The sequence below is a fragment of the Bufo gargarizans genome, chromosome 3 (genome assembly GCF_014858855.1).
Source record: "Bufo gargarizans isolate SCDJY-AF-19 chromosome 3, ASM1485885v1, whole genome shotgun sequence".
In the NCBI taxonomy this organism is placed as follows: domain Eukaryota; kingdom Metazoa; phylum Chordata; class Amphibia; order Anura; family Bufonidae; genus Bufo; species Bufo gargarizans.
The window spans coordinates 321,976,290-322,092,083 of NC_058082.1; the positions used below are offsets into that span (position 1 = coordinate 321,976,290).

At 43.8% G+C, this 115,794-nt stretch overlaps 1 protein-coding gene across 1 annotated transcript; it reads right to left on the reverse strand.

Annotated features, from left to right (window-relative positions):
• Nucleotides 1–15,122: 15,122 nt before the first annotated feature.
• Nucleotides 15,123–78,902, reverse strand: GNL2 (G protein nucleolar 2). The gene is made up of 16 exons (XM_044287101.1): nt 78,742–78,902; nt 74,087–74,171; nt 70,647–70,741; nt 70,137–70,276; nt 65,203–65,387; nt 61,746–61,812; nt 56,577–56,735; nt 54,646–54,759; nt 52,692–52,820; nt 48,203–48,307; nt 46,867–47,025; nt 42,471–42,578; nt 41,808–42,250; nt 18,791–18,879; nt 16,205–16,299; nt 15,123–15,309 (listed from the first exon to the last, which is right to left on the reverse strand). The coding sequence occupies exons 1-16, from the start codon at nt 78,803–78,805 to the stop codon at nt 15,157–15,159; spliced, it is 2,190 nt and encodes a 729-aa protein (XP_044143036.1). The 5' UTR covers nt 78,806–78,902; the 3' UTR covers nt 15,123–15,156.
• Nucleotides 78,903–115,794: the final 36,892 nt, after the last annotated feature.

Genomic DNA, 115,794 nt, shown 5'->3' on the forward strand with positions numbered 1-115,794 from the left:
AGAATGCATAGTAAATCAGCGCTAGAGGGGTTAAAATAAATAAATAATTTAACTCACCTTAGTCCACTTGATCGCGAAGCCCGGCATCTCCTTGTGTCTCCTCTGCGCTGAGCAGCTTAACAGGACCTGGGGTGAGCTGCTCCATTAAATACAGGTTAAGGACCTTCGATGACGTCACTCCGGTCATCACATGGTACGTCACATGATCTTTTACCATGGTGATTCACCATGGTAAAAGACCATGTGATGACCGGAGTGACGTCATCGAAGGTCCTTAACCGATATTTAATGGAGCAGCTCACCCCAGGTCCTGTTCATCAGCAGAGGAGACACAAGGAGATGCCGGGCTTCGCGATCAAGTAGACTAAGGTGAGTTAAAAAATTTTTTATTTTTTTTTAACCCCTCTAGCGCTGGTTTACTATGCATTCTGTATTCAGAATGCTATTATTTTCCCTTATAACCATGTTATAAGGGAAAATAATAATGATTGGGTCTCCATCCCTATTGTCTCCTAGCAACCGTGCGTGCAAATCGCACGGCATCCGTACTTGCCTGCGGATGCCATACGATTTTCACACACCCCATTCATTTCTATGGGGCCTGCGTCACGTCGAAATCGGACAATATAGAGCATGCTGCGATTTCAACTGAACGCACAAGTGATGCGTTAAAAGCAACACTCATGTGCACAGCCCCATAGAAATGAATGGGTCAGGATTTAGTGCGGGTGCCATACGTTCGCCGCACGGAAAACTCGCCCGTGTGAAAGGTCCTAAGGGTTCCCTTTATTTTTTTGAGCAGTGTATATACACATATCTACATACTGGAAAAAAATAACACACCAAGCTAGACATGTTCGATTGCTCAAAACTTAACATGCAGTTATGTCTCAGTAAGGTAAATAATACTAGGTGTTCTGATTAGATGCTGGGTCTTACCACAAGTGGGTATAAAAGCACTTCTGCTGGCCGCTGCACTATAAAAAGGCTTGCAGGTGCTACTTTTGGATAGTGTACCTATTGAGAGATTTTTGACTGCTTAACATGCAATAACGACGCACTCAAAGGCATTTTGCCTGTTGACAGACTTTAAGAGGGAGGTGATACAGACTGGAACCATATTGTATCCAATGATGAATCCAGATCCTGATGATGGTCAGATTGGAGTATGAAGGCCTTGTTGTGTTTTAATCCTGCCTTTGCTGTGGAGTACACATTGCCCTAATTCGTGGCGTGATGGTCAGCAACATGTGCAGGACATCCTGCGGCCACATGTGCTGTCTTTCATGACAAGGCTTCCACCTGGCATTTTTCAGCAGGATAATGCTCTACCACATGCAGCAAGGGTTTTCCCAGGAATGTCTCCACTAGATTGCAACACTTCCTTGGCCTGCCCAGTCACCAGATTTATGGCCAATTAAGCATTTATGGGAACAGCTAGGACACCAGCTTCCTCAACCTACAGGCCCAGCTGCAACATCTGTGGCCAAAATGTGCAGAGGATATCATACGGAACCTGTATGCCTCCATGTCTAACCATATCTCATCTTATATCCAGGTTAGAGGTGACCCAACAGAGTACTAAAGCCTGCTTTCAATTGTACAGTTTCCCCCAATAAACGTTTTATTCATTTCCATCAAATTACATAACCATCTTTCAATAGTTATTCTGCAATGTAGACAGTGTATGCACTGATTAAGCCCACATACAGAGGTCCCTCAAGAGACATTGGCCTCAGGATACAATACTTTCACCTTACAATGGTCTGTTAAGGGCCATCATAAGTTGAAACTAAACTAAACATATAATGGCTCAGACTCAGATCTAATCAACATGGACATTTTTCTAGTATAACACCTGTGTGGGAGTGTAGCTTTTCTAAAGTGCCATATACATGTCATATGCTGCCCTGTCTACGTCAGGATGAGCTGCTCCTTTGAACTTCAGGTGAGGGCGGCTCCATTTTATTGTTCTGGTACATGGAAACCTGTTCCCGTACTAATCATAGAACATGATTTACAGCTTTCATCATCTATTCCAGGCTGTTATATGTAAGGACATCCTTTACTCATCTTAGTTATCTGATAAATTTTTCTTAAAATCCTTATTTTCTCCCATCATGGGGTGATATTTTGGGGCTTTGAACCCAATTACCAGTTTTCCATAGCGTTATGGACTCCCGTTACAATGGTCCTCCCTCAACCAACTAAAGGGACCAGTGTAAAAGTAAAGTAAAATAGTAAAGAATACATAATAGCAATTATGGCGTTACTAAGCCATTATGGTGTACTGATCAAACAAGATGGTGTCCATCAGACACACATTTCAGCATGCAAGCCTTCAAAACATGCTGAAACCCATCAGGGTGTACACCATCTTGTTTGATCCCTCCGCTACAATGGTTACTATGCCAATATTGCTACTGTGGATCTCTGCTACCTTCCATGCTTCTCTTTATTATATGTAGGGTTAATCATTGCATGCACAGTTTATATTGCAGATGTACTGAAGCAGCGATATGTAGTATACATAAAGTATATGTTCACTGTATTCAGGTGATCTTTGGATGTCGTCCACTTGTGTTGGAGAACTAATTTCTACTTCCACTGCCATGCATTTTTTGGATAACGTAATTGAATGTACAGTGGATACAAAAAGTCTACACACCCCTGTTAAAATGTCAGGTTTCTGTGATGTAAAAAAAAAAATGAGACAAAGATAAATCATTTCAGAATTTTTTCCACCTTTAATGTGACCTATAAACTGTACACTCAATTGAAAAACAAACTGAAATCTTTTAGGTAGAGTGAATAAAAAAAAAATATATACAAATAAAATATGGTTGCATAAGTGTGCACACCCTTAAACTAATACTTTGTTGAAGAACCTTTTGATTTTATTACAGCACTCAGTCTTTTTGGGTAGGAGTCTATCAGCATGGCACATTTTGACTTGGCAAGATTTGCCCACTCTCCTTTGCAAAAACACTCCAAATCTGTCAGATTGCGAGGGCATCTCCTGTGCACAGCCCTCTTCAGATCACCCCACAGATTTTCAATCAGATTCAGGTCTGGGCTCTGGCTGGGCCATTCCAAAACTTTAATCTTCTTCTGGTGAAGCCATTCCTTTGTTGATTTGGATGTATGCTTTGGGTCATTGTCATGCTGAAAGATGAAGTTCCTCTTCATGTTCAGCTTTCTAGCAGAAGCCTGAAGGTTTTGTGCCAATATTGACTGGTATTTGGAACTGTTCATAATTCCCTCTAGCTTAACTAAGGCCCCAGTTCCATCTGAAGAAAAACAGCCCCAAAGCAAGATGCCACCACCACCATGCTTCACTGTGGGTATGGTGTTCTTTTGGTGATGTGCAGTGTTGTTTTTGCGCCAAACTTATCTTTTGGAATTATGGCCAAAAAGTTCAACCTTGGTTTCATCAGACCATAAGACCGTTTCCCACATGCTTCTGGGAGACTTCAGATGTGTTTTTGCAAAATGCAGCCTGGCTTGGATGTTTTTCTTCATAAGAAAAGGCTTTTGTCTTGCCACTCTACCCCATAGCCCAGACCTATGAAGAATACAAGAGATTGTTGTCACATGTACCACACAACCAGTACTTGCCAGATATTCCTGCAGCTCCTTTAATGTTGCTGTAGGCCTCTTGGTAGCTTCCCAAGCCAGTTTTCTTCGCGTCTTTTCATCAATTTTTGAGGGACATCCAGTTCTTGGTAATGTCACGTTTGTGCCATATTTTCTCCACTTGATGATCAGAGGCACTTTAAATGATGGCAGGTGTATGCTGACTTCTATTTAACATGATTTTGAACGTGATTGCTTAATTCTGAACACAGCTACATCCCCAGATATTAGAGGGTGTGCATACTTATGCAACCACATTATTTTAGTTGTATGTCATCAAGTGCTCTGTGTTTTTGTAAACTTCTATGGTGCTATATTATACTTATGTATCCTTAAATTTCATACAGAAGTTTTTCTGTCTGATTCTATATGAATTAGATTTGCTCCATGGGACACTACTTTGGTGCTCCACTCCTAGCACAGGATTGAGAAAGCCCTGAAATAATGCACAATACGAAGCCAAAGTGGCTCTGCATATAACCTCCTGTACATGACTCTGTAGTCAGCGTGACCTATGTCTATAATAAAACTTTTAGCTAACAATCTAACCCAAGTCAGGGTTAATTTCAGATCTGTTTTTTGTGCATTGTATGAATATACCGTATATGCCGGCGTATAAGACGACCCCCAACTTTTCCATTTAAAATATAGGGTTTGGGCTATACTCGCCGTATAAGACTACCCCTCTTCCAACGCACACTAAATAAAAATTTTAAAACACCCGATTTGATTTCAATATGGTAATTTTAATTGAAATGCCCAGCCCTCCCTGTCTCAAAAACGATCTTCTCCAGTCTAGGGAATTGACCATGGCAGCCAGGGCTTCAGTAGCATCCTGGCTGCCATGGTAACCGATCAGAGCCCAGCAATTACACTGGGTTAAATGAGTTACCCAGAATCTCATTGTTGTAATGAAAAACATACTGTACTTTTGTTAACCCCACCTGTGGTTTACCGTATTTATTGCAAAAAACGATTTTATAGATATGCAAATTTCCAGTACCTTTGTGCCCAAGGGGCGTTCCCTCCGCCGTTTTGTGCCCAGCCGTGCCCCGAATCCTGGATCCCAGCACTGCCACTCTCTTAATTTATTCACTGCACTTAGCTTTTTTTATCTTCTAAAGCCGCTGGTAATCTAGCGCATGCGCAGTTAGTTGGCGCTGTCTCCTCTATTCCCTCCGACCTCACAGCAAGAATGAGCGAGTGCTCCAACTAACTGCGCATGCGCGAGATTACGAGCAGCTTCAGAAGAGAAAAAAAACGGAAGTGCAGTGAATAAATTAAGAGAGGTGCGGCGCTGGGATCCAGTATTCGGGGCGCGGCTGGGCACAAAACGGCAACAGCCCCTTGGGCACAAAGGTACCGTTACTGGTAATTTGTAAATCTATAAAATCGTTTTTTTTTGTTGCAATAAATAAACAAACCACAGGCCGCTCCTCCGCCCCTCTCTCATCATTGGTGGCAGCGGGCAGCACAGGGGGGAGGGAGGGACTGCTTCCTTCTCCCCTGTGCTGCCTAATACCCGGCGTATAAGACGACCCCCGACTTTAGAAAATTATTTCTGGTGTTAGAAAGTCGTCTTATAAGCTGCAAAATTCGGTAATCTAAATAAAATTTTATATATATATCTATCTACACACATACATATACACACACACACACACATACACAGTACAGACCAAAAGTTTGGACACACCTTCTCATTCAAAGAGTTTTCTTTATTTTCATGACTATGACAATTGTAGATTCACACTGAAGGCATCAAAACTATGAATTAACACATGTGGAATTATATACATAACAAAAAAGTGTGAAACAACAGAAAATATGTCATATTCTAGGTTCTTCAAAGTAGCCACCTTTTGCTTTGATTACTGCTTTGCACACTCTTGGCATTCTCTTGATGAGCTTCAAGAGGTAGTCACCTGAAATGGTCTTCCAACAGTCTTGAATGAGTTCCGAGAGATGCTTAGCACTTGCTGGCCCTTTTGCCTTCACTCTGCGGTCCAGCTCACCCCAAACCATCTTGATTGGGTACAGGTCCGCTCAGGGCCGGCCTTTGGGGTGTGCGGGCTGTGCGGCCACACAGGGCGCCATAGCAACAGGGGCGCCGGGCGGCCGACACAGCCCGCAAAACTCTAAGTGAAGTCAGTCTACTTCATGTGCCCCAACTAAAATGCGCCCCCCCCCCCCCCCAAGTGAGCCGCCGCCGCCGCCGGGCACAGGGAGATGAGCGCTTCCATTGCGCTCATCTCCTTAGTAATCTGCCTGTGCCAGCGGCGGTGCAGGGAAGGGAGAGGCGTGTCCCTTCCCCTTGCTCTGATAGGCTGCAGACACTAGGCCGGCAGCCTATCAGAGGCCGGCACAGGCGGCGCGATGACATCATCGCGCCGCCTCAGCCATACAGCGTGGGACACAGGCCAGAAGAGGCCTGCATCGCATCGCTGAAATGGAGGTAAGTATAAGTGTTATTTTTATTTTTTACAATAGTGATACGGGGGGACGACTTACTTAATAATGGCACATGATGGGGGGGACTTACTTAATAATGGCACATGATGGGGGGGAACTTACTTAACCACTTCAGCCCCGCTAGCTGAAACCCCCTTCATGACCAGAGCACTTTTTACACTTCGGCACTACACTCCTTTCACCGTTTATCGCTCGGTCATGCAACTTACCACCCAAATGAATTTTACCTCCTTTTCTTCTCACTAATAGAGCTTTCATTTGGTGGTATTTCATTGCTGCTGACATTTTTTGTTATTAATCAAAATGTAACGATTTTTTTGCAAAAAAATGACATTTTTCACTTTCAGCTGTAAAGTTTTGCAAAAAAAACGACATCCATATATAAATTTTTTGCCAAATTTATTGTTCTACATGTCTTTGATAAAAAAAAATGTTTGGGCAAAAAAAAAAAAAAGGGTTTGGGTAAAAGTTATAGCGTTTACACACTATGGTACAAAAATGTGAATTTCCGCTTTTTGAAACAGCTCTGATTTTCTGAGCACCTGTCATGATTCCTGAGGTTCTACAAAGCCCAAACAGTAGAAAAACCCCACAAATGACCCCATTTCGGAAAGTAGACACCCTAAGGTATTCGCTGATGGGCATAGTGAGTTCATAGAACTTTTTATTTTTTGTCACAAGTTAGCGGAAAATGATGATGATTTTTTTTTTTTCTTACAAAGTCTCATATTCCACTAACTTGCGACAAAAAATAAAAAATTCTAGGAACTCACCATGCCCCTCACAGAATACCTTGGGGTCTTCTTTCCAAAATGGGGTCACTTGTGGGGTAGTTATACTGCCCTGGCAATTTAGGGGCCCAAATGTGTGAGAAGAACTTTGCAATCAAAATGTGTAAAAAATGACCGGTGAAATCCGAAAGGTGCACTTTGGAATATGTGCCCCTTTGCCCACCTTGGCAGCAAAAAAGTGTCACACATCTGGTATCGCCGTACTCAGGAGAAGTTGGGGAATGTGTTTTGGGGTGTCATTTTACATATACCCATGCTGGGTGAGAGAAATATCTTGGCAAAAGACAACTTTTCCCAATTTTTTATACAAAGTTGGCATTTGACCAAGATATTTTTCTCACCCAGCATGGGTATATGTAAAATGACACCCCAAAACACATTCCCCAACTTCTCCTGAGTACGGCGATAACAGATGTGTGACACTTTTTTGCAGCCTAGATGCGCAAAGGTGCCCAAATTCCTTTTAGGAGGGCATTTTTAGACATTTGGATCCCAGACTTCTTCTCACGCTTTAGGGCCCCTAAAAAGCCAGGGCAGTATAAATACCCCACATGTGACCCCACTTTGGAAAGAAGACACCCCAAGGTATCCAATGAGGGGCCTGGCAAGTTCATAGAATTATTATTTTTTTGCATAAGTTAGCGGAAATTGATTTTTTTTTGTTTTTTCTCACAAAGTCTCACTTTCTGCTAACTTAGGACAAAAATTTAAATCTTTCATGGACTCAATATGCCCCTCAGCGAATACCTTGGGGTGTCTTCTTTCCAAAATGGGGTCAGTTGTGGGGTGTTTTTACTGCCCTGGAATTTGAGGGTCTCCGCAATCATTACATGTATGGCCAGCATTAGGAGTTTCTGCTATTCTCCTTATATTGAGCATACAGGTAATAAGATTTTTTTTTTTCCGTTCAGCCTCTGGGCTGAAAGAAAAAAAATGAACGGCACAGATTTCTTCATTCGCATCGATCAATGTGGATGAAAAAATCTCTGCCCAAAAAAAAAAAAAATGGAGGGGAAAGGCGTCTGCCAGGACATCCATACCCACTTAGCTCGTATGCCCTGGCAAACCAGATTTCTCCATTCACATCAATCGATGTGGATGAATAAATCATTGCCGGGATTTTTTTTATTTTTATATATATATACAAAGTGTTTGCCAAAGCATAGGAACGCCGCCTCCTCCTCAGCTCGTATGCCTCGGCAAACGTATCTGTTACTGCAGAGGAGAAAATCTCGTCTTGCAGCGCCACATACACCGACTTGCGTGTAATCTGACAGCAGCGCAATGCTTCTGTCAGAATGCACATCAGTGCTGCAGCTAATCGATCGGTTGGTCCACCTGGAAGGTAAAAAAATAAAAAAAAATAAAAAAACAGGCCGCAACGCAATAATTTTATTAACTTTGCAACAGAACATATGAACTTTAACTTTTTTAACTGAATATTAACCTTTTTGCTTACTGGTGTTTTTTTTTTTTTTTTTTTTTTACCTTTATAGAACAAACCTCTCCTTCCCCATGGGTCAATGTGCAAAGCGCAAATCGCCCAAAGATGTGGCGAAGTGCGTTATGCACTTTGTCCCATGTGAAAGGAGACGTTTGCAGCAGCAGCAGTGAGTGAATGGGCCCTAATAGCCCTGTGTGCCTGTCCTGTGAGATGCAATCCCTATGCTAAGTGTACCTGTGTGTGGTACTTCCGGAAACACTCTCCAAAGCATAGGGCAGGGTGGTCAGGACAGTCAGGACAGAAATAGCAGGTGTCACGCCTTATTCCACTCCTGCTACAGACACGACATCTTTTTCGGGGTGACGGTTGGGTTGAGGTACCAGGAACGACATTGGGGAAATGTCGCTCGTGTAGACGGCTAACTACACTGGTGGATGGGGCCACGGAACCTCCTGGGTACAGGAGGTTCTCGATGATCTCTTCCTGAAATTTGAGGAAGGATCCAGTTCTCCCAGCCTTACTGTAGAGAACAAAACTATTGTACAGAGCCAATTGAATTAAATATACAGACACCTTCTTATACCAGCGTCTGGTTCTGCGGGAAACTAAATACGGAGACAACATCTGGTCATTGAAGTCCACCCCTCCCATGTGAAGATTATAGTCGTGGACTGAGAGGGGCTTTTCAATGACACGGGTTGCTCGCTCAATTTGTATTGTCGTGTCTGCATGAATGGAGGAGAGCATGTAAACGTCACGCTTGTCTCTCCATTTCACCGCGAGCAGTTCTTCGTTACACAGTGCGGCCCTCTGCCCCCTTGCAAGACGGGTGGTAACGAGCCGTTGTGGGAAGCCCGCACGACTAGTTCGCGCGGTACCACAGGCGCCAATCCGTTCTAGAAACAAATGCCTAAAGAGGGCCACACTTGTGTAAAAATTGTCCACATAAAGATGGTACCCCTTGCCGAATAAGGGTGACACCAAGTCCCAGACTGTCTTCCCACTGCTCCCCAGGTAGTCAGGGCAACCGACCAGCTCCAGGGTCTGATCTTTTCCCTCATAGATCCGAAATTTGTGGGTATAGCCTGTGGCCCTTTCACAGAGCTTATACAATTTGACCCCATACCGGGCGCGCTTGCTTGGGATGTATTGTTTGAAGCCAAGGCGCCCGGTAAAATGTATCAGGGACTCGTCTACGCAGATGTTTTGCTCTGGGGTATACAAATCTGCAAATTTCTGGTTGAAATGGTCTATGAGGGGCCGAATTTTGTGGAGCCGGTCAAAAGCAGGGTGGCCTCTGGGACGGGAGGCGGTGTTGTCACTAAAGTGCAGGAAACGCAGGATGGCCTCAAAACGTGCCCTGGACATAGCAGCAGAGAACATGGGCATGTGATGAATCGGGTTCGTGGACCAATTTTTTTTGTCAGGCCCATGTTGAGGAGGAGGCCCAGAAAAGTTTTAATTTCGGAAACTTGGACTGGTTTCCACCGGAAAGGCTGGGCATAAAAGCTTTTCCGGGTTAGCGGTGATAAATTGTGTGGCATACCTGTTTGTTTCGGCCACAACTATGTCTAAGAGCTCCGCAGTCAAGAACAGCTCAAAAAATCCCAGGGCCGAACCGATCTGAGCTGTCTCAACCCGAACTCCAGACTGGGCAGTGAAAGGGAAAACTACAGGTGCGGCTGAAGTTGGGGACTGCCAATCAGGGTTTGCCAGCACCTCTGGGATTCTAGGGGCTCTACGGGCACGTCTTTGCGGTGGCTGCGACGGGGTCACTACTGCACGTGCCACCGTACCAGCTTCAACTGCCCTTCTGGTGCTCGCTACTTCACCAGGTTGTACGGCAGTGCTGGTACTAGGTCCAGGGAGGGCTGGGCTGCTGGTGTATGCCTCACCACGTAATCCGACAGCACCAGCCCCACTCTGCTGCTCTTGAAGCGGATCCTGCGCAACCTGTGGTCTAGCGACACGGGGCCAGGTACGCCTGGTGGTATTAGGGACCTCAGCCTCCTCGTCCGAACTTTGGGTCAGAGAGCCACTGCTTTCTACAGGTTCGTATTCTGACCCGCTGGATTCATCAGATGAGGGTTCCCACTCCTCATCCGACTGGGTCAGAAGCCTGTAGGCCTCTTCAGAAGAATACCCCGTTTGACATTTTGGGCAACTAAATTTAGGGGTATTCCCTGAGACTACCCAAGAAAAAAAAAGCAAGCCCGTCTTACAAAGGGGAGGCTAGCGAAGTACCGGAGGCCGCTGCGGTTGATAAAAAATATCAAAACTGATTTTTTTATCGCCGCAGTGCGTGTAAAGTGATTGTGCAGTGATCCAAAAAAAATTTTTTTTTTGTCACTGCGGTGGGGCGGGCGTGGGCGAACGCACGTGTGGGCGACCGATCAGGCCTGATCGGGCAAACACTGCGTTTTGGGTGGAGGGCGAACTAAAGTTACACTAATACTATTATAGATCTGACTGTGATCAGTTTTGATCACTTCCAGATACTATAAAAGTACAAATGCTGATTAGCGATACGCTAATCAGCGAATAACGGACTGCGGTGCGGTGGGCTGGGCGCTAACTGATCGCTAACTACCTAACCAAGGGGCCTAAACTATACCTAAAACCTAACGGTCAATACCAGTGAAAAAAAAAGTGACAGTTTACACTGATCACTTTTTTCCTTTCACTAGTGATTGACAGGGGCGATCAAAGGGTTAATTAGGGTTCAGGGGGGTGATCTGGGGCTAGTATGTGTAGTGTTGGTGTACTCAGGCTACTTTCACACTAGCGTTCGGGTTTCCGCTCGTGAGCTCCGTTTGAAGGGGCTCACGAGCGGACCCGAACGCAGCCGTCCAGCCCTGATGCAGTCTGAATGGAGGCGGATCCGCTCAGACTGCATCAGTCTGGCGGCGTTCAGCCTCCGCTCCGCTCGCCTCCGCACGGACAGGCGGACAGCTGAACGCTGCTTGCAGCGTTCGGGTGTCCGCCTGGCCGTGCGGATCCGTCCAGACTTTCAATGTAAGTCAATGGGGACGGATCCGTTTGAAGATGCCACAATGTGGCTCAATCTTCAAGCGGATCCGTCCCCCATTGACTTTACATTGAAAGTCTGGACGGATCCGTACTAGGCTATTTTCACACTTAGCTGTTCTATGCTAAAAATAATGCAGACGGATCCGTTCTGAACGGAGCCTCCGTCTGCATTATTATGAGCGGATCCGTTCAGAACGGATCCGCCCGAACGCTAGTGTGAAAGTAGCCTCACAGTGTAGCCTGCTCCTCTGCTGGATCCAACCGACGAAAAGAACCAGCAGAGGAGCAGGCAGCCATATATCAGATCATATTTACTAATATGATCTGATATATGGCCTCTGATTGTTTTTTTTAAAAATCGCCAGCCTGCCAGCCGCGATCATTGGCTGGCAGGCTGGTGACCCGACCCCCCTCTACGAAATGCCGGCGTGAACTGCGCATGCGCGGCCGCATATTCGCGTCATCTCGCGAGATGACGCGTATATGCGTGACTGTGCGCAGTGCTGCCGCCTCCGGACCGCACATCTGCGTTAGGCGGTCCGGAGGCGGTTAATAATGGCACATGATGGGGGGGGGAACTTGGTTAATAATGGCACATGATGGGGGGGGAACTTACTTAATAATGGCACATGATGGGGGGGGGGGGGGACGACTTAATAATGGCACATGATGGGGGGGGGGGGGACTTACTTAATAATGGCACATGATGGGGGGGAACTTACTTAATAATGGCACATGATGGGGGGGAACTTACTTAATAATGGCACATGATGGGGGGGAACTTACTTAATAATGGCACATGATGGGGGGGACTTAAGACGGGGACTTAAGACTGGCACATGATGGGGGGGGCTTAATACGGGCACGTAATGGGGGGGGGCTTATTACTGGCACGTAATGGGGGGCTTATTACTGGCACGTAATGGGGGGCTTATTACTGGCACGTAATGGGGGGCTTATTACGGGCACATTATTGGTGGGCACTATAGGGGCATCTACTGAGGCAACACAAAGAAGGGGTGTTTTATATGGGGGGGCTCTGTACAGTAGCATTTTATACTGGGACACATTATGGTGGGTACTATGGGGAAGGGGGAAGAGGAATACTATGGAGTCATCTACAGGGGCACTAAGAAGGGGTAATTTATACTTGCAAATTATGGGGGACACTGAGGGCATCTACTGGGGCATTTTATACTGGTGCATTATGGGGGGCACTAGGAGGAAGGGGGAGAGGAGCACTATGGGGGCATTTACTGGGGGCACTATATAGGGGTATTTTATACTGGCACATTATGGGGGACATGAGCTCAACTGGGGGCATAAGGGGGTATTTTTTGCATTGTCACATTATAAGGAGAATTATTTCTACTGGGGGGGCATAATGGTGGGCTTTATTACCCCCCATGGTATGACCCCCTAGTAGCAGCACCGACCTCTCCCTGCTCTGCTATCCCTCTGCCCCTTCTCCAAATCCTTATTATGAAATCTTTCTCATTAGGATAAAGCACAACATCAGCTTCGCCGAGCCCCCCAGCCAAAGTGTGGAAGTGGCGTCCGAGATCCCCAAGGGCCAAGTAACTAGGTTTTCATGTGAAATATGTTTATGTTATACACATAACATACTGTGCCCCACAATATACAGTATACCTCTACACTGTGCCACACAGTTTACCTCTACACTGTGCCACACAGTTTACCTCTACACTGTGGGTGTGACCACTGAAAGGGCGTGGTTACTGAGGGGCGTGGTCACGATGGGGCGCTGTAAAGCTTTCTCGCACAGGTTGCCTAAGGGCCTAAGGCCCGGGTCCGCTGACTGTGGAGGCCAGGTCATCTGGCACAGCACCCCATCACTCTCCTTCATTGTCAAATAGCCCTTACACAGCCTGGAGGTGTGTTTGGGGTCATTGTCCTGTTGAAAAATAAATGATGGTCCAACTAAACGCAAACCGGATGGAATAGCATGCCGCTGCAAGATGCTGTGGTAGCCATGCTGGTTCAGTATGCCTTCAATTTTGAATAAATCCCCAACAGTGTCACCAGCAAAGCACCCCTACATCATCACACCTCCTCCTCCATGCTTCACGGTGGGAACCAGGCATGTAGAGTCCATCCGTTCACCTTTTCTGCGTCGCACAAAGAGAAGGTGGTTGGAACCAAAGATCTCAAATTTGGACTCATCAGACCAAAGCACAGATTTCCACTGGTCTAATGTCCATTACTTGTGTTCTTTAGCCCAAACAAGTCTCTTCTGCTTGTTGCCTGTCCTTAGCAGTGGTTTCCTAGCAGATATTCTACCATGAAGGCCTGATTCACACAGTCTCCTCTTAACAGTTGTTCTAGAGATGTGTCTGCTGCTAGAACTCTGTGTGGCATTGACCTGGTCTCTAATCTGAGCTGCTGTTAACCTGCGATTTCTGAGGCTGGTGACTCGGATGAACTTATCCTCCGCAGCAGAGGTGACTCTTGGTCTTCCTTTCCTGGGGCGGTCTGCATGTGAGCCAGTTTCTTTGTAGCGCTTGATGGTTTTTGTGACTTGCACTTGGGGACACTTTTAAAGTTTTCCCAATTTTTCGGACTGACCTTAATTTCTTAAAGTAATGATGGCCACTCGTTTTTCTTTACTTAGCTGCTTTTTTTTTTGCCATAATACAAATTCTAACAGTCTATTCAGTAGGACTATTAGCTGTGTATCCACCTGACTTCTCCACAACGCAACTGATGGTCCCAACCCCATTTATAAGGCAAAAAATGCCACTTATTAAACCTGACAGGGCACACCTGTGAAGTGAAAACCATTTCAGGTGACTACCTCTTGAAGCTCATCAAGAGAATGCCAAGAGTGTGCAAAGCAGTAATCAAAGCAAAAGGTGGCTACTTTGAAGAACCTAGAATATGACATATTTTCAGTCAGTTGTTTCACACTTTTTTGTTATGTATATAATTCCACATGTGTTAATTCATAGTTTTGATGCCTTCAGTGTGAATCTACAATTTTCATAGTCATAAAAATAAAGAAAACTCTTTGAATGAGAAGGTGTGTCCAAACTTTTTGTCTGTACTGTACATAGAGATATATATATATATATCTGGCTGAGCATGCATGTGGTCTGAATAGGGAGAGAACAATCATATGGGGCATGTTGAAATTCAAAAGGTCTCGCTCTTCTTTCTCCCAACATCCGTTGTAGGGGAGGAGTTGAGAAACCTGCACACATTACATAGATGGTGGGTTTGGCTGACATGTTTCGTGTATGGCCACCTTCAGAATACTAATTAGATGACCGCTTTCACAGCTAGATGTACAAGTTATGCAGAGACCTGACTGGTACAAAAAATGTGGCAATATTATGCCCAGGGAGGAGGTGAATACAGCACTCCTTGGGCAAACTGTCTTCTGCCAGCATCACACGCTGTGCTATGACCCGACGTCGCACAGAGTAAGTGCACACTATGACCTGACCGCACAGCATGTGGGGCAGTCAGAAGTTATCTAGAGAGTGGGGAGTGCAGGAAGAGGCACAGGACCTGCGAATGGCGGTGCCTTCAAGAGCGGGAGAGGTATGTTCATTTATTTTATGTCTCACCTGGGTTCTGATGAGCAATGGGGGTCTGACCTGAGGTCTGATGATGTACAAAATGTGCCAATATTATGCACTAATATCTATTTATAGAATTCTACCCCCTTTACACAATTTAAACTGAAAAACCAGAGGAAAAAAATAAAAAAATCTATATCCACAAGCTGGAAAAAAGTCAGACTTTTAATGACAATAATAATCAAGGTTTCTGTTTTGATTGTTTTTGTCTGACATTTCTGTTTTGAGGGGGGTTCACTTTCTTTTTGTTGCGGTTCTTGTTTTTCACATTGTGAGTTTCGTAGTACCGCACACCCACTTTCTTTGAATGCTGCTGCCTCTCGATTCTTCTTCTCTGCAAAGTAAAATATTTAAGGATCAGAACACAGACATAATAAAAAAAAAATAAAAAAAAAAATGTATAAAGTGTTGGTCCACTATTGGTATTATTTTGTGCAAAACTTTTTTTTTTTGCTAAAAATAAGCAAAAGTGGGGCCGTGATTGTGACAGTATAGCTTAATATACTGATTAACGTGAAGTTATCACATTCTAGGATGCCCTTGAAAACTCATGGGTAAGAAATGTAATCCGTGTACCTGACATAATTTCCACCTGTGTCTCCTGGCCATTCAGGTTTTTTTCTGATCTGGCTCCCGCCCCCCATTCATATTGGTGCTTTATTTCCTTATAGACTGGTCTTCATGTTCGCTCTGACACAGTCCAGTTATCTAGGATAGTGTCGGAGTGGATTAGCTGACTGATCTCAAGTTCATTCTCTAGCCATTTGGTCCATCAATCTCCTGGTATGAAGTCTTCACACTTACAGGTCTCACACGATACATTAGACCTCGCAAGATCACAATCAGCCAGGCTGCTGTGACACAGTCCAAGATGACTGGACATAATGAGAGTCAACATAGAAGACTCCACCTCTCCAAACTGTTGGCAAATGACAGCCCATTAGCACATGGGTCACCATTATGGAAGTGGGACATATTTGAGAACTAGGGTTAGGATTAGAATGGGATGCTCAGGGGTCCAGTAGGAATTATGCCAGGTATGCAGATCACATTTCCTAAACTTGTGTATAAACACCTGAAACTTTTTGCTACAGTTTTCTAAACTGCTCTACCCTCTACTTGCCTTTTCTAAGCGCAGCCTAAATGTATGTGCATCTGTAGCATATGAGGCTGAGAAAGTAAAATAGGTCTCAGTTCCAAACAAATAAGAGTAATGAGAAATAACATACTTCTTTAGATGTTAGCTTCTTCTGAGGCTTTTGATTCTCATCATCATCATCATCATCGTCAAGACGCTTTCTTTTCTTTAATGGTTTAGTCCTCACTGAAAAGAATTACAAGTTGCTTTACTGGGATGTCAACATTTCTCCTGCATGTATGTAGGACGTTCAGTTACAGCGCTCAGAATCCTCTGTTGTCATGATGAATAAATAACTGGGCTCTACCAGTTGAGTGCGTGTCCATATACACTTTGAAACTGCCCAATCAGTACGGACCGTATCAGACTGTATGGACATACCTCATCAACACTGGGTAAGGGAGCATCCAGCTGTCAGCGTTCATAAATTTCTAGGAATGCATGTATTACTAACACAGTCCTCTAAAGATAGAGATCTTGAACATACAAACATGTGAACGTTAAAAAGCAGAGTCCTTTAGATGAATAGTACAATCTTAATCATGTAAACCTTTGAAACAAAGATAAATTACCATATTTCCTATTCCATAAGATGCACTCCCCTCCCCCAAAAGTGGTAGGAAAAAAAAAACAAAAAAAAAAACAAAAAAAAAAAAAACAAACAGAAGTGAGTCTTAGGCCTCTTTCACATTTGCGTTGTCTGGATCCGGCGTGTACTCCACTTGCCGGAATTACACACCGGAACCCGGAAAAACGCAAGTGTACTGAAAGCATTTGAAGACGGATCAGTCTTCAAAATGCTTTCAGTGTTACTATGGCACCCAGGACGCTATTAAAGTCCTGGTTGCCATAGTAGGAGCGGGGAGCGGTATACTTACCATCCGTGCGGCTCCCGGGGCGCTCCAGAGTGACGTCAGAGCGCCCCAGGCACATGGATGACGTGCCATGCAATCACGTCATCCATGCGCGTGGGGCGCCCTGACGTCACTCTGGAGCGCCCCGGGAGCCGCACGGATGGTAAGTATACTGCTCTCCCGCTCCCCGCTACACTTTTCCATGGCTGCCAGGACTTTAGCGTCCCGGCAGCCATGGTAACCACTCTAAAAAAGCTAAACGTCAGATACGGCAATGCGCCGAAACGACGTTTAGCTTAAGGCCGGATCCGGATCAATGCCTTTCAATGGGCATTCATTCCGGATCCGGCCTTGCGGCAAGTCTTCAGGATTTTTGGCTGGAGCAAAAAGCGCAGCGTGCTGCGGTATTTTCTCCGGCCAAAAAACGTTCCGTTCAGGATGCATCAGGATGTCTTCAGTTCCGGAACGGATTTCACTCCATTCAGAATGCATTAGGATAATCCTGATCAGGATTCTTCCGGCATAGAGCCCCGACGACTGAACTCTATGCCGTAAGACAATAACGCAGGTGTGAAAGAGCCCTTAAAAAGCGAATATTAGTGTGCGCTTCCATTGTGGAAGAGCTCACTAGTACACAGTAGGACCAGGGAGAGGTGAATACAGCACTCCTTAGGCTGACTGCACCATTTTCCCGACATCACACAGCGTAAGCATGCACTATGACCCAACGTTCTGTGACGTCAAGTCACAGCACAGTGTGTCACGCCGGCATAAGTCAACTAGAGAGTGGCGAGTGCAGGAAGAGGCACAGGATCTGTGAGTGGCAGTGCCTTCCAGAGCAAGAGAGGCAAGGTCATTTATTTATTGTGTCTCTTATCTGGGGGTCTGATCTGAAGTCTGATGAGCAATGGGGGTCTGATCTAAGGTCTGATGAAGATTGGGGGTTTTATATGGGGTTCTGATGAAAGATCTATTTCTTCCTATTTTCCTCCTCTAAAACCTAGGTGCATCTTATGGTGCAGGAAATATGGTACTTCATTGATCAGAGCTGCTTATCAGCCATAAAGGGAGAAATACTGAATAGATAGATCGCGTTAAAGCAGTTTCATTTGGAGCTCATACAAGTTGCGGCTGTCAGTGGAATTTCTATTAAAAATGAAAAGACAAATCACACTTTGCCTATATAACTGAATGCATGGTTTACCATTAAAACACACCATTCCAAAATATGAAATTACACACTCGAGGGATGTCTCGAATCAAGGTTCGAGACATTTCAGTCATGAAAAAGATTCAAGAATCAACATCATGCCTAAAGCTGGGGCTAAAGGGGCAATGTCCAACACAAGGATTCTTCCAGCAACAGCTAGCAATATCTGCGTCTTGCAACATCCCCTTAGGTTCTGCATTAAACATAACAGTGTCTTAGTTTAGCCCGGAGTGCTCCTTTAAGAGCAGAGTATATGTACAACGATGTGCAGAAAATCAAAGCATCACAGCCTTTGCCAACCCTCATTCTTTTTTCATGCTTGGTTTGATAAATGAAGAGAAAGCAGACTTTTGATACGTTTCCGTGAGTTACCTAGTATATTTAATTGTCCCTAAATGATATACCTGGTAATAAAGCACAACAGGGGAGGCCAGGAGGATGAATGGCATGTCGTAATTGCAAGGTAAAAATAGTGCAGAAAATAATTAACCTCGGGCAGTCAAGCATTGAGGGTGCGTAATTAATGAGAATAAATGGACAGGGATGAGAGTGATAAACGTGGATGATGACTGGAGGTTACATGTCGAGATGGCAATAGGGATTACTTTATTACCTTCACTGGGCTGCTCCTCTGCATCCTCCTCGGCTTCTTTTTGTGGCTTTGGTTTTGCAAACATGTGGTCATTTAGTTCTTTAGGAATTCTACAAAGCAAAATTAAAATATGTTTTTAATAACGTCGCTTTTTGGATGGTTTAATCAAATTAAATAAATCTATATTAGCGCCATCACATATTCCAAAGATGGTGCAACAAGGATCATCACTAACAACCCCATTATAAAAGCACACAATTACAATATTGCTGGTACAACAAACAGCGCATTGTTTTACTATTTAACTTTTAAATGGTTAAAGGGAACCGGTCAGGAACCAGGGCAGCATGAAATCCTGACAGGCTTACTGGTTACAAACAAGTATGTTTAACCCCTTCCAGACACGGTCAAATTTAGCAAATCTGACGTGTCACTTTAAGTGATAGTTTGGAATGCTTTTACTTTTTCAACCAATTCTGAGAATGTTTTTGCGTGATACATCATACTCCATGTTAGTGGCAAATTTGAGTCAATAAGAGCTCCTTCCATCTGTAAACCCTTTATATGCGGCAGTCAGCATTGACCGCAACATCTAAGGGGTTAAGCAGTCAGCATCCGATTTCACTGTCAGCGGATAAAGCAGGGGCCTGGCTTCAGCTTGCTGGTTGAGCCAATGCAGCAATGTGCCCTCTCAATAAGTGCGCTATACATGTATGGCACTTGTCTGGAACTGACTTCCATGCTGCTCCATACATCTACATTTCTGAAGGGGTTAAAAGCATAGTCTAAAGGGGTTGCCCCATGACCACTTATTCCCTATCCACAGAATTGGGGATAAGCGTCTGATGAGCAGGACTCCCCTAGTTTGAAAGGAGCAGTAGACACCATTCAACTCTATGGACTGCCAGAGTTAGCAAAGCACTTGGACTGGGCAATCCCTGGCAGTCCCATAGAGGACTCCAACTGATTAGACATTTATCCCGCTCCCAGAGACAGCCACCTCAGATGCCATTGTCACAACTGACCACGGCAACTGAGGGTTTAAATGTCTGCAATTGTTATTGCCAATTGCAGAAATTAACTCTATGTGTCTGCTGTTTGAAACATCAGAAACTTGGAGGCTATGGTGCCCACTCCGCTCGCAAACAGGTGCCATTTTTGAACCCCAGAATTCAGCTGTACATGTATGCTGGCGGTCTTAAAGGAATTAAAGAAGTTCTGGCGATTATATGACACTTAAAAAGAATTTCACCAGAGGACAGGGCTGGCAGACAGATGCGAGCGCTGCCTGGCCCTGTCAATCAGGACTTGGAGGGAGGCGACAAAGGTGGGAGAACGGAGCCTCTAGGAGCAGGAACGACCCTGTTCCTAGAGGCTAATTAGCATATTATAAAAGTTAGATTTCTGGCATAACGTGGGCATAGATAAAAGTAGGAATAGGATAGTTAGGTTTTGCTGACATTAGCACATCGCTAATGTCAGCTAGCGTAATAGGGTAAAATCTGGTGACAGAAACCCTTTAAAGGGTTTACCCAGGCTCACCCACTGAAAAGCAGTTTCTAGCTGCCACTTGCACCGGAAACAAATTAGTGGACGGACAGAAAGCAGAAGGCTCTCCACTCTGTAGTGGCCATGTTGGCATACTGCAGCTTAGCTCCTATTTCCAAGATAGTTTTTACTGCTCTTAAAGATCATGAAACAAGAACCTCTTTCATCTTAGGCAATTTTGATACAGGAGGACCAACATCTCATGTAAGATGTAAGGCTAGATTTCCCACCAAATTGTTATAAGGACTAAAAATCTGATTGATTTATGGAAACCTCCAGAAAAAAAGTCAACAAAAAAGAAGGTTGTGCCTACATGAAACCTCAAGAACCTTCCATATCTAGTACTTTATCTTTCACCCATCACCAAGGAAAAACTAGTGGGGCACTCATTGCAGATAAAGGTCTACAGAATCTTGTGGGATGTCCGTCATTTGCTTCACTGCACAAGCACATACCAGTAGGACAAGTTCACACTACAGTTAGTTGTTCAGTTATTTCCATCAGTTATTGTCAGCCAAAACCAGGTGCGAGTCAAAAACACAGAACAGGTGCAGATCTTTCCATTACACCTGATCTCTGAGTAGGCTTCACTACTGGTTTTGGCTGACAATAACTAATGGAAATAACTGACCAAATAACTGAAGTGTGAACTTGGAGCAGGTGAACAATAGATTACAAAACCTACTTAAGAGGTCATGCTGTTCTGGAAATCTGTACATAGTGTTCTTTCACAGTTCCTGCAGGACACCAATGAAGTCTCCCACCACAACAGATTTAAAAATGTCAAACATTTCCGAAGATGTGCTTTTATGTTTTTATTAATGGTTACACATATGTGTATGAACATCGTGATGTGGTGTAATTTCCATTTCAATCTAATATATAATAACTCATGGCATGTGTTAAGAACAGGACAATGTACAAATGTTCAGAACCCATAAGTGTTCAAGTATGCAGTCCAAGTATATGCAAATTAAAAACTAATCACATGCAGAGATCCAAGCACAAGATACAAATGAATACAGTGCCAAACCTAAAATGCCATCTAGAAGAAAACAACCTGAACGTGATACCAGTAGTTTACTTTAGACGATCCACATGCACGCAGAGAGAAGCAGGCCCAAATAGGTCCGATGATATGACAAATAGCGTATAAACGTGAAGTCCACGTAGTCCACGTAATATAAGAATGCAAAGGTGATAAAATGGTTGGTTATCATGCCGCTTAACTGCTTTGTAATAATGACAAAAAATAAAAATCTAATTATTGTACTTGCTGTATACTCCTTTTCTCTTTGGAATCAATGTAAAGGGCACAGCATGGCAGGCATAGGCCTTGCACAAGGAAGAGGTCACTAGGTTAAAACAATTGTTGGCTCTGCCCAGCAGGCCATACTGTTTCCACAAACAGTATGCTAATCAGTTGTATCCAAACCACTAGCAAAAGACAGGTACAACCAGAATAAGGCTACTTTCACACCAGTGCACAGACATCCTGCTGCCCGATCTGGCAGAAAATGCCAGGAATCGGCAGTATGCAGTGGTTTGTGTATGGCCAATTCTCAGCATTTTTGCCATAATGCGGCCGGATCTCCACCGGACCCCAATATAGTTAATGGGGCCAGCGGGAATACTGGCTGCATCCGGCAGTACCATCATGCCAGAATTACACAGCACCATGAGAGGTCCTAAAGAAGTCCTAGAGGGTGGGAACAAGTCTAAAAGAAAGATGCTGCCATGTAAAGCACCCGACTCACCACAGCTTGCAGAACCACACCAAGCTGGCATCAGAGGATGCCATGGAATATATTTGGTAGAACCTGGAGAAGGTATACACAGAGGTTCTCGTCGCAGCTTGGCAGACCTACCCCTCGACAAGTAGGATGCCTGTATTGTAGACCTAATCCAGTATGGACCGATCACCTTGGAAAATTGAGGATCCTTCCGCAGACCCTTAGGATAACAATGAATCAGACTGCCTCACCAACTCAGAGGCAAGGTAGAAACGCAACTGCCCTGACAGAATCAAGACCCTATGGGTAAGATTAGAAAGGACAAAGGAGGAAAGACAATGGGGGAGATTTATTAAAACTGGTGTAAGGGAAAAGTGGCTTAGTTGCCCATAGCAATCAGATGCCACCTTTTATTTTCAGATGATCTTTAGGAGAAAAAAATAAATAAAAAAATCTGATTGGCTGCCATTGGCAACTAAGCCCAGTTTCATTTACACAAATGTTGATAAATCTCCCTCAACTTTATTCAGATGAAAGTCAGAGGCCACCTCTTCAGCGGGAAGGAGGGAACCAGAAGCAGAACTACCGTACCTTGTCCAGAATCAGTGAGGGGGATTTGCATGGCAAAAAAAACTTTGGACTGGAAGGCTAGTGGGCATTGGCACAAGATGGATAGAGCGGTGATTTGTCTTTTAGAGAGGCAAGGCTAAATACTTTCTCCAAACAGGATTCTGGGGCTGGAGCAGACAAAGGGATGAAAACTGTGTTGGTTATAAAAGCAGAAAAATTCTAAGTGTGATAATAGATCCTAGTGGATTAAGGCTTCTGTGCCTTTCACATAGTCTGGATGACACACTTAAAGTTCACAGGATATCAGGACAGTGGGAAAGGAGGTCAGACCCGAGAGGAAGGTGCAACAGCATGTCTGCCACAGACTAAAGAGAATAGAGTAGCAAGCCAGAAGAAAGAGGATGGAATGGCAAGCAAGGTCAGTCGGGAGCCACCGGGATGGCAGGAATACTTGCGTTTTAAAATTTTTGAGGGTCCACGGCAGGAGAGGAAGAAGAGGGTCGAGATCCAAAGGGAGAACTCCCAGGGACGAAGCAAAAGGCATCTACTGTGAGGGCCAGGGTATCTAGAGCCTTTGCATTGTAAGCAAAAACCTTGTGGATCAGTCATAATGTGAAAAGATCCACATATGTGGTGCCCCAACACTGATACAGTGAGAGGAAGACCACTGGAAGGAGTGACCACCCCACCAGCTGGTGACTGGGAAAATCCTCTGCCCAGTGATCCACTACAGAAATGTGGGCCACTGAAAGGGCAGGGACATTCCCTTCCACCCAAAATTGGATCCTGGATATCTGCTAGCCTACAGCATGGCTTCAGGTTCTGCACTGGTGAGTGTCCAACTCGCCATGAAAACAGCAGTATGGGACATAGCACTATTGCAGTCTATGGTAGAAGTAATCGACTGATCATATGTTCAACATATAAAAGTATCCAGCAAGGTGAATATTGTGGATATTGTAACATTTAAAAAAACCTCCAAACAAAATAAAAATGCTAAAAAAAAAATATTAGTGAAAACTACAGTTCACCCCTCAAATTTTTATTTTCAATATTTTTTTTTTTTTTTTTTAACAAAACCACACTATGAACATTGTAAACCAGCCGGCTATATTTGATTTTATTTATATACACTTAAGGAGAAAATTATTAGCCCCCCTATGAGGAATTCATTGTTTTAAATGCATTTTTCAAGTGCTATTAAATAGTGCGAAGAACCTATAATACAGCTTTTTCAAACATTACAGTTTTACAGATATGTTGAATGATTACATCAGGTCTGTGAAACCTGTCCAATTATGAAGCAACACTGATTGTGAATTAATTTCTCCTGCTGTTGTAGACAACAGGTAGAAATAATAGGAAATTATCAAGACAACCCCCATGAAGGAGTGGTTCTGGAGGTGGTGACTACAGACCATTTCTCTGATCTCTTTTTGGCTGTTTTGGTCACTTTTTAATTTTGTCATTGTTTTACCCCTAGAGGTAGCATGAGGCGGTGTCTACAACTCTCAGAAGTTGCTCAGGTAGTGCAGCTCATCCAGGATGGCAACATCAATGTGAGCTGTAGCAAGAAGGCCGTGTGTCAGCACAGTGTCCAGAGCATGGAGCAGATACCAGGAGACAGGCCAGTACACCAGGAGACGTCGAGGGAGTCAAAGGACGACAACAACCCAGCAGCAGGACCGCTACCTCCTCCTTTGCACAAGGAGAAACAGGAGGAGAAGTGCCAGACCCCTGCAAAATGACCTCCAGCAGGCCACTAATATCGATGCTCAAACTGTCAGAAACAGACTCCATATGGGTGGTATGAGGGCCCGACATCCATATTACAGCTCAACACTGTGCAGGGCGATTGACATTTGCCAGAGAACACCAAGATTGGCAGATTCAACATTGGCACCCTGTTCTCTTCACGGGTGAGAGCAGGTTCGCGCTGAGCATATGTGACAGACGTGACAGTCTGGACACGCTATGGAAAACGTTCTGCTGCCTGCAATATTCTCCAGCATGACCGATTTGGCAATAGGTCAGTAATGGTGTGGGGAGGCACTTCTTTGGAGGGCCGCACAGCCCTCCATGCACTAGCCAGAGGTACCCTGCCATTCGGTACCGGGATGAGACCCATTGTGAGACCATATGCAGGTGCAGTCGGCCCTGGGTTCCTTCTGATGCATGACAATGCTAGCCCTCATGTGAAAAAAATGTGTCTACAGTTCCTGCATAATGAAGGCATTGATTCTATGGACTGGCCTGCCCATTGCCCAGACCTGAATCCAATCGAGCACATCTGGGACATCATGTCTCATTCCAACACCCAAGACTGTCAAGGAGTTGACTGATTCTTTACTCTAGGTCCGGGAGGAGATTCCTCAGGAGAACAGCTTATCAGGAGCATACCCAGGCGTGGTAGGAAGGTCATACAGGCATGTGGAGGCCACACACACTACTGAGCCTCATTTCCTTACCTTGAGGCATTTCCACTGAAGTTGGATCAGCCAGAAATTTGATTTTCCACTTTGAGTTTGAGTATCATTCCAAATCCAGACCTCCATGGAGTATCAATTTTGATTTACATTGATCCATTTTATGTTTTATTGTTCTCAACGCATTCCGCTACGTAATGAATAAGGATTTGCAACTTGAATATTTTATTTATTGAGATCTAGGATGTGGTATGTATGTGTTCCCTGTATTTATTTTTTTGGAGCAGTATAGTTGGAGCAAAGCTGATTGTCTCCTGATAAGGTTACCAGGAGACAGATAAAAATCGCTCTGCCAGGAGCTTAGGAAACTTTGAGGTCAAACCAGAAGCTTCCCTACAGTCATCTTTCAAAAGATGACAGCAGGCACTTACGATCTGTGTTTTACAAGTTCACGGCTACTCTTATAAGCCCTGAACCTGTTCTACTTTATCCTGGTAGCATAACTGTATAGAACAGCTTCAGGGCTGCAGCACATGCCCTAGCGCTGTTCTATAGGAGGAACGAGGTGGCAGGGTGCTGGAGCTAAAGCAAGAATCCATGCGAGGTGGCCAGGGATGTGAGCCAAGATGATACAAAGAGAGGTGGTTGGGAGTGAATGCACCGGCCTTCTATGTGCGCCCGCTTATACTAATCCTAGCCTGGATTTTACCTTCTTAGTGCACAAGCCCAGCCACCGCAATGCATTCAGTGGTGGCAGTAACACAGATGAGCATGGTCTAAAAGGAGGCATTAGGAGAGAAAATAGGAGAAATAAAGAAAATACATTAGAAATACAAATACGATTATACACAAGATAAGTATTACTGTAGTTGTGTCTCATCTGACCAAAGGACATGCTTCCAATATGCATAATCTTTCTCCAGGTTCCCCTTAGCGTACTTCAGTCTGGCTTAAAGGCGTCTTTCCGCAGAAGTGGAGATTTTCTTGTTCTGCAACCTCACAATCATTCCTGTGCAGGGCTCTAGTGATTTTACTTTTTTGGACAATTTCCGACTTGGCTAAGTCATTGAACAGTGTCTTGGCAGTTCTTCTGGTGTCTTCAGACACATCTCTCACTAGTTTTCTTTCCAGGGCCTTTGAAATCTTGCGCTCCCTACATCTGCCAGGCTTGTTCTGCATTGCTTGATAATACTTCTCATTCCAAACACTGCGGTTATAACTTTGTATATCCTTCGCCTGCTTTATAAGCATCAATGATTCTTTTTCTCAAGTCTAAACGGATTTCTTTTGCCATGATGCTTTCTCAAGTGACACCTTGAACACTGAATACTGTATGTAAATTGGCACATAACCCAACTCAGCTATGACTTAATGAGCTTTCATCATTACAAATATCATGCCATGGCTCAATAAAAAAGGCAGTTCTTAACCCCTTCAGTAAGGAGCCACTTTTTGCCTTAAAGGTTTTTTTTTTCCACTTCAGCAAATAGCATTTATTATGTAGAGAAAAGTTAATACAGGCCACTTACTAATGTATGGTTATTATCCATATTACTTCCGTTGCTGGCTGGATTCATTTTTCCATCACATTATACACTGCTCATTTCCATCAGTGGTTGGTGCATGCACACTATAAAAAAAAAAAAGCACCAGCCTATGTACACTCCCACAGTCCCAGTCATCAGAGGCTGTCATTTTTTCCTATAGTGTGCAAGCATGGCCACCACTGTTGGATTGCAGGGTGGTCGTAACCATAGAAATGAGCAGTGTAAATTGTGACGGAAAAATGAATCCAGTCAGCAAAGGAAGCAATATGAATAACAATACATTAGTAAGTGCCTTGTATCAACTTACTCTACATGATAAATGCCACTTACTGAAGCGAGACAACTCCTTTAACACCTTAGCAAAGAACACCGTGCATGTACGGCGGGGAAAACTGTGCCAGAACGCATTCCGCCGTACATGCATGGCATTCATTTAAATGCTCCATGGCCGTGATTGCGCGCCTGAAGCGCAACTTACACCACTGTGTCGGGGAGTGATCAACTTGCCCTTGACGGCCAGGGACCAATCAGCTGTGGTCCTGGCCGCAGATCACTGCCAGACATCTTTTCCTACCTACAATCGATCGCATGCGTATGCCCGCACACATCTCCTCCTCTTCTGGCATTCGGCTCTCACTGAAATGAGAGGATCGGAGATGAGAAATAGCTTTCTGTACATAACTCATTGTGATTGGTCCACAGTCAGGAACGGACCAATCACAAGGAGTTATGTACAGAACGCTCCGTTCCTGACTGTGGACCAATCACAAGGAGTTATGTACAGAACGCTATCTCTCAGCTTCGATCCTCTCATTTCAGTAAGAGAAGTGATCGGAGCCAGAGCCAGTGAAGCAGACCTCTGAAAAAACAAAAACAAAAAAAACACACACACTCCAAAAGTGCCCCTCATTTGTCCCCTGTACCTGTCACTGTGTGCTGTCTGCCAATAGTGACAGTACATCAACACGCACAATTACACTTTAAAGGGAACCTGTCACTGGGATTTTGTGTATAGAGCTGAGGACATGGGTTGCTAGATGGCCGCTAGCACATCCGCAATACCCAGTCCCCATAGCTCTGTGTGCTTTTATTTTGTAAGAAAACCGATTTGATACATATGCAAATTAACCTGAGATGAGTCCTGTATGTGAGATGAGTCAGGGACAGGACTCATCTCAGGTTAATTTGCATATGTATAAAACCGGTTTTCTTACACAATAAAAGCACACAGAGCTATGGGGACTGGGTATTGTGGATGTGCTAGCGACCATCTAGCAACCCATGTCCTCAGCTCTATACACAAAATCTCGGTGACAGGTTCCCTTTAATAAACACCCCAGTCCCCGTCAGCCATACTGTCAGTAACCTGTTTTTGGCAATTCATTAGGGTTAGTTAGGGAGTTATCAGGGTTAGAGCTCTAGTTTTAGGGCAAGTTAGACTAATGTTTATTGTATAAAAAAATATTGGGGACGTCAGTACTCGTCTCAGATTATAAATATATATATATTTTTTTTCTGAATAATAATTTTTAAAACAATTAAGTGCTCCAAAAGCAGTGGAGCTTTAAGTCACTGGTGACAGAAATTTGTCACTGCTGGCGAATTCAGTGACAAGGACTGGTCACAGATAGAAGTTCGGAGCAATGGGGGTGGTTTGAAACAGACTATTTATAAATCGGAGACGAGTACCGATATAGATATATATATATATATATATATATATATATATATATTACATTTTACAAAAAGTCTTAACGGGTGTACAGCGCCATACGAGTCTGACTTTGACAGTTCATAAGGAGAATCTTTTCTTATGTATAGCTCTCTCACAGACGCAGTAGAGTTAGCAGCGCATCAGCTTCTACAAATGACCCCAGCTGGACTTCTGCTACTAACTTTGTCCCTCAGGTGCCAGACTTTATGGCCACTACGGGCATTTATGTTCACTGAAGCTTATTTTTTCCACTTTTTTTTTGATGAATTGATAGACATGATGGGGGAGCAAACTAATCGTTATGCCAAATCAATTTTTAGCCGCCCAACCCAACTCATACTATGCAAGACCCCTTCAGTGGACTCCCACGACCTCTTTGGAAATGAAAAAATGTTGGGGTCTAATACTTAATATGGGGATAATTAAAAAACCATCACTACGGTCATATTGAAGTAATGACCCTTTACATCACACGCCAATATACCGCACCATTATGTCCAGGACCAGATTCGAAAGTCTCCTGAAATTTCTACATTATAACAAAAATGCAGATTGTCCACCCCCTAATGATCCTGGATACGATAGTTTATACAAAATTCGGCCCATTATAGGATTTTTATAATTAGCAAGTTTGCCCAGGTCTACACCCCCACGTCCCTAGAAAAGGATCGCAATATTATAATCAAACCATCTGATAAAGGGGGCAATCTTGTCATCCTAGACTGTGATGCCTATGTCCGTATGTGCCTGGATCTCCTGAAGGATAAGGATGGATACAGGATCCTACCTACTAATCCGACCCAGCCTTTCTTGCTTGACTTAAAACAGATACTGGTTGATGGTCTCCAAGACAAAGTTATCAGTACCTCAGAATTTGAGTTCCTACTACCAACAAAACCCACTACAGCCACCTTCTACGGGCTTCCCAAGATCCACAAGGGGACCACTCCCCTAAAGGGTCGCCCGATCGTGTCAGGAATAAACTCCCTGACTCAGAACTGTGGAGTTTATCTGGACCAGGTGTTGGGGGAGTTCGTTGTGTCCCTCCCGGCATATACGAGGGACACAATGGACTTCCTCAATAAGATTGATGCCCTAAACCTTGATCCAGACTGCATTCTGGGAAGCATAGACGTAGAGTCGCTATATAGCTCGATCCCCCACCAACATGGTCTCCTAGCCATAGGATATTTTCTCCGCACAAGAGGGATACAATATAACACACACAATGAGTTTATACTAAAGCTGTTGGAATTTACTCTGACGCATAACTACTTTCTGTACAACTCAAGATTCTACCACCAGCTCAGGGGGACGGCGATGGGCAGTCCTTGTGCCCCAACCTACGCGAACCTCTTCCTTGGCTGGTGGGAGGATACACATGTATTTCCGGATGTCGCTGTTTGGTGGTCCAGCAACATACAGTTCTGGACCCGCTTTATTGACGACATATTTATTGTGTGGAAGGGTGGGCCAATAGATTTTAAAAGATTTATAGTGGATCTGAACAAAAACGAAATAGGCCTTCGCTTCACCTCTGAATATGACTCATCCATTATTACATTCTTGGATGTTAAAGTTAGCAAAGTGGGGGATAGATTATCAACCAATATATATAGAAAAACCACAGCGACCAACTCCCTATTACACTGGAGTAGCTATCATCCAAACCCCCTGAAACGAGGGATCCCTAGAGGACAATACCTTAGGGTAAGAAGAAACTGTTCAAATGATGAGGCGTTCTACAATGAGGCAAGAGCCTTACAATCTAGATTTAAAGATAGAGGGTACCCTCAAAAAGTACTGAGAGACGCATTTCGACATGCGGCTACCAAAGACCGAAGTGATTTACTAGTCCCCAAAGTGAAAACAACTGACTCACAACCGTTAAGGATCATATCCAACTATGATGTAGCAAACGATGATGTAAAACAAATTCTCAGAAAATATTGGCCGATCCTTAGAATGGATCCTGATCTTGTGGAGATAACCACTGAACATCCCGCTGTCTCATATAGACGAGGCAGAAGTTTGAGAGACCGCCTGGTTACCAGTCACTTTGTACCTCCTACTAAAACTGGTACCTGGCTGGACAGAAAACAAATGCGGGAATTGTAAAGCCTGTGAGTTTCTATCCACGGCGAAAACAATCACCTGCTCAACGACAGGTCGTCTATTTCAAATTCAGGACTTTATTAATTGTAGATCAAAAGGTGTGGTCTATATATGTCAGTGTTCCTGCCCCATGGACTACGTGGGCAAGACAATCAGGGAACTGAGAAAAAGGATCCTGGAACACGTCAACGACATTAAAAATAATGAGGCGACACCGGTCGCCACCCATGTAAACACCATACATGGGGGCGACTTGAGGTCTCTACATTTTTCGGTACTTGAGGTGATCCCTCCACCCCCACGTGGGGGCGACTGGGACAGAATGATCCTGCAAAAGGAGAGTCAATGGATCCACAGGCTCTGTTCCCAGTCCCCACGTGGCCTCAATGAAAGGCTGACCTTTTCGTGCTTCCTTTGACCCTCAGTTTCTTGGTGCGTCAATAATGTATTGACAGGGGGTGTTTGGATGTATATACCCCCAGTAAAATGTCCATCTGAACCTTAGTTACTGTCCGTTCCGCGTATTCCTGGGAAATCCCTTTCTGTGTTTTTCCTCCCCCCCCCCCCTTTTTCCCTTCCGCTTTTTTCCTCTCCCCCCCCCCCTCCCCTCCTTCCTGCTTTTTCCTCTATGTGTGTGTTTATATATCCCCTATAGCTATATAGGCTCTAGTGATTAGATGGTCCCTTAAACTGGACCAGGTGCGCAAAGCGCCGAAATATGATTATTAAAAACACATGAATGACAATGGATTCATTGTGTACTCTATTTCCCCTGATGCACCTTTACGGGGAAAAAAAATAATATTTATAATGACATTATCTCACACATTAGTGCTAGTCCTAACCCCACCGTATAGTCCCTCTGAAAAGACCGATGACCATAACCAATATATACCAAGTCACTGTACATATGACATAGAGGGCAGTAGGTGTCCTTAGATAATTATGCATATAGATATAAATAATAATAAACTGAGATCCATTCCATCTGTAATGTGAGGGCCGCTGCATCACTAATAAACCGACTCTGGTATATCAAACATCAATATTATTGGTGCGCCAATAATGTCATATATAGTTCCCCTCACCATTATATATCTGAAGTGGGATAATGTGCACGATGCGGTTCAATTACCGGATGCACCGTGCGCTCCACAGGCAACAACAGTGACAAGCATCCGGAAATGGTCATACGAATGGGCGGAAGTGCGCGTGCGTTCCACTGTGGAACGCACGCCCAGACTCGGCACTCCACCCATAATACGCTGGATATCGGAGGCTGCGGTGGCGGGGTGCGTTCCACAGTGGAACGCACGCTCACACCACATGCCTGCAGCTTAGCTACACCTGTGGCCAATACATCTGAATAATCTAGAGGGCTATAAAGTGGGTAGTGATAGTCAGACAATGACTCTGGACCGCCATAGGGAGTGCAAGGGAGGACTGGACCATAGGACAACTTAAATGTGAGTAACTCCATAAGACTGCTATAAATCGGCTCAAGATATATGAATACATCTTCTCTCATTACTTAATGTCTTGAATGCCCAGGCTCCATTCATCCACCCGATATATCTGTGGGGCCAGACTTACGTGATCTAGGACCTTTTCAAGGTAGCATCATTTATTTTGGTGGTGGTTTCCTTGATTGACTGGAGACACAATAAGTATGTTTATGTATATACTCCTCTTTTTTTCAGCCATATATCTATATCACATAGGGACGCTCGTCCTATAACATGACGACCTGTGCCCTGTTGGCAAACTAATACAAGGAGTGATATCAAAACTCTTAGACAGAGTGAGTTACCAATTAACACTATGTGACTAACATGGTGGTGGGCACACATTTATCAGGCGATGATTTAGTGCTTATGACGACCTGTAAACGGGACAGATATGGCATCAAACTCTGCAAACTATGTGAAAGCCAAAGTGGCTATACACATACATTTACAGTTTGAGGGAAAAGATTCAAAATTTGAACCCCCAGAGTGCCCCCCACTCCTTGCAATAGCAGGAAAAATAGTATAGGACTTGATTCACCCCCTGCTAGGTCAAGGGTACAACTTGTACCTTGACAACTTCTACACAAGTCTCCCACTACTGAAATGCCAGTTTTCCAGAGACACTGTTGCATGTGGAACTATCAGATGAAACCAAAAACATCTGCCTAAAATTTTTTATAGACTAAAGAATAAAAGTGAGGGAAAGCAGGGCAGTTTGCAGTGATAACATGATGCTTGTTAAGTACAAAGACAAGCGTGACGTCTTTGTACTCACTACCATACATGCTGACAGATCAACCCCTGTTCCAGTTCGTGGATCCACAGAATCAGTCCCCAAACCTGTGTGCATCCAGGACTATAATAAGTTTATGGGAAGGGTGGATCTGTCAGACCAGGTACTGCAACCATACACTGCCCTCCGCAAAACTCAGGCATGGTATAAAAAATTGGCATTGCACCTGACGCAAATTGCCCTCTATAATGCTTTTGTAATATACAGAAGCGCAGGAAACAGAGGAAAATTCCTGCACTTTCAAGAAAAAGTAATAAAGACGTTTTTATTTGGGGAACAGGAAGGGGAAGGGAGCAGGGCCACAGAAAGTGAGAGCAGAATAATACGAGGACAGCATTTCCCCGGGGTAGTCCCCCCCACAGAGACACGGAGAAGGCCACAAAAAAAAGGTGTCGGGTATGCTCCAGAAATGGAATCAGGAAAAGACACAATTCATCATTGTGAGACGAGCCCCTCAAAGCCGGGTCTTGGCATAAAAGACTGTTTTAGAATCTACCACACCTCTGTTGACTTTTAACGAAACCCCCTTTGATCATTTTATAAAACACCCCCTTGAAACTGTATGCTGGTAAAAATTCTAATTTCCCTTTTCTCCACATTTTAATTGGCATTCTAAAAAAACCTAATAACTCATTACACCCCTAGATGAATACCTTGACGGGTGTTTTATAAAAGGGGACTAGAACTTTGTATGTTCTGGTAGCTCAGTGCCTCTGCAATGTGATGACATATTATACAACATATTTCTTTAAAATAATTTGAGACCCTGGTTTCTTTTAGTTGCTATATTTGGCGACTATGTCCTACCATATAAAAACACTTTACAGTGTGCCCATACAGCAGTTTACGGCCACATATGAAGTGTTGCCATATTCAGGAGAGAATGGGTAACAAATTGTGGGTGTAATTTACTCTGTTACCGCATGTGAAAATAAATAATGTGGCCCTAAAGAGGTTGTTGTTGGGTCAAAGTGCTCGCTACATGCCTTGAAAAATTCCTTGGGGGGGGTGTAGTTTCCAAAATGGGGTCACTTCTTGGAGTTTTCCACTGTAGGGGTACCTCGGGGTTTCTTCAAATGTGACATGGCACCTGAAAATTATTCCAGCGAAATCTGCCCTCCAAAAGCCATTAAGCGTTCCTTGCCTTTTGAACCCTGCAGTGTGCCCATACAGCAGTTTACGGCCACATATAGGGTGTTTCTGTAAACTACAGAATTAGGGCAATAAATGTTGAGTTTGGTTTGGCTGTTAACCCTTGCTTTGTTACTAAAAAAAAAAAAAAAACTGACAAGACTAAAATGGAAAATCTGCCAAAAAAAGTGAAATTCTGAAATTTCATCTCCATTTTTCATTAATTCTTGTGGAACACCTAAAAGGGTTAACAACGTTTGTAAAATCAGTTTGGGTCATTTTTGGGTGCTTTCTATTATGTAAGCCTCACAAAGTGACTTCCTTTTAGCATCCGTATTGCATAATTTTTTTGTGTGTGGATCCATTGTAACAATGCCTATCCTGGTCTGCAAAATGGTCAAGGAAAAGGACATGCTACATTTTTTTTTTTGCGGGGGCTACAGAATGGACATGGTGTGCTGTCCGCATTTTTTGCAGACCCATTGAAATTAATGGGTCCTTATCCAATCCAAGCACGGACGCGGAAAAAACTAAATACGTTCATGTGAAAGTAGCCTAAAAGGTGAGTTTTATTAGTATTTTGGGGTACACCATCTTCAATCGGTCAATATCTTGCTGTCAGTGTTATCCAATACATTACAGAACTGTAAGGGTTACAGAGCATCATAAATAGTGTCGAGTGACTTGTGTTCGCCAACTAAGGTTCGGGTTATCGAAGAATCCAGTTATGGATACTGCTACCACGGACCACAACGGAATTCGGAATCTATAATGGGATTCGCTAATAACCCGAACCTTGGACGCCGAACTTAAAAACACAAGTTCGCTCAACACTACTCATAAAATCAATATAATGCTATGCGACCCCGGCAGTGCGGAAAGTTCAGGACGGGAGAGCTCTGTGTTGCGAGTCTGGAGCATGACACTCACTCGTGTGAAACCAGCATTATAGAACAGGTTCTTACGGACGTGACTATACCCAATATGTCTATTTTTACATAATAAAGCATATTTGAAAGCCATATTTTTCATTTTTCTTCCGATCGTCTTGTCTAGGGGCTCATTTTTTGCGGGAAGAGTAAACTATTTTTATGGGTACTATTTTTGGGTAAATTATTTTTTGATCGTTTAATAGTACACTTTTTTGGTACCAATTTATTTTATTTGTATTTTTTTTACGGCATTCACCTAAGGGCATAGATAATATAAAATTTTTAGAGCAGGTCTTTATAGACGCGGGCGATAGCCAATGTCTATTTTTGTGTCGCTATTTTCAGAAAGCCATATTTTTTTATATTTTTCGGACATCTTATGTAGGGGTTCGTTTTTTGCTGTATGAGGTGATGGTTTGATTGGTACCATTTTGGGATACTTTTTGATCGTTTGGTATAACACTTTTTGTGAGACAAGGTGATCAAAAAATGGCTGTTTGGGCAGTTTTTTTATATCTTTTTTACAGCATGCGGGTGGATCATGTAATATTTTTATAGAGCCTGTCATTATGGACATGGCAATACCCAATTATTATTTTTTAACCTAACTTATTTATTTTTATTATGAAAAACTTTTTTTGTCCCACTGTGAGAGTTTAACTTTTGGGGGACTGACCCCCTCTGCAATGCATTAGAATACATTGTATTCAGCCTAGGGGCTGAATCTCAAAAGCTCCCGTAGGAGGCAAGCCTCGATGCCTGTGTTGGGCATCGGGCTGCTGTTCCACCCACTGAGTCCCCGTCACCGCAGCACAGGGACCCGATGGGGTTTGGGGCTGTGCCTGTACTCTCCACAAACCCTATGTATGCCGCAATCAACATTTACCCTGGCATACAAGGTGTTAAAATGCCAACATCGGTGGATTCACAGATTCCTGCGTATACAGCAGGGGTTCGGCTGTCAATACTACAAAGACCCAGAGAAGGGCAACTAAGGTAATAACTGAAATGGGGGACTACAGTACCCAGAAAGATGATCAAAATTAGGGTTATTCACTTTAGAAAAAAAGACGACTGAGGGGAGATCTAATTAATATGTATAAATATATCAGGGGTCAGTACAGAGATCTATCCCATCATCTATTCATTCCCAGGACGGTGACTGTGACGAGGGGACATCCTCTGCGTCTGGAGGAAAGAAGGTTTATACACAAACATAGAAGAGGATTCTTTACGGTAAGAGCAGTGAGACTATGGAACTCTCTGCCTGAGGAGGTGGTGATGGTGAGTACAATAAAGGAATTCAAGAGGGGCCTGGATGTATTTCTGGAGCTTAATAATATTACAGGCTATAGCTACTAGAGCGGCGGCGTTGATCCAGGGAGCTATTCTGATTGCCTGATTGGAGTCGGAAAGGAATTTTTCTCCATTAAAGTGAGGAAAAATTGATCTCTACCTCACAGGGTTTTTTGCCTTCCTCTGGATCAACTTGCAGGATAAGGGTACTTTCACACTAGCGGCAGGACGGATCCGGCATTGACTATAACGGGGACGGGGGCGGAGCTCTGGAGCAGCACAGCAGTGCGCAGCGAGAGGCCGCCAGACATGCAGTACTTTTAGTCCAGCGGTCTCTCACCGTGCACTGCCGTGCTGCGCCGGAGCACCGCCCCCGTCCCTATTATAGTCAATGGGAACGGAGCGGCGGCACGGCGAAATAGCGGCAGGACGGATCCGACAGGGTGAACAGCCTGTCGGATCCGTCCTGCTGCTAGCGTGAAAGTATCCCAACAGGCCGAACTGGATGGACAGAGGTCTTTTTTCAGCCTTCTAAACTATGTATGTTACCCCTACTGCTGAGCGAATGGGTGCATGTACAGCACTGGGATTTAAGTCACGTCCATATACAGCGCTCGTATCCTACAGGTTAAGGGGGCTAATATTGACCTACGTGAATTTAGTTTCTTTTAAAATATCTCTGTTATAGTACGCAAATAAAAAGGATTCATGTTTTCTAAAAAAACTAGTATACCTAGAAATGCTATGTTGAAAAATCCTTGCTCTGTTATAATATATACTCCTTGGTATACAATCTTTATGCTGTTTTTGTTTCCAAACCAGTTTAAAAATAAGGTATGCCAGTCAAACAATGAAAATATCAGCAAAGTAGATCTTACCTACTATTGTAAAATAGCTTTTTCTGTCCCATTCAGGACAGATCATGTTTTTGTACAAAAGAATGGCAACAAGGTGAAACTAGATAGCATCCTGTTTTAAAAAGGTGCCTATTTTCTGACCTTGGAGAAAAAAATTATATTATATTATAATATATATATATATATATATATATATACACACACACACACATACACATATATACATAAACACACACATACACATAGTATGAGCAGAGTTTATAGTAAATTAAATTAGGAAATATATGTAGCCAATGGCTTCATATACACTGCCTGTCCAAAAAATAAAGGTCACACACTAATATTTTGTTGGACTGCCTTTAGCTTTGATTACGGCATGCACTCGCTGTGGCATTGTTTCGATAAGCTTCTGCAATGTCACAAGATTTATTTCCATCCAGTGTTGCATTCGTTTTTCACCAAGATCTTGCATTGATGATGGTAGAGTCTGACCGCTGCGCAAAGCCTTCTCCAGCACATCCCAAAGATTCTCAATGGGGTTAAGGTCTGGACTCTGTGGTGGCCAGTCCATGTGTGAAAATGATGTCTCATGCTCCCTGAACCACTCTTTCACAATTTGAGGCTGATGAATCCTGGCATCGTCATCTTGGAAAATGCCCGTGCCATCAGGGAAGAAAAAATGGATGGAATAACCTGGTCATTCAGTATGTTCAGGTAGTCAGCTGACCTCATTCTTGGAGCATATACTGTTGCTGAATCTAGACCTGACCAACTGCAGCAACCCCAGATCATAGCACTGCCCCCACAGGCTTGTACAGTAGGCACTAGGCATGATGGGTGCATCACTTCATCTGCCGCTCTTCTTACCCTGATGTGCCCATCACTCGAACAGGGTAAATCTGGACTCATCAGACCACATGACCTTCTTCCATTGCTCCAGAGTCCAATCTTTATGCTCCCTAGCAAATTGAAGCCTTTTTTTCTGGTTTGTCTCCCTGATTAGTGGTTTTCTTACGGCTACACAGCTGTTCAGTCCCAATCCCTTGAGTTCCTTCGCATTGTGCGTGTGGAAATGCCCTTACTTTCACTATTAAACATAGCCCTGAGTTCCACTGTTTTTCTTCGATTTGATTTCAAACGTTTAATCGATCACCAATCACGATCATTCAGGATTTCTTTCCCCCCCCCCGACACATTTCTTCCTCGGATATGATGGGTCCCCACTATCCTTCCAGTTTTTAGTAATGCGTTGGACAGTTCTTAACCCAATTTTAGTAGTTTCTGCAATCTCCTTAGATGTTTTCTCTGCTTGATGCTTGCCAATGATTTGACCCTTCTCAAACAGACTAACATCTTTTCCACAACCACGAGACGTGTCTTTCACATGGTTGTTTAAGAAATGAGAGGCAACTCATTGCACCAGTTGGGGTTAAATAACGTGTTGCCAGCTGAAAGATAATTGCCCATGCAGTAATCCAATAGGAGGCTCATAACTATTTGCTAAGTTAAATCCAGGTGGCGACTTTTTCTTTGGACAGGCAGTGTATTTCCCAATTCGATTTAAATTGAGCAATTGAGACTGCTGAAGAGAACCTGAGCTTTCATCGCCGAGAGAAAGAAATGGTAAAATGACAATTCCCAACGCTTAACTTTTATGTTCAGAACATCCTTTCTCAGTTTATGTCAGCGTTAATGTCTTAATTACACTTTTCCCTGAAAGCAATCACAAATATGTACCATCGCTCCAAGGTTTCATTAGCCTTATTTATTTTAGACCTGGCCTCAACCGAAGAAGTTTTGTCAAATCATTAGAATTAATAAACAGCCTCTAAATCACTCAGTAATCAGCCTCAGAATCTCAGTACATTGCCTAACCAAGCCAACATGTGTAGATCCTGGCGCTCGCTCTGCCCTGGAGAGCACTGAAGATCTGGGAAGGGCGACATGTTCTTTTCACCCAAAAACTATTGTGAAACATCCTAAAGACTTCTTTGGCAGCCAACATCAGTTTGGGTGTGAAAAGGTGGACAAAGTGCTATTTGCAAACTTGCCAACAAGTCCAGAAGCAAGTCAAAATGTTATGTCTGTCAGGATGTGGAAGGGATTGTAAGGTTTACACTAGTTACCTGGCATTCTACCCAACTCAGAAAATATACAGAGAAGTATACTGGATCAGATTTACCAAGACTTGCATTGCAGGACCCACCCACATTATAGAAAAGTGCTATAAAATCTTAATTCTCGTGCAAATTATTTGCAATAAGTGGATGTGATAAAACAGCAGAATGGGTTGTTTGTAGGTTTAAAGGGGGTTTCTGACACATTATAACTGATGACCTGGTCATCAGTATCTGATCAGTGAGGGTCAGATCCCCACCAATCAGCTGTTTGAGAAGGCCACGGCGCTCTCAGTAGACCAGCTTTTCCTAGACCAGTCATGACCCGTTCATCAGACATGTCCTAGGCACATCTCAGCCCCATTTAGGTGAATGGGGTTGAGCGCAATACCAAACACAGCCACTATACAATGTGCTGCTCTGTACTTGGTAAGCACGAAGAAGGCCGCATCGCTCACAAACAGCTGACCAGAGGGGGTCCTGAGTGTTGGACCCCCACCGATCAGATACTGATTACCTATATAGAGGAGTTCAGTTTTCAGCTGTAAATTTGAGTGCATGTCCATCTGGCATAAAGCCAAAATGGAGACGTGCAGATTTGCTGCTGCAGAATGACAAGGGCAAGATAATAATCTGTATACTTATCTTCTGAATCTTCTCCCTTCTCCTGTGGTGAAGCATGAGTGGTTCCCCACCCGCCTCTGGATCCTCGCCTCCAGAGAGGACATGGACACATGGGAACCCTGCAGCACAGGAGGACCAAGCAAGCAATGTCACAGGAGGGGAAAAGAGATCTGGACGGGGAGTATTCTGCTCACTACTACTTTTTTATTTATTTGATTGTCCTACAGATCCACCAAAATCTTTTGTATTGTAGATTTTCCCCAGTGAAGTAAGTAAAATCCATGCCAATCCACATATTAAATTGGCATGTGGCAGGTATAAATATCTATACTGCAGTTTAATTTCCACTTGGAAAGGTTTTTTAGCATGTGGATGAGATTTGCTGTAATCTCGGCTCCTTTGCTGGTACTGTAATCTGCTGCAGGTTTCTAACCCGCAAGTCTAGAGAGAAAATCCACAGCAATCCTGTCACAAGTGAACAAGCCCTAAGGCTATCTGCACATGGGTATGGGCTATCCTGCAGAAATTCTGCACAAATTGCTGTGCAGATTTCTGTACCTTTCCAAACCAAATGTGTACCAACACCCACTTGTTACTTGTGGTTTTTGGTGCGGATTTGTTGCGGTTGATCTCACCCTCGCATTGAAATGGGTGAAATCCACACAAATGAACCGCAGAAAGAATTGACATGCCGCAAAAGAAAAAAAGGCAAAGTGTACAAGAGATTTGTCTAGTCTCATACACTTCGCTGGTACTGTACTACGCTGTGGTTTCGCACAAGAATCCGCCACTTGTGCAGACAGCCACCTACTGTGCATTTTAAACCTCCAAATCAATGTATTTTTATTAATTTCTTTTTATTCTAGAATTATTCTTGGTGGCTTTGTTCAAAAGTTTGGAGTTATTGTAGTACTTCTATCTGAAGTAAGTTACAATCTCAAAGAGGGACAATATATGCCGACAAGTATCGCAGCAATTTTTTTCATACTAGCTACGCCTCTAACTCCGCCCAAAGTATAATTACTGACTCCATCAGAACTGCAGCAGCTGGGGATCGGTTAGGCGAGTATAAGCTCCTTTATTTTTTGCAGCATGTGGAGCCCCTGGGACAATTTCTTTTCTTGCACTTCAATATCCATTATAGATATTTTAAAGGTCCAAATTGCACCAAATAATGAAGTTATGGCCTAATATACAGGTAGAAACCATGCAGATAGTTTGTAAGGAGCAATTTAGTAAATATATTCATGGACATTTATGCATTAATTCCCCAGGTTAAAAAGAGGGACATTTAAGGATCAAAGAGGGACATGGGTCCAAAAGAGGGACACTTGGGAGGCATGGTACTACTAGTTTAATATAAAATATAGAGCAACCTTGAATAAAGCCCTAAGCACCCAACCTTACTGTGTGCCAAGCTCCAGTCTGACAGAGCTCCTACGGGTCTGGATTCACATATGGTGCTTCTAGAGGAGAATGTCCCCTAGACAGAATGCAGTTTTACACGGCACTATATTTTTCATCATGGATTTACACAATTTATGAAATAAGAATCCTTTGTGATCTATCACCAGTATAAGCTTATAACAAGCTGTGGCCAGCATATTACAGATTTATCATATTGCCTTGTTCACAAGCTCTTAGGATCTATCTTCCCCATTTCTTTATTCACCCTTGCAGAACCTTTTATCAATACCAGTGGAGCATTTGCTGAGCTTTTCACTTTCACTAGCTCTGCTTAGTGGTCCTCCATGTAACCGCAAGCTACTTTAGGCTAGGCCAAGTTCTCACTTCAGTTTTTTGACCACTTAGTGCCAGCCAAAACCAGGTAAAAAACACAGAAGAGGTGCAAATCTTTCCATTACACCTGATCTCTGAGTAGGTATCACTACTGGTTTTAGCTCATAATAACTGATGGGAATAACTGACTGAATAACTGAAGTGTGAACCTGGCCTTGGTACCACCTAACGTAAGTGAAAGGACAGCAAGAATGTAAATGTTGAAGCATGGCGCCAACACTGGACTTTAAAGCAGGAGACCTACAGTTGCCTATGATGGGAATCATCAAATTGAATGACAACAAGCATAAGGGAAATATTTCATGCAAAAAGAGCGCTTTACAATACCTTAAGGCAGAGAATCGTTTGGCTTTTGCTTTATCCAGAAACTTCTTGCACTTTGCTATTCTATCGTCCAAATCTTGCAGCAACACCTTTGAACTATGCTTTGCAGCGCTGTTCGGATCGGCATTTGAGCAAGCATCAGTTTCGGCATCAGAAATGTGGGCACTTGGATGTTCATCTTTTTCTGACAAAACGTCTCCTTCCTGCGAATCCAGTTCTGAAATGTCTGACATCCCATCGATCTCTATAGGCACCAAGTCTTCCTGTGAAAATTCTGGAGCGATGTTAATCTTTCGAAAGTTTTGGCGAACATTTGACAAAATTTCTCTTATCTCCTCCTTTTCCAAAATTGCAGCTTCCTGAGTGTCTGTGATTGCATTTTCATCGTCAAGTTCTTCCTCATTCGCACTGGTTCCAGCAGCCGTTGCTAATGATGTTTGCTGAGGCTAGTAGGAAAATGACCAAAATGCACTTATGAACTTACAGAATCTTACATATATAAATTTGCCAACAAATGCTACTGATTTAGAGAGGACACCAGCTGTAGCTGGGTGTGTATACTGGCAGCAGGGACAGCAGTCATTAGAAAGAAGAAAGCTGTAAATGTCATAGCAAACGACAGGGAAACAAAATGTTAAAGGAAGGAAAATAAAAAATAAAAAGTACCTCTGGAGGTGGCACTGCATTTGGTGGTTTTACAAAGAAAGGAATCCTCCCTCGCTGCCAATCATTTAGTACCATCTTTGAAACAGTCTGGCGATCAGGCTCTCCACCCTTCCATGGCAAGAAAAAGAAGTTATCATCAAAAGTGTTGAAGTAAACTTTCAATTTACCAAAAAAAATTATATATTATAATAAATAAAAATATATATATAAAATTATTTTTTTCATAAATAGTAACCCAAATGCAAAACATCCATTTGCAATAATTTCATTTATTTTCATTCAAGTTCTATCCTGCAATGTTACATGCATGCTGAATTTCCTGTGACAGACTCCCTTTAAAGAGGTTTTCCAGGCTCCTGATATTGATGACCTATCCTCACGTTCAGGTCATTAATATCTGATTAGAGAAGGCCCGTCATCTGCTTTCCTCTGCAGTACTGTAAATGGAGCAGGAAGAACAGCTCTGTTCAAAGTGTAACGGCTCGGCTCCCACTGAAGTGAATGGCCACTACACATTGAATGGAGCTGTGCTCCCTGTTCCATTCACAGTGCTAGCTCCATCCGCAGAGGCTGCAGGGAACAGCTGATCGGTGAGGGTACTCTCATCAATTGCATATTAATTACTAAGGCCTCATGCACACGACCGGTCAGTTTTTTGCTGTCCGCAAAAAACAGAAGCCGCCTGTGTGCCTTCTGCACTTTGTGGAATGGAACGGGCGGCCCATTGTAGAAATGACTATTCTTGTCCGCAAAACAGACAAGAATAGGACATGCTACATTTTTTTTGCGGAGGTACAGAACGGAGAAACATGGAGTGCTGTCCGCATCTTTTGCGGCCCCATTGAAGTGAATGGGTCCGCATCAGAGCCGCAAAAACTGCGGCTCTGATGCGGACCAGAACTACGGTTGTGTGCATGTAGCCTTATCCTGAGGATATGTCATCAAATATCAGGAGCCTATAAAAACTCTTTAATACCAGGAAATGCATGAAATATTATAGATATTGGTTATTAACCACAGACAGCAGTGTCAGCTATTAGAATCCTATTAACAAAGGGATGTCAGGGGGTTGGTTAGGAAAGATTAGTAGGCCATCCTGCTTTCCCCATGATCTGTTCTTCCTCGGGTAGTGGTCTCATCCTAGGCCTGTGAGATCACTTCTAGGGCAAGCAAATAGACTTTGGATGTTTCATCTGAAGTCGATTCGCATAAAACTTTGTTGTTAGAATACTGTACAGTATTAGAATGTCTTGGCTCCGATGAGCCAAAAGTTATTACTTTGCGAAGTCTCGTGAGACTTCGGGTAATAACTTCAGAAATTAATTTCTACTGGTAAAAAGCTTTTCCCGAACTCCGGTTTGGTTCCAAGTGGTACAATATTGTAACAAAGTTTTATGCAAATCGACTTCTGATGTTTCCTCCGAAGTCGATTCACTCATCCCTAATGACTTCTATCGGTGACGTGGCCTTTGTGCAGCTCAGTCCCTTTCAAGTGAATGGGACAGCATAGCAATTCTAAGCACAGCCGCTATACAACGTACATAGTTGTGCTTGGCATCGTAGGAAGAACCCTTCAAACAGCTGTTGAGGGCATAAAGATTGAAGTTCCAGAAAACTGCCCCCACGGCCTCTTTCACACGTGCGATGTGCGAAGCAATTTTTCATGCATCATTATTGCATTCAGCGGGGGTGGGGGGGAAACAAAAAAACCAAAAATCACTGCATGTTCTATATTCCTGCGTTTTTTCACGCAGCTCTGGTTCTATAAAAATGAATGGGGCTTCAGTGAAAAACAGATGCAATGAGTTTTTCACTGACAGTTGCTAGGAGATGTAAATTGTTATTCTTCAGGTTTTTTTCAATGAAAAACTGCACATAATCGCAGACAAAACTGATTAAACTTGCGTGCAAATCCATCCTTTTTTTTTCCTGAACAGACCCTGAGAGAATCCATAATGCGCGTGTGAAAGAGGCTTTAAAGGGGTTGTCTCTCACTTCAGCAAGTGGCATTTATGTAGAGAAAGTTAATACAAGGCACTTCCTACTATATTGTTATTATCCATTTTGCTTCCTTGGCTGGCTAGATTCATTTTCCCATCGCATTTTACACTGGTCGTTTCCATGGTTACGACCGCCCTGCAATCCATCAGCAGTGGCCGTGCTTGCACACTAAAGAAAAGAGTGCCGGCCTCTCAGGTGGTCAGGAACATGGGAGCATGGATGTGCCAGTGAGAGACAACCCATTTAAGATTTTTTTTTTTTTATTGTAATTCTTAGTGTCCAAATAGGGTTCTCTTATTTATTTGAAATTGGCAAAGACGTTTGTTTTATAGGTCTTAACTGGAGTAAAACAAAAAACCTAATGTTTATTTTATTCAAGGAATAATACTTTCACCCAAATATAAATCTTCTAATACTCTTGAGCACAGCAATGCCAAAAAGAGGCCCATTGTGTAATGTACAATGTCGCTACAGTGCAGAGAACAAAGATAACACTTCAGTTTTACAGTATTTTACATATGCCCTTTAGGTTCCGCCGTTTGGCTGATAATCACCCAGGTAGACAAATGTTGGTGGATGCCAAGAGGTACTATGGGGGCACATGTTAACAGTGAACCGCCTATTATCAGTGATCTGTGGACTCGGAATGTCCCCTCTGCACAGGTTATGTCATATCATTAATGACCGCGTTGGTGTTCACACTTGCCCAAATGCAGAAGCCAGTTGTAATCGCATCACTAACTGGAGGTTTGCAGCATATTAAAGGACAGTTTCCTGTCATAGTACAGTATGTGAGCTGGAATAGTGCGACACAGAGTGTACATTAAAAGGGTTTCTCCGGCAAGGATCCAAAATGACCGCCAGCCACCTGTACTAGAAAGTGAGTAGGACTTGCTTCCTCCACTTTGAGAGCTGCTTGAGTGGATGAGAGGGCCAGATCACACTCTGCTCCAGCACTTACCTTACTACATAAGACCTCATGCACGCGACCATATGCATTTTGCAGTCCGCAGAAAACGGATCCGCAAAAAAAACGGATGACGTCACTGTGCATTCCGCATTTTGCAGAACGGAACAGCTGGCCCCTTATAGAACAGTACTATCCTTGTCCGTAATGCGGACAATAATAAGACGTTCTATTTTTTTGCGGAACGGAAATAAGGACATACAGAAACGGAATGCACACAGAGTAACTTCCGTTTTTTAGTTTTTTTTTGCGGACCCACTGAAATGAATGGCTCTGTATATGGTCCTCAATAAAAATAAAGGAACGGACATGGAAAGAATATGCGCACGTGTGCATGAGGCCTAAATGGTGAGTTTTCCTGTCAGGCTGCTCAGCCATGATGGCATATCATAGACAGGATCGCATCATTATCCTCTAGCGTAGAGAGGTTGCTGACGGCTATTTTAAAACATTACCAGAGAACCCCTTTAACATGCTTCTGGCAAATGGACTGTGCCATTCCACCCTTACTTTGCAGGGCATTGACGGGGAGAGGTTCATACTATGATTGCACAATTCAAACCATAATAAATGGAGCCTTATGTAGAAATTAATTATGCTCTTCCCTTTTCTTCTCATGGACATTTCTTGCGTAATTTGAAGACTCTTAATTGGGGCTTTAAAAGATCTGTTTTATTTTTGAGTCAAGGAAACAGGCCACCAGTTCTTAATTTTCAACTATTATTTCATGTTGACCATTTACATCAGTATAATACAGTCGTCATTAGCTTTTAGTAAAATGTCATTCCTAAATAATTACAGATTTTATTTTTCAATTAAATCTTTATTGGAAGAAGTTAACATATTAAAAAGATACAAACCAAGAGAATTACCATCAGATAAGCATCTCCTAAGGCCACTTTCAGACGAGCGAGTGTCACTCTGGACTCGCAGCGCAGCACCCGTACTGAACTCCCAGCACTGCCAGGGTCACATGGCATCATAAATCAATATAATGCTGACAATGTTATCCAATACATTCCAGAACTGTAAGTGTTAAATAGAGTCATAAATCAATACAATGCTATGCAACCCCGGCAGTGCTGGAAGTTCAGGACGCGTGCAGAGCATGACATTCGCTCGTCTGAAAGCGCCCTTAGGGAAGGGGGCAAGAAGGGCAAAAAGTAAAGTCAACAGAAAGGCCTCACGAGTTCTGTGTGCCTTCCACAAAAGATAGAACATGTCCTATTCTTGAAGTCAATAGATCCGCAAAATGCCTATAGTGGTGTGCACAAGGCATATACGGTAATGTATAAAGTAAGGTTCTGCAGTATGCAAGCAATCATACAAATAGGATGGCTTTTTGGAGTAATACATGTATAAAGTCAAACTAAATAATTAAGAAAATCCAATTCTAATGAAAACAATGAATATGGCATGCTCACTGACCTTTAACAGCTTTCCGCTTTTAAACGCAAGCTGCTCCAAGAAATCCTCAGCATTTTCCCAGGAATCTATCTTATAGGTCTTGCTGACGTACTCCGGTTTCGCCCTCTCAAGGACAGCAGCAATGTGATCTTCAGGGCTTTTAATCTTTTCAACTTGTACCTAACAATGTCCAGTGAAGAAAAGAGAAATGGTCAATTTCCATTTGAGGGGGCTGGCAAAATCGCAGAGGTCTGCTGTTAGGGGAAACATACCACAATTTGGAATTATACTAGACATAGATCACACTTCCATCGCATTTCAATTCTCTCTACCGGCATCCTCAGGGGGATCAGGCAGGTCACCTGCCCGACCCCCTGAGGATGCCGGATGGCTGGCGAAACATGTCGGGAGGAAGAGAATGTGTTTGTGTTTTTTTAGAGCAGCAGTCGACCCAGCCTTGTCCTATTCATAATAGACAGAGACTTGAAATGCGATGGAAGTGTGATCTATGTTGATGTACAAGAAGCTGGCCACTTTGTTGCTCCACTACCAATGTTACTGGCGAGGCACAACAGTAACAGATTTATATAGATACAATAAGAGGCTCACATTGTATGTTATAGTTTAAAGGAATATATAAATAAAAAGTTACGTCTTAATCATTCAGCAAGTGTATTTCGAGGTCTGGTAGTCAGGTGACTAAGTGGTATAAATTAACTAATATGGTAAACGTCACGCACTTGCTGAGAGGTCTCTTCATTTTTTGGCAATTTCTTGCTCCTATGCTCCCCCTTGCCCGGCAGGTAAAACAGCCTAGGTCAGCGCTAAAGACCGCCCATTCGTGCCGGTGAGAAGCCCAGTGCGTCACCAGTGGTAAAGAAAAAGACTTTGCAATGCAGGGCAAGGGGCGGGGGGCATAGGAGCAAGAAATGCTCAGGTGCTCCACTGATGCAGGCTAAATGTGTGATGGGGAGCTTATGTCCGGGTTCAGCTCTGAAACCCCTTTAAGACGCACAATGGTCAGATCACATCACCAAACATCCAGGTTTCCAGTTAGTGTCTAGGCATTAGTGCGTTACGCAACCTTTCATCAGATGATTGCCCCAGAAATCCTCATGTATACCTCCAACAGAAGGCTCAAGCACAGTAAACACTGAGCCGAAGGGAAGGCTGGAAATGGTCAGCCTGGGTACAAAGGAGTTTTTACGAGAGAAGACCCACTGCCAGTAGCTATGCCAGCATACGTGAGCCAATGTTCTCATTTCCAAGCCTATATAACAGGTCCGCAGTTCCTTTTCCATGTCCCCATGGATCTCTGCTAAATGCACTATGGACAACCATTTCAGTCCATACTCACCACTCCCTTCAAAACGATGTCCGTTTCAGAATCCCCAGATGGATAAACAACACCAGGGCAATCTATAAGAAATATTCGTCGCATCAGTGTGATATACTGCCAAACCTGAGGGAAAAAAAAAAAGAACATAGAGGGTAAACTACTACAGTTCCCATATAACAATTATTACTATAGCATTTGTATTTTGGTTACAGTCCCCAGCCTTAGAATAAAGACCAACTGAATTGTAATGAACAAACATATTTGAAGTCCATTTTAGACTTTAAAGTAGTACACAAGCATGACAGACCCCATTATGGGTAGAAAACGAGAGACAGAAAGTCCCAAATAAGTGGAGTTGATTTTTCTGCAATTATGGACTCTATGAATGCCATGCTTTCCAATATTTATGTACCCGGGCTGAGTAAAGGCCCTTTTACAAGGATGAATCCAGAAGAATGGAAAGTTTCTTCAGCCATTCATTGGCCCGTCTACAAGCCCCACAAAAATCCGCTGAAAACCAGCAAGAGATGATCGGATCTTCTAGGCAGCTGAAAAACAATTGCTGGTTAGAAGCACATCTTTGAACGAGGGTTGTGGTAACCGCTATATGCTAACAATAGTTTGACTTCACGCAGTTTGCGTTTGCAAGGTTTAACAGGCCGATTGACTTGTTACGGTCCCACATTGGGCCATGTCAAAGAACCCCAATGCTCTGCTTTCAATATGCGGTTCAGCCCTGTGGGGTAGTAGGAGCATGTCACCCAGCACAGGGCCTGTAACACTTTGTTCTGTCATAAGAATGAGTAATCTGTAGAATGACATGGATAGGAGGTCATTGTCACCCTCAGGCATCCGTTCTCAGAACTGGGACTTATTTGTGCTAATGAAGTAAAGAAAAAAAAACAGATGAGTTATGAAGCCATCTGTCTGTAATAAGACCAGCTTTTCTTCTGAGAGCCGCTTCATTCATGGATTCTGCTTCGTAGTAGTACCACTGGAGATCTATGGACCTCCCTTTTAGGGTCTGTCCAGCAAGCTTTGTGCCAACTGCACATATTCACAGTGGTGTGGTCTCCAAGTCCCCGGTCTCAGTAACGGAGTCTTAGAGCCGTATTCCAGGATTTTGTTACTGAAGGACTATACTCCGTATCTGATTGTCAGGGCTTTGACACCCTGCACCCCCACAAATCAGCTGTTTCAGTGAAGCTCTGGTATTACATTTATATAGTTTTTCTTGCGTTTTGATACAAAAAAATAAAATAAAAAACATAGTCTGACCCCCGTCACTTTTTTATGGTAACATCTACAGAGCGGTGTTGGGGCTCATTGTTTTGCGGGAAGATCTGTAGTTTTAATTGATACCATTTTGAGGCTTGTATAACTTTATTAATTTTTTGCTCCTTAGGGAAGAGATAGGGTCTTTAACCCCTTGACTAGCGGGCCACTTTACACCACATCACCTTTTTGCAAATCTGACGTGTCACTTTATGTGGAAATAACTTTGGAACGCTTTTACTTATCCAAGCCATTCAGAGATTGTTTTCTCGTCACATATTGTATTTCATGACAGTGGTAAAAAAAATAATTTTTTTTTTTACAAAGAACTTCAATTTCTCTGCTTTTAAAACAGATAGTGATACCTCATATAATAGTTATCACTTTACATTTCCCATATGTCTACTTCATGTTTGGATCATTTTGTGAATGCCATTTTATTTGTTGGGGACGTTAGAAGACTTAGAAGTTTAGAGCAAGGAAGTGCAGATACGATGTATTTTTCACTGATGGTTGCTAAGAGATGTTTGTAAACCTTAAGTTTATTTATCACGCGCGTGAAAAATGCATCAAAACACATTGCACCCGCGCGGAAAAACTGAATGCAATCTCAGACAAAACTGACTGAACTTGCTTGCAAAATGGTGCGAGTTTCACTGAACGCACCCTGAAAGTATCCGGAGCCAATCAGTATCGTTCGCGTGAAAGAGGCCTTACAGCTTGCTTCCTGCCTGCGAGATCCAGGGGGCTGTCTGGCTGCCTTCCCTGCCATCGGGTCCCTGTCACAGCAGCGTGGGGACCCGGTGGACACCCTGGACCCGGCAGGATCCCACACATGCAACGGTCAGCGCTGACCGCAGCAGTGCGAGGGTTAATGCGCCATCAGTATTTTCAACGATGCATACAGCAGGGGTCCGGCTATCAGCGATTGCCGGACCCCTACCGCTGATCGAGCGAGCGCAGCTCCTGCACCCGCCCGTTCAGCCTGCCGTGCATGTACGGCGCTGGGATTTCTGTGCCGTACATGTATGGCGCTGGTATCCTACGGGTTCAGAGTTAACTTTTCGTCATCAGCATATAGTCCCAATTAAAAAAAATAGAAGACAAGCGTTAGCTCAACATGTTCCACCAGTGATCTTAAGCATTAGCTACAACTCTCAATGTATTTTTCTTTGCATGTAAAGTGAAAAAAAAGGATGAAATAATATTCTGGACCTTTGCAATCAAATTTACGGATGTACCAAGTTCCACCAGCTGCCTGTATTCCCATTATGTTTTCAAAAAGGTGTTTGGCTGGAATCACACATGCAGTTCTTTGGACTAAGCCAGGAGATGATCCAGAAGGAAGGGCTCATATAAAGGAAAGCTCAATGAGAACTATTTTGTATCTACTTGTGTTTGGGGGAAAAAAACACTTCACTAAAACCTGCATGTGTATTTCCAGTTTAAAAAGGAGAATTTTATACATTGTGACTAGGGATGAGCGAAACTACTTCGGATGAAACATCCGAAGTAGATTTGCATAAAGTTTAGTTCCAATACTGAAAGGAGCAGGAGCTCCATATAGTATTAGAATGTATTGGCTCCAATGAGCGGAAGTTATTGCTTCGCGAAGTCTTGTGAGACTTCGGGTAATAACTTCATAAATTACTAAGTACTGTAAAAAAAATTAAAAAAAAAAGTACATTCTAATACTGCTTCGTACAGTATTTGAACAAAGTTTTATGCGAATCGACTTCGGATGTTTCATCCGAAGTAGATTCGCTCATCCCTAGTTGGGCCATAAGGTTACAGATCTAGGTTTGAGGCGGACAATGATTACCACTAGGGATCGACCGATATTGATTTTTTAGGGCCGATACCGATAATTTGTGAACATTCAGGCCGATAGCCGATAATTTATACCGATATTCTGGGAATTTTCATTTTTGAAAAAAAAAAAAAAAAATTCCCACAAATCTGCTGAAAATTAATGTTTATTGTTAATGGGTATTTTTATTTTTTGTAAATCTTTCTTTTTCATTTATATTTAATATTTTGGTGTTTTTATTTTTATTACTTTTTTTTTTTTTTAAACTAACTTTTAGCCCCCTTAGGGACTAGAACCCTTGTCCTATTCACCCTGATAGAGATCTATCAGGGTGAATAGGAGCTCACACTGTCCCTGCTGCTGTGTGCTTTGTGCACACAGCAGCATGGAGCTTACCATGACAGCCAGGGCTTCAATAGCGTCCTGGCTGCCATGGTAACCGATCGGAGCCCCAGCATTACACTGCTGGGGCTCCGATCGGAGGAGCAGGGGAGAGGGAATCCTGTGGGGGGCGCACCACTGCTTAATACTGGGGGGGAGGGGGGGCGCACTGCGCCACCAATGCCTAATATTGGGGGGGGGGGGGAGGGGGGGCGCACTGCGCCACCAATGTCTGATACTGGGGGGCTTGGGGGGGTGCACTGCGCCACCAATGAAGCTTAATCCCACATTTATTCATATACAGGAGGCGGGAGCTGGCTGCAGGATCACATAGCCGGCTCCCGACCTCTATGAGCTGTAGCTGCGATCCGCGGCACCTGAGGAGTTAACTACCGCAGATCGCAGCTACAGCTCAGAGGCCGGGAGCCGGCTATGTGATTCTGTAGCTCCCGCCTCCTGTATATGAATTAATGTGAGATTAAGCTTCATTGGTGGCGCAGTGGCCATAGCTCCTCCCCTCCTCTTGTCCCCTGTCCTCCCATTGGCTGGAGCGGCAGCAGCAGCACAGGGGGAGGAGACACTGCTCCTTCTTCCCTGTGCTGCTGCTGAGGGAACACGGAGAGCGCTGTCAGCAGCGCGATCTGTGTTCCCAGGACGTTATCGGAATATCGGCAAAATAGATGCCGATACCGATAACGTTCAAAATCCTGAATATCGGCCGATAATATCGGTAAATCCGATAATCGGTCGATCCCTAATTACCACAAACAATATAAAGATCATTTAGATTAGTTGGCAGTAGTGACATGCATGTAGACAGTTTAGCCAGCGGGCACCAGAAGCAGTGGAGAGGTGAGCTTGGCACTGGACCCAGAGCACCCCTGACAGGTGAGTTTTAACATTTGCTCCTTTCCCAACCACCTAAAAAAAGGTTTGCCATTCTCTGGAAAACCCCTTTAATTATGTTTCACATGTACATAGTATGCAAGCAGAAGGCAAGGGTGGGGATAGTTTGGACTTTATGTACTTGGATTCTCTTACCTTTGTTTCACCAGCTATTGGGGCAACATTACAGACTTTCTTGGAACGCAGGGTATTAATCACAGAGCTCTTGCCCACATTTGGATATCCGATAAATCCCACGCTAATTTGCTTTTTGTCAGTGTGCAGCTGTTAAATGCAAGTAAAGTTATTTCAGAGACATTTCTTACAAAGAACAGAACGGAGAATACCAATCTAAAAGCAGCACGTGTTCACATTTATAACTGAAATCCTTATACACAACCTTAGTTATGTAAAGAAAGACTCCGGTACAATACTGTCCCACTGCCTTCAACTTATGTTTATGCAGAATTGGATTCATAATACCTACTTGGTGGCCAAGTCCTTGTGCAAAGAGGCTGGGAATGGGGTCGATTATCCAGCTTAGACCACTATGACGACTTCTACCAATGACTGCAGAGACATCTCTGGCCCTTTGCTTCAGACCCCTAAATAATCTTAGAAAAATATGGGGGTCTGACTCTAGTCTGAAGTATTGCACCTACTCACTTAAGGGCTACAACATCTGGTATTAACCATGGGAAGCCCCTTTAAACAAGAAAACAGAAATGAATCTCCATCTTCCTTGCCACCAAGCTTATGCTTGCAAGGAAAACTACATCTCTCGGAGGTCACGAGTCAACTCAACCAGTACATGATAAAGAACTGACATTTATCTTGGAAGACTGTCAAGACACATTTGAGTGTCTGCACCCTGTGGGTAGACTTCCTTCCCTCTATTACCTCAGTTTAGAGATGCTGTTGCCATGTCTGACCATCTAAGGCAGGGGCAGGGAACCTTTTTGCTGGCGAGGGCCATATGGATATTTGCATCATCATTTAAGGGCCATACAAAATTCTCAACTTAAAAATTTGACTGCTATATTTGGTCATACATATAACTGACTTAGGGATAAGTTACATAAATTACGGTTCAATAAAAAAAAAAAATCCAGAGCGCTGTATTCTCATATATAATTGACCAAACATAGCAGTCTAATTTTTGAGTTCAGATTGCTATGTATTTAGTTCTTTATTCAGCATTAATGGAAGCCAAGCTAATCCCAGGGGGGTCCAGAGAGGGGTTCACCCAGCTTTCACTCTGCCACTGCCTCTAACTTCACAATTGTCCCTACCTTTGTCCCTTCCTCAGTCTCAGATCTGCCCCCCCCCCCACCTACATCAGCCTCCTATCAGACCAGACCCTCCCTAGCCTCATATCAGACTCCAATCAGACCATCCCCACGCTCCTTTAGCCTCAGATCAGACATTTAAATAAATAAATAAACCTCTCCAGCTTTAAAGGGAGCTGCCACTTGGCAAATTTACTCCCTGGACTTCCTCCCGCCGCGCTGTACTATGACCTGACAGCGCACACCGTGAGGTCAGAGCGGGGCCGGAAGAAAATAGGGAGGGTGAGTACAGCCAGTGCAGTGCTGTTCTCATCCTCCCGTGCCTCCCACATGCTAATAAATAAAGGAAGCAGTCATTTGCATTTTCACTATGTGCTCAGGCATTGGGCTACATGAGATGATCCCACGGGCCAGAGGTTCCCCACCCACGATCTAAGGATTCTATAAAACCTCCACTTGTTGAATCAAATGATGGTCTCCATTTTGTTTTTCATTTGACGACTGCTTCATGACTTCCTGTTTGCACTATTTTAGCATTATATAAATGCAAAACTTTGTGTTGAGTTTTCTCAATTAATGTAAAGATATTAATAATAATATTAAAAAGAGGAAAAAAATAGAGATATTTAATTATTTTATAAATGGCTCCTGTAAATGCGTCAAAAACTTACTGAAAAGTAACACCTAGTTGAAAAAATGGCTAAAGCTTTTAAAACGTACTCCAAAACAAAAAAAGCTACAATGCAATAAGCTGTGACCACAACCACCATATTTCCTTGGAATTTTCACCGTTCTGTAAAGCTAAATTCGGCCCCAATTACCTTGCTGAACTGCCTGAGAAGTTGGATAAAAGCTCCTTTGCCAAATGGATTGGTGAGGCTGGAGTGAAAGGCCAGTGTTGGATAATCTTCAGATAAGCGAGCCACCCAGCGTTTCTGAAACACAAAAGTCTATGCTCAGAATGGCAAGAACCACTTGTTATTGTCCATCACATCTGTGGACATCTGGTCTACATTTTCTGAATGTATTGAAGTCAGAGCCATACATTTTTGAACAGTATATAAATAGATTACAAAAACGAGTGTCAGAAAAACAAGCGTATACAACTTTAGTTCCGGAACGGCAGAAATTTGCTTCAAAAATTCATTTTCCACTTATTTCCTGTCCTACAGGATCTAACAGCCAATTAAGAAATCTCTATAAAGTGCAGCTCTTTAATAAAGGTTTAATTTGCGGTTTCTGAAATCTGTGACCACGCTACAGCGCAATATTCCCCATAATGAATTCAGGGATCGCTCAGAGCAGCGCTGTGATCTTCGTGTAATCCAATTACTTTAGAATAATACAAAACACATCTGCCGACAGCCCTTCTGCAATAAAAACCTGAACTCCAGAAAAACCATATAGTGAGATGTAGGAAGCAAAACAATGCAAATACATTGTTAAAATGTAGCCAGTGGAAAGATTTAAGAAGCTTCCAGAAGCGTTCCTTCCTAACAATCGCCTACTCTTCAGTGGAGGTAAAGAGTTGCATTTACATGTAGTCATCACCTTCCCAGTATAAGGATGAGCGATGGCTACTGCGATCACTCATCCTCATACAGCTGCATGGTCTGCTGCCCATAAAAGAGGACTGAGGTGTCTGCAATTGCCACAAGTGGCACATTATTGGGAACACTCGTTCTTGATAATCTGCCTGACAATTCAACAGTGCAAACGAGGCATAAGGCCTTGCCATACACATGAGATCGGAGTCGTTCGTCTGACAGCTCGCCTCTCCCAAGTACCACACAAACACACATACAAGCATGTATGTGTTATCAATGGGGAAGGGTAATAAGCTGTTGCAGGACACCTCTAGTATCTGCTCTGGGCTACAGTTGGGAGGGCCCCATACACAGTCGGCTAAAGTCAGGAGGTTCGCCAACAAACATCTAACGTGTAATGGTCAGGTTAATTGCTGACTGGTAATAGATTTCTAAAACCATTTCCTTTAGATGCAATTTGTGTTATCAGCGTTTACACAACAGAGAAGATCCAGGTCTGGGCTATTCCTACATCCCGCTGAATTACAGGCTACTTTCACACTGGCGTTTCTGGGTCCGCTTGTGAGACGCGTTTCAAGGCTCTCACAAGCAGCCCAAAACTGATCAGTTCAGCCCCAATGCATTCTGAATGCAGTTTGGCTGCATTTGGTCTACGTTGCGTTTTTTAGACAGTCACTAAAACGCAGCTTGCAGCGTTTTGGTGACCGTCTGACTATGCGGAGCCAAACAGATCCGTCCTGACTTACAATCTAAGTCAATGGGGACGGATCAGTTTTTCACTGACAATATGGTGCAACTGAAAACTGATCCGTCCCCCATTGACTTTCAATGTAAGTCAGGACGGATCCGTTTTGACTTAAGACTTTTTTTTAAATGAATAATGCAAACGGATCCGTTCTGAACGGATACAAGCGTTTGCATTATTGGTGCGGATCTGTCTGTGCAGATACAAGACGGAGTGTGAAAGTAGCCTTACATCCACAAGCAGGAAAGAATACAAATTCCAACTATGGATAAAAATGTCTTTGGACCACTATAGACATTATTTAATCATAAAAAGTTTGGCAGAGACACATGAGCCATGAACTAGTAATTCTGTACTAGAGGTAGAATTTGGAAGATGGTGTGCAGGCTTTGCCACCAGTGCCAAGAATTCAGATGCTATAACAAAGGGGTGCGAGCGAAGCTGCACAAGGACATCTTACCGTTGCCCAAGTAGGAACCAGATCACACTTATTAAGAACAAACAGAAGATGCTTCCAAGGTTTCTCCTTTTTTAGGTATGCCTCAATGTGTGGGGAACGGGTTCCCATGGGATCTCTGGCATCCAGAACTTGTATTACGACATCTGAAGAATCAATTACCTATAAGAAAAACAAAACTACAATTCAGTATAGGATACATCTCTGACAGACTTAGGCTGGCCATACATTTCAGATAATTATTTTAAATTTTATTTTTATTTTTTTAAATAAAACACACACACCACCTCGCTGGTGCTTGAGCACAATCATCCCATCAACATGCAGTTTCAGCCGATGAACTTCTGAAGTTTTCCAGCACGGCAGATAGCATTTGCAAACGACAGCTGTCCGGAATAGCTAAAATCTGCCATTCTGGCTGATTTAAATCTTGTGTATGGCCATTTTATTTAAAACAACAAATTGGTGCGATAATCTATTACAATCAAATCTGTGGAACAACTCTACCCACAGCCCAAAGCACTGGGTAGTGAGCAGGTAGGACTGTAATTTGACTTTAGCTTTCCTAGCAACTTACTTACTACTGACTGCAAACCAACACTTTCTATTCAACTGAGTTATGGCAGAGACATGTGCAAGGGGACGTAAGGCAGCAACCTGTCCTCTGCACCTCCAGGACCATAGTACCCATGCCCTACCGAATTTAGTATGTGGTAGAAGTTGTCCCCTAGCAGCAACACAGCAGCTTGTAATGGAACAGGTCACATATTTTTGAGTCTGATTTTTACTAAATTCATAAGAAAAAAAAAAACAAAAAAAAAAACCTGTGCCTTTGTATGAAATTGAAGCTATACGCAAAGTTAAAGTAAGATGCAAAGCCTATCACTGCTTGACATCCTAACGTAAAGGTTCCCACCAAAATCAGAATACCATTGTAAGAAGAAAAAAAAAAAAGAAAAAAAAAAAAAAAAAAAAAAGAAAAAGAAAAGTCAATTGCAAACCCATGATTTCTCTCACAGCAGACAATGAGATTAAAACCCACCCTACCAAACCCTGCTGCTCCTGTGGCAACACTTCCTTAAGGTGGATTTACCAATATTCTGGAGCAGATTATTGGAAACTAGCGTTCCTGCAACGCGTGATCCCGACAATCTGCCGGACAAAATGTGCCACTGATCACCTGATGAACGAGTGCTTCCTTCCTGACAATCAGCTGTAGACTGCAAAAATGTAAGCCTGCCCTAGTTTACACAGCTTCAAAGATGTCATGTGAGCTGATCACTATTCGGAGCAGAGACCTCAGTGATGCCATAACATCGCCACTACAACCAGAGAGTGGCTGCAGTGGTCACGTGTCAACGTCATCGCTGGGGCAGGGAGCAGCAAGGACATGTTCGCTGGAAAAACTTTAGGCCTCCCTCCAACACACTTGTTTTTCGGGATTTTAAAAATTTCACACACATTTCATAGTATTTTTTGTATGTTTTTATTTCATCACATCCTAAAAATGCTTTGTATTGTTGTTTTTCCAAGTCCTAAACAGCTTATGAGGAAACAATGCCAAAAAAATTAATATTAAAATGCACGCAGAGCATGCTGTGCTTTTAAAAATATGCTGCGAAACCCAAAAAGCTACAAATCAAAATTTCAGTATGTACTGTTTTTTAGATTAATCTATTGACCTCAAGTAAACATCTGGCAGTAGTATTTTCTAACCTATAAAAACCTCGAGAAACCCCAAGAACAAATGCAGCAAAACCAGACCAATCATTTTTTCCCCCCAATTTTCATTTTTTCCCCCTCAATTTCCAATATCCATAACATAAATTTAATTTTCTATTCATATAGCCATATGGAGGCTTATTGTTTGCGGGATAAGTTGTCTTTAAGGGCACCATTTAATTTACCAGATTTGTTATTGGAAAATGGGGGGAAAAAAAAATGAAAACAAAATCTTTGTGGGATTAATAAAAAACAAACAATTCCACCAAGGTTTTTACATGACGGCGCCTGCTCCATTTATTTCCTCAACCACCGTGACGCATCAGTACCTCACGGTGATTGAAGGGGTTAAGAAGGTTGTGCCATAAGTTATATTCCACTACAAAATTTGTTTTTGTCAAGTACTCTAGCTTGCAATCCTCCTTGGATTTCTTTTTTTCAATTTTTCTTTCTAATATACCATTGGCAGTTTTCACTTATCCCCCCCCCATGATTGAATGCTACTTCCTGGTTTGTGATGTGACTGTTGTCCCATGATGCCTTAGGGCAGTGAGAATTGTCCTGACATCAGCAGGTCACGTGACACTAACCAGTTCATTTGCTACCTCCACAAATTTAAAATGCTCTGTGTAACTGGATTTATAACAGACACTACATATCTGGGAGGCCCAAAAATGTCCGGGCTATGGGAGGGTTCCAAATGAGAGACCCAGACCAAGAATGTGGATAGTAGCAGCACCATCTATTCGGCCAGAAGTAGTGGTAGTAATAGGCCACAGTTTGTTCCTGCAGGCTTTGGAAGGGCGCAACATTATAGTTGAGGAGAAAGAGGAGGAGATTGTGGATTGGATGGCTCACTTATCCTCTCAGCCGCACCAGGATGATGTGGGGGTGACTTTAGAGTCTTACACTGTGCTGTGGAACCAGGGGTCATAGTGTTCCTCCTGCTTCTCCCTTCTTGCAGCCCCAAAGAAGGCTTTCAGTGGGGTCCTCCAAGTCATCACTGTCCTTTCCTAGAGGGGCACCTTTTTTATCCTAAGAAGTGGCAAGAAAACCAGCCCTATGGCATATAGTCAAGAGAATCTCCCCGATGACTACTTGTGTGATAGCAGCCAGGGTTTGGACTGATCTGAGGAGGAGGCTGCAGACCCCAGGCATAGCTGTGGTGGTAGAGGAAGGGCAGAGGAAGGGGACCAAAAAACCCACCATGATATCACACAGTCTGATAGAAAGAGAAGGTGAGGACTCCGATAAATGTTAGCTGCACAGGATCAGCATGCTGAGGAGGAGACATCATCAGGAAGAGGGTGATGGCGGCAGCAATAAAGAGCAGAGCCAGGGCCACGTCTACTTGGGCATCTGGTGAGCCCAGTTCAGTTGCCTCTACCCCTGCACAACTCCCCCCCCCCCCCCCCATTTGTCAGCTTTTTCCACACTGCCGGAAGACAAAAGCATTGCCTTGTGCAAGAGCTAAATAAAATGTGGGCAGGCAAACACAAACATAGGCACCAAAGCGCTATTAATCCAGCTTGCAGCAGCCAGGGCACACCCACAAGCAGTACGGTGTCTTCCACATCATCATCTCTTTTCGCTTCTCCTGCTCAGACAACTCCTCCGCTCCATCAGCCATCCATAACGGAACGCGTAGCCAGGAAACAACTTTACAGGCCCAGCAATCAGTCTGTGCTGGCAGAGCAGTTTCTGCTGTACCATTTAGTTGAGTCCGCTTCCTTAACAGAGTTAATGGAGTGCAATCAGCCTCACTGTAAGATTTATGGACAGCATTATTTTTCCCCAAAAGCCATCCCTGCCTTGTACTCTCTTGTGGCAGACAACACTGTGCGACAAGGTACACCCCACGGTCGACACCTGGAGCAACTCTTACGGGCAGGGACAGTACATGTTTTTCATGGCCCACTGAGTCGATGTATTTTCCAGCAGCAGTGAGGGAGCACCCTGGGAACGAGGCAAGGTCCTTTTGACCTCCAACGATTATGGTCTGCCTGGCTCCCACACTATGGACACGTTCCTGTCCCCAACAGCAGCTGGGCACAGGGTCCCTCACACTATCCCTCCTTCCTATCACATGTGTCAAGTTAAGTGTGGCACGCAGTGTTGGAGCTGATCGGTCTGGGAGAGAGTAGCCACACAGGAGAGTTGCTCAAGTACATCAAGCAGCAAACATCCCGTTATTTAATAACTTATAACCCTTGTCCTATTCAACCTAATAGAGCTCTATTAGGGTGAATAGGATTTCACACTCTCCCTGCTGCCCTGTGAATAGTGCAGGGAGCCAACTATGGCACCCAGGGCTTGAGTAGCGTCCTGGCTGCCATGGAAACCGATCGGAGCCCCACGATTACACTGCTGGGGCCCCGATCAGAAGCTGCCACCCTGGGGCCACTGCCACCAATGATATAATCGTGTGGAGGGGGCGCAATTAATATAAAACTTTGAAGAGGGGGAGTCGAAGGGAGGGGCTGTGGCCACTGCACCACCAATGAATATAGTTAATATGCCGGCCATATCCCATACCGACCTCTATTACTGCGCGCCGTGATACGCCGCAATTAACCCCTCAGAACCTGAGGGGTCTCTTATGTTTTAACATTTTCACACTAGTTTGAACTTACTCTCCGACTCAGTTTGTCTTGGAAATAGGTTATCAACATGATTTCCATTTGCTAACTGTATTACATAAAAAAAAAAATAATAATAATAATAATAATTAAATAAATGTATTTGACTAGAAAATATTGCAAAGGTTCCAAACCTCTAAAGAACAAATGGATGTCAGAGGGGTTTCCTAGGTCGGAACCTTCTCATTAAATCTATATGGGAGTAAATCCACGGCTCTCACAGACCTATTCCATCTACGCATTCCCTGGCAGGCTAATCAAACAGTAGACAGTTAATGCTACATTTCCTCATACATTTTTGGTCAGTGCTTGAACAGAGACCATCATCAAGGATTGTGAGCCAAAACCAGGAATGGAGCCTACAAAGAAAGAAAAGTATAAAGGAAACATCTGCTGCTATTCAGTATTTTTGACTGTCATCTGGTTTTGACTAGGAATGACAGATCAATCACCTACTAATTCCGGTAAACAGTTGATCACCGGTCCAGCTTTACTACACAAATCATAAGTTTAATAAAAAAATGAATGAATGAATGAATGAATGAATGGACTGACTGACTTGAAAAGGACCCTTTTTGACCATTCACCCATCAAAAGCACTAAGAGGTAGCTGGAGGTAAAGGAACAGAGCGGCTATGCTTCGTGGTTTCCATAAGCCTAGCCACTTCTTGGGAATACTCCCATCTACTTCAGGAAGTGTAAACTTCATATTTGATCCATGGTGCAAATTCTGACAAAGCATTATTAGAAACATCCAAAAATCTAAAACGCAAAACGTTCCATTGAGAAATAACTATTTGCCCAAACTTACCTTGTACAATTCCCCCCAGATTCTTTTAGACTGGCCTTTCTTATAAATTTCTTCCCGAGCCTCCTCTCTGAATAATAAAACAGAAATAAGCCATTATGTACAGTATCTCTACTCATTTTCATGTGTACGTCCCATTTTTGTTTAACATTCTTTAAGAATTTTGGGAGATGTTATTTTTCCATGCCAACATCTATATTTAAATAAAAACCATAAAATCCTACCGTTTTCACAATGGCCACTAAGGCTAATAATAACTGCTGTTACCTGCTTAATGATATCACCTCTGTGTATAGATAAAACAGGATCCACCATTCACAGCAGGTGATTATCAAAGCTTATCTGTTCTTTCGTCCTCTTGCACACAAACGTGTGCACCCTGTGGCCCTCTGCTCTCACGAGAGCCATGCTCCTAGTCTAACAGCCCAGACCAACAGGAGTGCAGATCCAGGCTGTTTAACCCCTCAAATGGCGTCCACCACATGCAAATTGTGACAGAGAGAGTAGACTGGTATAGACTAGGATATGCCCCCATTGTCTTATAGGTGTGGGTCCCACACCTATATCTAGAACGGAGCCCTGCAAGGTGGTAGCTGGAGGACTCCGGTCACCACCAAGCACGCTCCGCACAGAAGTGAATGGGAGCCAGCGCTCAGCTATTTTCGCCGGCCCCATAGAAAATGAATGGAGGGCGGCTGTGCATCCACAGTGCACCCTCCTTCACTTTTGGGGCTCCGTTCTCAATATAGGTCACCCGCACCTATAAGACAATGGGGGCATATAGCTAATTGGCTGTCATGAGACAACCCCTCTAGCGCAGCCTGCTGGTCAATGTCAGCATAGCACTGACATTAAAATGCAATGGACTAAAGGGATAGTGCATTGCATTTTAAAAGCAATCAGAATATTGTCTGTTATAGTCCTCTTGAGGGATTATTAAGAGGTAGAATAAAAAAATAAAACACATGCTTTTTCCCCATTGAAAATACCTTTTTAATGAAAGAAAAGGCAATAAATAAAAAAATAAATCTCCCACGTTTGGTATCACTGCATCCGTAATGTCATGTAAATTATCCCCTACAGTGAATGCCGTAAAAAAAAACAAAAAAAAAAAAACTGAATTGGTTATTTATTCTTAATTATTTCCGTAGGCCCCATAGAAATTAATGGGATCGGGGGACGCGCATCCGCAGTGCGCTCCCATTCACTTACCCTGGGTTCACACCTGAGCGTTTCCCAAACGCGCGTCAAACGCGCGTTTTTGACGCGCGTTTTTGTAATAGTGAACGCGCGTTTGACGCGCGTTTGTGTCATTGACTGCAGTGTCCTATGGCCACAAACGCGCGTCAAAACGCCCCAAAGAAGCTCAAGTACTTGTTTGAGCGTCGGGCGTTTTACAGCGCGTTCGTACGCGCTGTAAAACGCCCAGGTGAGAACCATTCCCATAGGGAAGCATTGGATTTCATGTCTTGAGCGTTTTACAGCGCGTTTGAACGCGCTGTAAAACGCTCAGGTGTGAACCCAGGGTTAGGGCTGGCACCCACAACTCTCCCCGCTACATTCTCGTTGTAGGTGCCGTTCCCAGAGGTGGGACCTGCACCTATTAGACAATGGGGGCATATCCTAGAGATATACCCCCATTGTCTGTGATGGGAATACCCCTTTAATAAAATAAATACCCCTTTAATCAGAAAGTTACGTGTACCCCAAAAGGACACCATTAAAAACTACAACTTGTCCCATAAAAAACAAGCCCTCGTACAGCTACACAGAAAAAAAAAAAAAAGAAGAAGTATAGCTTTTGGAAGCCAACGGAAAAAAAAAAAAATAATAATAATAATAAAACACTTGGTCAGTAAAGCCCAAAAACAGGCTGGTCACAAGTTCTGTCAATACATAGTCACCATCTAAACTGGTAAACTGGTTCTCATCGGTTATGTCCTCCCAGTTTGTGCAGCTCCTCCTTCTTATACTCTGACAGGAGGAGTCCCAGGGTAATCTGAGCCCTGCTGGAGGAGCAGAACAGCTCCTGACTTCTGTCCGGCTCCAATCTGAGTGATGCATTCTATTATGCTGCTCTACAACATGGTGTGCGCTTACCAGGGTAGATTAAAAAAAATCAATGATTTAAAAAAAAAAAAAAAATCAGATTTTTATTTATTTAAATCGATTTTTTTTTATTTATTTAAATCTGATTTTTTTTTTTATATAAAATGCTTTTTGAGGAAAAACCATCCAAAGGTTATTTCATTATGAAATAAAGATTACTATTTTAATTATGTAGAATAAGGCTGTATATTAAATTTCATTAATCCATTCACAATGTCATGCTCTTCCAGAGGTTTTTGTAAGATTACTGGGTAGTTTCTCTGCCTACAAGATATTATCACAGATCCTTGGTTTAATTTTGGAGTTCTCAAAACTGAATTTATAACATGAAAAGAGTTGAGAAAAAGATCTTAATCCTAACTACTACAAACCTATAAATACAGAATCAACCCCTTCAGTGCTAAGTTTAAAGTTCAGTGAATAGAATATAAACAATATTTTTCTGATTGTTTGGAGTGGAATAGATCTGCACAAGAAGAAAGTGAAACTAAGTGTAAGGAGGAAAAAGGCAAGCAGACAATGAGTACTACAAAATGAAAGTGAAACTTTCTGTGCACAGTACTGCACAGCCACAGACAGACAAGTCTTTGGATCTTTTTGTGTGTATGACCTGAGGTTTATCACATTCTTTCCTTGGAGGAAAAAAACTATAATGGCAGCAGGCCGTAAAAGAGACCCAGTTTGGCAATATTTTAATGAAGTTCCTTTACCTATCGGTAAGGCAGGCATGCATGCAAAATGCAAACACTGCAACAAAGAAATGCAAGGCCTGGTGGCCCGAATGAGGCAACATCATGAGATGTGCTGTGATGAAGATGACCAAAGAAACACATTTTTCTCCTTCCTAAGTACAACAGAAAAATTGTCCAAATATGAATCTTTATGTAAAAAAATATGATTTAAAAGCAAGCCTTACTGACTAGTGATTTAAATCAAATCCACCCTGGTGCTTACTTTATAGGATCATGCAAGACAGGAAAAACGCTCATTGGATTGTAAGGCCGCAGACTTACTATGCTGTGCACTTTGTTCACTCATGTGATCCCAAGCTGTCCCTTGCCTGGCAGTCACAGGGGTGCCTGCCACCAAATCAGGACGTACAAAGGAGCCACATTGGGGAGGAATGGAGTAGCAAATGGGGCAGACAGATTCTTTAAAAAACATTAAATAATAATTGTACAATATGATGATTGAACCATTTTTTTAAATTAAGAGCAAAGCTAAAAGGAGGCCAACTAACCACAGGCAGGAACTGGTGGATAACTTTAGATGCTTAGGCGCTCCATTACATCAGACTGCTGGTGGCTGTATAACATACATGTGCCAATAGAAATTGTGCCAAGCTTCATACCTGACTCCAGTATCTTCTGTAACCAGATCCCTATCTTTGTCTTGGTCATAGCTGCCTGCCAATGCCTCCGCATTCTGAAGCAGTTCATGTACATCACCGGCGCTAAGGTTTGGTCTCTTCCTCTGCGACTTGGGGCCAAAAGTTGTTTCAAACATTTCAGTGTCTAGAATGTGCACTTTTGCATTCTGTTGAAATAGAATATATCGTTAATTCAGAATCACAAAAGAAAATGTTTTTTTTTTTTTTACTTTTGCCATGTAACCCTAGCTAGGGTGTACAAATTGGGTACTCACGTATAAGTGCAATTAAATCACCGTATTTTTTGCTTTATAAGACACACTTTTCCCCCCAAAAAAGTGTCTTATAAAACGAATACTAATGAGCTCTTCTATTATGGAAGCGCTGAAGTGTATGTGGAAGGTGCAGAGAGTGGTGACTAACGCTGGCTGTACTCCCTGCTCCCTAGTCTTCATTGAAGCCCAGTGCTACACTGACCTGACAGTGCCAGGACATACTGCATGTAGGCGTGCACTATGACCTGATGCTGTGGACTGTGAGGTCAGAGTGCAGGAAAGGACCCAGAAGACGTCCAGGGAGCGGTGTGTGGGAAGAAGAGTCTTTACGAACAGGAGAGGCAAGTTAATTTACTTTATTTATTTTTTATGTCCGATGATCTGAGGTCCAATACAGATTAAGGATCTGATTGCAGCGTCTGCTTTGAGGTCTAATAAAGATTGGCGGGGGGGGGGGGGTTCTGACAAAAATATTGATTTTCCTCATCTAAAACCTAGGTGCATCTTATAATGAGGTGCGTCTTATAAAAGCAAAAAAATATGGTAAATAGGTTTCATGTTTAGAACATGACCACATGTAGTTCAGAGAACCTGTACCCCTTCCACATTAGGGTGCAACCCCTGATTGTTGTACATTCCAACCTAAATTAGAGATTAAAAAAAAAAAACACACACACACACACACACACACACACACACACCTAAAACCAGCATAAGGGGAGTCATTTTCAACACCTCATGCTTTCGATAATGACTTGAAGGATAACCTCGCTGGTCTGGTTTCAGTGATTATAGCCAGAACCCATACGTTTTTCCTGCACTGGTTGCTAAAGATGAAATACAGTATAACAGGATGTCCACTTAAATGAAAGGCTGGCAATGTAATACATGGATTGTCAAGCAACACTGATTGCAGCCGCTCTCTGCTCTGGGTCAGAGAGGGACACCTACATGTCCTTTGAACAAAGGCTGTTGTAATAAGATCACTCATTTGACATTAAAAGTTAAAAGGCCATGAATATAACATTGGAGGTATACAGCTGCTTGGGGAGGTGAATAAAATAGACCCTGAATCAAGTTTTCTTACGGTCTGCTTGCTGTGTATTTTGGAAGCAGCAGATGCCTTAAGGCTTTGTCTTCATTTCTTTGAAGACATTTTCCAAGGACTATGATGAAACAAAGGCATATGTGGAGACCAAGGCTAATTTCACACACTTTCTTTGCCAGCATGGTAAAGCTCATGTGCCAGGCTTTTTCCATCAAAATGAATGTTCCCTTGGAACAGAATACCCCAATAAAAAGCCTACTATTCTACTTCACGGAAAACAACAGCGATTCCGTAGGGTTGTCATCTCAAATTAAGCTAAGGACGTATACAGTTTCCTTTCAAGAGCAGTACCTGCCAGGCGTTTTGGATGAGGGTTTAGCACTTTCTAAAAGCAGCACATGACGCTTTGTAGTTTTCTGTTCTGTTAACATTTAACTAAAAAAAATACATGTATAAGAAAGGAGGTTTGAGTGCAGACACGAAGGATCGCATGGCTAGGTCCTGATTATTAGACAGGTTAATATTCCTGCTCTCGTCTAATAAAGCTGGTAAGCACATATGGTGTCTAGCTACAAAGTCAGCCCTGGGCAGACCTAACTAATAGGATGCTCCCAGGCTGAACTAGAAGGACAGATGTCTTTTTTCGGCCTTATAAACTATGTTACTATGTATTTAGAAACAAACCACTTTAAAAACAGATTAAAAAACAAAAGGGTTTCATTGCTGTTGCCCATAGAAGTCTATAGAGAGGGGAGAAGAAAGTTGCAGCTGCAAAGAGAGCAGCACAGACACAAAAACTGCTACTACCTCTAGTTAGGTTAGTTTTGATATTGTGCATAAAGCACCGCTGTGTAAGCAGCCTAATCTGCATGTGTTACATGTGGATTCAGTTTCTGATTTTGGTACATAGCATTTCCACAACTGGTAGGGCATGCTGCACATCTGAAAATCTGCTGCACGCTCGCACTCCATGGCCAACTTTCTACCCTGAATGAATGCAAAACACCTCCATCAACAACATTATACTGCGCTTTCATGCAGAACTTCGGCATGGACTCTGCACTGTGCGAGTCCACCTTTAAGAGGACCTGTCTTCATTTCTTTTTTACTTGAATTCTAATAACTTTCATTACTCCAGTTGGTCTCCAGATCCCAGTGCACTTTGTTTCTTTGGGACCCTCCATTGCAGAGGACAGGCTGTTCTTGCAAGACTCTCCAAAGATCTGACTCTGTAAGCAAGTCTATCCACAGCCAAGGCCATTGTGACTGGAGGCGCACCTGCTCTGGAAAGACTAGCTTACAATGGCTGATCTCACAAGATTGGGTAAATCCAGCGTAACAGCATGTTTTCTGCATAGCAGCAGCAGATTTACATAATGGGGCCAAAATGGAGCAGGGCCCGTAGTCTGATAACGGCGGGGACAACTGAAAAAATATTAGTGTGCTGGAATCCAGAGAACTGGTCAGAAATAGTGTTCTTCCTCAGGTCTGAAAACTGCCAGAACCCCCCACTGCTGTCATTCCAAAGCTGCTCTGGTCCCCAATGCTCTCCTGCTGCAACCTGACACCCCAGAAATACTAGGAAAGGCCCCCCTCAGCCAATCACTCTCCAGCGGGCCGAAGCAGGGCCATTTATATTTAATAAATCAGCCATTTTGCATCTCCTTGGGAAAATAATATTATTATTAATAATATTATTGCACCATTCATTCCCCGGCGCACATACATAATGCAGACAATGCACTAAGAATAACCGAGACGAGTTACAGACGGAGCGACGGCCCTGAGGGCTTACAATCAACACTTCTTGTGCTCTGTCCACTGTAGCCACCAGTCATTGCTTAAATTTGATGCCTGTTGAATTGTGGGAAAACCATCGTGCATTCAGGAAAGCAAATGCCCAAGCAGACAAATTACAACAAACGGGTCAAGTCTGCTAACGCATACAAAGACTCTCCTTTCAAATTAAAAATATCCCCCCCAAAATACCGTACATCTATAAGCCCCCCCCCACCAAGAGTCAAAGCAAAATTAGAAAAACCCTCCTAAAAAATCCCAGTGCAGCGATTTTCCATTCTTTACTCATTGCTTTCCCGAAGCCATAACTTTTTATTTTGCAGTTCACATAACTATATGAGAGCTTGCTTTTTGCAGGACAAATTGTACTTTCTAATTACACCATATTTTAATACTGAAAGAAAAAAAAAAAACTTTTGAAAATTGTTTCTTCTTTTGATCAACATATTCTGACCCCCATAACTTTTTTTTTTAAGTTATGTCTGCAGAAACATTGTCCCCCCATTTTTAGAGGGACGGACTGGGGTGTGTGACTTTTTGATCATTTTTTATTTAATTGCTTTGAGAGGTAAAGTGATTAAAAAACAGGGAATGAGGTTTTTTTTTTTTTTTTTATATATAGTACAGCCGTTTTGATGGCAATGCCCATGATATATTTTTAATGTTTAAGTATTTTTATTTTGAATTTGAATACATTTTTTATATTTTCTTTTACAACTTTTTATTGGGCCCCCAAGTAGACCACAACATGCAATCATCATATTGCCTTTTGTATAGGACAATGGAATTTTCTCCATTATTCTATACAGAAAGGTATATTATAGTTCAGTGCTGCTACTTGCTGGCCTGAACTATAACATATAAGTAATGAGCTAGGAAACATAATACAGGCTCATTACTTTGAACAAACACCTTCCCCGCTCTCCGTCGGGGGGAGGCATCCTGACCCGGACGTGCAGATTTCTGGGTTTTAGCCTTCATATTTGACACCAGCATCTGAGAGCTTAACTGTCCATGGTCGGCATTAACGCCGATCGCAGACATTAGCTGCATGAGTCTGCTGTAACAGCAGGCACCCAGTAGCTATGCACTCGCTTCACTCCAGAGCAGGTGCCATCTATAAAAGACGTGACATCCGCCGTACATGTACGGTGGATGTTGTGAAGAGGAAAAATGTAGATTTTAAATTTAAAAGGAACCTGTCACCAACTTTATGCTGACCTCACTGAGGGCAGCATAAAATAGCGACAGAAATGCTAATTACAGTGGTGAGCTGAAAGTAAGTGATTGCTGAGAACCGGCTTTATAATCATTACAGCCCAGGCCTTGAAAAGAGTCAAATCTACCTAAGAGTCATAATCTCCCGCACTCTTACCTATCTACTGATGATTGGCAGTACTCGCCTAGAAAGAGGGAGAAAACTAGGTAGAAGACCCCGATCTTGGAAAAATTGCGGCAGCAGCTCTTCTACAGCCACACAGCCCCAAACAGTGTTTGCTCAAAACAGTATTGTCCTATCCTGCTAGATCAAACACAGTTCGGGATAATCAGTGGGAGAGTTAAAACGTTGTGGATAAGGATTCATCACAAGCAGACATATTTCACTCATCGTGATAAAATGAAACTTGTCCACAAATTAATAAAACACTAGCAGTTGCTAAATAATGTAAAATATCAACCATAGACCAAAACATAATTTAAAAAAATTGGTTCTGAGATTTTTAGTGCGAGGCAACTCCATCTCTACATGGTCCGTGAATAAGTGTAATGTGCATAATTGGCTAATCATTACATACGTGAGGTTTTTTCCGATCATACAGAAGAGACATTGGGAGCTTGCTCTGCTTCATCACTACTTTATATGGGTCTTTCATTACAACATCCATTTCTTCTTGAAACTTTTGTAGGGAGGACTGCTTAATGACACGAGTATTTCCTGAGTAAACAAAAACAAAAGAATACTACTTGAGTATGGTCTCTGATGTCTAAGAGCATCACCTCGTGTACAGGGAACTGGGGAGGCGATTCCTGCTGCCATATTACAGAGGGACAAAGGGTGAATCTCCATGATAGATAGGTTTATATGATTTGGAGCAGGATTTCGGTTTTGTGTACAGAGAAGGCAGTCAATCATCTTGTGTGGGCGAGGTAATCAGGACTCTGTCTCTACTAGGAGTCCTGTCTGGATTTACTCCTATATGTCACAGAGCTCAGCTTCTCTCCCTCCAGCAGATCCTGATCTCAGATAGAACAGCACAGTCCACTTGTCAGGGTCACTTTACTAAATGCCCAGAATAAACACTCACCAAACCATTTGATATTGGGCTCTACTCTAGCCACAGTGCCAGACGCGACAGATGACTGATATTGCAAAGGCTTTATCACTTTTCCACGGTCGTTCCTAAGGAAAAAAAAATAAAAGTTAAAGAGGTTGTCCCACAAAAAATATTCTGCAGTTTTCAAACCAGCACCTGAAATCGGAATACTTTGGAAATTGTATGTAATTAAAAATTCAGCATAGCCCCTAAGTCTAACTAATCGATATAATGTATCTGTATCGCGCCACCTGCTCTTTGTTCTTTTGCTTATTTCTTTGTCCTGCTCACTGAGACTGTACATGCTCAGTTTCATCCTTCAACTGCCTCCTGAGCTGTGATAGGGCGAGCATGGACACACCCCCTTATCTGCAGCAGGAAAGACACTCCCCTGAGCTGCCAGCTTGATATAAATCTAACAGAGCAGTGAATTGGAAGATCTCTGAATCCATGTGAGGTACAGGGCTGGGTCTAGCTTTGTTAGAAAGAGATTGTCATGTACTATATGATGTCTTTTTACATTAATCATGGGATAACTCCTTTAAGGTCGGAAGGCCATGTCACATGACGGACCTCAATGAATGTATGGAGTCAGTTAGGGCTCATTTAAAAGCATCTGCAGTTTCGACTGGAAGAACAGTTGCTCCATGCTGTGCTATTCTTCCCATCAAATATGATGGAATCTGCAACAGATGTGAACATAGCCTAATGCAGTTAGACAAAGAAGACCACAAAATCCCATATAGAGGGAAGTGTATTAGAACTGGTGTTCATATGCTAGTCCTAAACAAAGGAGCGCTGGAGTAAGATACACCAAATTTGATAGTCACAGGCCTCTTAATATATTTGGCTCATCTTCTGACAGCTGTGAGCTGGCATAGATGTATACTATAATTGATGCCGCTTTAGTGTAAATTACAGCGAATGCACCACTTTTTTTTTTTTTTTAAAGCGGAGAGAGGGGCACAAAATGGAAAGGCAGGCAATTTTGCACAAAGCCAGTATGTGCCAACATATGCCAGAAAACAGAATAATACATTTCCCCCATAATGTTTATTTGTAAGAGCTGGATGAAAAAAGGAAAAAAAAAATACAAAAAAATTTGGCAAAATAAACTTTCAAAATGCATGCAAAATTAACCACTTCAACCCCGCTAGCTGAAACCCCCTTAATGACTAGGCCACTTTTTACACTTCTGCACTACACTACTTTCACCGTTTATCGCTCGGTCATGCAACTTACCACCCAAATGAATTTTACCTCCTTTTCTTCTCACTAATAGAGCTTTCATTTGGTGGGATTTCATTGCTGCTGACATTTTTACTTTTTTTGTTATTAATCAAAATTTAACGATTTTTTTGCAAAAAAATGACATTTTTCACTTTCAGTTGTAAAATTTAGCAAAAAAAAACGACATCCATATATACATTTTTCAATAAATTTATTGTTCTACACGTCTGATAAAAAAAAATAAAAAAGGTTTGGGTAAAAAAAATAAAAATGGTTTGGGTAAAAAAAATAAAAATGGTTTGGGTAAAAGTTATAGTATTTACAAACTATGGTACAAAAATGTGAATTTCCGCTTTTTGAAGCAGCTCTGACTTTCTGAGCACCTGTCATGTTTCCTGAGGTTCTACAATGCCCAGACAGTAGAAAAACCCCACAAATGACCCCATTTCGGAAAGTAGACACCCTAAGGTATTCGCTGATGGGCATAGTGAGTTCATAGAACTTTTTATTTTTTGTCATAAGTTAGCGGAAAATGATTATTTTTTTTTTCCTTACAAAGTCTCCCTTTCCGCTAACTTGGGACAAAAATTTCAATCTTTCATGGACTCAATATGCCCCTCACGGAATACCTTGGGGTGTCTTCTTTCCGAAATGGGGTCACATATGGGGTATTTATACTGCCCTGGCATTTTAGGGGGCCTAAAGCGTGGGAAGAAGTCTGGAATATAAATGTCTAAAAAAATTTACGCATTTGGATTCCGTGAGGGGTATGGTGAGTTCATGTGAGATTTTATTTTTTGACACAAGTTAGTGGAATATGAGACTTAGTAAGAAAAAAAAATAAAAATAAATAATGTCCGCTAACTTGGGCCCAAAAAAATGTCTGAATGGAGCCTTACAGGGGGTGATCAATGACAGGGGGGTGATCAGGGAGTCTATATGGGGTGATCACCCCCCTGTCATTGATCAACCCCCCTGTAAGGCTCCATTCAGACGTCTGTATGATTTTTTACGGATCCACAGATACATGGATCGTATCCGCAAAACGCATACGGACGTCTGAATGGAGCCTGACTGGGGGGTGATCAATGACAGGGGGGTGATCAGGGAGTCTATATGGGTGATCACCCCCCTGTAAGGCTCCATTCAGACGTCCGTATGTGTTTTGCGGATCCGATCCGTGGATCCGTAAAAATCATACGGACGTCTGAATGGAGCCTTACAGGGGGGTGATCAATGACAGGGAAGTGATCAGGAAGTCTATATGGGGTGATCATGGGTGATCAGGGGTTCATAAGTGACAGGGTGGGGGGGGGGGGTGTAGTGTAGTGTAGTGGTATTCGGTGGTACTTCACACAGCTACCTGTGTCCTCTGGTGGTCGATCCAAACAAAAGGGACCACCAGAGGACCAGGTATATTAGACGCTGTTATCAAAACAGCGTCTAATATACCTGTTAGGGGTTAAAAAAAAAATAAAAAAAAATCACATCTCCAGCCTGCCAGCGAGCGATCGCCGCTGGCAGGCTGGAGATCCACTTGCTTACCTTCCGATCCTGTGAGCGCGCGCGCACCTGTGTGCGCGCGTTCACAGGAAATCTCGCGTCTCGCGAGATGACGCATATATGCGTGACTGTGCGCAGGGCTGCCACCTCCGGAACGCGAATCTGCGTTAGGCGGTCCGGAGGTGGTTAACATGGCTATGGAGGTTTAAAACCAGAGGTTCTAGAGGACAGTAAGGGTCCATTCACACGTCCGTTTTTTCTTTCCTGATCTGTTCCGTTTTTTCAGGAACAGATCTGGACCAGATCTGGACCCATTCATTTTCAATGGGTCCTGAAAAAAATCTGACATTGTGCTGTCCGTTTTTTTTCAGGACCCATTGAAAATAAATGGGTCCAGATCTGGTCCAGATCTGTTCCTGAAAAAACGGAACAGATCAGGAAATAAAAAACGGACGTGTGAATGGACCCTAAGCCATGTTTCACATCCCTGTCAAGCAGATTGTCGGATTCTTTAGTTCACTGCTGGATCCTCATTGACTGTAATGAGGTCCGGCGGTAAACTGGCCACTTTCAGGTTTCGACCCTTACATACAAATGTTTTTTGTTTTTATTCCGGCCGACAGCAGGCATTTGTGTAGGGTCAGGAAGCAGAGATGTGAACGAAGCTTAATGCTTCTGCTTCAGACTAACAGACTTACCTCCGCTCCTTCTGGCGGTACATATTGAGGCGCTTGATAGTTGCCCGGTCCCTCATATTGTGACCTCCAACACCCTTTACACGATCTAAGGAAAATTAAATTAATGGAATTAGACAGATATAATGTCATGTGAACCCAGCCTAAGATGCCAGAGATAAATACCTATAATACTACTACAGAATTTTTAATTATACACCAGCAATTGAAGTTAAAGGCTATGTACACCTTTGGGAGCATTTTATTTTATTATTATTTGGTTGTACTCATTTTGAGCCCAAAATTATTTTTTCCAAAAGGCCTTTTTTAAACATTTGGGGCCCTTTTCTCTGCATAGCCTTCAGATTCTCTAGTAGCATGCTCTATGTTTTCACTCTGTTCCATCAGGTTGGCTCCTTATCTCTGATCTCCTAAACACTCATTAAAGCTCAATCCTTATCCTACTGATAAGAATGTGGCTTAAATAAGTGTTTATGACCTCTTAGTAATTTACTATTTATTAGATGACCAGCCCAACGTTATATGATTCATACATCTATTGACTTCAACGAGGCATTCAGCTAAAATATGCTTGAAAGAAATAACATGTCCCTTCTCAGGCATAAACATGTTGTTCCCACTGTGATTCACGTTTTTCCAGTGCAGTACATTGCACATATGAACATTCATACAGCCCTACAGCTCTAAGATGCAGAAAGCCATTACAGACCACCCGCAGAAATGCATGGGGTCTCCGATTTGTATCAAAAGGGTAGAGATGGCAGTAAGTATGGCAAGACCACAGAGGCCAGCGATGAGCTGCAGCAGTCACGTGCCTTTATAGCATGTCTTAGTTGGCAGCCCATCATGTTGGATTTTCTGCTACAAATAAGGCGCTGAAGGACACGCATGATCGTGCCTCTAGCAGAATATCCAATAATCCTAAAAAGTCAGGTGTGCTGTATTTTTATTTTTTTATTTTTGCGGATAGGATGGGGACCCATTCATTTCAATGGGTCAGAAAAAAAATCCTGATAGTTAACCCGTTTGTGTTCCGCGTCCGTTGTCCATGCTTCCCTTCAGCAAAAAAATAAATAAAAAAACAAAATAGTGCATGTCCTACTTTTTTCACATTTGTGGACAAGGATAGGCATTTATTACAAGGGATCTGTGGAAAAAAAAGGATCCTGAAAAAAAAAAACAAAAAAAAAAAAACACAGATGCAGCATCAGTTTTTTTTTTGCGATAAAAACAACTGTCGTGTGCTTGAGGCCTAATATGCATGTTCAGACATGCAGGTTTTTTTTGCAAGTCAATTATCAGTGCAGGTTTTTTTTCCCCTGCAGCGTTTAGACAAAATTTTGTATCTACTTTTCTGCTACTGTAATACTCTGCAAGGATTTTCCAACTTCAAATTTGCAAGGCTTCCAGCCTATGTGAACATACCCTAACAGCGCATTTTTAAGCTGCGAAAATCCACCTAAATACCACTGGCAAATTGTGTGAACGGCCCCTAACAGCTCTTTCACAAGAGCGAGTTTTCTGTCTGGATGAAATGCATGAAGAGAATGCATAGCATCCAGACTGAATCCTGACCTATTCATTTCAATGGGTCTGTGCACACTTTTTTTTTTTCACCCATCATTCAGGAAAAATGTCAGTATATTATGAGATTTTCACGCAGCCCTGGCTCCAAAGAAGTGAATGGGGCTTGCGTAAAAAGCGGAAGGCATCCGGATGCAATGTGTTTTTTACTGATGGTTATTAGTAGATGTTCAGTGTTATTCTTCAGAAACATGAAAAACGTCTGCAACGTGGAAACAATCCAGACGGGGGGACCTGCACAAATTGAACGCAATCACAGACAAAACTGATTGAACTTGTGTGCAAAACCATCAGTTTTTTCCTGAACAGATCCTGATACAATCCGTATACTAAGGATAGGTCATCAATAACTAAGCCCTGGAAAACTCCTTTAACTCCAGTAACAGTTTTGCCCATTCTCTAACAGTTCAGCCTGAGTAGCAGGGTGAGTGCAGTTTAAGCCTTCATATCTCGGGATCTGTAGAAAAGTTATGGGCCTAGTCTTGTTTCAAAGCTGACAATCTAGGCTTTAAAACAAGACCAGAATCACAGCATTATTTCCTCTACATTAGGAGATACAGCCATCAGAAATCAGGCCGGGAGTGATAGCAGCTAAAAGTGAGCATGTCTGGGTTTAAAGCTTAGATTGTCAGCTTTCAAACAAGACCAGGCCCATATCTCCATCTTCTACAGTCTGAGATAAAGGATTAAAGGGGTTGTCCATCCTTCCTGTTGAGGGCTGTCCCTAAACTTCCTGATAAATACGGGTGCGTTGACTTGGAAGTTGACAGCACAATCAGCATGCCGATAGTCATTGTGTTGCTTGCCTGTGCAAGTGCGTTCCTGAGGCTGCTAGTGAACCACTTTCATTAGCAGCTTCAGCGCAGTGGGACGCTGGAGTGAGCAGCCAGTGACGGAGTGTGTAAAACAGCTCCAAGTCTACTGCACATACCATGGAGCTGATCACAGCTCCTGTCCACCTCACCTCACAGACTGAGCTGGTGTGCACGCATGCGCATTCCTGCAAACCCTGCCACCACATATGCAAGACAGCTACCCTGCAACGTGTGGCCAACGCTGCTAGATTCAGGTCCCTTTACAATGCACAGGCAGATAAAGGGTACAATATTCAGACCAAAAGAGTTAAGGAGACACTTAATAATACATCCCAATTAGTAAGTGGCATGTATTTAGATTTAGGTACACCAGGAACCATTTAAGATGGGACAACTTAGGGAGCCCTCCCCCTTTCAGCTGGTTGTGATCTCAGTCAGCCTGCGGCAGAGAAAAACATATCTTTCTCATGATAATTATCACTAGAGAGGAATCTAATATATTAGCCCTCACGCGGCTGTCGTGAGAAAAATGTTCTAGGTCTTTGAATGCAGCGACACAAAAACAGATCTTGTAAAAATAAGTGTTTTTATTATGTACGTAGTATAACATATGCTACAGAAATCTGCCATAGTAATCGTGCTGACCAACAGAATGTTATGTATACTGCACAGCGAATGCCTTAAAAATAAATACACAAAATAATGGTAAAATTGCTGCTTTTTATCTTACCCCCTAAAAATAAGTTATTTAATGCACTATTTGTAACTCAAATAGTTACAAAATAAACAAACTCGGCCTGCTGGAACACAGAGGGGTAAGGTCTGATGCACACAACTATGTGCCAGCCGTGCACGTATTGCGGCTCGCAATATATGGACACCAGCCATGTGCACACCGTATCACGGATGCAGACCCATTGACTGGGTTCGCAATCCGGAAGATACATTGCGGAACAGAGGCATGGATCGAAAGCCCTACGGAGTGCTTCTGTGGGTTTTCTGTCCGTGCCTCCGGAAAAAAGGTGCAGACTGTTGGATGCGGATTGTGGACCCTATTCAAGTAAATGGGTTTGCATCCTGAGACAGCGGTCACACGGTCGGTACCTGTGAACCACAATTTGTGGTCCGCAGCACAGGCATGGCGGGCACACGATCGTATGCATGAGGCCTAAAAAGGTTACTGGCTCTTAAAGGTGTTGTCCTGGTTCAGAGCTGAACCCGGACATACCTCCATTTTCACCCAGGCAGCCCCCCTGACTTGAGCATCGGAGCAGTTCATGCTCTCCTTTGCCCTGCGCTAAATCGCGCAGAGCAAAGGCATTTTCAGGAGTTCCGCAACGAACCGGGCTCCCCATGGGGCTGCCAGGAAGCCCGGTGACGTCACTGGCACTGATGGGCAGGCTTTAGCGCTGCCCTAGTCAGTAAAACGGCCAGGGCAGCGATATAGCCCGCCCATCAGAGCCGGTGACGTCACCGAAGCTTCCACCCGTTGTAACGTTACATTACCCTACCTCCTAACTTCCAGTCGCACCGCTAATGACGTGAGGAGGCGTGCCTGAGTTTTGTCGATCTGCGCAAAAGGACAGTTTAGGGAAAATCTCACTACTTCACTATTAGAAGTTTCTATGCAAATGTGAACAGGCCGCTACTAGAGGTGCTCTGTGTACAAGGGGGGAATCCAATTAAAGGGGTATCCTGGTTACGTGAATAGGAGATAACTATTAGATTGGTGGTCCCATCATCCTGTCCTGATGGCGTAGCAGGCCCCGTGGAGCCGCATGTTCTCCAGCAGATAGAGATATAGGCTGTATGTTGCGGGAAGTGCTTGTTTACAGGAGTCCTACTGAATCTATCCATACAGACAAGTACACAAGCAAACAACTACCCCCAGCGTCCCACAGATTACAGCTGCAACTCTGTACAAATACTATTCGGCCATCTGTGGATGAGAACATTCTGAGAAGAAGCCGGTGATAAATTATTCTGATTGCTGTCGCCCAGTTTTCCACTTTGTGTTGTGAAACTTCCATTACTCAGGCTCCAGCTGGGAGTTGTGATAGAAGGACAGCTGCAGGCTAGACACAGTGGTGGCCATAATGGCCGTCACCCAGCTTTCCCAGGGACAGACAGGGGATAACAGCTCTGGATGACACTGGGCTGCTTCCCCCACAGCAGTAACCCCGGGGCCCCAGTAAGTCCTCCACATAAGCAGCACACCCGGTGACACTCTTTCCCTACTTCCGCCCGAGGAGCACGCACCTGGGTTAGAGCTGGAGGTGGAAGGGTTAATGGTGTTCCGTCCCTTGAAACGTGGCTTCACCATCTTGGCGGCTTGTCTCGGTCCAGAAAGACTACGTTACACGGTACCAGGAGAGCAGCCTAGCTGGAAACAGGCCGCAGTAAAGAGACTGAAGGGCCGCAAAGCATGTAGGGTAAAGCGTCCAGCCGACACACGTGTTTGACTGGAGTATTCGGCCGCCATTTTTGATTTGGGAAGTTTTGCCCTTTCATCTAACATGCCGTTTAGCCGGGTCTTTGGGTTACAATAACAATGTCCTTCAGCTTACTACATTTTGTAGTGTTTACAAGGGTAACAGTAGGGTCCGGTCATGTTTCCTAATCCCTTCAGGCATGTGACGTGCGGCCATTAGGAGACCTATCAAAGCGATTACCCTAAAAAGTGGAGTTGCCCATACCCGCCAATCACATTGCATCTCTCTAAAAAATGAAACCTGAAATATGATTTGTTGCTTTGGACAACTATTCCACTTTCCCCATGTAATTCTTAAAGGGTTTATCCAGAATCCAAATAAACATGGCTGCTTTCTTAAAAAATAAAAATACCACCCCTTTCCACAGGTTGTGTGGGATATTGCGCTTCTGCCCTATTGACTCCAATGGAGTTGAGCTGCGTTACCCGACATAACCCATGAACAGGGGTGGTGTCTATTTTGGAGAAAGCAGCCATGTTTTTCGAATCCTTGACAACCTCCACCAATGCCATATCTAGGTAATTTTACGGTGCATTACCCTTATTAATTTCATAGTCCTCTGACGGGGACAGCCATATGTGGTGGAAATGCGGTGGATTTTTAGGATTGGGATTTTTTAGACTAGCTGACCTGCCAGACGATCCTGAGTACCCATCATAGTTTCAGCTGTCCTGGGGTAGTTCTAAACTTGTGGAGATAGTCCCACTAGATTTTAGACCCAGGCTGTGTCCCATATACCCACTCCTGTACTCTATGTCTCTCCCACTATACTTCCCCCAGGGAGACGAGTCTGCTTCAGGGCTCATGCACACGGCCAAAGTTTTGGGCTGCATCTGACCCGCTGATTGGATGGGGACCCATTTATCTCAATGGAGCCACAAAAGATGTGGACAACACACACACAGCTGTCCACATCCATAAGTCCGTTCCGCGGCCCCGCAAAGAAATAGAACATGTCCTATTCTTGTCCGTTTTCAGGAAAAGGATAGGTCATTTATCCAGGAGAAAAAAAAAAAACATGGCAGCAAGCACTCGGCCTGGATACGTGTTTTGCGGATCTGCGACTTGTGAACAACAAAAACAGGTACAGTAATGTGCAGGAGCCCTAAAGCCGAATGCACACGGTCGTGTTTCACGGCCATGAGTGGTCCGTGGTATGCCGGGCTGGATTTCTGCTGAGAGCAGGAGCACACAGCGTCATTGGTTCCTATGACGCCGTGCACTTCATTCCGCTGCTGCACTACAGTAATACACTCGTATAGATCAGCGTTTGCATTCAGGTTAAGGCTGGGTTCACATGGGCGTTGCGGGTGCATTGCAGGAAAAGATGTGGGTGCGTTGCGGTAAAATGCACAATTTTTCAGCGCAAGTGCAAAACGTTTTAATGCGTTTGGAATGCCCGTGAGAAAAATCGGCATGTTTAGTACCCAGACCCGAACCCGGACTTCTTCACAGAAGTTCGGGTTTCGAATCGGTGTTGTGTAGATTTTATTATTTTCCCTTATAACATGGTTAAAAGGGAAAATAATAGCATTCTTAATACAGAATGTATAGTACAGTAGGGCTGGAGGGGTTAAAAGAAATAATAATAATTAAACTCACCTCCTCCACTTTTTCGCGAAGCCTGGCTCATCTTCTTTCTTCTTCTTTGAGGACCTGGGAGTAAAAGGACCTTTGGTGACGTCACTGGGGATGGACCATGGAAAAGGTCCTTTTCCTCCCAGGTCCTCAAAGAAGAAGAAAGAAGAAGAGCCGGACTTCGCGAACAAGTGGATAAGGTGAGTTTCATTTATTTATTTTTTTAACCCCTCCATCCCTAATTTACTTAGCATTCTGTATTACGAATGCTATTATTTTCCATGTTATAAGGGAAAATAATAATGATCGGGTCCCCATCCCGATCGTCACATAGCAACCATGCGTGAAAATCACACCACATCCGCACTTGCTTGTGCATGCTTGCGATTTTCACGCAGCCCCATTCACTTCTTTGGGGTCTGCGTTGCGTGAAAAACGCACAACATAGAGCATGCGATTTTTACGCAACGCACAAGTGGTGCGCGAAAATCACCGCTCATGTGCACAGCCCCATTGAAATGAATGGGTCCGGATTAAGTGCGGGTGCAATGCGTTCACCTCACGCATTGCACCCGTGCAGAATTCTCGCCCATGTGAAAGGGGCCTAATTTTGACTGCAGCCACTGGCTTCTCTCTGTGTTTGGGGAGAGTCCAACGTCATCGTTTAGCTGATGTCATCATTACAGCGGGAGGTAGAGAACGGCAGGGCTTCTGAAAAGGAGGGAGAGACAGGCGATTTATAATTGTCATTTTTATTTGAAATTTTGCAAGTTTTACATCATATCACATATTTCGTAGGTATAACTAGTTGAGTATCTCTCGTTATACAGAATAACAAAAGTGTCGCGAAAGCCAATACTGGCAAAGAAAAAAGGCAACCCATAAAACACAGGAACAATAAAGATGAAAAATGGAGTAAGAAGCTACAACGCAATGGGAGACCCAGATCCATCATCAAGCAAGGCACCAATGAGAGTACAAACATATAAACCCTTGATTAATGACCATATGGTGTCCAATTAAGTGGCCCACATTCACCACATCAAAAAGATTAACCTTATAATTGAAGTTTGGACCAGGGAGATGATCTCCAGCTTTTTGTTCTGAGACATCTGTCGGCTGTGAGAACATTTAAAGGGAGTCTGTCACCTAATCTGAGTCTTTTAGACAGTTCAGCTCAGGTTTTAGACTCCTTTGCCCTCATTATAACGGTACCTTTATTTGTTCTGTCCCTCGCCGAGATCTTAAAAAAAACCTTATGCTTATGAGGTTCGACAAGTGACAAGGGGCAGCGTTACTCAGGGCCGTCTTTACCAAGGGGCAAAAGGGGCAGCTGCCCCGGGCCCAGTTGCTCCTGGGGGGCCCAAGGCAGCTGCCTCTTGAGCCCTGCTAGCTACTGCCCCGGGTGTCAAGCTGTCTGTGTACTTTAACAGTTGTGATCTAGGACCTTAGATGACATCATCACCATGTGACCAGTAACCTAGCAATTACTGGTCACATGGCTATGAGGTCATCACAGGTCCTAGCAGGAGTGTTGCAGAAGTTAACTGTGGAGCTTTTTTGTGTGAAGATTACATCAGAAAAAGGTGACAGGGGCTGTTATGTTAATATTCTGTAAACTACTGTATAGTGGGGTGCTGTATATTGTGTGGGGGCCTGTATACTGTGGGGGGCTGTATATGGTGTGGGACTGTATACTGTGTGGTGGGCTGTATACTGTGTGGGGCTGTATACTGTGGGGGGCCTGTATACTGTGTGTGGGGGGGGGGGGGCTGTATACTGTGTGGGGCTGTATACTGTGGGGGGCCTGTATACTGTGGGGTCTGTATACTATGTGGTGGGCTGTATAGTGTGTGGGGGCCTGTATACTGTGGGTTGCGGTATAGTGTGGAGTGCCATACTGCTGTACTGTATAGTGTGGGGGGCTGTATCATGTATAGTTTGGGGTGCTGTATACAGTGAGGTGTTGTATACTGTGAGGTGTTGTATACTGTGGGGTGCTGTATACTGTAGGCTGCTATACTGCTCTACTATATACTGTGGGGTACTGTATAGTGTGGGGTTCTATACTGCATACTGTGTGGTCCTGTATACTATAGGGTGCTATACTGCATACTGTGGGGTGCTGGGGTGCACTGTAACACTAGGGTGAGCCGAGCCCTGGTCTCCTTCCTGCAGAGCGGTGCCCACTTCCAGCCTGAGCCCAGCTGCCCAGAGCACTGATCCTGAGCCGCTGAGTCTTCAGAACTGGAAGTATTTACAGTCATTCACTGTACTCTACCAGATATGTGGATTTTTTGTGTGTGTGTTGTGGTGGAGGGCGTGATTGCCTGCTAAGGTGTCAGAAGGCGGCATCCAGGGGGCCCAAGTAAATTTTTGCCCAGGGTCCAATCAATATTAAAGACGGCCCTGGCATTACTGCAGCAAGTGCCCAGGCCCCTTGGCGATGTGCCCAGAAAACCACACCTCTTTCAACCCTCTGGTCCACCCTTGTTTCCTATTATTACCTCCTCCTCTCCCTCCAAGATCTCGCGCCTGCGTCGCCGGCACATGCGCAGTCCAACTACCTGTTCCTCTGCCCATAATGGGCACAGCAATGCGCAGGTGCAGGACGAGTGTGGAGCGGCGCAGGAGCGAGATCTTGGATGGAGAGGAGGAGGTAATAATAAGAAACATGGGCGGGTCAAAGGGGTGAAAGAGGTGTGGTTTTCTGGGCACATCGCTGAGGGGCCTGGGCACTTTCTGCAGTCACGCCGCCCCTGGGCACTTGCTAAACCTCATTAGCATAAGTTTAAAAAGTCTTTTTTTGAAGATCTGCAGGCTGAGGTTTTGAGTCCATGATCGAAACGGAACAACCCAGATCCGTCACTAAAAACAATGTAAGTCAATGGTGACAGATCCTAAAAATACGGATCCGTCACCCATTAACTTTCAATGTATTAAGTGACAAATCCAGTTTGTTCCTTTTTGATTCCACACTACTGAATCCTAACTGAACCGATGCATCCTGATGTGCAAAATCAAAATGGATCCATTTAATTCTGACTTTGAGATGCAGTCCGGGTCTAAAAACCGGAATTAACACCACAAGTGTGAAACAGGCCTAAAATGAGTCTAGTATCTCTCCTACGCAACCAACAGAAAGGAACGTTCAAAAGATAACATAGTAGAACCAGTGGTAAAACATTATCCAGAACCTGGTTAAGGGCTCATGCACACAATCATATGAATTTTGTGGTCCACAAAACACGGATCCGCAAAAAATACGGATGATGTCCGTGTGCATTCCGTATTTTGCGGAACAAAACAGCTGGCTCTTAATAGAACAGTACTATCCTTGTCCGTAATGCGGACAATAATCGGACATGTTCTATTTCTTTTTTCAGAACATACAGACACTTTAGTAAGGAGCAATTTAGTAAATTTATTCATGCACATGTATGCATTAATTCTTCAGGTCAAAAAGAGGGACATTTAACCTCTTGGGGACACATGACGCACCGGTACGTCATGATGTCCCGTTACTTAAGGACACGTGACGTACCGGTACGTCATGTGTAGTTCCGATCACCGCCGGCGCGGCGGGCAGTTATCGGTACTGGGTGCCTGCTGAAATTAAATCAAATTAATCAATGTGACCTTCCCCCCCGTATCGGCGATCGAGGCAAACCGCAGGTCAATTCAGACCTGCGGTTTGCTGCATTTCTGGGTTATTCGGGTCTCTGGGGACCCAATAACCCGGAACAGGATGGTCATCGGTGGTGTGATAATACACCACCAATCACCATCCTGCGATCCTGAGAGGTGATGGTGACATCACCTCTCAGGATCACTTCTGATTGGCTGCAGGGCGGGCGGGAGATTCAAATTATTGCAGAGCTCCTCTCCTCCTCCTTTCTGTGTCCGGGAGCGAGGAGAGAGGAACCTGCAATCGGATCTCCAGAGCTAGCGCCCCCTTCTGACGATCCACAGTGCCATCAGGTTTGGTTAGGAAGGGATATTCAGGGAAAGTTTAGTTAAAAAAATTAACTATTGCATTACCCTGATCGGGTGTCTGGGGTCCACAGCTCAGCTGCGTGACCCTAGACCCCCCAGGGGTGCTGCAGCTTGCCCCCTGCCCCCCCCCCCACACACACACATTTTTTTGGGCACAAGAATTATATTTTTTTTTTCTGCGTACGCTGACTGTGGCCGGCACTCTTAGCGTCTGCGGCCACTGTTAGCGCAACGCACACCCCACCACTGATCAGCTTCGGATGGCTGACCAGCGAGTATGAATTTTATATTTTATTTTTTCAAATTTTTGGCCTTTTTCTTTATTTAGTTTATTTTTTTTCTGTTAGTTTGCCCCCACACACACGCACACTAAATAAAGATTTCCACGCACACACACACTCCCCTATGGCCCGCCAGATGTTCTCGGCCAAGAAGGCATACGCCCAGCTTGCCTCTGACTCCGAGAACCCCAGTGAGGACTAGGATGACCCCACTTTCTTTTTGTCATCCGCGTGCTCCTCATCATCTAGCGATGACGATGAGCCCCCAAAGCGGCGGAGACACCACCAGGCGGAGCAAGGGGACCGCCATGCTAGGGACCCTGTGGCCCACACTAGTACGAGCAGCTCTGGGGCTCGTACTAGTTTTCCACCTCACCAGTTAAGTCCACCGGAGCCCCGTACCTGTGAACTTGCATGGTCTACCCCAGAGCATTTTGAGCCTACGATTCCTGATTTTGTTGGCCAAGCAGGAATCCAGATTCCCACAGTGGGCTTCACTGAATATGACTATTTTAGTCTTTTTTTTTGTGACCACTTTGTGAATCTGATGGTGGAGCAAACAAACGTGTTCGCCCAACAGTTCATTGCTCAACACCCGGGCTCCTTTTTTGCTAGGGCTGGTGGCTGGACTACGGTCAGTGCAGCCGAGATGAGGACGTTTTGGGACCTCTTGCTGCACATGCGCCTAGTCAAAAAACCCAGTGTCAGGCATTACTGGAGTGGGGACGTCCTCTACCAGACCCCACTTTACAGTACGGCCATGACACGTACCCGGTTTGAGGCCATCCGGAAATGCCTGCATTATGCAGATAATGCAGCATGTCCCCCCGAGGTGATCCTGCCTATGACCGCCTGCACAAAAACAGGCCGGTCATTGATCACTTTGGGGTAATATTTTTGGAGGCCTCTCATTGCTTTTAAGGGGAGACTCATTTTCCGCCAGTATGTTCCCTCTAAGAGGGCGAGGTATGGCGTGAAGCTGTACAAACTTTGTGAGAGTACCTCAGGGTACACTTACAAATTTCTTGTGTACGAGGGGCAAGAGTCCCGTATTGAACCCCCAGAATGTCCCCCCACTCTGGGTGTTAGCAGGAAACTTGTGTGGGACCTTATGCACCCACTGCTAGATAAGGGTTACCACCTGTAAAGTCCCTCGCCGCCAGATCCACATCCGCTCATGGGACCATGCAGAAAAATCAACGCGGCCTCCCTACCACCCCCTCCAGGTACCTACCCCCAGGGGTGAGAACCGTGCCCTTACCAGTGAAAACCTGTTGCTTGTCAGATATAAGGACAAGAGGGATGTCATTGTACTGTTCACAATTCACGGTAATGGCATAACCCCTGTCCCTGTGTGAGGTACCACGGCAACGGTCCTCAAGCCCAATTGTATCATCGACTACAATCGGTATATGGGAGGAGTTGATCTCTATGATCAAGTCCTCAAGCCATATAATGCCATGCGCAAAACCCAAGCATTGTACAAAAAAGTTGCGGTCTACTTGGTACAGGTTGCCTTGTACAACTCTTGTGCTGTCCTGGAGCGCTGGCAACACAGGGAACTTCCTCCAGTTCTATGAGGCAGTCCTCAAGGCCCTGATCTTTTCTGATCGAGAAAGAGCAGGCCGGAGTACCTCAGGAACTGGAGGCGCCTGGATCATCCCTGGCCAACACTTTCCAGGTGTGGTCCCCCATACTTATAAGAAGGGAGGAACCCACAAAAGGAGCAGAGTGTGTCACAGGAGGGGGATACGGAAGGACACCACCACTCAGTGTCACACATGCCCCGATCATCCGGGCATCTGCATTATTGATTGCTTCAGGGAGTACCACACTTCCATGGAGTACTACATTTATAATCCCCTTCCCCAATTTTAATTCCATTTAGCCACTGACAATCAGAAAAAATAGCTATGGTTCTCAGACTTGAGACACTAAAACCCCCCAATTTTTTTTTCAAAAATATTATTTTGTAAAACTAAAATAAATAAAAAAAAAGTAGACATATTAGATATTGCCACGTCCTTAAAGAATCTGTTCTATAAAAATACCCCATGACCTAACCCCTCAGATGAACACGGTCAAAAAAATTAAATAAAAACGGTGCAAAAAAAGTCTTTTTTTTTCATCTTACATCACAAATAGTGTAATAGCAAGCGATCAAAAAGTCATATGCCCCCCAAAATAGTGCCAATAAAACCGTCCTCTCATCCCGCAAAAAATGAGCCCCTACCTAAGATAATCAGCTAAAAACTAAAAAAAAATGACTCTTAGACTATAGAAATACTAAAATGTTTTTTTTTGTTTATAAAAGGATAATATAGTGTAAAACCAAAATAAATAAATAAAAAGTAGACATATTAGGTATTGCCGCGTCTGTAAGAATCTGCTCTATAAAAACACCCCATGACCTAACCCCTCAGATGAACACGGTCAAAAAAAACAACTGTGCCAAAACAGCTAGTTTTTGGCAAATTTTCCATGTTAAACCGTTTTTTCCAGTAACAAAGCAAGGGTTAACAGCCAAACAAAACGTAATATTTATTACCCTGATTCTGCAGTTTACAGAAACACCCCATATGTGGTCGTAAACTGCTGTATGACCAAACGGCAGGGCACAGAAGGAAAGGAACGCTGTATGGTTTCTGGAAGGCAGATTTTGATGGCCTTTTTTTTTTTGCACCATGTCCCATTTGGAGAACCCCTGATGCACCCCTAGAGTAGAAACCCCATCTAAGAAACTACACCCCTTAAGGTATTCAAAACTGATTTTACAAACTTTATTAACCCTTTAGGTGTTCCTCAACAGTTTATGGTAAATGGAGATGAAATTTCAGAATTTCTATTTTTGCTAACCTTGTCTCACAAAAATGTAATATAGAGCAACCAAAAATGATATGTACCCTAAAAATAGCCCCAACAAAACTGCCACCTTATCCTCTAGTTTCCAAAATGGTGTCACTTTTATGGAGTTTCTACTCGCACCTTTCCCTACGTCCTACCATGTGCCCGTACAGTAGTTTATGGCCACATATGGGGTGTTTCTGCAAACTACAGAATCAGGGCAATAAATATTGAGTTTTGTTTGGTTGTTAACCCTTGCTTTGTTACTGGAAAAAATGGATTAAAATGGAAAATTTGCCCAAAAATTTAAACTCTGAAATTCCATCTCCATTTGCCAATAACTCTTGTGGAACACCTAAATGGTTAACAACATTTGTAAACTCAGTTTTGAATACCTTGAGGGGTATAGTTTCTTAGATGAGGTCACTTTTATGGAGTTTCTACTCTAGGGGTTCATCAGGGTGGCTTCACTGTGCAACCACACTGTGCACTTCCCTCTACGCCCTACCGTGTGCCCTTACAGTAGTTTACAGCCACATATGGGGTGTTTCTGCAAACTACAGAATTGGGGCAATAAATATTGAGTTTTGTTTGGCTGTTAACCCTTGCTGTTTTACTGGAAAAAATGGATTAAAATTGAAAATTTGCAAAAGAATTTAAATTCTTACATTTCATCTCCATTTGCCAATAACTCTTGTGGAACACCTAAAGGGTTAACGACGTTTGTAAAATCAGTTTTGAATACCTTGAGGGGTGTAGTTTCTTAGATGGGGTCACTTTTATGGAGTTTCTACTCTAGGGGTGCATCAGGGGGGCTTCAAATGGGACATGGTGTAAATAAACCAGTTCAGTAAAATCTGCCTTCCAAAAACAACACGGCACACCTTTCCCTCTGCGCCCTACCATGTGCTCGTACAGTAGTTTAAGGCCACATATGGGGTGTTTCTGCAAACTACAGAATCGGGCAATAAATATTGAGTTTTCTTTGGCTGTTAACCCTTGCTTTGTTACTGGAAAAAATGGATTAAAATGGAAAATTCTTAAATTTCATCTCCATTTCCCAATAACTCTTGTGGAACACCTAAATGGTTAACAACGTTTGTAAAATCAGTTTTGAATACCTTGAGGGGTATAGTTTCTTAGATGGGGGTCACTTTTTTGGAGTTTCTACTCTAGGGGTTCATCAGGGTGGCTTCAAATAGGACATGGTGTAAATAAACCAGTCCAGCAAAATCTGCCTTCCAAAAACCACACTGTGCACTTCTCTCTACGCCCTACCGTGTGCCCTTACAGTAGTTTACGGCCACATATGGGGTGTTTCTGCAAACTACAGAATTGGGGCAATAAATATTGAGTTTTGTTTGGCTGTTAACCCTTGCTTTTTTACTGGAAAAAATGGATTAAAATTGAATATTTGCAAAAGAATTTAAATTCTTACATTTCATCTCCATTTGCCAATAACTCTTGTGGAACACCTAAAGGGTTAACAACGTTTGTAAAATCAGTTTTGAATACCTTGAGGGGTGTAGTTTCTTAGATGGGGTCACTTTTATGGAGTTTCTACTCTAGGGGTGCATCAGGGGGGCTTCAAATGGGACATGGTGTCAAAAAAACAGTCCAGCAAAATCATCCTTCCAAAAACCTCACGTCACACCTTTCCCTCTGCGCCCTACCGTGTGCCGTACAGTAGTTTACAGCCATATATGGGGGGTTTCTGAAAATAACAGAATCGGGGCTATAAGTATTGCGTTTTGTTTGGCTATTAACCCTTGCTTTATTACTGGAAAAAATGGATTAAAATTTAAAATTTGCCCAAAAAATCGAAATTCTGAAATGTTATCTCCATTTGCCATTGCCTTGAAGGGTGTATTTTCTAGAATGGGGTCATTTTTGGGTGGTTTCTATTATGTAAGCCTCACAAAGTGACTTCAGACCTGAACTGGCGCTTAAAAAGTGTGTTTTTGAAAATTTCAGAAAAATTTCAAGATTTGCTTCTAAACTTCTAAGCCTTGTAACGTCCCCAAAAAATAAAATGTCATTCCCAAAATGACCCAAACATGAAGTAGACATATGGGGAATGTAAAATAACTATTTTTGGAGGTATTACTATCTATTATAAAAGTAGAGAAATTGAAATTTGGAAATTTGCTAATTTATCCATATTTTTGGTAAATTTGGTATTTTTTTTAACTAAAAATTATTATTTTTTACTCCATTTTACCAGTGTCATGAAGTACAATATTTGACGAAAAAACTGTTTTAGAATGGCCTGGATAAGTAAAAGCGTTTTAAAGTTATTCACACATAAAGTGAGACTGGTTAGATTTGCAAAAATGGCCTGGTCCTTAAGGTGAAAATGAGCCCCGTCCCTAAGGGGTTAAAGGGGTTTTCCCATGAAAAATATTCTACAGTTTTCAAACCAGCATCTGGATCTGAATCCTTTTGTAATTGCATGTAATTAAAAATGTATTATAGCTACTGAGTTAGTCAATAAAATGTATCTGTATAACATCACCTGCTGGGTGTTCTTTTTCTTATTTCTTTGTCCTGCTCACTGAGAAGGCCACACATGCTCAGTTTCATCCTTCACCTGCCTCCTGAGCTGTGATAGGGTGAGCATGGACACGCCCCCTTAGCTGCAGCAGAAAAGACACTCCCCTGAGCTGCCAGCTTGATATAAATCTAACAGAGCAGTGAATGTGGAGATCTCTGGATCCATGTGAGGTACAGGGCTGGGTCTAGCTTTGTTAGAAAGAGATCATCATTTGCTATATGGTGTCTGATTTTAATTTTTTACATTAGTCATGGGATAACCCTTTTAAGCATTAAAGAGGGACTTGGGTCAAAAAGAGGGACTGTCCCTCCAAATGAGAGATACTTAGGAGGTATTTCATTATTCTTTTGCAGAAACAACAGATATTTAGAAGTGCTGTTGCTTGCTGCTAGCACATATGAATGACATAGCCATGGCTGAGGCTGAATTTTCTTTAATACATCATAAGGCACAGTGTCCGTTATTACACCTCAGCTGCTTCCTAGAAAGTAATTTCTTTTTCATGGGAGTTTCAATGCCGGTTTTCTCCATAGAAGTTTTTACAGAGAAACTGCAGATAAGTAACAAAACCACAAAAGAATAGGACAGGCTGAATTTTTTATGCATCATGGCTGGAAAACAGCATGGTTTTCTTCCTCTCTGTGTGGACAGCGTTTTTGAAAACTGATTTTTGCCTTAAGCTACTTTCACATTAGCGTTTTCAATTCCGCTTTTGAGATCCGCCATAGGATCTCAAAAGCGTAAGAAAACGCTTTCGTTTTGTCCCCATTCATTTTCAATGGGGGCAAAACTGAACTGAACGAAATGGAATGCCAGAAACCAAAATGCATTTCGTACCGTTTGGGTGCGTCCGCATCGCGGATAGAAAAACGCTGACAGCTGCGTTATTCTGTCCGCGATGTGGTGCGGAGCAAGACGTTTTCTCTGACATAATAGAAAATGGATCCGTCCCCCATTGACTTTCAATGGTGTTCAAGACGGATCCGTCATGGCTATAGAAGACATAATACAACCGGATCCGTTCATGACGGATGCATGCGGTTGTATTATGGTAACAGAAGCGTTTTTGCAGGTCGATGACGGATCCGCAAAAAACGCTAGTGTGAAAGTAGCCTGACTTGCTTGATTCGTTGCAGTTGCCTCACTTCCCAGCAGGTGTCAGTGTTACTACACTTCCGTATACTGTATTAAACATTTACATTTACTTTTCGCTTCGTGGTTGTCTGTTTATGGAATGGATTCAATTTGGACTTAATAACGTTCGACTTTTTGATTGTTAACAAAAATTAGAATAAGATTCTTTGGTTTCCACACAACATACATTTATTTCCATCTTTGGACACTTTCACACTAGGGGGTAACTTCCTAAACAGATCCTGCTTTATAATTATAATACAAAAGTGAATGGATCCAATTAATTCTAATGTGAAAATTGCTTTACATTCTGTTCCCACTTTGACATGAGATGTCATACCGCCCTCATCTGTGCTGTGTACTGCCGGCACATCATCATTAGTGATTTATAGATTATATCATGTGCCCAGTTCTCTGCTTATTGTCAAACTGTCTCACATATCAAATCATGTATTGATATTTTAGCACAGCCATTCTTCTTCATATATTATCTTCCTTATTGCCAGGCTCGCCTTTTCACACTGTCATAAAGCAAGCAGTGGAATAACTGAACTGCTTGTGAAGTCTGTACCTACATATACCCAATGGGTAAGCTTTTAAGATACCAACTCAACTTAAAGGGGTTGTCTGCCTGTGATTCCTGGAAATATCTGGAGAGATTTATCAAAACTGGTGGAAAGGAAAACTGGTTTAGTTGCCCATAGTAACCAATCCAATTCCACCTTTCATTTTTTAGAGCTCCTTTGGAAAATGAAAGGCTCACTCTGATTGGTTGCTATGAGCATCTAAGCCAGTTTTCCTTTGAACCAGTTTTCATAAATCTCCCTCAAAGCGTATAGTAATAGTAGTTGTGTGTGTAGGTAGCATTATTTTATATCTAGCCCTATTGTGATATGTGGAGTGCAATCATTACTGTACATATATAGCCCCATATTGAGACAGTGGGCACCGTAACTATATGTAAAGCACTGTTGTGAGATATGGAGCACTATTATTGCACATACAGCCATATAGTAGTACACAGCACCATACATATGCCGTATTTCTTGCTTTATAAGGCTACTTTCACACTTGCGTTCAGAGCGGATTCGTCTGAGACGGATCCGCTCATATAATGCAGACGGTGGCTCCGTTCAGTACGGATCCGTCTGCATTATATCGTAAAAAAAATTCTAAGTGTCAAAGTAGCCTCAGACGCATCCGTCCAGACTTTACATTGAAAGTCAATGGGGGACGGATCCGTTTGAAAATTGAGCCATAGTGTGTCATATTCAAACTGATCCATCCCCATTGACTTACATTGTAAGTCTGGACGGATCCGTTTGCCTCCGCATGGCCAGGCGGACACCCGAACGCTGCAAGCAGCGTTCAGGTGTCCGCCTGCTGAGCGGAGGACAAACGGTGCCAGACTGATGCATTCTGAGCGGATCCGCGTCCACTCAGAATGCATTAGGGCTGGACGGAAGCGTTCGGGGCCGCTTGTTAGAGCCTTTGAACGGAACTCACAAGCGGAGCCCCGAACGCTAGTGTGAAAGTAGCCTAGATGCACTTCATGATAAGACGCACCCCAGGTTTTAGAGGAAGAAAATAAGAAAAACATATTTCTCATCAAATCCTCGGATCAGACCCCCATATCATATCCTCACATCAGATCCTCACACCAGTCCCCCCTATCAGGACATAAGTTCAGACCTCCATGTCAGACCCCCATATCAGACCTCAAATCAGACCCCAATCAGACCTCCAGGTCAGACCTCTATATCAGAACTCAAATCAAGATCAGACCCCCATCAGACCTCAATGCCAAGCCCCCATATCAGACCTCAGATCAAGATTAGGCCTTCGTGCCAGACCTATGTGTCAGACCTCAGAACTCAGATCAAGATTAGACCTTCATGCCAGACCTATGTATCAGACCTCAGATTAGACCTTAAAATAAATTCACTTACCTTTCCTGCTCCGCCGCTACTCTCCTGCTCTGGCAATCTCTGCAGCAGTTGCGCCTGGTCTTCTCTGGGACCGTGCTGCACTGTGACCTGACTACATACTAGTGGCTACATACTACAGTGATCCCTCAAGATACAATGGCCTCAGGATACAATATTTTCAGCATACAATGGTCTTTTCTGACCCATTGTAAGTTGAAACTAGACTTAATGTACAATGTCTCAGACTCAGATGCAACCAATCAAGGTCACTTCTCTAGTAAATAGCTGTATTAGATGCTAGTTATTAGCTATTTCTGACTGTTATATGTAAGGACTTGTTTTATCTCTCTTAGTTATCTGCTTATTTTTCTTAAATCTTCATTTTCTCTTATATTAGAGGATATTTTGGGCCTATGGAACCAATTACCCAACTTACAGTTTCAACATACAATGGTCATCCTGGAACCAATTAATATTGTAACTTGAGGAACCACTGTACATATCTACTGCATACTAGTCATAATGGAAGCGCTCACTAGTATTTGCTTTATAAGACGCTCTGACAATTTTCTCCCACTTTTGGGGGGAAAAAGTGTGTCATAAAACAAACAAATACAAAATACGGTAGGTTGAACTTTTATATGAAGTGAATTTACAAATTGTCTAGATTGAATATATGTTCCTGTACAGACCTTACCTTACAAATATGTCCATACGATTTAAAGAGAATAGGGCCTTTAGCTATGCCAGCTTTCTATTTTGTAATCACACTTTAAAAGGGTTGTCTGGTTTGGACAATTTTGGACAATCCTTACTTATAAGAAAGGTCCCCTGAGAGTAAGCCAATCACAAAGTATTACCCTGCTGAGACCCCTGTTAGTGTGCAGTATTCTGTCGAGAAACCTGGCAGTAGGTGGTCAGTTGCCCTGAAGCACTAACATAAGAGAAACTAACCATTACACAACACCCATTCAAATCAGTGGGTTGGCCACTTGGCAACATTTGAATTTTGTTTTGTTTTTGTAACATTTTGTCTTTGACAGTGGAGTGGTTTATTGGAGCATGACAAGTTATGGTAGGAGATTAATGGATGTGGTGTGCCATGGCCAGGATTTGCCAGAAAAAGCAGTTTTGTTGAAATATTCACCTTATATTGTCCTCAATATAAGGACCTTCCAGTGAGGACAGTATAGAGTGAGTGGTTTGCTCACAACAGTGATCTCAGACACCATGTTAGCATTTTTAATGATTTAAACCAGACTCCAAAACTTATCCAACCTCAGTCCAGGCTCCAAAATTTATTTGACCTCAGGTCAGACCCCCAAATTCATCAAATCCTAGATCAGACTACAAAATTCATCAGAGCCCACACCACATCTTACAGTGAGGACAGTATAGAGCAGGGATCAGCAACCTCCAGCACTCCAGCTGTTGTGAAACTCCCACTCCTAGCATGCTGCATTCACTTCTTTAGGAGTTCTGAGAACAGCCAAGAAAGTGTGCACGCTGGGAATCGTAGTTTTACCACAGTTGGACTGCCAAACGTTGCCGATCCCTGGTATAGAGGGAGGGGAGTGCCCACAACAGCGACCTCAGGCACCATGTTAGCATTTTTTTAATGATTCAGACCCCAAAATTCATCAAAGCCTAGATTATACTACAAAATTAATCAGAGCCCACCACATGTGATAGTAAGGGTAATAAGGGAATATTATGTGGGCACTAGGGTTGGTACAGCTAGTGGAAATGTTCAGGGCCGCCTTTACCAAGGGGCAAAAGGGGCAGCTGCCCTGGGCCCAGTTGCTCCTGGGGGGGGGGGCCCAAGGCAGCTGCCTCTTGAGCCCTGCTAGCTACTGCCCCGGGTGTCAAGCTGTCTGTGTTTAAGTTGTGATCTAGGACCTTAATGACATCATCACCATGTGACTAGTAACCTAGCAATTACTGGCACATGGCTATGAGGTCATCACAGGTCCTAGCAGGAGTGTTGCAGAAGTTAACCGTGGAGCTTTTTTGTGTGAAGATTACATCAGAAAAAGGTGACAGGGGCTGTTATGTTAATATACTGTAAACTACTGTATAGTGGGGTTCTGTATACTGTGTGGGGGCCTGTATACTGTGGGGGGCTGTATATTGTGTGGGACTGTATACTGTGTGGTGGGCTGTATACTGTGTGGGGCTGTATACTGTGGGGCACCTGTATACTGTGGGAGCTGTATACTGTGTGGGGGCTGTATACTGTGTGGTGGGCTATATACTGTGTAGGGGCCTGTATACTGTGGGGGGCCTTATATTGTGTGGTGGGATGTATACTGTGTGTGGGGGGCTGTATACTGTGTGGGGGTCTGTATACTGTGTGGGGGCCTGTATACTGTGTGGTGGGCTGTATACTGTGTAGGGGCCTGTGTACTGTGGGGGGCCTTATACTGTGTGGTGGGCTGAACTGTGTGGTTGGCTGTATACTGTGTGGTGGGCTGTATACTGTGTGATGGGCTGTATACTGTGTGGGGGGCTGTATACTGTGTGGGGGCCTGTATACTGTGTAGGGGCCTGTATACTGTGTGGTGGGCTGTAAAATGTGTGGGAGCCTGTATACTGTGGGGGGCCTTATACTGTGTGGTTGGCTGTATACTGTGTGGTGGGATGTATACTGTGTGGGGGGCTGTATACTGTGTGGGGGGCTGTATACTGTGTGGGGGCCTGTATACTGTGGGGGTGGGGGCTGTATACTGTGGGGGGATGTATACTCTGTGGGGGGCTGTATACTGTGGGGGGCTTTATATTGTGTGGGACTGCATACTGTGTGGTGGGCTGTATACTGTGTGGGGCTGTATACTGTGGGGCGCCTGTATACTGTGGGAGCTGTATACTGTGTGGGGGCTGTATACTGTGTGGTGGGCTGTATACTGTGTAGGGGCCTGTATACTGTGGGGGGCCTTATATTGTGTGGTGGGATGTATACTGTGTGTGGGGGCTGTATACTGTGTGGGGGCCTGTATACTGTGTGGGAGCCTGTATACTGTGTGGTGGGCTGTATACTGTGTGGGGGCCTTATACTGTGTGGTGGGCTGTATACTGTGTGGTTGGCTGTATACTGTGTGGTGGGATGTATACTGTGTGGGGGGCTGTATACTGTGTGGGGGCCTGTATACTGTGTAGGGGACTGTATACTGTGTGGTGGGCTGTATACTGTGTGGGAGCCTGTATACTGTGGGGGCCTTATACTGTGTGGTGGGCTGTATACTGTGTGGTTGGCTGTATACTGTGTGGTGGGCTGTATACTGTGTGTGTGGGGCTGTATACTGTGTGGGGGGCTGTATACTGTGTGGGGGCCTGTATACTGTGGGGGTGGGGGCTGTATACTGTGGGGGGATGTATACTGTGTGGGGGCCTGTATACTCTGTGGGGGGCTGTATACTGTGGGGGGCTGTATACTGTGGGGGGGCCTGTAGAGTGTGGGGGGGGCCTGTATAGTGTGGGGGGCCTGTATAGTGTGGGGGGCCTGTATACTGTGTGGGGGCTGTATACTGTGGGGCCTGTATACTGTGGGGGGCTGTATACTGTGGGGGGTCCTGTAGAGTGTGGGGGGCCTGTATAGTGTGGGGGGCCTGTATAGTGTGGGGGGCCTGTATAGTGTGGGGGGCTGTATATTGTGGAGTGCTATACTGCTGTACTGTATACTGTGGGGGTCTGTATACTGTGGGTGCGGTATAGTGTGGAGTGCTATACTGCTGTTCTGTATAGTGTGGGGCCTGTATCGTGTATAGTTTGGGGTGCTGTATACAGTGAGGAGTTGTATACTGTGAGGTGTTGTATACTGTGGGGTGCTGTATACTGTGGGGTGCTATACTGCTCTACTATATACTGTGGGGTACTGTATAGTGTGGGGTGCTATACTGCATACTGTGTGGTGCTGTATACTATAGGGTGCTATACTGCATACTGTGGGGTACTGTGGTGCACTGTAACACTAGGGTGAGCCGAGCCCCGGTCTCCTTTCTGCAGAGCGGTGCCCACTTCCAGCCTGAGCCCAGCTGCCCAGAGCACTGATCCTGAGCCGCTGGAGTCTTCAGAACTGGAAGTATTTACAGTCATTCACTGTACTCTACCAGATGTGTGGATTTTTTGTGTGTGTGTGTTGTGGTGGAGGGCGTGATTGCCTGCTAAGGTGTGGGAAGGCGGGATCCAGGGGGCCCAAGTACATTTTTGCCCAGGGTCCAATCAATATTAAAGACGGCCCTTGAAATGTTTATGCACTTTGGTATCAATGATATCTCTATAATGTCATACACTATTATATACTGTATATCCTGATGTGATTATTTCTGTATTATGGCTTGCAGTTTTCATGCCAGTCATTGGAAGCTTTCATGACTCCCCAATTAATGCATATGCTATGCAGGGGCAGACCGGGAATTTAAAGTGGCCGTGGAAAAAAACCTAAAAGTAGCCCCATGTTGTGGGTGGGTCCAAACTGAAAGAGGCCAGGAGTACTGTAGTGCTGCATAAAATACCGCGTATAGCAGAACCAAATACCTCAGTGTGGCACAAAATACTACGGCCTGCTGCAGTATACAACTGTATCACCATGTATCACCGTACTGAGAGCATGAGATCATGATGTACCTGACCAGCCGCGTAAGGAGGGCTTGGGCAACCCCTGGGGAATCGGTCCATGAGGAAATTTCCCTGTAACCAATGAACCATTGGGGGAATTTATCATAAGGGTAATATTTGAAGTCAGTTTTCTTTGATTCTGCGATGGCAAACTTTGCGCCAAATTTATCAAATGTCAGATATTGTTTATTAAAGGGAGTCTGTCACCAACTAAGACCATTAGTGATGGTTGGGAGGTCTTTAAAGGTCTGTGCATCTTTTCTAGCCGGAAAAAACACTTTTTTATAATTATCCAAATGAGTTGAAAAGAGACCCCCCCCCTCCCCCTCCTTGCACCCACCAACCCTCTCCACCTCACTGCCTCAGCAACATCATCATGAGGCCGCTTGTAATCTCGGGAAGGCTCACATCTCATTTCTGTGTGTTACCTGCTGCTAGCGGTGGCTTCAATAACTGAACTGCGCACGCGCCTGCCTGAGGTTTCACGTGGCCTCATCATGATGTTGCTGAGGCAGGGAGGAACGGGGCCCCATTTTGATGGCTGGGCTCCAGCATGGATAAGTACAGAACCTTGGGCTCTTTTCAACTCAATTGCAGAATTAGAAAAATCATTTTTTCAGGGGCTAGAAAATATTGATAAGCATCTATAAATGACATTAGGGAAGCTATACAAACGTCCCACCAGTTACAAGCGGTCCTGGTTGGTGATAGACTCCTTTTAAATTTGGCTAAACCTTAAACTGAATACTTTTGTCTAGAAATCTTGAAATCGTATACATTTTTTTGGCAACTTTTTTGCAACCTTTTAAAAAAAAAATTCACAGTGATAAATCTGGAATGAAACTCATTAACATAGGTATTTGTAGAGAAAAGCACGCACACTCTTGAGAGTTTAGATATGCCAGGTGAATTTATTGTGAATCGTACAATCCAAACTGTGAAGTAGGTGCCAGCAACATTTGCAACAATTAGCAAGAAAATAATTCTGCTGGTAGGATTGCAAAATACTGCCCCAGTTGGGCATTTATTGCTCTGTTTTTTATAAAACTTATGCCGCGCCGTGAGTAGCATGGAGATCTGCGATGTTTCAAGACGTTTCGGTCATATGAGACCTTTATCAATAGATCGCAGGTTAAGGTATGGAGGGCGGGATGGCTACACGGCAGCTCCTTGCCTCCTCTGCCGTGCAGCCGTCCCACCCTCCGTACCTTAACCTGTGATCTACTGATAAAGGTCTCATATAACTGAAACGTCTTGAAACATCACAGCTTTCCATACTACTACTACTAATAAACTATGTTACTGTGTTACTAACTACTTCCACTTTCCCACATATTTTTCTAAACTGGAGTGGTGGAAAAATGCAAAAAGTCACAATTTTTTTTTATCAAAAGCCCTACAGATCTTTTTAAAGCCAGAATTCTCGAGTGCAGGGCTTGGTAAATACCCCTCATTGGGGCAAATTTATTAAGCCTGTAGACGGTATAAACTTAGGGAGATTTATTTACTTGTCCAAAGGAAAACTGGCTTAGTTGACAATAGCAACCAATCAAATTGATCCTAACTAACTAAGCCAGTTTTCCTTCACACCAGATTTGATAAAGCTCCCCCAATATCCAATGCTCTGCACCAGAAATGAGGGGTGATTTTGCCTCCACTTTTCTGGCGCAAACCACACTTTTAGTGTGCCACACACCAAAAAAGAAAAAATCCAGTAGTCAGTGGTGTTGTTAGGGCTGGTGTCACCCGGTGCGGTCGAAAATTGTGTCACCCCCCCCCCCCCCCGAAGCAATAATTTTTTTTAGCCATATATGGGGGCTATGGTGGTGCTACTGTCACAGGGGGCATCCATTAGCTCAAGCAGACTCCCCCTAGCAGTCAGAGCCTGGTCTCGGGAGGGGCACTTCCAAATTATTTTCTGTCCGCCACCACAAAACAATGGTGCTTATAGAACAGACTACATAGTGTAGAGGTATACTGTATATTGTGTGGCACAGTGTAGTGGTATACTGTATATTGTGGGGCACAGTGTAGAGGTATACTGTATATTGTGTGACACAGTGTAGAGGTATACTGTATATTGTGTGGCACAGTGTAGTGGTATACTGTATATTGTGGGGCACAGTGTATGCTATATGTGTATAACATAAACATATTTCACAAGAAAACCTAGAATTACTTGGCTTGGCCCTTGGGGATCTCGGACACCACTTCAACACTTGGCCAGGGGCTAGGTGGAGCTGATGTGTTTTATCCCAATGAAAAAGATTTCATAATAAGGATTTGGAGAAGGGGCAGAGGGATAGCAGAGCAGGGAGAGGCTGGTGCTGCTGCTACTAGGGGGTCATACCATGGGGCAGTAATAAAGTCCAGCATAATGCCCCCCCCAGTAGAAATAATTCTCCTTATAATGTGACAGTGCAAAAAATACCCCCTTGTAATGCCCCCAGTTGAGCTAATGTCCCCATAGTGCTCCTCTCCCCTCTTCCTGCTAGTGCCCCCCATAATGTACCAGTATAAAATGCCCCATATATAGTGCCCCAGTAGATGCCCTCAGTGTCCGGCCTCTGATAGGCTGCCGGCCTAGTGTCCCCCATAATGCCCCCTAATAATGTGCCAGTAAGTGTCCCCATAGATGCCCCCATCATGTGCCAGTATCAAGTGCCTCTCCCCCCCCCCACATGTCCCAGTATCATAGTGCCATCTCCCCTCCCCCCAAAAGTGCCAGTATCAAGTGCCTCTCTCCTCCCCCCATGTGCCAGTATCAAGTGCCTCTCTCCTCCCCCATGTGCCAGTATCATAGTGCCAATCCTCCCCATGTGCCAGTATCAGGTGCCAACCCCCCTCCCCCCATGTGCCAATATCAGGTGCCTCTCTCCTTCCCCCATATGCCAGTATCATAGTGCCAACCCCCCCATGTGCCAGTATCAGGTGCCAACCCCCCTCCCCCCATGTGCCAGTATCAGGTGCCTCTCTCCTTCCCCCCAAGTGCCAGTATCATAGTGCCAAACCCCCCCATGTGCCAGCATCAGGTGCCAACCCCCCTCCCCCCATGTGCCAGTATCAAGTGCCTCCCGCTCTCCCCATGGCAGTAACAGTCGGGTATAAAAAAAAAAAAACACTTATACTTACCTCCTTGTCAGCCTCTTCCTGTGTCCCGCCCTGTATGTCCATACAGTGCTTGTGTATTCTAATTTAGCCTGTATTTCAGAAAAGTTTCTGCTGGGATTAAAACCCACGACCTTCTGTATCAGAGGCAAAGCACTTACCCACACAGCCCTAAGAGCTGCACTGCCATTGACTGAAAAAATATGAGACTTCTACTGTTATAGCTGGCTAAGTGTACATCTATACACATAATAGCTGCCCTAACACACCCAGCACTACTATATCTCTATATGACAGATGTCCTAGCACACTCAGCTCTGCTATATCTCTATATATGATGTACACTTAGCCAGCTATACCAGTAGAAGTCTCATATTTTTTCAGTCAGTGGCAATGCAGCTTTTATGGCTGTGTGGGTAAGTGCTTTGCCTTTGATACAGAAGGTCGTGGGTTGGAATCACAGACACATCCTCTCCCTGAGGATGGCAATTTAGATGACTATGCCTGGGATTCGTAAATGAGAAGTGTGCAAGTTGCCGGCTGGCCCTGCTGGTGTCAAACCCGTTACTGGTGTCACCCGATGTGGCCAGCAATACTGATGTCACCCGATGCGGCCAGCAATACAATAGTTACAGCCACCATGACAGATGTTCACCATATAAATAGATATAAAGAAACCTATACTATAAATGTGTGGAAGAAAGGACAACAATCCAAAATGTTGCAAAAATATATCACCTTAATTATATTCATAATCAAATAGATACAAAGCTATGTTAGAATTGGCTAGCAAATAAACTGCCACTTTTACAGCTTATAATCTGCAGGGTAAGAAGGGTAAGAGCACTGCTCCTTAGCTGTGTTCTCATCTGCAGCTCACACTAGACTGATTCTCTTCCTTCTAGAGAGGAAGGGGTGGTGCCAGTCCTGCCACCAGGGAGCCTCCCACTCTATAGACAGCCCATGGGACATGTAATACAGCAGTGACATTAACACTTTAGCCACTTGCAGTGGGGACACTGCAAATGTAAACAGAAAAGCTTTTGCCCAGACTGACCTTAAAAAATAGGGTCAATCCAAGCAGATTTGGGACTGTTGGCAAGTATGAGGTCGTCTGTGTTATGCAGGACTGGTCCTCCTCAGCAAAAAAGCTCTTGATAACCAATTTTCCCTCTGCCCAAGTGATGAGAATGCTGAGGAGGGGACTTTCTTCTAATAACGTTTAAATATGAGAATGAAAAGGGATCTTCCAAACTGAAGAACTTTTTAAATAAAAGATTTTAAAACTACGTTTTCATCTTCCTCACTGCTGTATGGAAAAATGTAACCTTTACAGAGTGTATCATTGTTCTTGAATGTTTGTCTAATGTCTGTTGAATTATAACCTTATTTCAAATATTAAAGCACCAGTAATACTCAGTTTGGAATCTGATAAGTCGAGCCAGATTTTCCATTAGGCAGAAGAGGCCTATGTCTAGGTGAAGCCCTGCTGATAAGGTTGGCTGGTTCTCACAGTCAGTGCTTATAAATGACGCCGAGCCATGCCATGTAGCTGTAATGCTTCTAGGTCAAAAATATAAACTTACATCTGCTTAAATTTACATGTTTATTTGCCCTAAAGTAACGGGCATTTTTTACCTACAGAGATTTTCACTCAAACATTTCTGAAAATTACAAAATTCCTCTGTTTCCCTGAATTTCAATGTCATCCATTCAACATTTTAGCTTTAGACAGGTAATAGACACATGTGGAGTTCAAAGAGAGGCAAAACCCTATAATGAAGAAGCTATAGGATGTATTATTCACAGTCGAGTCACATTATTATGGCCACCAGCTAATATCCAGTGTAACCACCAAGTACAGCACGGACAGCAGCTAGATGGGCTGGGAGTAACTTAGTAAGGGCCTGGCAGGTGAGCATAGGTTTTATGCAACAAGTCCACTGTACTTTACTGACCCTATTCAATAGATGGTTCACACAGGTACCATATACATTAAATACAGTCTTTACAGTTGGCATATGCAATTCCCAAGGCTGTGTATGGGATGCTAGTCTCTCTCTGTCTCTTCAATCAGACTGTATAATCTCTCTTTTCACGGCCTAAAGGGAAGAAATGACTTTTCTCACTTGCACTATATAATATCTCTGCAGTATTCACAGCAGAATACAGTCTCTGAACAGAGGGCCCATCTGTAATTTAGATATGCTGGGGAACCTGAAGCTTAATGCTCCTATCAGTATGTAAAGAAGTCTGTAGCCACAATGTAGGTGTGTTACCTTTCTCTGACAAATGCTCTGCTGCATTCAGTAACTCTTTCCCTTGAGGCTGACACATGGTGTCAGATCTGTCACTGTTGGATCCTGCCGGAATTCTGTCCATCCCCATTCACTATAATGGGGACCAGCAGAGACCCGGGTGCAACCTGGCATATGACCCATAATAAAAGTTGATAAAAATTAAAATTTACTGATGTGTATGGCAAAATGGCCTGATGCAAAAAACAAACAAACAAAAAAAAAAAAATGTTACGACTCGGAATGTGTGAAGGGCTTGGGACCACTGGGTGGTTAGTCTGTATAGGGCTCTGAAATTCTTGATGAAAGCCCTGCTGATAGTACCTACTAGAGATGAGCGAGGGTTTGAAAAATTTGATTCGATCGCTCTTCCAAAGTTCGCCAAGAAATTTGAAATAAATCAGGTATACCCGTACGTCACGGTGGCTGAGAAAATGTATGGAGCGGGCTGTTGCAGTAGGCCGGCTCCATATGCAACAGGTGCCAGCTGTATCATACAGCAGACGACACCTAGTCACAATGACTGCGAATGGCAATCCGGCTGAACCCTGTCATTTAACCTCTCAGATGTCATGATCAGCACCAATCGGGACATCTGTGAGGTAAGACAAAGGGATGCGGCTCCCCTTTCCTTCCGATCGGAGCTCCCGCAGTGAAATTGGAGGGCTCTGATCGGTTACCATGGCAGCCTGGATGCTTTTGAAGCTTCCCTTGGCTGCCATGGTAATCTCACTGCTGGCTGTGCACAAGGCACAGCTGAGCAATGAGCACCTCCAAATGCTATTCACCCTAATAGATCTCTATTAAGTTGAATAGGACAATAAATAAAAAATCCCAGGTTCTAGCCCCCTAAGGGGGTTAAAAGTTGCCACTGTAAAAGAATAATATTAAAAGTTTAAATCACCCCGCTTTCCTAATTTTACATATAGAAATATATAAACAAAAATAACTTATTAGGATATTAGGTATTCCGGTAGTCCGAAAATATCTGAGCTATTAAAATATTAATAAAAACTTCACGTGCGCCTAACGCTGTAATGAAAAATAAAAACAAAAAACACACAATTTGCCATTTTTTTTCACCGTTTTCCACCGCAAAAATTTAAAAACACTGATAAAAAAGTTGTATGTACCACAAAAATGGTACCCATAAAATCTAAATTTCATCTGGCAATAAACAAGCCCTCATATAGCTTTATTTCGCTCCACTGCACACATGCATAGGCCAGGGTGAGGTATTTAACTGTGGTGTCGACGGTGCTGATGATATGTAACTCAACAGCTAACAAAAGGCATTTGCTATAATCAATTTAGTTCCACTGCACACATGTAGAAGGCCATAGACTGTAAATGTCTGGGAGGTCGGCATATATCTCTGCATGAACATTTTTAAATTCTGTGCACAGATCTCAGCTGCACACTAATTGTGCAGCCACCGGAGCATGGAGCCCACAGTCAGTAACAGCAGGGCTACCCATAGAGAAGGCAGAGATGGTTTTCTACTGTCCCTGCATTTCCTATTGCTCTAATGGCCTAATAGTGACACCATGTAATACAACAGCAAACTGAAGGTGTTCACTATTATAGATTTCGCCACACTGCACACATACACTCACCTAAAGAATTATTAGGAACACCTGTTCTATTTCTCATTAATGCGATTATCTAGTCAACCAATCACATGGCAGTTGCTTCAACGCATGTAGGGTTGTGGTCCTGGTCAAGACAATCTCCTGAACTCTAAACTGAATGTCAGAATGGGAAAGAAAGGTGATTTAAGCAATTTTGAGCGTGGCATGGTTGTTGGTGCCAGACGGGCCGGTCTGAGTATTTCACAATCTGCTCAGTTACTGGGATTTCCACGCACAACCATTTCTAGGGTTTACAAAGAATGGTGTGAAAAGGGAAAAACATCCAGTATGCGGCAGTCATGTGGGCGAAAATGCCTTGTTGATGCTAGAGGTCAGAGGAGACTGGGCCAACTGATTCAAGCTGATAGAAGAGCAACGTTGACTGAAATAACCACTCGTTACAACCGAGGTATGCAGCAAAGCATTTGTGAAGCCACAACACGCACAACCTTGAGGCGGATGGGCTACAACAGCAGAAGACCCCACCGGGTACCACTCATCTCCACTACAAATAGGAAATAGGCTGCAATTTGCACGAGCTCACCAAAATTGGACTGTTGAAGACTGGAAAAATGTTGCCTGGTCTGATGAGTCTCGATTTCTGTTGAGACATTCAAATGGTAGAGTCCGAATTTGGCGTAAACAGAATGAGAACATGTATACATCATGCCTTGTTACCACTGTGCAGGCTGGTGGTGGTGGTGTAATGGTGTGGGGGATGTTTTCTGGGCACACTTTAGGCCCCTTAGTGCCAATTGGCCATCGTTTAAATGCCACGGGCTACCTGAGCATTGTTTCTGACCATGTCCATCCCTTCATGACCACCATGTACCCATCCTCTGATGGCTACTTCCAGCAGGATAATGCACCATGTCACAAAGCTCGAATCATTTCAGATTGGTTTCTTGAACATGACAATGAGTTCACTGTACTAAAATGGCCCCCACAGTCACCAGATCTCAACCCAATAGAGCATCTTTGGGATGTGGTGGAACGGGAGCTTCGTGCCCTGGATGTGCATCCCTCAAATCTCCATCAACTGCAAGATGCTATCCTATCAATATGGGCAAACATTTCTAAAGAATGCTATCAGCACCTTATTGAATCAATGCCACGTAGAATTAAGGCAGTTCTGAAGGCAAAAGGGGGTCCAACACCGTATTAGTATGGTGTGTCTAATAATTCTTTAGGTGAGTGTATATGGGGAGAAGTATTTAACCGTGGTTTAATACTGCCACTTTGCAATGCAACAGCTAACAGAAGGCATTCGCTAAAATCAATTTCGCTCCACTGCGGACATGTACATTCAATCGGAAATTATTTTTTTCAAAACATTTTACCAAATGGTTAAAAAAAGTTGTATATTATGTAGTACATAAAAATATTTCAAACTTCTGTACATATTTATGTAGTCTAGATTGCATAATATTTAGTTATCGTTGCAGATATTTCTTGAAGAGGTGGAAATGTTTCCTGGTCTTTGTGTGGGAGTGACAAATAGCCTTTTTCACTTAAAACTATGTAGATATTTTTTCTGGGAAGGCTAAGTAAATCATTCTCATTGGTTTCAAAAGTAAGAATAAGCTGGGTGCTTGACTTTTCTCTGCAGCTAGCATTTTGCAGCTCCTCAAATGTGGACAAGGATTAAAAATAAACCTAAAATATTAAGCAGTTTCCGACCACCCATAGGCCTCCTGCACACAACCGTAGATGTCCCGTTGCCGTATTGCGGACCGCATTTGCGGACCTGCAATACACGGGCACCGTTCCGTGTGCATTCCGCATCACGAATGCGGACCCATTTACTTCAATGGGTCCGGAGATGCGGAATGGTGCGGAGCGGAAGCAGGGAACGGAACCCCACGGAGGTACTACGGAGTGCTTCTGTGGGGTTTCGTTTCGTACTTCCGTTCCGCAAAAAGATAGAACATGTCCTATCTTTTTGTGGAACAGCATCCATTAAAGTGAATCCGCTGCAGCTGCCCCGCGGTCGGTGTTTGTGCATTGTGCCCCACATTTTGCGGGCTGCAGACATTCGTGTGCAGGGGTTATAGACTGTAAATGTCTAGGAGGTCAGCATATATCTCTGCATGAACATTTTTAAATTCTGTGCACAGATCTCAGCTGCACACTAATTGTGCAGCCACCGGAGCATGGAGTCCACAGTCAGTAACAGCAGGGCTCCCCATAGAGAAGGCAGAGATGGTTTTCTACTGTCCCTGCATTTCCTATTGCTCTATACACAGTGCTCCATGAGCACTGTGTACAGAGATCAGGAAGCGGCAAGGCTGCTTCTTGCTCTGGTCCCAATGCTTATGTAACCAGGGGGGTGGTGACTCTGCACGAGCTTTAGGTTCTTAGCAGACCCATATCAGCTACTATGTTAGCCTCAGTTACAGGAGAAATCAGAAAAAAGTTATGTTAGAGGTCCCTCAAAGGTCTTGTAAGTGTCAAATAAAAAAGTGATCAAAAAGTTATATGTACTCCAAAATAGAACCAATGACAATGGCAACTTATTATGCAAAAAATAAGCCCTCACACAGCTCAGTCAAGAGAAAAATAAAAAAAGTATGGCTCTCAGAAAATAGCTGCACTGGTACCCCAAAGGTTGATTGAAAGCAATATGGCACAATAAGCCCATAAACCACTCGGTCACTTCACCCTTGATAAATAGATTGAGAGATATAGTTTACTAAATGGGGTCGCTTACTAGGAGTTTCCACTGTATGGGTCAGGGCCTCTGCAAATGTGCTGTAGCTCCCGAAAACCATTCCAACAAAATCTCCCCCCAAAAGCTAAATGGCACTCTGAGCCTGGCCATGTGACCTTACAGGAGCTTATGTCCACATGTATAGCATTTCTGTATGCAGTAGATCTTGCCTATCAATTCAAGCAGTGTGATGTGTCTCAGATGGCACCAGATTGGTACAATATATTGGGCACTGAAATGCCATATATGTGGAAAAATGTAAATTTGTATTTTGCAGTGTCCACTGCACATTAATTTCTTCAAAACCCAGGTCCTAATAAATGTGCCCCTTTGAGTTTAATGCAAAATTTTATTGGAATAAATGAAATTTTTCATTTTTATAGCCAATTGTTTCTAAATTCTGTTAAACGCCTGTGGGGTCAAAGCACTCACTACACCCCTCGATAAATTCCTTAAGGGGTTGTATTTTCCAAAATGAGGGTTTCCACTGTATGGGTACTTCAGAGTCCAGTGGCATAACTACAGGGGAAGCGGCTGCATTGGGTCTAAGTTGAGAAGGGGCCTGGGAGCAGTGTATTTTCTAGTACAATTCAGGCCAGGCCGGACCCCCTCCAGATACAGTTACCTCAGGGGGCTGTGCCTGTCATATGTATACATACGAGAGTATGAAGGACCTTTGAGAAATAGTAACAGTAGGCTAAAGGACCTTTGATGATGTCATCATGTCACATGATCACAGGTCCTTTAGCGTGTGTCTGTGTGTTTTTTCTGTGAGTGTTTCTGCAACTGTTTCAACATCTGCTTATTATGTATATAAGAGATAGCACCAGTGTCCGAAATATCTGGATAGCAGTAGTAGTATTAGCAGTAGAATACAGGCAGTGACAGGCCTCATACATGATAGAGGTGTGGAGGGGGTAGATTTTATAGTTCACACCCCTATTCCACCTCAGGTGAGGCCAGTTGGCTGTAATCACTGAGGGGAAACCAAAGTGTAGGAATCCAGGGAGAGGAAGTGACCCTAGAGAGGGGGAAGCCTGCAGAGGCTCTGTGTGGTCTCAGCCAGGAGAGCTGAGGGGCCACGAGGCTGTGTGAACCCGGATCTCTCCCACTGTGCCTGATGAGCTGACCTGCTGAGTGTCGGAACCTGATACCATGTGTGTGAACTGCGCTCTATAGGTGAAATAGAGATGACACATGTATTAGGTAGAGCCCAGACGGACAGGTGTTTCTTTTGGTTTATGTTTATGTTTGTGCTGGTGCTGAAGTGCCAGAATAAAGCACCATTTGAACTTGAACTCCGTTGTCTGAAAAATAATCTGTCATATCCACCCTGCTTGAGAGAGGGATCACTTACAATATATATCTAATATATAAAGCTGAGTGTATGTGTGTGTGTGTATGTGTGTATATCCGCGAATGGAATCTGCACCGTTGTATTTACAATCATGAAATTTGGCAAATAGGTACATCAGGTGTTCGGAAAGGTTTTAGACTGGGTCTCAGCTCTCTAGCACATACCGTTCCTGAGATATTCCCCAAAAATGCAAATATGGCACATCACATGACCTATTAGCCAGTAGAAGCCTGCAGGTCTTTCTCTTCATATCAAAATAAATTGCAATTCAGGGTCCGCACTTGAACTTCATCAGTAAGGAACAGTTAACACAGCAACACTTCCTCAAGACGATTTTATCTCGATTCGAGAAAATGAGGATGGTGTTCAGACATGCATCACAGTGCCTATTTCTTTGGCCATATACATAGTATTTAAAAAGAAAAAAAATATTAATTTGGAAGTTGATCTAACGGAAGTAACACAGAGACCACGTGTGACCAGAGATTAGAGGTTTTTTCAGTTATGTCAATTGGAGAGGAGAGGAACGCCCCAGAAGAAGCAGAAAGCGAAACCCGGGTCGGGCAAATTGATTTTATATGTGATGTGAACAAGTGTAAAATAAAATACGTAGTGCCGTATAACCCGTGGGTGTTGCACGATGTCGTGTTCCTTTTAAAGGATAAAAGAGCTGTGATTGTTGGTGGATATTGAGACAGAGGAGCTGGAATTGTTTTGAATCGAGATAAAATCGTCTTGTGGAAGTGTTGCTGTGTGTGAACTGTTCCTTACTGATGAAGTTGAAGCACGGACCTTGAATTGCAGTTTATTTTGGTTAAGAAAGGAGAAGAGACCTACTCCTGTTTGGGACTGCTGCTGATTGTGTCGCTTGGAAGACCACACAAAATATCTTTTGTTTCTTTCTCTTCATATAACAACTGCCATACACAAGGTCACATGTCCCATCAGCCAATAGAAGCTCGCAGGTCCTTAGTCTCCACATACACACAGTTTTACACCAGGTTTCCATAACAATCCAGCCATTCTTCTTCACTGCTGCAGGTCAGCTTTAAAGGGGCAGGGCGCTGTAGATGACACTGTTAAGAGAGCGGAGTGCTGTGGAGGTGACAGTTCAGGGGCAGGCAGGGTGGCCATTCAGACCACCATCAAAAGACGGACTTAAAAAACCCGCCTCAAGGTCCAGCTAAACCACACCCCAATCTGGTTAGGCAATGCCCCCTCCCACTCCGCAGCCGACTGGGATAGAAAAAATGAAGGTAAAAATCAACTTGGATGGAGGGTGACTTTCTCCCTGCAGCTCACGCTCAGACAGCATGGTGCTGCTGTTTGAGAGTGAACTGTTCAAAAGGACATCCCTGTGTCCATCCAGGCCCTGCGCCAGACAGAGGACAGGGAGTCTGAAAGCCAGACTGTACAGCCTAAAACCGGACCTCTGGCCAACCTAGGGGCAGGCTGCTGTGGAGGTCACAGTTAAGGGGACAGTCCGCTATGGAGGTCAGTGTTAAGAGGCAGATTGCTGTAGAGGCCACTGTTAAGGGGGCAGTGTGTTGTGGAAATCACTGTTAAGGAGATGGGGTACTGTGGAGGTCATTAATAAAGGGGAGGGCACTGTGGATGTTGCTATTAAGGGGGTGGAATGCTGTGAAGGTCACTATTAAAGGCGGAGGGGACTGTGGAGGCCACTATTAAAGCGGCAGCGTGGTACTGTGAGGTCACTGTTAAGGGAGCGGGGTACAGTGGAGGTTACTGTTAAGGGAGTGGGGTTCTGTGGCAGTCACTGTTAAAGGGGCAGTCGCTGTGGAGGTTTCTGTTAAGGGGGCCGGGAATGATGGAGGTCAGTTAAGGGGACTGTAACCTATGATCAGTGTTAAGGGGTGGGTGCTGTAGATGTCACTGTTAAGGGGGCGGGCCCCTGTAGAGGTCACTGTCAAGGGGGTGGTGTGCTGTGGAAATCACTGTTAAAGGGGCAGGCTGCTTTAAAGGTCAAAGTTAAGGGGATGGGCTGTTGTGGAGGTCCCATTTTAAGGAGACGGGGCACTGTGGGAGGGGTCAGTGTTAAGGGGTGGGGGCTGTGGAGGTCACTGTTAAGGGGGCTCATGAAGAGAATGCCAAGAGTGTGCAAAGCAGTAATCAAAGCAAAAGGTGGCTACTTTGAAGAACCTAGAATATGACATATTTTCAGTTGTTTCACACTTTTTTGTTATGTATATAATTCCAAATGTGTTAATTCATTGTTTTGATGCCTTCAGTGTGAATCTACAATTTTCATAGTCATGAAAATAAAGAAAACTCTGAATGAGAAGGTGTGTCCAAACTTTTGGTCTGTACTGTGTATATATATATATATATATATGTATATATATATATATATGTATAATTACAAGTATCTATATCAGCATAATGTCACGGGTAATGAGGAAGGTAAAAACACCAGATACACACAAAAGAAATAGACAACAGTCTAGGCCTCAAAGGCTGAGGAAGAGGGATGATGACCTCCTAGTAATCCCTAGGTAACATAGTAAAATAGTAACATAGTACATAAGGCCGAAAAAAGACATTTGTCCATCCAGTTCGGCCTGTTATCCTGCAAGTTGATCCAGAGGAAGGCAAAAAAAAAAACCCTGTGAGGTAGAAGCCAATTTTCTCCACTTTAGGGGAATATAAAATTCCTTCCCGACTCCAATCAGGCAATCAGAATAACTCCCTGGATCAACGACCCCTCTCTAGTAGCTATAGCCTGTAATATTATTAAGCTCCAGAAATACGTCCAGGCCCCTCTTGAATTCCTTTATTGTACTCACCATCACCACCTCCTCAGGCAGAGAGTTCCATAGTCTCACTGCTCTTACCGTAAAGAATCATTTTCTATGTTTGTGTACAAACCTTCTTTCCTCCAGACGCAGAGGATGTCCCCTCGTCACAGTCACAGTCCTGGGGATAAATAGCTGATGGGATAGGTCTTTCCCTAACTCCTGCCAGTATGAGCAGATCCTGATGGTGGAAATTCTCAAATGCTGGATACCTACACCCTGCTAAAACTGACGAACCCTAGGATAGGTAGGAGACGAGACAGCTGGTTCTTTCCCAGATGAAGAAACCTGCGTCTCCCTGAGGCCTAAAACCAAAACACACCAGTGAACAACAAACAGAACAGGCAACTTGTACTTTGAGATGTATGGAGAAGCAGGAGATCCAAGACAAACTAGCTCTAGAAACTCCAAGAGGAAATATCAACCGCATGGTCAGCAGTGTGAGGCAGACCTAAATAGAGCCTCATCACTGATAACAAGCAGAACCTGAGGAGAGGTGAGATCCTGCCAAACAACAACATATGTAACACCCCAGAGTTGTGTTACAAAACTCTTTTACCCTGCTAAAATCTGTTAAGAGTATTTGCCTGGTCACCTTGTGTAATTTCACATAATATCCTCACAAATGTGCATTGTAATCCTTGTTAAATGTATATTGATGTAATTTCTATGTTCACCAAGTGGCAGCAATGTGTTAGCAGGGACTTAAGTCAGTTTAGTGTCCCTGAACTGGAATAGTACATTCCAGTTTAGACCCCCCTCTATGAGCAGAAGTGGGCTGTGCCCATATCCTGCCTTAATGGGTAGAGGAGGAAGTTAGAGTGAGTGTAACCCACCCCCTGCTAGGGGTAGGGTGTGTGTGTAGGAGCTCCCAGATATAGGGATCCAAAGCCAGGATCTTGTCTCGGCTAAGACATTGATCATCATCCCCAGCCTGAGCTCTGCAGCCTCAGCTGGTAGAAGCAAGCAGACAAACTCCAGAACTCCAGGAAGAAGCATACCCTGTGAAGCTAACTGTGAGTCAAAGTCCAGAGATCCAGGAAAAGCCATATTCCTCCTCAGCTAGTCAGTCCTAATACAGCAGAAGATAGTGCAGAAGCCAAATTCCTGCCACATTACATAGCTATTAAGCAGACATCCTTTTCCTGCAAGCTCCAGGCACATGATAGAGCAGAAGATATATTCCTGCCACACATTGCCAATACCTGCTGGGACCAAAGACTAATGCTGTACCTTGCTTGGATGAAAGTTACCACCAGTAAAGACAAGTTTGAACTTTCTCCAAGGTCTGGATCTCAATTACTGCTACAAAATTCCTCTATTACTCCTACTAGCACCACACTGATTTTATTGCAAGTGAGCCAGGATCCAGGAGTCCGGCCGTACCCAGGTAGGAGACACCGTTGACACCATTATCACCACTATACAGAGACATTACACCACTCTGGCATTCCTAACCTGGTATGTGAGTTGCAACACCTTAAAGGGCCCTGTGTTAGTACCCTGCGCACGCTGCAATTGGCGCCACGAACAAAACTATAGACTATTATAACCATATCCTGACCCACTGCATAATTTGGCGTCCGTGTAACCGTACCACGGTCCGGCTCTATTGCACATACAAAGAGGAAAACAGAGAGACCTGTCAGATAGCCTTACATGCAGCAAGTCTATCCTACCTTCTCACCTCTGTCACGGGACACTGATACGGCCAAGGTATATCCCGCTCTCAGCAGATTGTAATGGGGTGAAGCAGGGAGCCATCCACTCCCCTCTTCACCATTCCTCTCAGCTGCCAACACTCCCCAGCAGCACAATGTACTGTCACATATCGCACTGCTGGCTGTGTAGGAGGAATATACGAATCAGTACAGTATGACAGTACATCGTGCTGCTGGGGATGCCAGCATCTGAGCTATGATCATTGGAGGAACCAGGTGAATATTTATAGTTTTTGAAAAAATTGTTTACTTCCTATGAAGGGGGCACAAGTGGGCATAACTACTCTGAGGGGGCACATCTTGGAATATCCATTGTGAAGGGGTAACATCTTGGCATATCTATTGTGAAGGGGGTACATATCTTGGTATAACTACTGTGAGGGGCACATATCTGGGCATAACTACTGTGAGGGGGCACATATCTGGGTTTAACTACTGTAAAGGGGGCACAATGTGGGTATAACTACTATGAGGGGCACAATATGGGCATTACTACCAGGGCCGTCTTTACCAAGGGGCAAAAGGGGCAGCTGCCCCGGGCCCAGTTGCTCCTGGGGGGCCCAAGGCAGCTGCCTCTTGAGCCCTGCTAGCTACTGCCCCGGGTGTCAAGCTGTCTGTGTACTTTAACGTTGTGATCTAGGACCTTAGATAACATCATCACCATGTGACCAGTAACCTAGCAATTACTAGTCACATAGCTATGAGGTCATCACAGGTCCTAGCAGGAGTGTTGCAGAAGTTAACTGTGGAGCTTTTTTGTGTGAAGATTACATCAGAAAAAGGTGACAGGGGCTGTTATGTTAAAATTCTGTAAACTACTGTATAGTGGGGTTCTGTATATTGTGTGGGGGCCTGTATACTGTGGGGGGCTGTATATTGTGTGGGACTGTATACTGTGTGGTGGGCTGTATGCTGTGTGGGGCTGTATACTGTGGGGGGGGGGGGGGCTGTATACTGTGTGGGGGGCTGTATACTGTGTGGGGGCCTGTGTACTGTGTGGGGGCCTGTATACTGTGTGGGGGCCTGTATACTGTGGGGGGCCTTATACTGTGTGGTGAGCTGTATACTGTGTGGGGGCCTGTATACTGTGTGGGGGCCTGTGTACTGTGTGGGGGCCTGTATACTGTGTGGGGGCCTGTATACTGTGGGGGGCCTGTATACTGTGTGGTGAGCTGTATACTGTGTGGGGGCCTGTATACTGTGGGGGGCCTTATACTGTATGGTGGGCTGTATACTGTGTGGTGGGCTTTATACTGTGTGGGGTCTGTATACTGTGTGGGGGGCTGTATACTGTGTGGGGGGCTGTATACTGTGTGGGGCCTGTATACTTTGGGGGGGGGCTGTATACTGTGGGGGGGGCTGTATACTGTGTGGGGGGCTGTATACTGTGTGGTGGGCTGTATACTGTGTGGGGGCCTGTATACTGTGGGGGGGCCTTATACTGTGTGGTGGGCTGTATACTGTGTGAGGGGGCTGTATACTGTGTGAGGGGGCTGTATACTGTGTGGGGGCCTGTATACTGTGTGGGGGCCTGTATACTGTGTGGTGGGCTGTATACTGTGTGGGGGCCTGTATACTGTGGGGGGGACTTATACTGTGTGGTGGGCTGTATACTGTGTGGTGGACTGTATACTGTGTGGGGTGGGCTGTATACTGTGTGGGGGCCTGTATACTGTGGGGGGGACTTATACTGTGTGGTGGGCTGTATACTGTGTGGGGTGGGCTGTATACTGTGTGTGGGGGGCTGTATACTGTGTGGGGGGCTGTATACTGTGTGGGGGCCTGTATACTGTGGGGGCTGTATACTGTGTGGGGGCCTGTATACTGTGTGGGGGGCTGTATACTGTGGGGGCCTGTATACTGTGGGGGCTGTATACTGTGGGGGGGCCTGTATAGTGTGTGGGGGGGCTGTATAGTGTGGGGGGGGGGGCTGTATAGTGTGGGGGGCTGTATATTGTGGAGTGCTATGCTGTACTGTATACTGTGGGGGTCTGTATACTGTGGGTGCGGTATAGTGTGGAGTGCTATACTGCTGTACTGTATAGTGTGGGGGGCTGTATCGTGTATAGTTTGGGGTGCTGTATACAGTGAGGTGTTGTATACTGTGAGGTGTTGTATACTGTGGGGTGCTGTATACTGTGGGCTGCTATACTGCTCTACTATATACTGTGGGGTACTGTATAGTGTGGGGTGCTATACTGCATACTGTGTGGTGCTGTATACTATAGGGTGCTATACTGCATACTGTGGGGTG

Bases quoted from the DNA above. Each gene is read 5' to 3' on its own strand.
- GNL2 (XM_044287101.1), bottom strand. From the start codon at position 78,805: ATGGTGAAGCCACGTTTCAAGGGACGGAACACCATTAACCCTTCCACC. The intron at 74,172-78,741 runs GTGCGTGCTCCT...AATTTTCCTTAG, and splicing joins CACCTCCAGCTCTAACCCAG to ATCGTGTAAAGGGTGTTGGA. The intron at 65,388-70,136 runs GTATGTAATGAT...CTATTTCAACAG, and splicing joins ATGATCGGAAAAAACCTCAC to AATGCAAAAGTGCACATTCT.